The 140,738-nt window shown below is 47.5% G+C and overlaps 3 protein-coding genes across 7 annotated transcripts in view; all 3 read left to right on the top strand.

The window, feature by feature from the left end:
* The first annotated feature begins 19,056 nt into the window (after positions 1-19,056).
* On the top strand, positions 19,057-84,696 carry MYT1 (myelin transcription factor 1). Of its 5 annotated transcripts, XM_071446756.1 has the most exons (24): positions 22,937-23,014; positions 23,658-24,106; positions 41,214-41,314; positions 48,343-48,397; positions 50,262-50,292; positions 53,441-53,503; positions 54,182-54,429; positions 55,229-56,101; positions 56,735-56,869; positions 58,223-58,313; positions 58,773-58,886; positions 60,345-60,559; positions 63,086-63,291; positions 64,298-64,567; positions 65,291-65,445; positions 67,353-67,415; positions 67,647-67,715; positions 72,840-72,902; positions 73,481-73,564; positions 77,944-78,165; positions 78,903-78,994; positions 79,865-79,968; positions 80,066-80,209; positions 81,855-84,696. In XM_071446756.1, exons 4-24 carry the CDS (start codon positions 48,343-48,345, stop codon positions 81,993-81,995), a joined length of 3,438 nt encoding a protein of 1,145 aa, XP_071302857.1. In that variant the 5' UTR covers positions 22,937-23,014; positions 23,658-24,106; positions 41,214-41,314; the 3' UTR covers positions 81,996-84,696. The 5 variants fall into 5 exon arrangements, with proteins under 5 accessions (XP_071302853.1, XP_071302856.1, XP_071302854.1 ...); XM_071446752.1 differs by lacking the exons at positions 22,937-23,014; positions 23,658-24,106 and adding an exon at positions 19,057-19,172; XM_071446755.1 differs by lacking the exons at positions 22,937-23,014; positions 23,658-24,106 and adding an exon at positions 19,057-19,172 and having other exon boundaries at positions 63,167-63,291.
* Positions 84,697-95,660: 10,964 nt separating this feature from the next.
* PCMTD2 (protein-L-isoaspartate (D-aspartate) O-methyltransferase domain containing 2) lies at positions 95,661-108,327 on the top strand. The gene is made up of 6 exons (XM_071446782.1): positions 95,661-95,874; positions 98,751-99,079; positions 100,295-100,397; positions 102,162-102,333; positions 103,148-103,271; positions 104,796-108,327. The coding sequence occupies exons 2-6, from the start codon at positions 98,773-98,775 to the stop codon at positions 105,179-105,181; spliced, it is 1,092 nt and encodes a 363-aa protein (XP_071302883.1). The 5' UTR covers positions 95,661-95,874; positions 98,751-98,772; the 3' UTR covers positions 105,182-108,327.
* Positions 108,328-111,623: 3,296 nt separating this feature from the next.
* Positions 111,624-140,738, top strand: part of LOC139599485 (peroxidasin homolog) — a 43,308-nt gene continuing 14,193 nt past the window's right edge. The window contains exons 1-11 of the mRNA XM_071446789.1: positions 111,624-111,933; positions 120,291-120,362; positions 127,785-127,856; positions 128,098-128,169; positions 130,489-130,560; positions 132,071-132,142; positions 133,717-133,886; positions 135,952-136,069; positions 137,573-137,742; positions 138,204-138,476; positions 138,629-138,745. Coding sequence (XP_071302890.1) covers positions 111,770-111,933; positions 120,291-120,362; positions 127,785-127,856; positions 128,098-128,169; positions 130,489-130,560; positions 132,071-132,142; positions 133,717-133,886; positions 135,952-136,069; positions 137,573-137,742; positions 138,204-138,476; positions 138,629-138,745 — 1,372 coding nt within the window. The 5' untranslated portion in view covers positions 111,624-111,769. The remainder of the gene's footprint in view (positions 111,934-120,290; positions 120,363-127,784; positions 127,857-128,097; positions 128,170-130,488; positions 130,561-132,070; positions 132,143-133,716; positions 133,887-135,951; positions 136,070-137,572; positions 137,743-138,203; positions 138,477-138,628; positions 138,746-140,738) is intronic.

Below are 140,738 nucleotides of genomic sequence, written 5' to 3' on the forward strand. Positions count from 1 at the left end.
TTCACAGGCATCCTTTGCCTTGGCCTCACAGCCCTGAGAAGTCATCCCAGCCCTTCCCAGCAGCCTGGAGCTCTGCCTGGCCTTGGAGGTAGGGGAGGCCCAACCTGTACTTGTGCAGTGCTGGGAGTGCTGTGGGTTGAGCTTCTCATTGCCAAAAATGATGTTGAACCATTTGGTTAAACCCTTGTGCTACAGCCAGTGCTTGCAAGTGCCTTTGTTTCAGGAAGCCCGTTGTCCAGACATGGGATCAAGAGGAGTTTCACAGCTATAGAACTTCTTGATCTAAAACCCATGGTTTGACCCCTAAATCATCTGACATACAGAACCCACTGCTCACAGCTCGTGTCTTCTACCCAGAAGCACTGGGTAAATGTCATGAGTTCAGGCTGATCAAGCACAATCTCACCTTGGTGCAGGGCCCCAGTAGCTGCAAGATTCATGGAAAAACAGTTTTCAGCAGGAAAAGTGAAGGGGTGTACCCTTGTGTTTTAAAACCGTGGGTGACTTGGTTTGCAGAAAGGGTGCATTCTTTAAAACAAAGAAAAGCTCTGGAGTGTGGGATGTTGCTGCCTGGAATCAAAGTCAGCTCGAGGTTAGCTAAAAATACAGTAGGCACGTTCTGTGGGACTGTGGATGCCAAGACTCTGTGAGCTATTAAAAGTTCTGGAGATTTTAAATCCTTTTTTTTTTTTTCCCCATTGATGCATCACATGAATCACAAATACCCTCAAACGAGCCATTTGTGCGTCTCCCTCCAGACGGAGCTGACAGGGGGATAAACCAAACGCATGCAAATATTATCTCAGGGCAGGCTGAGATTGGATGGGGTGAAAGAGAAAAGTTAAACATGGAAGCATATTTATTTCTGCATAATTTTGTCAGCTTTCTGCCGGCAGCGAGAGACTAAACTTCGGAGGAGCCTGACCCCGGGATTATCGGAGGGAAGACATGTGCTCGCTGCTTCGGAGTCACCATCTGCGAGGGAGATGCCGGGCAGCGGAGACGCGTGGCAGGGACACGGCTGCATCTGCCCAGCCGGGAGAGGAACCGCCGGGACCCCAATTCCTGAGCATCCTCCCAGCCCTGCCCCGCGCGTTTATCACCGCGACGAGTTCCTGCTTGACAGGAGGGTTCTTGGGCTTTTCTATTCCTTCCCCACCAAGCCTCCAGCCCAGCTCCGGGGGACTTTTCCCCCTCCCTCAATCAGCCCCGGCGGGTCCATTTGCTTTTGTCTCCCATTAATTGCTTGCTACTTTTCATTGCCTGCTCCTCCCCCTTTTAAAGATAAATTTTAAAGCCCGAGCGGGGTGGAGAATGGCTGAGCCCGCTGTTATTTTTGACATTCGCCCCAGTGACAGCTGGACCTTGCAAGGCTGGGGCCGTTCGCACACAAAGCCTATTAGCTATGCCCACTCACTTAATGAGCCCTGAAGTCTGGAAGGAAAATTTCCTCCCCTAAGTGTGGCAGAGCCCTTTGTCATTGTAAACAGGCGCTGCTTGCCGAGCCCTGCCTTGCCTTTCTCCTTCCTGCCACCGTGGCTTTTCTATTTACTCAGGAAACAAAAGCGGAGCCGTGTCAGCGCGCAGGGAAGAAAATGTACCCAGCGACTGGGGCTCACACGGACCCGCCTCTGCCACCCACCGACCGGGGCCGGGGCTCCCGGTGTCCCCGGCACCGAGGGGACGCCGTGGATGGAGTGCGGGAGATGCTCCCGGCACTGCGGGACCTCCAGCCCAGAACAGCCCGGGGAAATCATTCCTTCACCTGAGCAGGGCGGTTTGGGGCTCCAGAGAATCCTGCACGGGCTCAAAGCTGGTTTGGAGGGGTGTTAGCTTCAGTGAATTTCTGTAGTTATTTTCTGGATTCTGTCCCAGCCCTACAAATAATTCACAAAGGAATCTTTCCTTATGCCTCTTTTGAACTTGCAAGCCTGCCCGGGCTTGCTACTTTTGAAGCCCAAACATGTCCCGTTTTATGCCCATTTCCAATGCAAGTCACTACCCAACAGAATAAAACCTTAAGTGCCAATAAAGCACGGTAGAAATGGGAGCACTTTGGTGTAACTGGCAGCACGTGTTTATTGAGACTACTGGCAATGGCAAGGAAAGTGGGGAAAAACCCCACCCAACTGCTTGCCCTGAGCAAGGCCACGTCACAGACGGTCCTTCCTTGGGCTGAGGGTGGCCAGTCACTTGACACAGACCCTCCCACCAAGGACAAAGTTACTGGGGTGAAAAACATGGAATAGATGTCTTGAATGCAGGTCTCTAGGTCTCATGATTTGCAACATAATCTTCAATATCTGCCGGGTGTAAAAAAGAGCTGGAGTATCTGGTCTTCATCCAGGCAGGGAAAGAGCTGTCCCTGCTTTGTAGTGCCACTAAGGGAGCCTAAAGAACGTTTGAATATCCTGCTCTGAGTGTGTGTGAGGGCAGGCTGGGGCTGCTGCAAGCATCACAGCCTGCACAGACATGATTTGCTTTTCAGGTTCAAGTGTGCTTGAGAGCTGGACCTCGAGGATGTCCTCATGCCATTGCTTTCCTGGGCTGTCCCTGGTGAGAACTTCCAAGAGGCTTCAGAAAAGCAGCTCCCAGCCTGTGACATCTCTATATTCACTGGCACCCCTTCCCCCCTTCTTTTTTGTTCCTTCTTCTCCAGGGATTTGCTTGCTAGTTTTTAAATATTTGCATATTTCAGTGCTTTCATTCTGTTGGTAACCAAGACTGTTTGGTAAAAGCTGAGACATTTCTGAATGTAAGTCAGGCAAAAAATTACCTTTTTTGTGTGCTTTGCAATTATCACAGCAAAATGATTCCTTTCTTCCTCCCGCAGTCAGTAATTTATTTTTTAACAGAAAATCTAAAATGTTACTTCAAGAATGCTGGGTTAATGCTGTTCTTGTTTTGCCTGTGAAGTTAAGCTGGCTTCGTGACTGAAGTGTTTGTCTTCAATTTATAAAATTGCTTGTGGGTATGTCCCAGTTTGGGAAGACACAAGAAGCATTCACAAGCAAGAAAATCTCAGGTTCCAAAGTGGCTGTTTGGTAGTGAAGGGAAAAGACCAATTTTCATCCTGTGTTCTCAACTTGCCTTTGCCAGCGTTTCTAAAGTGGCTTTTCCCTGTTTACTGCAAAAATCCTAAGGTGTAAAACTGACTGTCAGGATATTCACAGGGGTCTTTGATCACCTCTTTCAGCATCTCCTGCTCGTCCCTGCTGTTCCTGTGCTGACACCAGCCCCTGTGGATGAGGATTCCTGTGCCCAGCTTGTGGCAGCCTCTCCTGAGCAGCGTGCCATCGAGATATGATGGAGACAGAACTGGAATAAATAATGTTGGTGAGAAATCACCAAGTCTTTCCCTTCCCAAACCCCACAATTGTCTTTTTGGTCCATTTGAAGCTCTGTTGGAGCAGAAAAAGGGATTTTCTTCTCTTGTTTCTCTTTGTGTTCACTGCTGGGACTGCTGTGGCTTTTGGGGGGCCCCTTAGTGACCACCCTGACTCCTGCCAGCTTGGGTCAAGACCATCCTTTGCAGCAGCTTAGTCTGTTTGGGGTAGTGGAGTCCTGACAAACAATCATTTGGAGGTCCAAGTGTCCCAGTTTAATGAGTGTCCACTTTAGGGAAATGTGGGTAAATGCTGATTGCAGAATAGGAATATGAAGGCCAGGGCTAAAATGTAGCTTTTCTGACTGCTTGAGCAAACTTTCCAGGTGCTCTGCCTGACAGCTCCTGCATGTCCAGCACACGTGAAGTCCTCTCAGTCACAGTTCTCCATAAATGTTTGGAAATTTTCCCCAATGGCAATAGAGAACCACTTTGCTGCACAGTCACCTTGTAATAGAATCACAGAATAGTTTGGATTGCAAGGAACCTTAAAGGTCACCTGGTTCCTGTCACCTTGCCTAAGGAGTGGTGACTGGGGAGCAAGGAGCCTGCTGTTGCTCATCCCTTCTTCTTCTGCATAATTTGGGGGCTGGATTTTGACACGGAGAGTCAATAGAAGCCCCTCTTTCCTCTGGGGTCATTTAATCCCTGTGCAAGGGGATTAAGACATGGCAAAGGAGCTGCAAAAGTCAGGAAGGAGATTGTGCTACAAACCAAAGTGAGGGCCAGGAGCCTTTCCCCACTAGCGTGGCCCCTCCATCTCAATATCCTTCTAATATCTGCTAATCAGCTTTTCATTTGTGGCTCCATTTTCATTCACCGGTGTCCGTACCTCCGACATTAAGTTGGCAAGCTCGTGTCTGTGTAAAAACTGTGAGTCAGGACTGGCCAAACGGCTCAGGAGTGCCGTGAGCCCGGCGTGTGTCGAGGGGATTTGCATTTTGAAGACAGAGCTAATCCCTTTTCTATGGCCTGCACTCGTAGGCAGCTGCCCCGGGAGCGTTTGCCCGTCCTCTCCTCCATCCACCCTCGCTGTTGGAGGGGATTTCAGAACAAAGAGGGCCGTGGGTCAGGGCTGGGAGCACAGACCTGGCATGCAGGGAGCTGGCTGCAGTCTCTGCTCGCACACAGCCACTCAAGGTGACCCTGGGTAAGTCCTGCAGGCTGCACCTACCGGGCACCAGGGCAGGCTTACGCATGCGGACACCCGATCCACCCATGAGCCTGGCCCCCAGCCCAGCCCTGGCTCTGGTGGCCAGCCCAGGCCAGGAGACCTGCTGGGGGACACTGCTGGACAGGAATAAATACATAAACACCTTAGCAGCACTTCCAAGCAGCCTGTTACACTTGAATTGCCTCTGCTCGGTATTGCCGGGGCTGTTTTGAGAGCTCCGTGGAAATCCGGGCAGGTTTTGGCTCCTCTGATCTGCAGAGCTTTCTAAAGAGCTGATATTGAGTGAGGATTGTGTTTCATATCATCTCAGCTGGGTGATGCACATGCTGCAGGAGCTGCTGTCGCCAGCAGCTGACGGGGGAATGTCCAGGGTCCCTGGATGAGACGCGATGTTCAAAGGCAGCCGCAGGATGCAGATCCTCAGCTCTCCCAGAAATGGAGTGTTCAAGCTAAATGTTCAGCTGGCTTTGCCAAGCAAGCACAACTCTTGGGAACATCCCTTTTGCTGCTGTTTCATTAGGAGAATTAACCTCGAGGTCTGTCCTGAAAGTAGGAGAATTGAATGCCAAGAAATTTGGCTGGGTTTGACTTCTGTGCCTCATTTACAGAGGCCACAATGATCTTCCCACACTATGGGTGATTATTTGCCCCAGCCATGTGCAGTGACACTTTTGCACAGTCGGGATGAGGGATTTGGAAGCTGAGGAGGATTTTTTGAACCATTTCCAGCTCCTTCTGTGTGACTCTGGACTTACCTGCCAAGTTGCTCTTAGATTTACAGAGGGCAAACTGCCTGCTTACCTTTAGTGGAAGAAGGAAAAGCTACAACACCAATTTCTATTCCATGAATTCTTCCCTTTCCAGCCTACATCATCCAGTTCTGGGAGGTAAAATGTTTCTGGGAGGTAAAATCTAGAAAATCTTCCAGCAGCTTCATAGCTCCGCACCAAGCCCATCACTAGGTCAGGGAAATATCATTGTCAACCCTCAAAATTACAAAGTTTACAACTGTAACAAACAAATATTACCAAATACACATATTTTAAAAAAATTAAAATATTCATGTGTTTATAAATACTTTTTCAAATACAATACTTTTTCAAATACAATTTCTACTTCTACACTCACATTCATGTTGGTAAGTATGACAGTGTTTGGTCTCTGACCCCTTCTCTTGGGGTGGGAAGATTTGCACCAAAGCAGACAGTCCTCACCTCTGTATTAGTCCTGGGGAAAAAAGCCCAGTGCTGACAATTTTTGATGTGATTATTTCACATCACAAGGTTGGTGGATGCTGCCAGGGCAATGAAACCACCCAGCACAGCTCAGGCAGGTGGCTCTTGTTGGCCATGCAGGATTGCAGGGGAAGAAAACAGAGCTGGGTTGCATTTGAAATAAAGCTCATGTGAAAATTTGCATAATAACATGTAAAAAAATGTGCCATGAAACTAAATATAGTGCAGTGCTATTTTACCAACCCCTGGTTAATCAAAGTTAACAGAATTATAATGTAACAGACGTTGTCTCACTGCATATCAAATTTCCGTTCCTCCAAACCATTGGTGTGGCTCTAAATAAAGACAAAGTCCCAGTGATACTACACTTCAAATCATGACTAAACTTGCTTTTACATGATTAAAAAAAAGTTGCAATTCTTTCAGTCTCACCACATGATCTGAAGCAAACCCGGGGGAAAGGATTGTGTGGAAGGGCTACTGGAAGGATACACCTGTTTCCAGTGCTCTGGAAATAGCCAGGTTTGTCTGTCTTGGCTGGAACAGACATACAAATATTTACTTGAATCAAACCCACAGTTTTCTGTAGAAAGAAAGAATGTTTTCAGGTACAGCCTTTCAGCTTGCTCTATTTAATCTGCAGTGTTTTGAGTCTCTCAGAGGAGCATTATCACTTTGAGCATTAGCCAAGGTTGGTCCTACAGGAAAGTCAGAGAAGAAAGCACCAATCCTTTCTTTGATTTTTTGTTTCTTTATCTTTTTTTCTTTTCTTTTTTTTTTAAGAAACTTGTCCTCTAAACCTCACATCTTTCCATTTTCTCCTTCAGTTTCTATCTCAAAGTGTGATCTCTGTCCTACCAAGTGCTTGCTGTGGCTCCAAGGTGCACTGCACATACTTCTGTGTAATCTTGATTTGCAAAGCAGAGGTTGTGCTGTAAATCAGAGGCTGGGCAGTAACCCTGGGCAAACCTTTCTGGCCTGGACAATCCCAGCCTCTTGTTGCTATTCCTACAGGAGCTAAGAGCATCTCTGATGGGCTCTGTGGTGTTAGATCCACACAAACCATGCTCAGTGAAACTCTCCTGTTCCTGAGCCGATGGTTGGGTGCCCTGAGCCGGGTTTGACGCCACGAGGACGCCGGCGTTGGGCGCGTTCCTGGAAAAGCCCTCTCGGAGCCCCTGTGGGCTGAGCTCCTCCATGGTGCTGTTAATAGGTTAATGAGCCCCTCGTCTGGGAGTTAGAGTGCCTGGCTTTCCAAGATAAAACTATCCAGCCACATTAGGAGGATGGGCCTCTTTATGACTGAACGCCATTCATCCTGAGTACACAAGAGCTCGCAAATTTAATAAGCAGAATCCATTTCAGCCCCGTGGCCTACCATGGCAACAGGAGAGAGGGGCTCCAGCCTCCGCTGCTCAGGCATCATTATCTCCAGGGCCATCTGCTCCAGAGAAGCACAATCCCAAACTCATTTAAATAGAGCCAGCCTGAAATATGTGACGATTTTTCCCAGTCTCCCCCTCCCTCCCTGACGGCTTCCCCCCCTCCCCGCACACGGCTACACCTCCGCACACAGGCGGGAGGAGATGTAATATTCAAAGGGTGAGGAGAGGGTGCAGGAGATAAGATTATAGTGATAATGAACTGAGGGAAGGAGGACGGGGGAGGGAGGAACTTTCTGCCTTTGGCTGCTGTTCCCTGACAAAGCAAGAGGTTGCAATAAATTATAAATGTATTTTTTCAAATTGTCTTCTTGGAAGAAATATTTCCTAAACAATGATTCATCATCTTCCCCAGAACTCTGCCTCTCTGGAACAATTAAACAGTGAAGAAAACTCGCTCAGTTAATTCATCTCTTTCTGTGTTTTCTGACTGACGGTTTACCGTCCTTGTTGTAAGTGGATAAAACAAATTACTTAAATGTGCTCACCCCTCGTAACTGGTGACACTTTAGAAAGCAAATGGGAGGGGTTAGGGGGGAAAAGGATTCAGTACTTTCCCTGTGGTAAGGATTTGAACCCATGCAGGTGCTGTCTCATGCTAAGAGCTCCCAAGCCAAACTTTGGGACAGGGATGTGCAGCAACTCACTGAGATTGGTGGCCTCAATGACAGGGGCTTTGACAGAGGGCATGAACAAGAGCGTGCAAAGTTTCACCATGTCTCTGCTTCCGGGCAAAGTTTTTCTGAATGGATCTTGTTTATTTCAGACACAGGCAGGAACTGTAAGGAACCAAAGCAGGAGCAATGGGGGATGCTGGCAGTGGTTCTACAAATCATTGCCCCAAGCGTGTGTAAAGTTTGAGGAGCACTTCAAGGTGTAGCAGGGAGGATATTACTAAAAACAAGCACTGAAAGGCCCTGAGGAGACATCCTGGTTGGCACCAGGCTGGAAAGGGTCTCTGTGGTGCCTGTCCCCCATGGATGTGCATGGTGGGAGAAATGCAGCAGGCAGAGGGGAAAGAAACTACTGCAGGAATTTCTGAAAGATGCCATTTCTCGTTTGTTTGTTGTCAGGGCCTTCTGACCTCTGCTCGCTGGGTCACAGGAGTAAATCTGTCACAGGCTGAAAGACACATTTCCTCCACTGAGGCAGAGGCAGCGCCTGCCCATGGCACCCCTGACCCTCCCCAGAGTCTGCCCTGTGTCTGCAAAGCCCTGCTCTGCTCTCACATTTCCAGGTCTGCAGGACACATGCACCAGCATGAGCTCAGTGCTCTGAGGTGCTCAGGTGATGGGTGGGTGGGATGGGATGGGATGGAGTGGGATGGGATGGAGTGGGATGGGATGGGATGGGATGGGATGGGGTGGGATGGGATGGGATGGAGTGGGATGGGATGGGATGGGATGGGATGGGGTGGGATGGGATGCGATGGGATGGGATGGGATGGGATGGGATGGGATGGGATGGAGTGGGATGGGATGGGATGGGATGGGATGGAGTGGGATGGAGTGGGATGGGAACTGCATCCCCAGTAACTCTCAGGCCAGGCATGCAGTGGGATATATGACATTTCCAGCTCACATCCATGCCTGTGTGGTGCCCAGGTCTCTCTCACCTGAAGCTCTGACCTCACAGTTCTCCCAGCCTCATTCTGTGGCACGTGGAGCTCGTGTGGAGCATGCAGTGAAGCTTCAGTACATCAACAAGACCAAAGTGCAGAAATGCATCTAGCAGGGGGAGGGGGGAATGAAATCATATATATTCATTCCATTTCTTTAGTGATGTGAAGCCTCCCAGAGCCCACAGCACCCCGTATCTGCCATCATCATTCACCCAGAGCGTGGCAGGTGGCCAGGAAGCCAGCACAGCACGGCCAGGGTGGGATGTGATGGATGCCTGCAAGGACAGGCACCTCCACCCCGGCCCCAGGGAGAGGGCAAGGAGGCAGGATGGAATTATGTGGCCTGGAAATTGGAGGTTTTTCCTTATCCATTGAGTGCCAGAGTATTTCAGTGTCCCCCTCATGTGGAGAGCAGGATTGCTCAGGTGAGGAAGTTGTGGTGCACACCCAGAGGGATCAAGGTGCCCAGTGTCCCCTGCTGGAGGCTGGAATGCTCTGGTCACATCACTTGGCACGGATATAACCTTTAAGTGTCCACTAACTCAAGGTGTCAAGTCATTGATTAGGAATGCAGACTCAGCAGACCCTGGGTGATAGATGGCCTGTGACATATTAACTTACACAGAGAGCCTCTATTGCTTGGAAATCTTTTTAGGTTGATAAATTGGAGGATCTACCACAAAATCCATAATAATGTGTTTTTCTCTGTAGCACAGTTAGAAATGATAGGGTACCAAATGTTATCAGAGATGAAAAAGCTTCAAAGTATTTGCAGAGGTATTTTAATTTATTAAATCTGCAGAATAGTTGAAAAATTAATAAAAATGGTTTTGCTGCAAATTTCTCAGCTTTTTCTTTTCCTGGACTGGCCAATGCCTTATAAAGACTGAACCTAATCAAGCCTTTGAGTTTTCATCCTGGGCGAAGATTTGGAAAACAAACAAAAAACCCTTAAGAGGACACAACTTCAGCTCCTTTTTAGCTCTTATTTAGAATAAACATTATTTCCTTTAAAGGAATTTTGAACCTTTGTATCTCCTCGTGTAAATCCTTGTCAGAAACATTCCAGGAATTGATGTTCACAGCAACCCTCAGTGTCTACTCCAGATAAAAGGGAATGCAGATATCTTCACAGAGAGCCTGGTGCTGCCAACTCCAGCTGATGCTCTGTGAGAGCTTGGCCTGGAGTCACCAGCCAGCCTAGACCTTTGCCTTAAGCACATGCATTCAATTATTTAACAAGGAAAATGGGCTCCTGTAACTAATAAAATATCTGATTTAGCCCCTTAATCCCACACTAACATCTTTAAACCACTGCCAATACAGGTGAGACCTCTGGGAGAGGAAAGCTAAATATTGCTCCCTACCTCGTGGCTTGCTTTCAATCCTGCATTTCATTCCATCTCTGTTGTTCAGAATTAATGCTGCAGGGAGAGTGGCAGAGAGCTTTTCTAGGAAAGCATGGCAAACACCCAGCTCCAGCAGGAACCAGCCTACCACTGTGCAGATCTGCTGGAACACGGGGAATTCATCCTGGATGGCAAAGGCTGGGCTGGTCTCTTTATGCTTTTTTTTTTTTATTTTTGAATGCTCAGCTTTTAGAATTATGAGAAAACCAACTCATGGGTCAAAGCTCTCAGAGCCAATCTCTCTGCCTTATTTTTGGGGTTTTAAGAGATGAAGCCCAGCAGGTGGGAAGGGAGAGATGGAACAGGGCAGTGTTTCATTCTTCCGTGAGTAAATTCTTGGTTGCAATCTCTCCAGCTCCCGGAGCTGGGCCTGACGTAAGGAGCCAGCAGAGCCCAAACCTTCCCTGCAGAGCTCTGTGTTTGCCTGGGCTGACACCAGCCATGGACTTGGCTCTCCTGAGGCTCAGCTGGAGGTGGGGTGGCTTTCAGAGGGCTTAGGCTCTGTCCCAGCATATCACCCCACACTGATTGATCACTTTTATTGCAGACTCTGACAAGAGGTAGGAAATTATCATTAAAGATGCCCCTCAGAAAGGCTCTGAGCCATTTTCTGTCAGATTTACACTGTGTTGGGAGGAGGAAGGCAATGAGCTTCTCCCTTCACATCCTGTCTTGTGCAGCCCATGGAGTTGGCTGGGGTTAAAGGGATGACACAGAAGGAAAACTGTGCTGTGAGCCAGGTCTGGGAGATCAGCAGATACCAGTGTTCTGCTTTTAGTCTGATACAGGTCAGCTCTCAAATTTGATCACATTAGCAAGAGTAAAAAAAAAAAAAAAAAAAAAAAGGCAGAAAGTTTGACACTTTCTGATTAAAAAAATAACATTTGGGTTGCTCACAGTGAAGAAGCATTGGGTTAAAAGTCCAGGAAAATTTGGGGCAGGCTGTAGCTATAAATGTAGCGAGCATCCTTCCCGGTATCTGTTCACACACAGCCTCGCTTTCTTGCGTATTTTCTATTTTTGTTTTCTTTAATGGGTTTCAGCCGTGATATTTTTAAGAGCGCTGTTCTGTGCATAGCAGCTGCCATTGCCACGCTCCCAGCCCCGTTGCCATGGCTGATACACGGGGCTTGTGCCAGCGTTTTGTTGGTCAACAAGTCACTGTCAGCGCTGTTGGGCAGCGTGTTTCCATAGCTATCCGTGGAGAGGGGCATCCTCAGGTGATGGGATGCTCAATCTCCTTTTTAAAGGACTCAGCCTAAATGCACTGCAAGTCTGTAGTGCTTAATGGGACTATTTAGCACCCTAACAGCTGAACTCTTTCCAAATTAGCCGGAAAAGCAAGTGAGACAATTTTTAACACAGCGCTGGTGGAGCAGCTCGTTTGTGCTAATCAAAAGAGAGTGATCAGCTTGAAAATGTCCCCTCTTAATTTAATTCATGGACTTCAAAAATAAGTTTCTTCAGATGCAGGTGCCTTGAGAACATCCGTTTTTAACTCATTTGAAGTGGTGAATTCCTCTCACTGGACTTAATTAGGGACAGGTATTAAAACAAATTGGGCAAGAAGACCTTAGAAGAGAAGTGATTTTATTAGGAAAGAACTGTAGGGCGCTTTAATTAATGCCAGAACAGCTGTCCTTAAACTGTTTCTCTCTTATGAACAGATTATCCCAGCAAAGGCTGAGAGGCCGCGGAAAACAAGGAGCAAGTTCTGTTCAGAGATTCTGTCCCTGCCTGTGCCACAGTCATCAGAAATCACAGAGCATTTGTCTGGTCCTCCCTTGGATTGCAGCATTTCTCTGTTTTCTTACAGTATAGACTCATCCCAGTTTGTTTCTGAGCAAATTGCTTTTTTGTTCATGTTGCATATTCCCCAAACAGTCGTATCAGTGGTGGCAGCATGTCATTTTGATGGTGTTATGACAGTGTGACGCCAAACTCGTATTAACATAACATTTCTTTTTAAATCTAGTCTGGAAACATATTGTTCTCCCTTGCCAGCGCTCCTCTGTTTCTCTCACCCCTTGCCATGGTTCTGGGTTGCCTTTTGCTTTAACTCAGTTGTTGCAAGAGGGCCAAAACTCTGCAGAGGAATTTTACTGATGGTTCAGGTGATGGGACCGAGGGAAAAAAGAACAAACCTCTTTGCCCAAAGCTGTCCAGAAGTCTCTCCTGCAGGAGATCCCCAAGCTCACATTTCTCTGGCTGGCATCCTCATTTCTCTTACGCTTCCCTTTGGTTTATTGAGATTTATTGAGTTGAGATTGATGAAGTTTAGGTTTCAAGATCTCCCATTGCTTCCCCGGAGTTATTTATATTCCTTTGGTATTTCCTTCTACAACCTCAGTTAAAAGGTGGACTCTGACATCCTCAAATGGTGAAATCAGTCTTAAATTCAGAGAACTGCACCAGGAGCTGGCAAGGAGCCCCAAGACTGGAGACTCAGTGTCCCTGTGGGACTGAACCAGCAAAATTTGGTGGAATTTTCCCCCAAGCCTCCTCACTTCCCCAGGGGTGAGGATGCTCTGCTCCAGGATGGCTTGGAGTGCTGCTGGCTGCAGGAGTTTCCTGGCTCTCGGCCCATTAGTGATGAAGGGAGGATGGGATGTGGCATGGAAATCTCCCTGACAGTCACTGGTGGGGTGGAACACCTGCTCTGCTCTGCTCTGCAGGCACCATCCCCATCACCTGCACTCTGCACCCCACAGCTCCTCCTGCCCCTCGTCCCAGCCCCTTCCTCAGGGCAAACCTTTGCTCAGGTTTGATTTTTACCTGTTTGGTTTTCCCACCCCTCCCTCTGCTCCCTGGCCTGACAAGTGCTCCTTTTAGCAGGGTATTAATTATCATTGCAGTGCTGGGACTGGTAATTATCCCTCCCTTGTGCTTTCTGGGCTTCCCAGCACTGCTTGTGCCGAGGACAGGGCGAAACAGCTCGGCTGGCAAAGGGGCTCAGGGTGTGTGTCTCAGAGCTGTGGTAAATTTCTTGTGCCTGAGAGCAGGGAATGAGACCAGGAAGAAGAGGAAAAGGAGAAAACTGTGTCCTGTAGTCAATGGAGAATGGAAGAGCTCAGCCTTTAAGCAGGGTACTTTCCTCCCAGTGGCTCCCAGAGTTTATAATGGAGGAGAAAAATAGGAGTAACTTTAGAATGTCCACCAGGAGAGGGAGAAGCCCAGGAAGGCTGTGAGGATGATGATGTTTGCCAGTGCTGAGCTACTCCCTTCTAACAAGAAGCATGAGGAAAAAATCAGAATAAAGCTCTTGAGAGCGGCCAGAAGGAGAAGATTTCAAGGGTTTGGGTACAGCTCTTCCTCTGTGGGTGTTTATATGGGGCAACTGCAGCAAGTTTTGTTTTTTGGGGGATCACTCATGTTTCCTCACAGGGCTCATGTGGGCAGAGCAGGCATTGATTCTCTCTCTGGTATTAATTACCCTGCTCGTGCCTGGTTTACTCATTTAGGACCTTGCATTTCACTGAACATTTTAAACGAAAAACTCTGTGTTTAACTCTGCCCCCTCACAGCAGTACAGTAATTCTGTAATACTTTGCTGTATTTTGGTGCCAAAATTACCCAGCTAAGGCTGATGCTCTGAAACGTTCATCATTCCAGTGCTGCCCTGGCCAAAGGGACCTGCTCTGGGAGGTGAGGGCCATGCTGAGCCCAGGGAGGAGGCACCATGTGGGATGGCAGAGCCAGAGAGCATCGAGGCAGGAGCCCAGCTGCCTTACAAGGCACAGAGACAGTGCCAGAAATGCAACAGCTCTCTGACACCAACAGAGGGGAAAAAAAAAAAAATCAAAGAAAATACTCCTCCCTGGCCAAAACTGTGAATTTTTCTTCGGCAAAATGACAACACTGTGCTAGTGAAAATTGCCTTTCCTTGCAGCAGGGAGGGGAAAGGGAGATAAAAATGAAATAAGCTGTGCTTTCCTCCCCTTTCTGTCTTTTTTTGCAAACCTATAAGGATTCTTTCTGTTTCCCCACCACCACAGTTTCCTGCAACAGTGAGAAGTTTTATTACAATTTATTGGGCATTTGTCTAGGAATTTAGGGGTCTCAAGCAAATCACAGCCCCAGCCTGGTAAGCACAGCTAATAGGTGTAGTAAGAGGCAGGTTGTGCTCTGAGCACCTTTTATTTGAAATAGAGAAGCCAGGTGTTGGAGGGAAAATGGATGAAGATCCTTTCCCACAGCCAACCCCCCAAAAATCAGTGCCAGGAGTAGAAATGAAATTCACATCTCCCTCTGTGGGAATACCTGTGCAGTGGGGGACTTTCCCCCAAAATATTATGGATTAATTGCAGCAATGGAGCTGGGATACTGAAGTCCTAACAAGAAACCAGCAACTTGTCCTGGCTATTTCTCTGTCCCATGCTCGACTTTGGGAAAAATGCCACATGGGAGGCTTGAGGCCATGCACTGACCCACTTGTGCACTGGCAGCAGACATTCCCACATGCAGCATCTTGGAGGTTGTGGGACCAAACCCTGCAGCTTTTCCCTATAGTGGTCCAGAGCACAGGAGGTTCTTGACTCCCTGGAGGACATTTATCCCACAGAGATGCCCTGAGCAGGTAAATCCCATCCCATCCAGGCTAGACACCTTGTCCCTAGGGAATTAGGTGGAGTTGTTTGCCTGTCATTGATACGAGCAGAAAAAAACACCAAGGTGGTGATCAGCCCTTGGCTGCCAAGACAGAGTTATCCCGGGATATTTAACCCTCCAACACATAAACCTGGGAATTTAACCCTCAAACACATAAACCTTTGCAGCAAGGGAGCTCTGAGCCTCATCTCTGACACCGTGGAGTCAGCCTGACTTTTGGCCTTGGGGCTGAGGAAGATGATTCCTTAGCCTTTCCTTAGATTCCTTAGATTTTCGGCTTTGGGGCTGAGGAAGATGATTCTTGGCACTGAGCTCTGCCTGAGCTCTCTGTGTAACTTGGTCAGATCACCTTGAGGAGGATGGAGGAAGGTTCAGTGCAGCAGGTCCTGGGCGTGGGCAGCCCCAGCTCTCCATGTGCTTGAAGGAATGGAGCAGGTGGGCACCAAACTGGAGCTGCTGAGAGTTCCAGTATGGCTTCATCCTCCTCCTCCTCCTCCTCCTCCTCCTCCTCCACGGCTGCTTTGGGGCACCCATGGATAACAGGCAGTCTGCTTTGGCTGCCTCTTTTTTGGCTGCTCTGTCTCCAGCTCAGCAAAGAGATTCCAAATACGATCCAGGATCACCACGTGCCTCAATTTCCCCATCTGTTAAGCAGGGACAAGCCTTGATTCCAGCCTTGGGCTGTCAGTGTTGCACTCCCATGCAGAGCCTGACAGAAAAGAGAGGGGGATCAGCACCCTGGAACTGAGCAATGCCCCTGGTTGGCCATCCCCCATCCACGGTGGCTCTGCTGATTTTGGGACTGTGCTCATCCTTCCTTCATGCCAGATAAGGAACTGGCTCAGGAAACTGCATCCATCCTGCATCTCGTGTGAAGGCAGATTGTTCACGGGCGGAGGAAATCTCCTGGAGAGTGAACCTTGTCAGCAAAAATGCAAATATTTAGAGACAAAGTGTTCATTACAGCAGAACTTGATTTCAGGGTCAACCCTTTTTGCAGCAAATTGTTAGCCAGCTAAAATGTTTATTGTCACCACACTCTGGCAGTTTTGACAGTACCTATCAAGTTGAGCTTGACAATATCTGCATACGGCTTCTCCAGCTTTCCCTCGCGCAGCCATGAAAGGGATTTAAGGCAGAATAAAACAGTCAACAGATAATTGGAGCTATCCCCTCCTTTGTGGAAAAGCCAGAGTTGCCATTGGCCAGGAGAGATATTTAGGCTGTTGGTGAGATGGTGCTGGGGTACACAGAGAAATATCTTGGTGATTTTATTTATTTCAGATGCAAAACTGCACACATGGAACAATAACCCCCTCCCAGTCTGGCAGTGCATCAACAGAAATCAGACTACAAAGGGACGGTATTTCCTTTGGTCTCTTTCTGTGTGAGCCACATGGCTTCCCAGGCCCCTCAGCAGGGAACCACCCAGATATGAGTGGAGTTTCTGTGATTCTTCTCCATTCCCATTTGTATTCTCTTTTGCTCTCCTTAATGCCTGCACAGGACGAAGACCAGTAGCACCTGGGAAGAGGATCTCACTGCTGGCAAGCTCACAGCTCACAGGGATGAGCTCCCATCTCTGTTCTGTGCTCCAAGACTGGGGGATGGATGGGGCCAACTCTGCCTCACTGCTGAACTGGGGAAAGGAGAGGCAGCAGCAGGAATTTTGGGAAAAAAAGAACCAGGATGAGATGCTGATGAAAACACCTAGGAGAGGACGAGGCAGCTGCAGCCACAAGGCCTCTAATAAAATTTTGGGCCTTACTCTGCTAGACAAAAGACAGAGCTTTGCAGACTCTTTTTATCCTGCTTTTTGCTCCTCCGTGCCTTTACCTTTTCCCCCAGCTAATGCTCAGGGAAGGTGAGCCAGTCTGGAGCCACTGTGAAGGGGTTTTGTTTCCTTGCTTGCTGGAGCTGAGTGAAGGCTGTTTCATCTCAACAGGCTGCTCCCAACACCCCTTAATTTGAGAACTCCTGCATGCAGGAAGCAATGGAGTTGAGTGACCTTGCTGAATCCCGGCCGCTGCAGCTGCTGGAGAACAGGGGAGGAAAAGAAAAGAGGGGAGGAGGAAGAGGCACTTTGCTGTCTCCCATTAAAGCCCCAAGAGGCTGAAGATGAGAGAGCGGAAGTTTCAAATTGCCAGAACGTAATTCTGAAAGTCATTTTCCAAGCGCAGAGCTCTCCGCAATGTCACCTCTCATCTTCCAAGGTGGGGATTGAAGGGACAATAAAGCACAGAATATTCTGCAAAGGCAGAGCTGCTAATTCAAAGAGGGAAGAGGTGCCAGTCCCCAAACGGGCTGTGTCACACCCCTTTCTGCTGGAGATGAGCTGTGCAAGGGGCCCAGCTCCAGCTCCTTTCCCAAACCATATCCAGCCTGATGCAGGACCCAGCTGCCTCACCCAGGCCCCGTTAAGAGTGAGGATATCTCCCTATTCAACAGTTTGATTTTTAATTTGGCTCAAACCCCTGACTTTGAATCCAATGGCACTGATAATGATTATTGTAATCGTTATTTTTCTCAGCCCTCCCTGAGACCAGCAGAAGACCACGATGGATGTGTAGAAGAAAAGGTGCACTTTGATATTCACAGCCCCCATCAAAGTTGTCTCTGCCTGCTCTCTCTTCCAGCCCTCTGCCTGCAAAGAAATCAGAATTAAGGAGTCAGATGTATTCAACAAAGAGTTTGGCCCAGGGTCTTGCCTCAAAGAGTGAATTCTCATCTTTTTCTGCACACTTTATCAACCTTTATTCCAACTGCATCCCCCACTATGTTGATAAAAAAAAAAAATCCGAATATGCAGGCATGTCCTGCTGAGATGAATTGCTTTCAAGTCTCCCTCAGTTAACATCAGCTTTGTCCCATCTTCCTTATTACTGGTGCCAACTGTCCCTCCAAGCTCAGGTTTTTCCCCTTTCCCAAATTACTGTAGCTGAGACTGGGCCATGTTTGTTCTCTTTTTGTAAATGCACTTACTTGTCCATCCAGGTGAAGGTGCTGAGTTTTTACACTGACAATCAATTTTCACCAGGAAATCCCTTCTCTCTCTCATTTCCACAAATGACACTTTTCCTTCTCTTCAGGCCAGGGCTGAGCCATGGAAAGAGCTGGCCTTGTTTTAACCTCAGGTGATGAAAGGGAGCAGGGAGTCCACAACCTAGAGACAGCACTTTGCCCTCTAAGGCAATGGGATATCAAAGTTCAGTGCTATCCCTGTTATTATTATTGTTATTATTATTATTATTATTATTATTATTATTATTATTATTATTATTATTATTATTATTATTATTATTATTATTATTATTATTTCCTGGTAACTATTTCCCTGCTTTTCCATCTGGGAGGCCAATCAGTGTATTGCTTGCTGGCCTGTATCCAGTTTTCTCCAGCTGGGATCAGTTCAGTCCAATGTTGCCATCTGTCCTTTGAGGCAGGGGGACATCCTCTTCCATTCTGGATCTCTCCCAGAACCAATTCCCCCTTTCCCTTCCCCAGTACACCTTGGACTCGACCAAAGCGTCCAACAAGCTCTGTGTGACCATGATTAGACTTGTGAATTTCTAAATCGACTTGGGCATGTGAGAGTCCAGTGACTGTTGCCTGTGCAGAGCCCTGTGGGCTGCCCCAGGGCAGTGGCCTCTGTCCCTGTCCACTGGGTCAGCTGGGGGCTCCGATGTGCACAGGGCGCCCAGAGCAGCTGTGGCTGCCCCTGGATCCCTGGAAGTGCTCAAGGCCAGGTTGGATGGGGCTTGGAGCAACCTGGGATAGTGCAAGGTGTCCCTGCCCATGGCAGGGGTTGGAATGAGATTATCTTTCATGTCCCTTCCAACCCAAACCATTCCACGGCTGGATTCTCTGGGGATGCATCGCCTGGGGTTGTGCGCCTGCCCCACCACCCCGCTGCTCTGGGATGTGCCCGCTGTCACTGCTGTCCCCGAATTACGGGCAGGAGGGATGCGCAGAGCCCCCGCCCGCGGGGAGGACGGGTCCCCTTGCCCTGCTCCCCCCGCCGCCAGCCCGGGGGAGCGGGACCGGGAGAGCCGGGAGGGGCCGGGAGGGGGGCGCGCATCCCCGGCCCGGGGGGAGCGGATTGGCCGCCGAGTGCGCTGCGAGGATTTTGCGGCGCGGCCCCATTGGCCGCCGCCGCCCATAAGTTTTTGCTCCGGACGGGAACTTTTGCCAGGGATGATGGAGTAACCCCGGGCGGCTCCGCGCCCGCTGCCCCCGCCACCCCGGGCCCGGCAGCCACCGCCACCCGGCAAGGATGAAGCTCTGCGGGACTTTCCTCGGTTCGTAGCCGTTCGCCGGGGGGTGCGGGGGGAGTGTAGGGAGGATAGTCCTTAGTGTGTCTCCCTCGTTTCTCCTCTAAAACTCTTTGAGTTTCGCAATTCTGCCGAAGTCACGCCTTGGCAAAGGGGCTCGGTGGCCGAGGGTGGGGGAATACGGACCCGCAAACTATTCTGCTGGATAGTTTGCTTTATAGTATTTTCCTTGTTTTATAGTATTCCCCCCCCCGCCCCCTCGTTAGACGGTAAAAAGAGGTTCCCGAGTACATTTCGGGGCTCAGGGCTCCCGGGCTGGCGTTTCCCGAGCGAGGTGCCGGTGTCACCCCCGCCCCTCCCCGCAGCGCTGCGGGCTCCAGGTGCGGGCGGTGCGCGGCCCCCGGTGCTGCTGCTCCGGGCACCGGCGGGGCTTTGTCCCCGCTGCCGCGGGCTTCACCTCATTGCAAAGGACGAGGAGCGTAGGGGAGGGGGACGAGGAGAAAATCCTGTTTTCTGCAGCTTCTGGTCGCAGTTCTGCTGGGCGAGGGGGTGGTGGTGGTTGGTTTGGTTTGGCTTTACGGGTTTTTTCCACCCCTCTTCCTAGATAATAAAGGGATGAGGGCGATGGTATTAAATTAAAAGTTAGTTCGTGCGCGTTCAGCTGAGTGTGTGTTTCAGAGCCTGCATTACCCGAGGCACAAAGGAGGAAGTTTTGGGATAATGCGAGGTGCCTTTTGCAAAAGATGGTGATTGCTCCAATTATTGTTCTTCAGGGAGAAAAGAGCTCTAGATTTGGCTTAGACAAAGGCATTGCCTCTTCGGGAAGGACCCGCCCAAATCGGAGCGAAGGGGAGCGCTGGAGAGCGAGCAAAGGGTTATTAAAAGTTTTTTTTGTGCCTGTGCATGTTGTTCCATCTGCCAGGGGCCTGTAGTGGGCAGGTTTCTTCGCAACCCTTCAGCTGTTCCATATACAATATTAATGCTGGCCATTTCTATTCGGCATACAACAGCACTAATTGTAGTCTGAGGCATTAAGGCAGCCAGCCCATCTGCATAGAAGCTTTCAGAAAGAAACAAGGAAAAAAAAAAAATCTTTCACCCCCAGCTGGTAACCGGAGAAGTTGGTGCCAATTACAAATGCGTAAAGTTTGAGATCTAATTTTCTTTGAAACAGACTCAAAGAAGCCTGTGGAACACAGTGCGGTGGGTTTATGGCTGTGTTTACACAAGCAAATGGAGTTTTATTTTAAATAATTTCGAACTCGAAGAGCTTGATCTGAAAACACGAGAGGAAAAAAAATGGCATGGAGAGAAGGGGAGGGGCGTGAAGGGAATCTGCTTTTAAAAATCCTCTCTGGGTTCTGCTCTGCAGGCACCCTGCAGGCAGGGACTCTCGGAGCCCCCGTCTTAAACCCCCTGAAGATGAAAATACATAAACATCTATTTTAGACCTCTTAGCTGCACGGCTCCCTTTAGGGAAGCGACGGCTCTTTGAGACCTGGGAACGCACGATGATTATCTCCTCCCCGAAAACAGCTGTGGAGTGACTCTGGAGAGGTTTAGGGAGTGCGTGGGGGAGAAACACTATTTTAAAAAATGGCTGAAAAATACTTTAAAAGGTGGAGGCTGCGCGGGAGGGAGCGGGCGGAGCTGTCCGTGGTGCTGACCCGCCGCCGCCCGGAGCCCACGCGTGGCCTTTGCCTGCACCCGCGGGCTCCCCCAGCGTGGGCTGTGGGGCTTTTGGCCCAAGCCGGAGATTTTCTGGGGGTAGAAAGGGATTTGGGGGGCTGCGAGATGGGAATTTCTGCCGCTGCTAAAGTTGGTAGCAGTGAAAAACTCCGGGAGAGGCGCCGCTCCTCTGCAGCGTTTTGGGAGGAGAGGAGAGGGAAAGTCTGGCGAGTTTGGGAACAAAGAAAAGCCAAACACCCTCTGGCAGCCCAGAGCTCAGCCGGATGCTATCAGAGCTGTCAGCTGCCTTAGGGCTCGTAGGTGCGTCGCGTGTTAATAAATGCAACAGCAGCAGTAATAAAATCCCTCTCTTAACGCTCGGGGAGGCACATGTGTGTGCTCATATCCATGCAGGCTGCGTGTGCTCCAATTTATGGGGGAGCACACGCAAGTAAACACACTTCCCTGCTGCCTCCCAGCCGAATCTATTGTGCTTTTGTTTCTCAAGTTTTAGCATTAGGGCTCTAAATGAAGCAGCGGTGGAGAGGAGCAGGCAGCATTGTGAGCGGAGGGGAGCCGAGTCCACCCAGCCCTCCCTTTGATTCTATCGCGGGTGCAGAACAATGGAGATGCAGTGTAGCACCAGGCCTGCTGCCTGCAGATAAGAGTTTAATAGAATTTCTGAATGCCAAAGGTTTAGGATGTAAAATATCCCTGTCTTCGTGGTGTGTCCAAAGGAGATAGAAAACAGCTTTTCAGGAGTACTCTCTGCTGAATATCTCCTTTATGTTAATGGTTTAGGAGCACACCAGGCTGGCAAGCCAAGGAAATGGGCATCCTAACAACCTCCAAAGCGGCCTCAACAGTTTAAAATTAGTATTTCTGCCACCCTCTCATCAATAAAATTCCTGAGATGGGGAAACCGAATCCTTCCTTCCTGCCGTGTGCCCTGCAATGGCCTGTGAGTGACACGGAGCTGCCGGCAGCACCCACCCAAGCCAAATTTGCCAGGTTTTGGGCAGTCTGAGAGGCTTTTCCCACTCCTGCCTGCCCCTAGCCCGCCCAGGATGGGGGTGAGCAGGAGAGGGGCCCCTGCGGCTCTGGAGCTGGAGTTTCCCACAGGAGAGTGCATCCTCAGCAGGATTCAGCTTTCCCTGCCAGGCTCTGCCTCAGCTCTCCGAGGACTCCTGGGGTTTCTGTCCATTTGTGAGCTCCCGCATCTTTTTGGAAATCTTCATTAAGATGACAGGGAAGTCTTAATTGTCTCGGCGATGCTGGGGATGGCACGAGGGTGCAGAGGAAAGAGCTGGGTGGAAAAGCGCCGCTCCCCCTCTGCTCTCCCAGCCCGGGGGGCTGCAGCCTGGCTGTGTTTTCCCTCGCTATTTCCGAAAAGTTGCGATCCAAGTGCTAATGCTCCCGTCTGGCAGAATGGGATGGGATGTGCTAATGCCCTTCCTGCCGCTCCGTGCCGGGGGTTCTCCCCAGAGCCTCCCTCCCTCCAGTTCGGGACTTTCTCCTCCTGGGGTGGCCGGGCCACCACGAAACAAGAATTTTCAAGGAAAGACGATGCTAACTCCTGGAAAGTCTGGCTCTTTCTGGGAGGAAAAGATGCATAATGCAAGAACGTGCACTTTTATCACTTAAAACAATCCCTAAACGGTTTTAGTCACCGTTTTCTCTTAGGACTTTTCCTTATGTTGTTCTTCCCATCCCAACTTCTATAATGTAAAATGTAAACCACCTTCCCCGGGGTGAGAAGTTGTCTGCTGGGAATACATTGGGAATACATTGTATCTTTTTACTTTTCTTTTTTTTTTCTTTTTTTTTTTTTTCTTTTAAGGGGAGGCAAAAAAATTAAAATATTTATACACCTTTTAACCACCGGCTTTTGAATATGTATACCAGCTAATATGCAATACTTCCAGGTTCATAGAGGCGATAAATTTCCCGGTCTGTTCTTTATGGTGATAGGTCATCTTCCTAACCACCAATAAATATTGTAAAGTACTTTCGCTGGAGCTGTGCTAACCCAGGGCATCTGTCACTCGCTGCTTGCTGCTATTAGGAATTATTGGGCCGTACCACGCGCCGGGATGCGCGGGGGGGACACGGAACGGCGCTCGTCGCGCTCGCCGTCCTTTTGTGTTGCTGCTGTCAGAGGAGCCCCGAGCCTCGTGCATATTAATTATGAATCAGCTCGGGTAAAATCATTCACCTTCTGCTGGGTCTCGGGGAGGGGGGAGCGCCGGGAGAGAGGGGCCGGCGGGGCCGGGAGAGCCCCAACTCTCGGTGCACTCGAGGCAGCCGCTCCATCTCTCTCGCTCGCTCTCTTTGATGCTATACTGTAAATTTATTTCACCTCAGAGAGTAAACAGATATATTGCAACCCCAAGGGTTCATGGGTAGTGTATTTACAAAGGGAAGGCGCAGCAAGCCCCCTCTGTGCCATTTCCATTAATGAGAGCGGTCATTAAGTAAATGAGACATTGCCTTTAGCAGGCTTAAGAGTTCACACACTAAGGAGTATCAGATATTTAATTGAAACCAACAACCCGTCTTACACGCGTGTTACTGGTGTAGGGAAGTGGGCTGCCCTCCAAGAACTCTCCCCCCACAACCTCCCCCATGCAAATTTCATGATTGGTTTCCGTGATGTCATTTTGTAAAGGGGCAGACAATAGCTGTGGGGAAAGGTAAGTCAATATTATGTTCTTTCGCTGACAAAGGCAGATAATGCTGGCTTTTTTTCTTTTTTTTTTTCCCTTTCTTTTTTTTTCCCTCTTCTTTTTTTTTTTTTTTTTTTTTTTTTTTTCCCTCCCCCTCCCCTGCCTTGGATTGAGACAGAGGGGAAAGGCTTTCGGAGCACACAGTTGATGTAAACAGACGCAGGCGTTTCGCCTTTACAGCACGAAGGCTGGGTTGTTGTTTTGAAAATTGCACTGGAGAACCGAGGGGATTTTTATGATGATCATCATGCTCCTAGGTCCATCTTTGCTCGCTCGCTCTCTCGCCGGCTGCGAGACGCTAGTGGACATGTTATGCTTCTGACTGAAAAGAGGTTGGATAAGATGAGAAAGGAGGAGATTTATTAAAAAAAAAAAAAAAAAAAGGCACAACGTCGCATTCAACCGGGAAACTTTCTGAATATTTCTGGAAGAGGATGCTTGCCGGGTTTGTGAACCGCGGGATCGGTGGATGTTTATCCGGAGGGAGGTGTTAGCAGAAGACGCTCCCGGGCGCCGGGAGGAGTTTGCGCCGGCGGCGGCGGCCCCGCGGCCGCGGAGCTCTCGGAGGTGCTGATCCGGGCGGGACCGGGGCTCCACGCGTCCCTCACCGCGCTCCCCTCGCCCCAGGCCCCTTCCTGCCAGAACTCAGCCCGAGTCCGCAGCTCCGCACTCCTGGGCAGCTCCGCGGGCCCCTCGCCCGGGGCCGCGGGTGCGGAGAGCTGGCGGCTGCTCCCTCCTGCCACCGCCAGACTTTTCTTTTTCTCCTTTTTTTTTTTTTTTTTTTTTGTTTCCCTTTCCCCCCCTCTTCTTTCCGATTATTGCCTACTTTAGAGCTCTCTATTTATAGCAGCGAGGCACAAGGGAAGTGTGCCATGTTTGTGGATTTCTCTCTATACGTTGACCAAGACAGAAATCTGCGTGTTCTTATTTTTAGCTTGCTCGGAAGAGGCTTTGCTTGGCTAATCTCTTTATCAATTTTAGCAAAGTTTGTTGTTGTGGTTGTTCCGTGGGTTATTTGCGGAGGGAGCGAGGGGCGAGGGGCTGCTGCCTGAGGATGTGCTTGCGCTGCCATCGACCCCGGCCGCTCGGGCTGAGTTGGAGTTTGGGGTCCGGGTGGGACGGACCCTCCTCGGGGAGGCGGCCCCAAAGGGGGGTCGGCACCCTCGGAGGCTCTGCCACACAAAGGGGCAGTCGTGGGCATCCGCGCTCTCGGAGCGGGAGCCTTGGGGCACGCCAGGCTGCCCGGAGCTGGGCAGGGCAAGGGGGCAGGTTGCCCCCCTCGATCCGGCCCGGCAGCCGCTCTCCTCCCGCTATTGTTGAGCCCCCTCGCTTCGAGCAGCCGCTGAAAACAAGTGCGAAAAGCCCCGGCTAAACCCTCGCCATCGCCCTGCCGCTACTTTTAGTTATTCTTTTTTTTTTTCTTTCTTCCCCTTTCCCTCTCTCTCGTTGGCTCATCTGCTGTTATTATCAGCCTTTTCCATATGGCCACTTTAATTAATGGCAGACAAAAGGGAGTTTGCGGGGGGGGTGGGGGGGGGAGGAGGAATCTAGGAATTAGAGTTTATAGTTGGTTTGTCTCTCTCTGATGCTGTCATAGAAACCAGAAGCAAAGATGCCGCCTTTCCACTTCTTTGTATGATCCTGTTTATTGTTCCCGAGCGGCGCAGATTGGAGCAGGCGCGTGTTGCAAAGCACAAACCAGCGCCGGCTGCTACCGCCGGGAAACCCGGGCTCAACTTGTCCCCTTCGGCTCTTTCAAACCTTCCTGCCCTCCCCCCTTCCCTCCCCTCCTTCACCTGCCTCGGGAAGAACAAGGAGAACTTCGTTTTCCTTTTTCCCCCCCTCTCTCTTTCTTTTTCCCCCTTGTTTTCCTTTTTTATTTTCTTTTTGTGGTTTTTATTTTTCTCCCCTCCAAGTGATGTTGTGGGTCTCTGGGATCCCCGCCGCATAAAGAGTAGGAAAACTCTGGAAAGTTGGGATTTTCCCATCCCAGAAAGCGGACGGGAGCTGTCCCCTGTGTCCCGCTGGAGTTGGGGTCCGGAGCGGCGGGTCCGGCTCTGTCCCGGGTGCTGTCACCGAGCAGTCCCGGGGGTGTCCGGCCGAGGAGGGGTCTGGGCTGGCAGCGCCGCTTGTCCCCTGCTCGGTCCCCATGAGGAGCGGGATCCCTTTGCCCCGCGGGGTCGCCGCTGTCCCGGGCAGCTCTCGGGGAGTCAGGGGGCAGCGGGGGCACCTCGAGCTGTCGGAGAGACAGAAATTCGGCCCCTTCTCCTCCCGCTGCGAGTCCTGGCGCTTGGCCCGGCTGGAGGGGTGTCCCGCTGCGGGATGGTGCTTAAGGTCACTGCCTAGCGTGGCCTTGGTGACTTTGGGACCGGGGTTCTCCCTTCTCTTTTGGCAAATCCTGGGCTGGAAGTGGGCGAGAATCCCCTTTCCTGAAGATCCCAAAACTCCCTCATTGTCCCCCCACCTCCACTCCCTGTCTGCCTGATCTTCTCGCTCCCTTTGCCCCAGGAACATCCTCATCCCCAGGCAGGGGGGACACCAAGCCGGGGACAGCAGCCGGGGGTCGGGGCGGCTGCCACCCCTGCATTTCCCGGTTCTCGTTTTGGAGTGGCTGGGAGAGAAGGGGGGCACAGGCACCTTCTGGCCTGTGATGTCCCCAAGAGCCCGGAGTGACAAACTGGGGGCTGGGGTGCGCAGGGACAGGCGAAGCCCCCCCCGTTCTGCGCCTCCCCCGCCCCGTCCCGCAGAGCCCCGCGGGCCGGAGCAGTTCCCGGCAGTCAGATGATGATGATGAGGATGGTGATGATGATGAGGGCAGGGCTGACTTGGCAAGACGTAGCTCGGCGTCAGAGCAGCTGCCATTTTAGCAGACGGTACCAAACCCCCCCTGCACCCGCCCCCCCGGAAGGCTCGGCTTTGGGGTGCTGCCTCCAAACTTGGCCTCTGGATGGGACACGCTGCTCGTTTGGGGCTTTGGGGGGAGCAGTGCACCCTAAGTCAGCAACACTCTCAGGAGAGGCTGAATGACACAGCTTCAGAGCTCAGGAAATAGAAACTCTTTTCCCTCCCTGAAATCCCACCGCAGTTTTGCATCAGGGCTTGAGGAGGACAGGTGAGGTTACACAACTGACCCCCCAAAATCAGTCTGTAAAGTGATCGCTCCCTCCCTGCCCAGCGAGGGGCAGAGCCCTCCTTTTGCAGCCTCGGGGGGGCTGATTTTGCCAGGGATGCTGCTGTCCCCAGCTCAAGGGTTGGGGGCACCGGGACCCTCTGCCCCCCGAGAGCTGAGCGTGGCAGGGGAAGGGGAGGATTTACAGGAAAGGCTGAAGCCAGGGCTGGGCTGGGCTTCCCAGAAGACACGAAATGAGGCGTGTGAAGGGGAGGGAGAGGCGGGGAAGCATCGCCTCACCACGGGGAAGTCAGATGTGGAACTTTAGTGGCAAAGTGGGGTACAGGACCCACAATTTCCTTTGCTTTGTGAGTTTGTAAATGGAAGGGTTTAGTTTTCCAGCTGTAAACTGAGTTGTTTGAGCCCTTTCCTTAATGACAAAGTGCATCTCCTCTCATCACTTTATAGCTGTTCCTCTTTCTCATACAGGGGAGCTGAGCAAGGAGGATCCACACTTCAGGCTTCCAGAGCTGTGTTACTGTGTGTTACTCTTCTTTCCCTAACAAATCCCTTTTTGGGGTATTTATTGTGCAGATGCTGTTTGCTCCCTGGCTGTGTGGACAAGGAGGGAGGCTGAGGTGTCCCTTATTCCAGGTTTATTTGGCTTTACTGTCCTGCAGCAGCTGTGAAAGGTTTATCAGCCTGGGGTTAACTGCCTCTCAGTTCCCAGGTATTTCTGGAGTTTTGGCAGGGTGGAAATTGCTGTCAAGAAACTTTTTCCACTTTTTTTTTTTTTTTTTTCCTGCCTTTCCCTTCTTTCTCCTGTGTTTTACTGGTTTCTACAAAGAATAATTCCACCCATGTTCCCATGCTGGTCTTCCTGGGTGTGTGGTGCAGAGTCCACTGGTGTCTCTGACACCCTTGAGGTGGGATTGTATGAAACTCCCCATCTTAAAGTATTTTTTATCACTTCTGAGGCTGCTTAGCTATGCAAAGTAGAAGTTTGATCTATAGCCCAGGCCTTAGAGGGGAGAATCATGGTGTGAATAGAGAAATGAAGTGATAATCACAGGCTGTGAAAAGTTTCTGGAGTGGAGAAAGACACCGAATTCTTTGTTCCTAGAATGAAATGAATTGATGTGAGAGTTTCTTGTCTGGGATCTGGGAGCAGAGAGCAGGGCTGGGACATCCCTTCTGCTCCCTTCAGAGCTGCGAGGGAAATCTGTCCCCTCCCACTCCCCACCAATATTTTCACCAAGGAGAAAAGGGCTTTGCGGGTTTATATTTGGAATTTCCCCTCTTGGCAGGTTAATCTGTCAAAGGGGATTTCTGGAAGTGCAGTTTGCCCTTGCAGAGCTCAGGAGCTGCTTCTCTGGGAGCAGCTGGGAGGTGCCTTTGCCCTTTGGGATGGGGCTGACACACAGAGGGTGAAGAGCAGTTTCCAAACCTCTCCTCCCCATGCAGGTGTCCTGGGAGCAGCAGCACAGGAGGGCATCCCTTGGCTTCCCTGAGCTGCTTTCCCACAGTCTCGTGCCTGTTTCTGATTTGGGAGTAGCTGAAGTTGGGCACTGAGGTGAGGACATCTCAGGGGCATAAACATGTATTGAACAATTGTGTTTAAAGTCTGTAAACATTAAAAATCACCAGAGTGGAGCAGATCCTCAAAAACTTTAATGGGTTTTTAATGACTGTTTCATAGAAGGCACAAGTTGGAGTTTTAAGGAAAAATGGCAAATGCACATCCCAAAATGAGTGATTTTCTATTGTTGAGGTTATTCATCCCTGCAATGCTCCTGCGACCCTTGCTGTGGGTTTGTAGGGCTGAGTGGAGAGGCAGAGAAGATTTCTGGGCTGGAGAGGTCCAAACAAACGCACTGAGCACTTTCTATGAAATCTTGAAGCAGGAGTTTGCCCTTTGAGAAGCTGTAATTTGAGCAGCTCTGGCTGTTTTATAAAACCATGCACCCCTCCATGCTACAGCAGCCTCTGGGGAGGCAGTGCCTGTAGGAAACTGGTCCAGCAGTGCCCTGCATGGACCCAGCAGTGGCAGCTGTGGCTGGTTTTGGGCAGACCCAAGAGGGAGAAGGCAGATGTGACTTTTTAGGGACAGGATATGGGTTTGGGCTCCATCCCACTGCTCTGCTCCTCTGCTGCTCCCATCAGAGCATCCTGGGTGCCCATTGCACACACATATTCATGTGTGACTGATGCCAGGTGTGTTTTGTAGCAGCAAGGAAATGAATTAGCTGGGAAAGTTTGCCCAGGGAAGGTCGGTCTGGATGTCAGGAAAGGGAAATGGGGAATTCCCAGGAATAGTTTTGTTGAGGAAAAAGTGGCTGGGATCACCTTGTTCTGCCAGCTGGGCTGTTCCCAGCAAATTCAGTCTTAGAGCAGAATACTGAAGTGCTGTGCTCCGCAATCCTCTGATTTTCAGTTTGGTTTGGTTTAGGAAAAAAAAAAGGAAAAAAATTTCACCTAAATTAAAATACTTTTGATCTTTGTCTTTCATTGAACTTTTTGCTTCAGAGAGAATAGATTAATAAACACTTTCAAATGGAAAAACATAGTTTGGAAAGGTTCCCCTTTCATCTTTAACACAGAGCTTTAATGCTAACCGGAGTTTGAGTAGGCTGTTCCCCCATTCCTTTTCCCTCACTTTTTTTTTAATCTTAACAACAATAACTTTGCTTTTATTGTGATCATGCTGGCCTTTACTGGTCACTTTTTATTCTTTCCTTTTTTATTTTGAAGTCAGCACGTTAAAAAGAAAAAAAAAATGGCAATGTTATTTTAATCAGACCAAATGAAAGAGCAAATCAGAGCGAGAATTTTAATCTGCCCCAAGCAAAACTGCCTTGTACATCTGTCATGTTGGGATTAGTGGAACTCTTTAAAGAAGCTGCAGACTTTTTAAACAAAGTATTAAACATTTGTGACCTGATTTCCATTCTTACAATATTCTCATTAATAAGAGTGCAGGCTGAAAAGACATCTGTTAGGTCCTGTTTGTTTTAAGAATATTAAAGGCTAATAAGAATATTGGAGGATGGGTGTGTGTGTGTGTGGGGGGGGAGTCTAAGTGTAATATTTAGAGCCAAATCTCAGAGCTGCAGTTTTCCAAAGTGATTTTGGGTCTAACTTGGTGCAGGGTAGAGGGAAACACAAATCTTGGGCTTTGGATGCTCTGTGTTGTTGTTTGTTTTCCATTTAGGCTGATGGTGCTTGTGTGAGCCTTCCCTTTGGGCTGGGAGCTTTGCCTGGGGCTCCATCCCTGTTTAGGGAGTGGAGAAGGGGAAACTCTGCCTTTCCAAGATAAAATTTAGGCTGAAATGGTGCAGAAGCAGAGATACAGTCTTAAATTGTACACAAACAAAACTAGCAGGCGTGTGTCACCTGCACTCACCCAGTGCTGCTTTGGACTAGCCAGGAAGCAGAGTGGAGAGGGAGTGAAAATGTCCTTCATGGGCTTGCTGCTTGTTTTTTGCTGAATGGGAAGGCAGTTAAAGTAAATGGCCTGGCTTGGACCCCTAAGGAAAAAATAAAGCCAGGCATGTGTTGGGTAAAGCACTCGCAGAAAGAAGCCTTCAGTATTAACGTGCATGTATGGTTTAAGAGAAGGTTGCTGTCGACTGCAATCTTTGCATCTTGTTTATGCTTGCTGGGTAAAATATTAACTAAAGCATCTGAACATAAAGTTCTGGTGTGAAAGAATATCAGCAGGGGAGAGCCATATGGTGCCAGGCTGCTAACAAAATACCAAACGCTGGAGATTCCTTTTTGCAGAAGCCTGAAAACTCTCGTTCCCATCCATAATACATGAGTTCACGCCTTTGATTACTCCAAACATTAGTCCAAGTGGTGCAGGAGTCTCTTTGGAGCTTACACAACTTAGGGCACGCTGTGCTCTTCCCCCTCTTCCTTTACATAAAAGAAATCGATGTTGAGCTGTTAAGATACAAATATCCAATATGCTGTAAGACAATATGTTTCTGAAACTGCTGCGTAAGCTGCCTTCCCTCTAATTAAATATAAACTGCAGCAGAGACTCGCCTTTCTTCGTTCCTCTGCTTGAAATTGTTTGGCAAGCATGTGGCTCTCCCTAGGACAGCATCTGCAAGCGAGGCTGGTGCCAGTTTTGGGGAAGCCTCTTGCTCCTTGTGGGTGCAGTCAGAACCTCTCTGCTCAGTGCTGGGGGCTGTAATTGTCTCTCTGAGCAGCAGCTGCCAGGCACGTTTATCTGAGCCCTCTCTGCAAGCCCAGAGCTGGGTGTATTCAGCAGCAAAGGGTTCAAACCCAGCATTAGGAGGATTCCCTTGGTGAATATTATTGTAAGGTACAAGAGATGGCTCAGGGGAGCTTTCATGCGCACAGTACTTAAAAAAACTAGTTATTGCTGGCAAAATCTATAGGTGACAATCTGGGGAGTTTTGAAAATCTCTCTTCTTTTAAACAATCCCTTGAAACAAACAATTTGATATTGAACAACTTGTGCTTGTCACTGGGCTCCCTGAGAGTGTCTGGTTAAGGTTTGTGGTGAGCACCTGAACACCTACAGAGTGCAGAGGAAGCTCCTCAGCAGCTGCCTTTGGTTAACCCACATTTCAGAGCTGGAGCCTTTCCCTGCTCCTGGTGTTGCTGCAGGTCTGGGGGTTGGAAGGCAGTGGCTCTCTGGCAGCCGTGGCTCTGGAGCCAAAGCTTGCATTTGAGTCGCCTGTTTCAGCTCTTGGACATCCAAACCCCCTGGAAGCACATCAGGTTTAGCACCCAAATGCAGAATTAGGCTTCCCTTTTAGCACTGGCTCTTCCCATTGTGGCTGTGTGGGCAATGAAGGGTGATGGAATGGAATGAAGTCAGTGCCAAAATGCTGCTGGCTGAATGTTTGGCAAAAGTTTTATGGCAGGGAAGGGTTAAATCTGCAACACTGTGCCCCAAAGAAAGGCTGCTCTGGTGAGCTGCTGGGATAAGTGACGGTGTCAGGTGGGCTTTGAGAGAAGTTGTCTGATTTCAGCCTAAAACTGAATTCTGGTGGGGCTTGAAGCCTAAATTGAGCCTTCCTGAGGGACATGTGTTTAGTCCTTGCTCCCAAATGCCTGTGTGGGAATGAGTGGAAAATAAATGAATTCACTTCTGTGGCAAAGGAAAAAATAATTTTTATTTGTAGGAAATCAAAATCGTTGGGTGCATGAGATTCTGGGTGAAGTTAGGTTGGGTGCAGAGAGCAAAGGATTCACCCCTCTAAAAGCTGATGTGGTCATGAGCACGTCTGGAATCCCAGCTTCTCCTGCTTTTGCATACATTTCTCTTCCATAATTCTGAAGCTTTGCATCTAGCAAGCTTCTGGCAAGTGGAGTTAAAGGTTTGTTTGTTGCCCTCAATATTTTGATGTAATTAGTCAGCGAGCAACTCACTGCTTTTGCCCAGAGAAACGCGCTCTCCAAGAACACAAGTGACAGGAGAGGATTAATAGCCTTCTGGAGAGAGCTGCTCCGTTTTTTATTTAATAAAAAAGGAAAAAAAAAGTGCCTGGAAGCAATGTTGTTGCTTTAAAAAAAATGACATTTGAAATGGTTAACTCTGCCTGTGGTGTCTCAGCAGAGCACAGAGTTGTCAGCTCCTGTCCCACATTCCCTAGAAACTTTCATCTCCCTCTCATCATGGAGCAGCTTTCCTGGCTCCCAGGGAGACAGGTTGGCTGCTCACTCACCCACCCAGCAAGGACACCCTGCCAGAAAGGGGGGACTGGGAGAAAATGATTTGGAGAGGAGAGAAACTTCCAGCTTGTGGGATATGAGCTGGAGCTTGGCTGCGGAGCCTGGGGGTGACTGCCCTGCTGGGGACTGTGGGTTCCCTCTGCTCATGGCTCAGTTTTGGGACAAAACTGGTGCAGCACAGAGGGCTCAGTCTGTGAAAGAGGCTGGAAGTGGGGGTAAAAGCTGCTGCTGCCTCACCCTCCTCCTTGTTGTCCCTGTGTTTCATTCCCAAGCAAGTGGAGGCTGAAGGAAGGACAGAAAGGTATCACTCGCCTCTGTTTAATTTCAATTACACAGAGCCCGCAGGAGAGCTCAGAGCAGTGCCAGCAGGGCTATAAACTCAACATATCTGATGATTCTCCTTTTTTTCAGGCAAATGGTGCACAGCAGCCGCCCCATTCAGCAGCAATAATCCTGGGGGGCTGTGACACTCGTGCTGCAGTGGTGACTGCTGTTTAATGAGCTGACCCTTCAGAAAGCATTAATTGCCTCATTTCATGGTGGGCAGCGTGGCACCCTGTGCCTGCCCCTGGTCTAGGGGTTCTGCTGGGGGAATGGTTTGGTTTGAGTGTGCCAAGGCCAGGAGGGGGATGCTGGTGGGGGCTGAGAGCCAGCAGGCACTGAGCAGAGCTGCCTCGTACCCCTGGGGAGTTGTTGCTGCACGATGATCTCACCTCCTTTTATGCCTTATTGCTTCTGTCTCCCTGACTCCATATGACACACGCTTACGTGTCAACTTTTCACTTCTTATATGGCAGCAGAGAGAAAAGGCTTAATATCGTAAAGACAAGCTGGCAGCTGGGAAGTAGCCCATTGAGTCATCTACCTTTGCGTCAGAGGCACTGCCAGCCCCTTCCCTGGCTCTGCCAGGCAGCTTCTCCCTCCTCTGCCTGACCCAGTGTCACATGTGCTAGAAATCCCTGTCAGGAAAACACCTCCCTGAGCAGACACTGCTGTTGGATCCCAGTCCTGTGCTGGGGGAAAAGCAGTTTGTGTTCCACCAACACATCTGTGTGCCCAACTTGGGCCAAATTTGGGCAGAAACAATATGGGGTTTTGTTTAAGCTTTTGGGGTTTTGCAGTTGTTTTTACGCAGAACCTACAGGGCTGAGGGTGAAGTGTCACAGCAGATTCAAAATAACTTGGGCTGTGGCAATCAGCACTGGGGCATCCCAGGAGATTTGGAGCTCAGAAGGAAGCCAAGAATCATTGACAGATAAATCTGTGGATGGCTAAAATGGCAGAGGAAAGACCAGTTCATATTTTCCATTTCTTCTACTCTTTCCCTACACACTGGGGAAATCTGTATTTGCAATTGCTGCTCAGAAGCAGGTGCTGAACCTGTGCTCCTCATCCCAGGAAGGTTGTCTGTAGTTGGCTTTTTACGTTTGGCTTCCCCTCAGTGCTCAGCCTTGTGCGAGCTCCATGCTTGGGCTCTCTCTTCTCCCCTCCCTTGGTTTCCAAAGTGATGATGGAGTGGTTTGGCTGCACTGTGTCTGCTACTCGAGCTGGATCAATGCCCCCAGCTCAGTCTGTTTGATGTCCATCCATGCTGGGAGTGCTTCCCTGTGCAGCGTTACAGCAGCTGTGGGGAAGGGGACTTTGGTTTCAGCAGTTGCTGATGCCTTCTTTCACCCCTTGGCTTGTTGGGGTGGGCTTGTGTTACCAGTCTGGGGACAACCCTGTCCCCTGCCCACAGGTGAGGAGATGCACAGGGGGCTGGTGCTGTGACTGCTGCCGTGGTGGAGGTGGAAGCTGCTTTCCACCAGAGGTGTCCCAGCAGCTGGGAGAAAGGGAGGTGGATTAGGGGAGTGTCAGAGCTGAAATCCCTGACTCATTTGTTCCTCTGAATCCTCGTGGCTCCTTCCTCACCAGCCCCTTCTCCAACCACCCTTCTCCCTGTTCATCTTCAGGCCCACCGTCCTGCCCTGGAGCCCCTCTGTACAGCACAAAGAGCACACACAGCCCTGAAGGTCATCCCAGACCTCCTCAGGTGGGGAAGGACATCCTTGCCCAACACCTGCCCTGCCAGTGGGCACACTCCTTGCTCCTGTTCTCACCCCACCTTACACAGGTTGTTTCCCCACTCCCGAGGGCCCCTGATCAGCAGCACCACGGCAAGGGTTTCACAAGACCCTTGTCACCTCACCCTGAGCCATCAGGTGGTTTCCTTCAGCAGCAACTCTCTTGGGGCTGCTTCCTTCCCACTGGTCCATGACAGGCTTGTCCAAAAGCATCTCCAAGAATTTATCCACGCTGAATTCTCCTGCTGGTGTTTCGACACGTTGGCTCCACAGAGGCTTTCAATTTGGTATGAAAAGTAATTATTGCCAGGGTGCAGTTTAGCTGTTGTGTTTTACAGTGCTGGTAAGGTTAAAAGAAATAATAATAATAATACAAGAAAGACTCAGCCAGAGTAACTGCCTGCAACATGCTATTTGCATTTTTAAGGAAATACTTCTTTGAGACAGCTTGGGTGAAAGGTCGGCATTTGCATATAAATGGAAAAGAAAGTGTGTGATGCTGGAAGTTACATCTATATTATTTTCTCAGCAGTGAGCTGCTGTTCTGGAGATTAAGGGACGCCGTTTGCATTTGGCTTTTGTTGAATAGAGAAGGTACCAGGAAAGGCAAATTAGAACAAAATAATGAGGGAAATGTGCAAGAAGAAAGAAGCAACATCCTGTTTCTGAGAGATGCTCTCCTGCATGCCTGACACCTCACACGCCTGCTTGCACACGCGCTGGGCACGCCTGGATGAGTGTGGCTGAGAGGGGCTCCCTTTGCATGCACAAAAGGAGGGATGCTGGGGAGGGGTCCCTGCTGTGAATAAGCCTGGCAGAAAGGAGGATGATGGTGCTCATCATTTGGAAGGGATATGCTGGGGTTTGCATGTTATTTTATTTTTTTTTTTAGTATTGTTATTTTATATTTTCATCAGGCTCAGGTATGTTTGGGGAGGAATTATCAGCTGTCTCACTGAGGTTCCTTCAATTGCAGTAGGAACATTCACACTTTGTGGCTGGCAGGGCAAAGGCAGGAGGCAGAGAAATCCACAACTCAGGTCTTGCTCTTGCCTTGAAGGGGTCCACATTGGCTGAGGAATTTTCCAGGCCCTGCTGCTGCCCTGGGTCTTGGAAACACCAAAAGGATTCTGTGGTGGAGAACCCCATTGCTTTGTTTCCCCTCTTGTTGGTGGCCTCCCTCACCACCCTCTGAGCAGCTTTGTGCTCTGACAGCTCCCCCACGGAGCTGGGGGAAAATGGGATGTTGAACAATGTTCACTCTTTAATCTTTTTGATCAATACTTAAGAACACCGTGCAGACAGCAGCGGAGCTGTGGGCACGTGGCTTTTGTTCCTCTCTGAAGAGTACACAAGTGGTTCAAGGATGGAAAGTGAAAACCACCTCCTTTTATACCTTCTGCTGTGTCCTGCTGCTGAGTGCTGTGCTGCTGCCACTTGGTAGGAGAAGAAAAAAGGCTCTAATAAAAAACTCTTATTAACTGGCCGTGAACACTGGAGCATGAATATTGCTCCTAATGAGGAGACACCGCAGCCTCATTTGCTTCCCTTGCATTGTAGGTGCACAGGGCTTCAGCTCCTGCAGCCCTGGGTGACACAGAGGAACAGGAGGGAATGTTGGCCCTTCCCTAGAGCACAATTTGCTGTACAGAGGTGCTGGGCAGAGGTTGAAAAAGGACCCCAGGTGAAGGGTGGCACAGCCATCACCAGGGTCTGGGGATGGCAGCTCCCATGGCAGGGGGATGCCTGTACCCTGCTCCTGGTGGATTTTGAGCTTGTTAATGAACCCCAGCACTGAGGGTTTTGCTCCCTCTCCAAGGAGCAGTTTTCCATGCTTCTTCCCACTGCAACATGTTTTTGTGTTTGGGAAATCTGAATCTTTTTGTGATTCAACTAGTTGCTCACTGTCCTGTCCTGGAGCTGTAGCAAAGGGGTGATTCCCTGTTCCCATCGAGGACCTGACAAAGAGTTCAAGATAATGCAAAGGTGCCAGATATGACAGGACAAAGCATGAGCTGGCAGGGCTGAGGTGAGCACAGGGCTAGCACAGCTGCCAGCATCAGGAGCAGGATGAGCCCAGAGGTGAGGTGGCAGGGTCTGGGAAGGAGGATGTGAGTCACTTGTGCTTCAGGCAGTGCTGGAGGAGAGAGCCGGGCAGGGGATGCTCCCTGGGCTGCAGGAATGGCTGGAAGGAGAGTGGCAGGTTCTTGTGGCTGGAAATGGGGAAGCAGCAGCAGGGTGCTGGTGGTGACCTGTCCTCTTTCCCTTGGCACAGTCTGGTGCTCCCCTCCTGTGTCCTGTGCCCCAGCACCAGCAGAGCTGAGCAGGCTGTACTTGGCTGTCAGCACTGAGCACCTCGGAGCTGTGCTGGTGCTGAGCCAGTGGCTCAGTGTGTCAGCAAGGCACAAGCTGCAGGGGGCTGCTTGGCAGTGAAAGCACTAGAAAGGCTTGTTCCTACTGAAATCAAACCCTTCCTTATAATAAATAAAAGGTCAGAGTGTGCATCACAGATTTCATGACGTCACAGCATGTGGTTTGGCGGCAGGGTAGGCTAAGCCAGCACTGTGTGTTTGCTGGGGCAGTGGAATCACAAATGCAGTTCACTGCTGCAGTGAGTTGTTGGGTCTCTGAACTGCCATGTAGTGCTGCAAGGCACCCTCTGGCTCTGTGCTGGCCTGAGAGCAGCCACAGCTGGGAATGATGCAGGGATGAGGAGCAGAGAGCTCACGAGCAAACTCTGTGAGCACTGCAAACACAGTGACAGGGTTGGGTCACCACAGCTCAGCCCCAGCTTTTAGGGGGAAACTGCACATGAATTTTTCTTTTTATAGAGATTACAAACACATTGGGACTTCTTCCACAGGAGAACACCAATGCTCAGCATCCCCATCCTGGAAGTGTCCAAGGCCAGGTTGGATGGGGCTTGGAGAAATCTGGGTTAGTGGAAGGTGTCCCTGCCCTTGGCAGGGGGGTTGGAATGAGATGAGCTTTGTCCTTTCCAACCCAAAACATTTGATGATCTCCCTGGTGATTGCCCAGCTCCTCCGTAAACGTGATAAGGAAAACTCTCTTTAGTTAGCAAATGAACAAAGTAATCCACAATCCAGCCAGCCATGCTAGATCTCCCATCCATACATCCCATCTTAACTAATTATTAAATCATATTTGCTGATAAGTATGAGATGTAATATCTATTACACAGCTGTTAAACCTCAATTAATATGTTTTAATGATCAGTCGTTTACTGTGCAATATACAATTAACATCCGGTATTAGATCTTAAATTAAATGCGTGTTTGGGAAGCTAAATTTGCAGCCCTGAACACAGCCCTGCTGCAGTAAACAGAGATAATTGCCTGGAATAGGCAGCATTCCTGTGCCCTGAGAGGGGGCTAAACCAACCCTCCTGGCATTGGAGATGAATGGAGGAGAATTGCTGGAGAAGCTGGGTTCTACTTGTTCAGTGTATTCTGATTCCTACAGAGGTTTTAATTCCTTTCCTTTGGAAAAAAGCACCCTGATGCAGAGCTGCTGTTCCTGCAAGTGGGAAGGCTGAGGTGCGTGGGGTGCTGGTTCAGAGGGGTTTTTACTTGGTAAATGCTGGGCAGGAGCGTGGGGCAATGAATTGTGCTGAGTCCTGGGGCTGTGTGAGGGTGTTCAGTGCTGCAGTTTGGAGCTGAGACTGAAGCCTTAAATCAAAGGTGAGGCTCATGTTACCTGCCAGCAGGAAAGCTCTCATTGCACCAGGGGCTTGGGGCTGTGCAGGGCAGTGAATTCTCTTGGTGCTCTCCAGAGCTGTATGTGTGGGCAACAAACTGCAAAATCACAGAAACACAGAATGGGCTGGGTTGGGACCTTAAAGATCATCTTGTTCCAGCTCTCTGCAGTCAGGGACACCTTCCATGATTGCAGATTGCTCCAAGCCCTGTCCAACCAATGTCCAGGGATCCAGGGGCAGCCACAGCTCCTCTGGGCAGCCTGTGCCAGGGCCTCCCCACCCTCTGAATAAAGAACATCGTCCTAACCTAAATCTCTGGTTTAGTTTTAAGCTGTTGCTCCTTATCCCATCACTATTTAGCCATGTAAAAAATTGCTCTTCCTGTTTTCTATAAAATGCAGGGGTGTCAGGCAGAGCCAGCAGTGCAGAGGGGTGCAGCAGCCCAGGAGTACCTTAGGATGAAAAATTTGGTTTTGAGATTTTTTTTAAAAAATCATATAAAAGTTGGGGCCACCAAATGCTTCCTCTGATCCCAGACACTGCTGCAGTGTCTGCTCTGAGAAGAGGGCTCACGTTGTCTGGGGGGATGCTGAAGGATCAGCCTGCTCTCAGCATGCTGCTGCCTCCTTAACTCAGGATTCACCTTTCCCGTGAAAAATGTGCCTGAGCAAAAATGAAGAAAAATTTTCCTCCCTTTCTTTTTCTTTTCTTACTCTTGGAGGAACAAATGAAGATTGATATGTTTTTCCTCTAGTCTTTCAGTTTGAATATGCAGTGATGCATCTTACAAGGAAAGGAAGCCTTCACCCCCCCCATATTTTCTCTACCTTCCTCTCACCCCATCACTTTGTATAGCAGGTGTCACCTCTGCAGAGATTTGGGGATGGGGTGGGGCTGCAGCTGGGGCTCCCCTGGCTCTGTGAGACCATGTGTGAGAGCTGCCTGCCACCAGGCACCCCCCTCCTCATTTTCTATTCATCCTCACCCCAAAGCTTCCTATGACGTTTGTTGTGTTTATTTTTGGGGGGATTTTTCTGTGATTCTTTAGAGGGTGATTTTTTTTTTCCTGCCAAATTAATGGTTTCTTCTCTCTTTGGAAATGTGAAGTAAAACACACAGGAGTCTGAGTAACACTCCAAATTGCTGTGGTCTCCCTCCCAAGGTTCCACATCATCTTGTTTGGGGTTGCATGATGGTGACTCAAGCATTTCAAGAAACTTGTTCTTTTGTACCAGGATTCCACACAACTTGCAATGCTTTGGTTCACAGCTGTAGATATCCCAGAGGGGGACAGATAGAGTCAAGGTTTGGGGAGAGCCTCATTTGGCAGAAGATGGTGGTGGCTTGTCATGAATGTTGATGGGGAAAAGCAGCCTAAGACTCCAGTGTGTGCTCCAGTCCTGCCTGGGTGGATGGCACTGAGGAGGGAGGTGGTGGGGGAAAGCTGCTGGTTTCCTTTGGGATTGATCCACCAGACCAGCTGAGCATCTCAGTAATTTTCCAAGGGGGTGTGGATGCAAGTGCTGCAGGCTCTGAGCTATCACTGTCCAACCTCAGTGCCAGGAGGGGACCCCAGATTATGCTGTTCCCTCTGGGATCTACCTTCCATGGGCTGAAAAACATATTTAAAACATTATCCCACAGCTGCTCGTGGGTGGCCCAGGCAGGGGTTAACAGACATGTCCTTCACACAAGCAGAGAGCTTCGTTTCTGCTGAAGCCAGGATCCAGAGGGAGGTGGAAAGGGCAGAGCCAGCAGTGCAAGCTGATCCTCCCTGGAGACCAGATGCATTTAAGCAGCATGGAATAGAGGAAATCTGATTCCAGTGTTGACAGAGCTGCCTTGGCCATTCCAACTGGGCTGGGCAGAGGGACTGGAGCAGGCTGGAAGGCTCTGAGCTGCTGTGGCCAACGCACCCTCAGCCAGGCCAAGGCTCCTTGCCCCAATACTCAGTCCTTTCTCACCTCTTGCTTAAAGGGATGAAGTCATGGGACATCAGGATGGGGCCTTTGGCAAGGATAAGATGGCACTTTGAGCCAGATTTAGCCACAGCAGCTTCCAGGATTCACCCTTTACTTGGGCTCACATTAGAAAACAGGCCCAGAGAGGATGAATCTGCACGTGCTGCTAATTTTTCCTCCTTGTGGTTGAGTCTCATGACATCTCATCCTTTCAAAAATCTTCTAAGCTATCTTTCAGGTTATCCAGGATCCATTGTTTGTACAGTTTAACCCTCTCTTTGCTCCTGCCCTTACTGCATCCCATAGAGGATGCTGCTGTTTAAAAATGTGCAGATGGATGAAGGATGCTGAGGGAAATGCTTTAGATAAGCAGGCAGGCAGTGCTGACCTATGAATGTACTATTGAAACATCTTTATTTCTTCTTATTTGATATTTCCCCCCTCTGTTCTCCTTTCTTCTGTCCATTTCTAGCTTCTTTCCCTCATTTTCTTTAGTTTTCATCATCTGCTTCGCCATCTGTGCCTCCCCACTCCCTTTCCTCAGAGCTTCTCCAAAGCAGAATAATATTTCAGCAACTCTTGGATTTTTTCTGCAAGCCTTGAGCCTTTCCTGAAGGTCCAGGCCAGGGAAAGTGCTTTAAACATGGTTTGGAGTCTCTAACACAAATGATTCTCCTGTGACACCTAGAAAAGTCCCCCCAGCTGCCCTCTTGGCTTCAGAACAGTTGTTTTAGGACAAATACATAAAGGGGACTTTGACAGCCACCTACCTTAAGAACCATCTTGGATGTACATCACCCTAAGATTGAATTATCCCAGTGTTCCAATGTTAATTTTCAACTGCTAACACTGTGTTTTCCAACTGAGGACCGAGCTGAGCAGAGCTGCAGTGTTTGGGGTAGGCTGAGGGTGGAAATTCTTTATGGTTTGGGCTCTTGGCCTTGGCCCAGCAGCTGGGGTCCTGCTCAGGGCATGGAGACCCTCAGGGATCTGTATGACCATTAAAGAAACCAGGCAGGGAATAAACACTGCATTTCTATCTGGTGGGTGCTGCTGAGGGGGGCTGGGCTGACTCTGGGTCCTGACCCTGTTTTCCTCTTTCCCTGCCCAGAAAATGAGTTTCGGGGTGAGCTGCTGAGCCAGAGGTGGACCTGTGGAGAGAAGATCAGCAGCTGCGAGGGAGCCGCCGGCCTGCACGGCACGCGCATCAAGGTGGGCACGCAAGCAAGGACATTTTTAGGACAATGAACCCTCCACCCCATGAGCTGGCCATGGGACAAGGGCCACATGTGCTCCAGCTCCTTCTGGGCCAGCTGCTCCTGGGGGAACGGAGCCTTTCCGGTGCCCAGAAAGTGATGGGCAGCACTTGGAAATCTCTGCGTCCTCGCTCCAGCCAAACCTCCTGCACAGTGAATCCGGGCAGGGAGGGCTTCCAGCTGTCAAAGTTTGGCTTGGAGTCCCGATATTTAAATCCTTGCCTTCCTCTCCGGTGCCATCCTTCAAGGGTGGCTCAGATCTGGGTATTTAGGTCACTCCCAGCCCTGTTAAAATAGGCTCTTTCTCCAAGGCGCCGGCTGGTCGGAAGGAGCCCCTTGAACACCAGGTGAAGCTGCGGTGCCTTTGGAGGGGACAAGCGAGTCATTCATCCCCACCGGGACCCTGGACAGCTCCCGGGGCTCAACACAGCCACTCATTTACTGCTGCAGCTGTGGCTGATGAAAGAGGTACAGCCAAGGCTGTCAAACCTCCCGGCAGATTCACTGCCAGCAGATTAGGAAGCTTTAATTAAGCAGAGAACTGGGCTGTTCACTGCACAAATGGTGCTTCCTGTCCTATTTTGGCCTTTCAGTAGTCAGGCACCATCTCCTGTGAGTGGATGGACCCACCTGGGTGATGAGGAAGCTTCCTTAGGTGACTGATGTTACCAACTCTTCCTGTATCCCTAGATAAACCAAACCCTGGGAAAATTCCAAACCAGCAAAAATCCACACTTAAAAACATCCTTCTTCCCTAACAAGCTGTCAGCTGCATGCAGGTGTCGCCAGGAAAGCTCACACCTTCTTAGAAAGCAGAGTAAGCAGTTGTTGCTATATTTAAAATGAGCTCAATTAAGGCTTTTCTATTGAACCTGCCAAATAAGCACTTAGGTTAGATTTAATAAGATTGTCGTATGTTAATAAAGTAATGATTACAAAAGGTAACATTCCCAGTACCTGGCGCTCATCTGGTGCTCTGTCTCTAACAAGCACATCACGAATATTTAACCATTTCTTGCAATCCTCTGCTCTGCTTATCTGTGCTTTATCTGAGTGCCTGGCTCAGAGGTGAGAGGAGGAAATGGGGAGGGGGAGTCTGAAGGGAGCCTGGATATTGTGTGAGTGTGCAGCCCTCTTACCTCATGGGGGGAGAGGTCCTGATCACTCTCTAACCTTTGGATCTGCATTGTGTGCACATGCTTGCACTTCTCTGTGTGCTCATAAATATATATTGTATTTAAATGTAGTTTTTCATGCCAGTCACAGCTCGTAATCCACAGGATGCGCAGCGGTGAAGGACAACGGGATGTGGGGCACGTTTACTTATTTATTTTTGCCTCTAAAGAAGTCCAGGCATGGGATAAAATTTCCCATGACAGGTTTGAAATGAGATCTCTGCAGTGCTGGGGAGAGCTGATCTCTGCATGGAGCCAGCTGAGCCCAGACGTTGCTGCCAGGGCTCGTCCTGGACCATGGTGTCTGGTGGCAAAAATGAACCTTTGCCTCCCAAATCCATTTTCCTGTGCCATTGGGATCTAGCTGGGAGGCAGCTGAGTAGCAGGCAGGTTGTTGGTGAGGACTGACTGCTGTCAGGACAGGTAGGGTGGATGGTGGTGGGGCCACCAGAGCCCATCCCTGCTGTCCCCTTCGCAGAGATCTCATCAATCTCCCCACATTGTGCCACCCAAGGATAATCTCATGGAAAAGGCAGCTGGCTTATCACAGAGCTGGAAAACAATGAGATTGAAGAACTACAATTATTTCCCCCTCCCTCTTCCCTACCCCTCCTCTTCTGGCACGGGAGCCATCGGCACGCACGGAGCCACTCGGGTCCTGCCGGCATTGGGATTGCGCGCCGTGGCGCTTCCCAGGAGGGGAGAGGAAGGTGTGTGTCAACTCCAACCACGGCCCCTGCAATCAGCCAGCCTAATGCTGGGCTGTCAGAGCTGTGGAGGCAGCGGTGCAGCTGCGCCTGTGTCAGATGTGATGCTCAGGAGCAGCTTTTCTGCTCTGCTTCCCCCAAGTGTGGAGGATGCTGCTGCCACCGCGGCAGCGCTCGGGAAGCGCTTCACTCGCAGCGCTGGGTGATTCTAGGGGGGGGGGCTGGACCCTTTCTGCAAATGCAAAGCGACAGCACGGCTTCAGGAGGATGTTTGTGACACAGCTGGAGTGTCAGATTCGAGGTGGGTACAAGCTGTGGGTTTGCATCTCGACATGTCAAGGCAAAATCCTCCCCCCTCCCCGACTCGGAGCCGGGAACACCGTGCAGGGTGTCCTTTCCTGGAAGCAGTCAGAGCAAAAGGCAGATGGGAGCTTATTCAGCTGAGAACAGGACTCACAATAGGTGGAACGTCAGGAGGATTTAAATCAAGCAGCTAGGAAGACCCTAAAGGAAGGAGAGGGAAAAAAATCCCTCTAATCTCAGAGTGTGGTTATAAAATAGCAGCTGAGAGCTACTATTGAGCCTTTTTTAAAAAGTAGAGGCACACTGCTGATCAAGAGTATTTCTTCCTCCATCACCCCTTATTTATTTATTTTAAAAATTCCTGGCTAGAGAAGGCCCAGCAGGACAAAATCCTCCTCGTTTTCTGCAATGAACAAAGATGCCATGGCACTTTATGGAGAGGAAAGGGGAGAAATTTGGAGACCCAGATCCAGGTCTCTCCACCTGTGTTCAGCCTGCAACAGCCAAGGAGGGATTCCTCATAAGAAACAAAAGGGAGGAGAAATCAGGATAGGCCATTCAAACCCATCCTCACTGAGAGGCAGTTTTGCTGCCTTTTCCCTTAAGGAGCTAAAGCAGGGACTCTTTGGATCTTCAAGAGGGGAAGGACCAAGCAGAAAACCCCTTTTCAATAATTCCGTAGGAAAAAAAATGTCATTTCTTCTGGCATTTTCCTTCTGCTGCTAGGCAAACATAAGTTGGGGGGGTTTTAAAAACTAAAAATAGAGGCACTGTGTGTCTGTCTGTCCCTCTAAAGCTCAGATGCTGCTTCCTGCAATTGGCATTTTGCTACATCTACAAATGAGCACCAATGGAAGCTCTGCTGCTTTCAGTGTAAAATAAATATTCCTGCTGAATCCTCACCTCCCTTTGTCCAGCTGAAGGGTTTTTCAGCATGTTTATTTTCTCTGAGCTCCGTGGTGCTCTTGAATACATATAAAGTATTACTGCTGACCGGGGGGAATTTCAGCAGGGCCTTTAATGGCAGATTTGCATAGAGCTGTTGAAGCCCAGGCACACCTGGGCATCAGCACGTGCTGGGCTCCCAGTGGGTTTGTGCTCTGTTATGTTCCTTGGGCTTCCAATGCAAAGGAAATGTGTATTAAGACAAGAAGGGAAAAGAAAATGTCAACCCTGTAGGTACTCCAGAAAATGAAACTTCAGATCCGTGCTGTATTGCTGTCTTGGCAGCAGAACAAGACCTGGGCTGTAGAATCTGGCTGTTAAAATTCACACTGTGCTCAGGTTAAACTCTTTTTCAAGTTTATCTGTCTGAACATCGTTGATTTAAGTCTGCAGCATTGACAAATTATCATTAAAACTTGTATTCTGTTCATGTCAGGGAGCTTCTTAGTGAGGGTAAACAGGATAGGGGACATTTCTTACTTTTAGAGAGAAAAGAGGGGGAAAGGGGGAACATAGAGATGCAGTCACATTCCCAAGGTTACCCTGAGTACCACTGATCTCAATCCTGAAGGGAGTACCCTGAGACCCAGCACAGGGTCCTCTCCTGTAGTGTTGGGTTAGGAAACTTGCTAGATGCTGATATTGATTTAATCTTAGAGATAACCCATGCATAAGGTGAGGAGGTGTGGAATAAACCTCTGTCTTTTCCAGCCAGACTAATGTGCTTGTGACTGGCATCTGGCAGCAATAATTTATTTGCAGGTTTCCTTTTGGGCTGCTTTGTTTTCCTTCAGAGTTAAAGCAATAAGACTGAAATCCAGACAGCTCCTCAGCCTGGCTGTTATGTGAACAAGAGAGAGAGCTAATGAAAATAGCCTGTCGGTCTCCAGGACTGCAAACATGCACTGTGTGACCTGAAATTTCACATTAAAACGATCTGTCTAGAGGGCTTCTGGCTGAGAAGGCAACAATAAAGGACAATGGTTTCATGTAACCTTCCTGCATCTGAGCCTGATATCACAGAGGCTCCAGAAGCACAGGCAGGGCTCTGCCAGTTGTTTAGGTTGCCTGGGAGGAGCAGGGGCTGAGCTCTATAATGGATCTTATTCCTGGTGTTTCTGCACTTTGGAGGGAAATGAGGATTTTGGAGGATGATCCTGATGTTGGTTTAAGCTGAAAAAAGGACCTTGATGGTAGAAAAGAGAATCTGGGAGCACAGAGCACACCCCATCCCAACGGTGATATAAATACTATAAAAACACAGCAGTGGGGCTGTGTCAGGGTCTCTAAACAAGCAATGGGGTGTTCCCTATAGGGAAAATGCCCAATAATTTAGAAATTTGGAGTTGGGTTGCTTTGGGTTGTTGGTGGTGTTTTTGGGAGTTTTTTTGTTTTTTTTTTTTTTTTTGTAGAATAGGCCAAACAAGGCAGCCTATTTGGCTTTTCCATTCTTTGGTCCTTAGCAAGGTTGGGTCACCAGATGTCCCTTCCAGCCCTGAGAATTCTGTGACCCTGTGGGTCTGTACCTGCCTTAGGTGGCTCCTGTCCCCTTTGCCCATGTGGTGACTGAATCTGCTCCTGCCTTCCCAGGGTGTTTGATCCTGGCTTGCAAGAGGAATGGGAGGCAATGGGAGGAATTGCTCTGAGGTGCCGTGGTGTAGTGAGGAGCCTGCATGCCAGCTCACATGATATTCAACTTCCAAAGACAAATGTGACCTGAAATGGGATCTCCCCTATTTATAGATAGGCAGCTTGAGCCCGTCCCACCTGTCTGGCTAAGAAAAATGAAATTTTGCTTTGCTTTTCCATGCTGTCTGTGGGTCCTGGCCCCTCACAGGCTCTGCCCATTGCCCTTCCCACAGCCTGACCTCCTCTGCCCCTTTGATCTGCAGGAAACCCATATTGCCCTAACACACACCAATTCCCTGTAAGAATAGTCCAAAAAAGGAATAAAAGAGAGGGAAAAAAGAGAGAAAAAGCCCTCCCTGGCATTGCTGGTGGTGGAGGCTCCCAGCAGTGCAAGGTGCCGCTGTGTGTGGCAGCATTAGGGAGAGAGCTCAGTGTGCCGTTGTTGGAAGGCTCATAAATGTAATGAAGTCCCTGTGACACCTGCTCCTCTCCACTCTTTAAACCAGAGCCATTGGTCCACAGGGAACTGGGGCTTTAAAAATACAAATTATAGTAATTGTCTGCTGTGTTATTGGGAAGATTGTAATAAACGTGCAGCACAACACTGCCGTGCCATGAGCTGAATGCTGACAGGGTGCATAAATTGCTCCAGGTTTTGATTCCCCTCACCCCCCCTTCTTTTTTTTTTCTTCTTTCCTCTCCAACCCCCCCATCTAACAAATCATAGCATGTTCACATTGAATTTCTGGAAGGTGGCAGTGTGAAGGAGAGAGGTGCCTGGGGGAAACTTCATCCCTCCTCTGAGGGGTTTTTAGCTGTGATGCCCCAAGGCCTGGAGACCTTGGTCCCTTCTCCCTGCCTGCCCCAACAGCCTCCTTCCCTCTTTGCTGCTCCCAAACCACAGGGAAAGCACCAAGCAGTGTCTCCTTTGAGGGTGAGGAGCCCCTGGGAGCTGTGAGCAGCATTCACCAAGGTGTTTTTAGGGTGCATGTGGGGATTCAGCAGCACACACCCTACCTGCACCATCCCCACTGCCAGTGGAGCAGCAGATGCTCTGTGTGCATGTCCCTTCCTGCCCCTGGACCAGAGAGAGCAGAGGTGGTGTCCCTGCTCTGTCAGGGGTGCTGGAGCCATAGAAACTCCTCATTTAGGAATAATACAGGAGCTGGCTTGTTCCTTCTCTAACTGGGCCTGTAGAGGATATTCCAAAGAGAGTTGGTTTTTATTATGTCAAATCCCACTTGCAAATGGTTCTTTCACCTCCTTTTCTCTCTCCTTGTAATCTCTGGAGGTAGTGTCCCACATGGTAACGATGCAGTAAAACCCAAATTGTCTTCCCAGCCTAGCAGGCTCTGACCCCCTGCCCTGCTCCCACCCCAACCTTGCCATTCCCCCTTGGCATTCACTGCCAAACACTCCTCTCTGCAGAGAGAGCATCTGGGTCAAGGGTGAGACACAAAACAGCTCTTTGACCGCTTCAGCAGCTCCTCTGACAGCATTAATGAAATCCCATTTAAATCATTCCAGCCATGCCATGGAGGTCCCTGCTTTCCTGCTCCCACCTCCAGGCACTGCCTGGTTTCAAAGGTGCTGCACCCCAGAGGTGGCTGCACTTCAGACTTGTGCTACCTTGTGGCATGTGGTGATGTTTAATTAATATCCAGAACTTTGAAGTCCCCGATGTTACTTATTCATGCCCGTGTTCCCTGCAGACCTCGTGTTTGATGTCCATGTTGTGAGTTATTTAGATGCAGTCATCTTTGTGGCAAATTTAAGCAGAGAGGAGAGGTTGTTCTTTAGGGCACTTGTGAAAAATTGCCCTTTTTCAGGCAGGAGATCAGCTCAGACACATATTCAGAGATTTCTGATTCTGTGTTGGCATTCCATCCAGGTGCTCACAGCAGTTCTGTGCTGTAAATCCAGAGAAATCAGCTCTGCCTTTAACAAGGGCTATCTCATGCACAGCCAGCACATCTGGGTGTTTGTTCCTCTGTGCTACACAACAGACAAAGTCCTTCCTGTGTCCCAGGATGTAGAAATTAATTTAAAATTGCTAAATCTGGGCACTGTGGGTTGAACAACATCATCAAGGTAAGAAGCCTCCATCTCAAAAACACGGGAAAGCTTTCCCAGCCACCCACGCAGCCACAATCACATACGAGCTTGTCCTTTAATGCTGATTTTCTGGTTATCTTTCAGTAATGATATTTTTCTCTCTGTTGCAGATGAGTTTAGAAAATGATGATAAGAGAGCACGCACGCGATCCAAGTCTGTCCGAGGTGAGTGGGAGCCCTGGGCTGTGCAGAGCTCAGCTCCCTGAACTTCCCTTGCTCCAAACAGGCTTTGGTTCTTCAAATCCAGGCTTAACTCTTTAAGTTATGCTCACTACCCCTGCTCTAACCCCACTGAATTTTGCCTAAAAAAACCTGCAAATGTCCCAACCACAAAACTTTATAGGCCCTGATGATATTTAACCCTCATCCCCTGCACTCAGCTGAAGGAAAATAACAAGCAAATAAGGGAAAAAGCCTCCATGCCTGCTTTGCTGTAGGGGATGGCAATCACTGGAGCTTCAGATCAGCTCCCAGGGCTTTCATCAGGCTCATTCTGCCAGCGGCTTTGAAGTCACACATCTGAGAGTGCCTGGCAGAAGTAGCTCATGCTGCAGAAGCAAATGGGCCATGCCCCGGCAGGGATGGGAGGACAAACAACTGGTTAATTGAGATTGATTGGGATTTATTTCTGGATTAAAAAAAAAGAAAAGAACTGAAATTCTGTGCATGTTTTCTCTCTGGGAGAAGAAAAGAGGCTCTGGCAGAGCCCAGGTTGTCACCTCAGGTAGTCCCATAGCCATGGGTGATGGTTGTGATGGTTACAGACCAGCCTCTCTATTTTTTGGTTCATTTTTGTGGCTGTAGATGTGACGAGTGACAAAGGTGGCTGGAAGTGAGGAACCAACAAGGTTGGAAAGGTGTGATGGCTGCAGGGAGTGCAGCTTCATCCTACAGCTGGGCTGGGCCACCTTCCTTTTGTCCTCACCTTCCTTCCTCCTTGCTCTTTACAGCATCTGCACCTTTTAAAAACAAAACCAAACCCAGATGTTGCCAGCTGTGTTGAGCTGAGCTTGAATATCTGGATTTCATTGCTTTGTTGCACATACACAAAGGTGCTTGTTCAGGTTGCAAATGAGACTGCCCTGATTCTATTTATTTTCTCACACCCTGCCTTTTCCACACTTGAATCTGGGTTTCTCGATGTGAAAAGGTAATTTATTGCCTGCACCCTGGGACTCGTCACTGCCTCCAGTTTGTTGAAGCTTGTGAGTCATCCCACTGGGAGCTGGATCCCAGGAAACCCAATTAGCTCAAACAAATTGAGCAAACGTGTTATGGTTTTTAGCCTGGGCAAATTTAGACTTGTGCTGAGGGATTTTTTTTTTTTTTCCTCTTGATTATTTGGATTCCTGGCTGGATGTAAGGTTTCAGCTGCGATGTGAAGTTGCTGTGTGTTCTTGTTATGAGCAGTGAGAAGCTCTCTTATTGACAAGTGGGGAATAATCCCTAAAAATCCTACAAATTCTTGTTTACCCTATACCCCAAGTAACAAATCCCCACCATATGTCTGAGCATTGGCAGGGACTCCTGCCTCAGTCTGATGGGACAGGGAGAGGAGAAAGATACTGGTGAATGTGGCCATTGCAGGAAAACAGTTGTGAAGTGTGAAAGAAGAAATTGATGAGCAGCTTTAAAGGGCAAAAAAGAGAGATGAAGGCATTAGAAAACTCAGTCTTTATTTAGAAGTGTTTGAGTTACATGCATGCATGTTAGAACAGTTCCATTGACTTCAAAGTCATCACGGATTCAAAGAACAGAGGCAATCCCCGATGCTGCCAGTGTGCACTCACCTGCCTGAAAATCAGCAGAGGCGTGAGGATTTACAAGGCAGGGTTATAATTTGCTACAGGCTGGCATGCAACAAAGGACAACAGGACACACTGGCCCTTTCTTTCCCAAGTGGGATGTCCAGGGATGAAACAGGAACCCAGCTGCTGGCAGGAGAGCTTCAGTCTCGGGGGGTCGGGCACCTCTGGTTTGTTTCTGACCTTGTGTTTGTTTCCATTGCTGCATCCTGCCCCTTGCCCAGTGCCCACGGAGCTCATCGGCCAGGAGGTGAGGTAAGGACCCTGCTCCTCCTTGGCCATGGGAGGGATGGAGGGGGGCACATGGTGGGACTGGCTTGAGAGAAGCCCCTCAGCTGGGAAACCTGGGTGAGGGCAGAAAACCCATGGGATTAATGGACTCTTCTATTGGTGGTTGTGTCCAAGTCCTCAGGGAAAACACATCAGGGGAATCACAAGAGTTAAAGAAATAAACTGCACCTCTGGATGAATGTCATTAGACTGGAGACCCTCCAGCCATCCTCTGTCCCACCCCAGATTTAAACCCCAGTCAAACCTAATGCCCACAGTTTGTGTTTCAGGATCACTGGGGACACCATCCTGCTAACCAGAGGGGTTTTTTTCCACATATTTGTCACATCACTTCTGGTGCTGGATGCTCCTCCAGCCCCCCTGTCCTTTGCTCGGTCACTGAGCTCCTGTTGTCACTCATTTAGCAGTGCTGGGATGCCAACAGCAGCAGCCAAAAGAGCAGGAGCAGAGCCTGTGCAGCCTCCCGAGCTTCTCATTAGATCTAACAGCCTCCCCCACCTGCAAGCTCCCCCCAAACCTTGCACAGGGGCTTTGCCAGAGGTAGGAGCCTTTAACCCGGACAGGGGCTGCCTCTCCTTGCAGCCTCTCGAGCGTGTCAAAGAGTAATTGCACCTAAACCGACCCAATTTCAGAGCATTTTGCTCCTCCACTCTCGGATTACTCTGGAGAGCCGGGAGGAGCCAGCACTGGGCATGCCCCTTCTCCAACTTTTATTGCTGAACACTTGAGTGGAGGTGGTAATTGGAGCAGGTGACATATCTAAGGGGCAGGACAGAGTGCTCCACAAAGCCATCTCTGCAGCTGTCACCTAATTGCCTGAATAACTGGACGATTAATCGACTAATTGGAAGCAGGGCATCGTCTGCATAACAATAAGAAGCCCTTTTGTCAAGCAGATGAAGGCAGCGGAGAGGGGGGAGCGGTTCGGTGTGGTGGCTCTTGAGGGATGGAGAGCAGCTTTAATAGACCTCGAATCCCGTTTCCCCTTTCGGGACTCGTGCCAAAATACACGAAAACTCCCTAAAGGAGAGTGGGGAGGGAAAGCCTTGCCCAGAGCATGTAGAGCATCACCTTTGTGCTGGTGCTTTTTAAAGGCATTAAATCAACAAAGTGAAGCCAGAAACATCCCAAATCGACACCTGCTTCAGCAAACCTCGATGCTGAACCACTCGTGTCTTTCCTACGTACTTTTTATTGCAGGCTTCATTAGACCACATTAAAATGGGGTGATGGGTAATCTGCTTTAATTGATACAGGAAAACTTATAAAAGCCTATAACATCTTCATCAGAGCTGCTCCTGTTTGCCATTGAATGAGGCCTTTTTTAGGCAAGTCACTGGTGACATAAGCACTGCTCTGTCTTTTGGTGTGCAGTCACTGCAAGTGTGGCTGGGGCTGCTTGGGACAGAGCAGCCTCAGTCAGGCCTGAGGACAATTGAAATTAAATAGACTTTTAGATCATAAGCAGCAAAGAGGGAAGCTCCCTCTCCCAGTTACACATGTCAGGGGCATGAGATCTGGGCCTCTATGACCTCCAGTGTCCTGCTGGAGAAGGGACACTGTGCTGCCAGGCCAGACCCCAGGTGTGGTGGGGCTGGGACTGTGTGTGGATGCCAGAAGAGCTGGGAGCCATCCCACAGGAGATGGCACTGGAGGATGTGCAGCAGCACGGGTTCAAGCCAGGTCACAAGCAAGGGGGACAGCAGGAAGGGGGGATTTATCTGGGGGAGCCGTGAGGGGCAGCTTCCACCTCCCCAGAGCACTGTGTCCCCTTAGGGGATGTGGTGCCACTGATTGCCCTCTCAGCATTTGCTTTGCTAACCTAAAGCCAGTCAGTCTCCCTGAAGGAAGGATTCCTACTCTCCTGACAGCTCAGCAGCACTGTCCTGCCCCGGTTTTGGGTTGAATTTTGGTTTTTGAACACAAAGATCTGTCTTGTATTCTAGGGAGCTGAACCATTAATAACCTGCCAGTGCTCCCAGAGCTGCTGCACCCATTAGTGCAGCCAGACCCTCTGTGTCCTCAGCTTCCTGCAAGGGCTGAGCTCTGCTGAGAGCAAAACTCTGAGTCCCTAAAGCCTGACTTGGCACTTGGTACTATTTAACGTTGTCCCATGTCTTTTACTCTGAGAATAACAGGCTGGCCAGATCCCCTCTGGGCTGGTGATGCCTTCTCCCTTTGCACTGTCATCAAGAGATTTCATTAGTGCTTCCAGCTTCCCAGGCTGAGGGTGATACAGTGCTAAATGAGGTTATTAATCCTACACGACTCCAGAATTCCTCAGACATCAGGCAAGTCACTTGGGCATCCTATAATCAATGCCATAATCTGGTTTTGCCAGAAAATGTTTGCTTTAATGCTCCTTATCTGGAGCCCTTACAGCTCCTGAAGCTGGGACTAATTACCCCTGCAGGGGAGGCTTGTGGTCCCGTGTGAGGGATGCTCAAGTGAAGGCAGCAGTGGTTGTGAGCGGGCTCAGAGCTCCCTGCAAGCCTTTAACTCATCCTCTTCTGCAGAGCAGCAAGAAAAAATTGCAGGGATTTGGGAGATCTCATCACCTAAATCCCATCCATTCTCCCAAAAGTGAGGTTTTGAGGATTTTAGTCCTGGGGATCTCCGTCCAGCATGTCTGGCTAAAACCTCCTTGATAAAGTCCCAGTCTGCTCTTCCCCAAAGCACACACATTTCTTACTGTAAGTGGCCCCAGTTCCCTGACAAGCCACCAGATAAGGGAAAATCCCATGTTTTCCTCCTGAGAAAAAGAAAACTGGAGAGTAGCAGCAGGGAGGCAGAGTGCAGTAGCTGTCTGCCTTTAAAAGCTTGCTCTCACACATGCAAATATTTAATTAAACACACTCATAAAACTATAGCAAACTGTTCATCTAATTAAACGGGGTGAGTAATTTCATTAATTTTTAGCAAACTGCAAGGCTGCTCTCCTGCCCTCCTCCTTTGGAATTCAAAGGGACAAACGGAACCACTTGAAGGAAATTACCTTCCTGCTTGCAGTAAGCTTGTTCCTTGGCCACAGGACCTGTTTAACTGACTGTAGGTGATACAATCCTCATAAATTCTCTTGCTGTTCCTGATGGTGGTTTGTTTCCCTCCCCAGCTGTCCAACCCCAGGCTGTAATGGGTCAGGACACATCCGTGGGAAGTATGCGAGACACAGAAGGTGAGGTGGGCTTGGAGGTAGAGGGGATAGAAAAATGTGAGCAACAGAGCCAAAGACAGGTGTTCACTGAGAAAGGCTGGTTCATAGCAGCAATCTAATTTGTCTGCCCCAAATCTTCTTGTTTCTGGCTCTCCATCAGTCCCCAGGGGATCCTGGGGGGATCTGCTTCTCCAGACTCATAGCAGCCTTCCTTTAGACCCCAAACTTGGCCAGAAGTGCCTGACTCAGCTGTCTGGGGGTGGTGGGAGCTGCTGATGGGCAGAGATTTTGGTCTGCTTTTATGGCTGGGGAAGGCAAATGAGAGCACATTGGCTGCCTTGGAGGTCATGCAAGCCTTAACTGAGGGTTTTCATCACTCCATGAACCATGCAATTGGAGCAGTTGGGGCTGGTTCTGCACCCTGTGCCTGGTTGCATCACCAACATTAGTCCTGGGATGCCACATCCCAGTATTCGTGTGCTGTTTCTGGAAAAAAAGTTGATGTAGTTTCACAGTCAAGGTCTAAGAGTACATGTGGCCACAGAGGTTAAACCAGCTAAAAATCTGGGGTGCTGGATGATTTTTTGGGTAGTATTTGTGTAATTGTCTCACTCATGTTTGCCTAACCAGTTGGGATGAAGTAGCCAGGCCTCTCTCACTCAGCAATGCCTCCTCTCTGCTCCTTGATCCCATCTGCAGTTTACAAAGCTGCCCTCTAGCCAAGAAGAGGAAACTTCAGGATGCTGAGGCCGAACATCTGGTGTCCAAGAGGAAATCCCACCCGCTCAAACTGGCCTTGGATGAAGGCTACAACGTCGACAGCGACGGCAGCGAGGAGGCCGAGGCCAAGGAGGAGTCTGGCTCCGATGAGTCAGAGGGGATGCTGGAGGAGGATGAGGCAGAGGCCATGGAGCAGGAGGAGACACACAGCCCCGAGGCAGCAGAAGGTGCTTCATCATTATTGAGGGCAGAGCTGTGTTCTGCAGGTGAAGAAAGGGCAGGAAGGGTTGACAGCCAGGAGTTATAGATCCTCTGGATTATCTACAGGATGGGTGCCCCAGTTACTGGGGGGGCCCATTGTTGGGTAGAGGCACAATGGCAGTGCTTGGGTTAAGATGAGAAGGCACAGTGCCTCCAGTGTCTTAAAAATGAGAGCTTTTCCTTCAGGGATGCTCCCTAGGGAAGGACCCATGGAAAACACAGAGGAGCTTGCTGTATGATGGGGAAGCCAGCCAGGATCCCATGCAGCTGCCATGAGGGGTTCAGCAGGATCCTCCTCCCTGTACAGATCTGGCCACTATCCAAGAGCAGAGGAATGGCAGGAAAAGGACATGGATTTTCAGCTGGGGTCCTGACACTGCCTTGCTCACTGGTTTGGAGCCCTGGCCTGGGTAGCATAAGCAGCAGGGATGGCAGTGGGCAGATGGTGCATCTGAGCCCCATGTGGAAATCCTCTTTCCCCCTGCCATCCCCAAATTCAATAAATTAGGATGCTCCTGAGGTGGAGCTTCCAGGCTCTGGTTTCAATTAAGTTTAAGCAAAACAAAGTTGTATTTTATGAGTTTATATAATTACTTTCTTTGCCTCCTTTTTTATTCCCTCTTCTTTTCTCTTCCCTCTCCTTTTCTCTTTTACTCCTTTCTCCTTTTCCTCCTTTTCTCATTTCCTTGCTTTTTTCTTTTTGTTCTTTTCCATCTTTTCTTTCTTTTCCCCTTCTTCTTTCTATTCCTTCTTTCCACCCTCCAGAGAGAAGCCCAGCAAAATCAACCCACTACGGACAAAACACAGCAACAAGTACATCTGGGCCCAGCAAGGCCAACTACAGCAGCTACCAAGAAATAATCGCCAACTCTCTCCTAAACTTAGGCCAAATAGCAGAGGAAACCCTCGCCATCGAAGGGCAGCTGCCCGAAGCGGAGCTGCAGGGCTCCAAGCCAGCATCCAACGTCGTGCATTTGGTCCATGAGGATGCAGGAGAGGAGCTGGTGGAGGAGGAGTGCGACAAGGAGATCATCATCCAGACGGAGGACGCGGAGGAGGTCATCGAGGTCACCAGCGAGCGCAGCAGCGAGTTGTGTCCGGAGCCCCGGGACGACACGAACGGAGAGGAGTCCTGCAAACTGGAAAAGGCTGAAGCAGAAGAAGAGGATGAGGAGGATGATGATGAGGAGGATGACGAGGAGGAGGAAGAGGAGGAAGAGGATGATGAGGAGGAGGAGGAAGAGGAAGAAGAGGAGGAGGAAGAGGAGGAGGAGATGGCTCCTGAAGTAATCTGCGAGGAAGCTCCTCACACTTCTCAGGACCCCCAGAAAAGCCACTGTGAAGGGCAGTTCAGCCCCAAGCCCGAGTACTCGGTCATCGTGGAGGTGCGCTCAGACGACGACAAGGACGACGACGCCCGCTCCCAGAAATCAGCCGTGACGGATGAGTCGGAGATGTACGACATGATGACCAGGGGCAACCTGGGGCTGCTGGAACAAGCCATTGCCCTGAAAGCCGAGCAGGTGAAAATCGTGCGGGAGCCCAGCCGGCTGCCAGGAGAGCACGTGAAGCACTTCCAGGTGGAGGACAAACAGAACAAACCGCTGGACAGCATCCGGAAAAGCTACTACGGCAAAGGTATGGGACAAACCTTTGTCTATCTCCCTCCTTCCCATCCCTGGTGGAAGAGCTGAACTTGTCTGCTCAGCATGGACCATTAGGCTGATGTGGGGAGAGTTCACAGCCCACAGGGGGAGTTCAACCACAAATCCTCAATGCCCAAAGGGATGGGGACATCCTTGAGTTCAACAGTGAGTACATAAAATGATGGTGTCCTCTACACTGTCAAAAGGGTTCCTCCCTCTGAGTAGAGGAATCGCTTGGCTAAATTGTCAGTTAACCTTGAAAATTTCAGCCTGAGCAGAAGGCTGGTTTAAAATCCAAGTGGTTTTTAAAGTAGTGGTAGGAGTCTGACCACAGAAACATGAGGGCAGGGACTTCAGCGTCCCCTAGCTCTGAGCCAGGCTGCCTGCTCAGTCACTGTGAGTGTCTCCATGCTCTGAAGTGTGTCAGTTCCTAAAATCACTTTGCTGATTTCAATTTTTGCAACTTCCAGTGTTACACTTCCAACTCCAGGGAAAAAACCTCCAAACCCAAAGGTTTCCCCCTGCTTGACTGTAAAGGCGGTGAGAAGCATTCTCAGCACTTTCCACTTCTTCCCCTCCAAATCCACTAACCTGCTTCCCTCTGCCCTTTCCCCACAATCCTTAGATCCTTCAAGACCTGAGAAGAGAGAAATCAAATGTCCAACTCCTGGCTGTGATGGGACTGGACACGTCACGGGACTTTACCCGCACCATCGCAGCCTCTCCGGCTGCCCGCACAAAGACAGGATCCCCCCCGAGAGTGAGTACATGGTGGCATACCAAGGGCTGCTTCCATTAGTCTGGAGCCTAATCTTCTTGGGGGAATTTCTCAAATGATATGAATTTTATGACATCAAGTCTGATGTTTTTCCTTGGAGTATAACAAGAGGTTTTGGCATGGGATGATGCTTTTCCAAGTTGATCCTGGATGCTGTTATCCTCCAAAGTGTTATCACTAATCACGGGAAACATGATGGGGATTTACTTGGAAGTCCTGTCCTTCTTAAAGGATTTTTAGCACCATCCTGTGGAGAATGAGATCCCTTCTCTGAAAATCAAAGAGGGGCTTTAAAAACGCCTGCCCACCTCCAAAGGTGTGTTAAGCAGTGCCCTCCTTTACACTGGAAGTCACATATTTTTCCCTACTTGGGACATCATGTTGGGAAAAAAGGGATATTATTCTACCTTGCCGTGCAAATATGTTGCCATGCAGGAAAGAAGAGGAGTGATGAGTGATTCAGGATGTGCAGGATTGCTGAGTCTCCTGTACCCTAATCTCTCCAGAATTCTCTAAGGGCTATACCGAGATTCACCTATTCTACAGAAAATATTTATCATCCTCATAACAGATTTTTGTATATACATATGCACAGAGAGAGAGAGATTGTATTTCCACCTCTCTACCAGCATCCTAAATAGCTTTCCCTGTATAGATACATAAAAATCAATGTTGTATGTTTATGATAATGGCATAATAGACCAAAAGAAAGAGGAACCCTTCCTTATGAGTAATTTCAAAGGTTGCAGACCTGACATAAACACAGAACTGGAAGAAACAAGGAGAAAGGACAGTTATCTTCACAGGCTGGAATGCAAGCAAAAATATTAATAAATAACTAACACAAGCTGTGGGCTTTACAAAAGCTTGCAGATCAAATTATTTTCTTTACTTTTAAGGTCAGCGCTGCAGGAAGCAATAATCCTGAAGATTAAAAATTAAAAAAAAAATCAAACAAAGACTAGTCCTAAGGATAAAAGCAGAGCTACAACTTCAATCACTTAAAACTACCTAAAACTGGAGACCTGGTTCCAAAACTGGGGTGGGGAGGAGGGGCTGGATGGGGGAAACTGGATTGCAATCAGAAAATGGGGAGAAAGCCCAGGCTGTGTGCAGAGATGCTAACCTAGTGCTGACCTGGGCTCTGCTGCCTTGCAAATCTTTTACTTTTCCTCTGCAAATTCTAATTACAGCACTTCGCATTCCCTGATTTCTAGGAAACCAGCATACAAGGCTTGATGATTTTCTCTTTTTTTTTTTTTTTTTTCCTCTCTGATTTTTATTAAGTTGTTTTTCTTTCCCTTCCCTTCTCCCCTTCCCCTTCTTGCCCCCAAGTCCTGGCGATGCACGAGAACGTGTTGAAATGCCCCACGCCCGGGTGCACAGGACAGGGTCACGTCAACAGCAACCGCAACACGCACAGGAGGTACCGGCTTTGGCTTCCTCTGTCACAGCCACGGGGTGACAGGGTGGGGAAATGGCCTCAAAATGACAGAGGACAGGGTTAGATTGGAAGAAATTCTTCCCTGTGACAGTGGTGAGGCCCTGGCACAGGTTGCTCCTTCCCTGGAAATGTTCAAGGCTGGGTGGGATGGGGCTTGGAGCAACCTGGGATAGTGGAAGGTGTCTCTGCCCATGGCAGGGGGGTTGGAATGAATTGAGCTTTAAGGTCCTTTCCATCCCAAACCATTCTATATCATTCCATGATTCTGTGAATTTGTCTTGTTTATTGAACTTGTTCAGTGTGGAGGAAGCAAACACTTTTCTCACAGGCCTAGTGTAGCTCTGGGTCCATGAAATGAAGGTTTTTGTGCTCATTCTTCATGCTTGGTTTCCTTCTCTGTTTTTCTTCTCCTTAAAAAAAAAACCCAACCAACTCCCACAGTTTATCTGGGTGCCCCATTGCTGCTGCTGAGAAATTAGCCAAATCACATGAAAAGCAACAAACCCAGTCTGGTGATCCTGCGAAGACCAGCTCCAATTCTGACCGGATACTCAGGTAAGGGGGACAGGAAGGCTCAGCTCCATGTCCCCACCCTGCCCCAGCCCTCCCTGTCCTGCCACGCTCCCAGGAACAGCAGCCACGGCTCCAGCTGTATTTTGATACTGCTGAGTCCTGTTATTATGATCATAGGTCTCGCCAAGGTGGGGAGATATTTAATTGATGATCCCAGGGAGAGCATTGAGGACAATGAATTGCTTCTGTAGCATCAATTAATGCTGAGGCTACAGGCCAAAGGGTTTTAGCAGTGCAGCAGAAGGCACTTGTGCCGATTGCTCCGCAGCACAAACTGCCAGCCAGGGCTGGTTATTATATCAGCATTATAAGAAGGGTGGGCTTGGGGAGGGGGGAGGTGGAGGACGAGGAGGAGGAGGAGATTTAGGCTACACACAAATCACTCCATGGCAGTTGTGCATTCAAGTCCACCTGCTTTTGTTCCTTAGCCTGCAGGTTTAAGAGGAGAGGAACTTGCCGCTCGTTTCCAAACCAGTCACATTAATTTTGATACTTTGCCCATCTCTCTCTTCCCAAGAGAAAGGGCTGTCTCCCATTAAGGATGTCCCTGATAGATGCTGGCTTCCGTGGCTGATGTGATTCACGAGGCTACAGATGGATTGGAATATGGTTGGTTATTTTGCAACGAGAGCAGGATAAAAACCGCGGTGCGAGCCCTGAGCAGCCCTCCCACAAAGGCAACGAGCTCTGATTCATTTATTTATTTGCTCCCCAGGACTGCTGGGCACCCTGGTGCTCCAGCTCTCACTACTTTGGAAAGGCCATTTAGAGCGATTACTTATTCATTTGCAGCAGGGCCCGTGCAGAGCGCTCTGAGCACATCACGAGGACGGTCCATGCTCCAAGGAGCTCCCGCTCCGAGGACTCTCTGGTGGAAAGAGGTCACGGGAAGGAGAATAACAATAGGCCATTTATATACAATTTATATGCAAGACAAATTGATTCATGATAGGCAGCCCCGTAGCAGCGGGTCTCTAGGAGGGGCTGAGGCAGGGCAGAGGCCCTGGTGCCTCTGCAGTGAACCTGCAGCAGGGAGCCGAGCTGAACTGGGGTCCTCATGCCTTTTTGTGCCACCCTGTGTCATGGGTCCCATGAGGGAGTTATTGCCCAAGTTTGTTCTCTTCTGGAAAGTGCTGCCACATCATGACAGCCTGCAAGAACATCGTGCTGGATGAGGTTGACGACTCGATGTTTTGCTCAAAAAGATGGTAAAAAAAAATGACGGTAGAAAAGGATAGAAAAAAGAAAACTGGAGTCTGAGAGATCCAAATCAGATGCAGCCTTGCTGAGGGAAAGCAAAAGGGCTGTCACTGCCTCCTTGTCCCCAGGAAGCCTTTAGGAAGAAGGTGCAGCTGTGTCCCCATTGTGTCTGGTCCCCTCTCAACAGTCACCTTGTCAAGGAAAAAAAGAAATAATTGCTGTTTGTTTTTTCATCCTCAGGCCTATGTGCTTTGTGAAGCAACTGGAGATCCCTCAGTATGGAAGCTACAGGCCCAACATGGTCCCAGCAACCCCCCGGGCCAACTTGGCCAAGGAGCTGGAGAAGTACTCCAAGGTCACCTTCGATTATGCAAGTTTTGATGCTCAGGTTTTTGGCAAACGCATGCTTGCCCCAAAGATTCAGACTAGCGAAACCTCACCTAAAGCCTTTAAATGTAAGTTGGGAGCAGGATGGACTCGGTTTTTGCATTTTCTGCCTTTCTCAGCATGTTGTGAGGCTCTTGGGATTGTGGATTGGGGTGATGGGAGACTCTTGGAGCTGAACTGCTGGACCCTCCTGGGATGGGGAGGGTGAGGTAGGTCCCAAGGTGGGCACCTTTGATGGTGATGGGAGTCCATGGCTGGCTGGGAAAGCTTTGTTTGGAAGAGAGTCTCTTTGGCTTTGGCTTTGGGAAGAACTGCGGTGGGAACATTAATCTGAGTGATGTCTCGAGGTAGGATAAGTTACACAGTTGTCCTCAGTTGGTCCCCATTGCTTTGCAGCTCATATCTATTGATCTGGCTTTCCTCATCTAGCTAAATGGATTACAGTTTTCTTCTCTTCCATCTTATATATGACCCACTCCCCCCATTTTTCTTCCCTGCCGTGCTCTGCTCTCCAGCTCTACCTATCGATCACCCACCTCTGTCTTCCAGCTCTTTCCTATTGTAGCCACCCACCTCTGCTCTGTTCTGAGGACTTTGCACTGGTTATAACTCTGGGTGAAAATGAAATGGCTGAATAACCCCTGAGGGGTTGGGCTGACAAAGGCAAGAGGGACACTGCATGGGGACACAGCCCTTGCAAATGTGTTGTTTGACACGAACTGTGCACCTCAAGACATTCTTTTGAGGGGCAAAAGAAAACATTTAGGACCCCATTTTGTAGAAGTCAGTGGCCTCAAGAGGGCTTTCTGTTTGGCTAATCCCACTTCCACAATCCTGTTTAATCCTGATGCAGCTGCTCTCTAAAAAGTGCTCGTACTTGAAAGCATCCCGGTTGTTGCACTACAATGGGAGCGCTCTTTATTACAGTACTAAATCTGTACAGGATCAGACAATGAAATTGGATGGAGGCCAGAGAGCACAACTGCCACTGTCATCCTGGGTTAGGGCTGATGGAAAAGTAATTTGTTTCCCAGTACAAGTGATTCTCTCGCTGAATAGATTGTGTTATTTGCAATATTAGCAAAGAATTTTCAGGGTAATTGTACTGACAAAAATAATTCCAGCAGACCCACTAGGATAATCCTTTCTATTTTTTCTCATCACTTATTTCACTAATTTGCTGATTGCAAGTCTATTAGTGCTAGAAATACTTATGAAATGGAAAAGCATCGCTGAGCCTACGGTGTGAAATTGAAATTGGCATCTCCCGATCCTGGATATTGTCAGGTTGGGTTGGCAAATACTCGCACCCCGCCTCGAAGACGTGGATTAACCCGGACAGGAAAACAAGCAGCCAGACACAAGAATAACCATGTGGGCAAGCCTCCAATGAGTTAATCAAAGCGACAGGATGAATATGATTGCCAATCATAACAGGGAAATCTGCTCCTTTCACTGAGAACTTATTTTAAAGAGATCTTCATCCAGAGGGATTTATATTACCCTGCATGTGTGTGCGTAACTCCCATTAATGTCAATGTGCATTATATACGCACACAACGAGGAAGAAAGCAGGGCTGGGGAAGATTAGTATTTTATAGTGTCTTATATTACGAGTTTGTAATGGGAATAATGAAATCACTTTGCTCCATGGCTGCATCAACTGAGGTTGGCTTTGTTTTGCCATGATCAGGCCAAAGCTTGTGAGTCTTCCCTGGGTGAGCCTCTCACTAAAGTGGGGATGGTTTCCTCCAGAAAGAGCATGGTGGAATGAATTAAGAATTTGAAGATTTTGATAATTGATTCAGAATACAATCCTGTGACTTGTCTAAATCAGATGACCTCCTGCTTGCACCCACTGAAACTACTGAGGGCCCCTAAATGGGATCAGCTTCAAGTTTTATTAATAGGGAATTATCAGTTGTTATTATTAGGGAAAGTTTTATTGTGTGCCCACCATGAGAAATATTTTCATTTCACAGATCATGAAGAAAAATTGCATCTCCAGGCTGGTTTGCTGCTGCTGTGACACACAGGAGCAGAGCAGCAGCATGGCTATGTGCAGCTGTGCAATAAATCCTGTTACTCTGGCATATTTAAATGATATGTCAGCTGTCAGAAAATCCATATTTCACCAGTGTCATCCTTGGAAGCTCATATTTTATGACCATGCATTTTCCATTAATGTGATTTTATAAAATTAAAGTTTTCAAACACAGTACTAGAAATCTCCCTGTAAGGCAGCCCTGCAGATAAGTTATGGACAGAGAGAGAACAATAAAAAATGAGTCAGGAAGCTTCTCTAAGCTTTCTCCTTTAACTGCTTCCACCGAGGAGCAGCTCTAATGAAGAAAAGCACTTGTGTTTTGGGTATTTATGGCAGAGTCAGTTAATGAATTAACCTTTCACAGCGAGCACAAGCTGCAGCCAGCAGCGCTCCTGTTGCACGTCCCAGGCAACAAACCAGCCCCTGGATTGGGAATAACCCCAGGAACTGTGCATACATTAACCGTGTCACACTGACTTAACCTTCCCCTGCTGCTCATGCCGCTTCTACATTAGCCTTGTGTTGTTCCTTCTCTTTTTTATTCCAGCCAAACCTTTTCCAAAGGCCTCTTCCCCCAGCCACAGCCCCTCCAGCAGTTACGTGAAGAGCACTTCATCTTCCTCCACAGGCTTCGACTACTCCCACGACGCTGAGGCTGCACACATGGCGGCCACCGCCATCCTCAACCTCTCCACCCGCTGCTGGGAGATGCCCGAGAATCTCAGCACCAAGCAGCAAGAGGCCCCCGGCAAGGTGGGTGAATGTGGCCAGGAGCCACTGACCAGGGGCCAAACTTGGAATTCAGGATAGGAGAGATGCCTTGGTTTACCCTTCCTTTCATTTTGTTTTTTTAAATATAGAGGCAATGCAGGCAATCATCCAAAATCACCCTTTTGGCTCCCCACTTTGGGTTTGGGGAAGGGAATCTTGGCTTTTTGAGTGATGTGCAGATGCCTTGTGGTTCAAATTTCCCATGTGAGATGAGCATCAATTCCAAGTCTTGGGCTGAGACTGGATATTAGGAAATATTTATGACTTATGATGGTCAAGCCCTGGAACTGGCTGTCCAGGGCAGTGGTGGGGTCACCATCCCTGGAGGGATTTAAAGGACATGTGTATGTGGCACTTGGGGACATGGTTTAGTGGTGGGCTTGGCAGTGCTGGGTGAATGTTTGGACTTGATGGTCTCAGAGGGTTTTTCCAACCCAAACAATTCTGTAATTCCATTATTCTCAGAGCTGGTTTCAGTCGTTCTCTGATCTGTATCTGATGCCATTTGAAGTTCCCCAGTTGTGTCCAGTCTGATCTCCAGCTGTTTTACAGAGGAACACAGGTTTTACCAAAGTCCCACAGAGCACTCCCAACCTTGGGCAAATGTTTTGGATGCCATGAGGCATCCTAAGTGGCACTAGATGCCTGCGTTCAATCAACTGAGTCAAAACGCCAAGGCTTGGTTGGATGGGACTTGGAGCAACCTGGGATAGAGGAAGGTGTTCCTGTTCATGGCAGGGAGGTTGGAATGAGTTCAGCTTTCAGGTCCTTTCCACCCAAACCATTCTAGTTGAGGGGTGCCTTTGCATGACATGTTCCTGAAATATTTAGGAAAGAGCAATCCTTTTTATTCAGTTCCTCCTACCTGACCGTGGAGAGGATGGGACATGAATACCTGCCCACTGCACTGCAAGAGACAAACAGGGGCAAGATCCCCATGGGGACCTTCTGGCAGCTGCTAACATTGGTTGTGTTTCCAACCTTCCAGTCCATGGACATTGAGGTGGATGAAAATGGGACTCTGGACTTGAGTATGAACAAGCACCGCAAGCGGGAGAGCACCTTCCCCAGCAGCAGCAGCTGCAGCAGTAGTCCCAGCATGAAGTCCCCAGACGTGTCCCAGCGCCAAAACAGCACCAGTGCCACGAGCAGCACCATGACCTCCCCCCAGTCCAGCCAGACCTCCCGCCAGGACGAATGGGATGGGCCCATTGACTACACTAAACCAAACCGCCAGCGGGAAGAGGAGCCAGAGGAGGTGAGTGGTGCCTCTTGATGCTTGAATAACAGCTCAGGGGACATTGAATGCCTTGTTTGCCTGCACAGTTGTCCTGTTTTGCCCAGAACCCCCAGTTTGTCCATTGAGACAAGGAAAGAAATGTTCCTGGTTTTGTCAGTGCTATCAGATATCAACCAGGCAGGAAGCAGCTGATTTTGGATCTGTTGGGACGCCCTTGCAAAGGAAGAACCCACCATTTTACTTGTCCTAGGTCTGCAGTGTTTTCTTCATTGTAAATCCTGTCAGCTCCCTTGCAGCAGTGCTGCTCCTGGTGATGTTTTTCAGGATGATTTATATCTGCCATTAGCAGTTACAGCCCTGCATGGCACTGACATTAATCCTGCAGGTGGGGAATCCAACCATGACCCCCAGCTGGGGTGGGGGTTCTGGCTCTGAGAGCATCACCTGCTTCTCTGCCCATGGGGAGGTTGCTGAGGAAGAGGTGAGGGGATTGCACTGATCTTCATTCCTTCAAGACCTTGGGAATGCCACGTGTAAATCCCTTTACAGACGTGGTTTACACAATTCTGCTAAAACCCCAGGAAATTACAGGTTGTTGGATCTCTGGGCTGGGTGCTGTGAGATGCTTACAGGGGGCTCAGGAGTGCTTGCACTAACCCTTAGCTTTGATGAACTTGGGATTCTTTCCCACCACAGCTCAGCAGCAATGACCACAGCACAACTCTGCCCCTTTCCTTGCAGTCAGAGCCTGCTGCTCACTCTTTTGCCTCCTCGGAAGCTGATGAGCAAGAAGTGTCAGAGGAGAACTTTGAAGAGAGAAAATACCCAGGTGAAGTTACTTTAACCAACTTCAAGCTGAAATTCCTCTCCAAGGACATAAAGAAAGAGCTGCTCACGTAAGTCCTGCCTTCTTGTCTCTTCCTCCAAAATCTATTAATATGTACTTAGCCAGGATGGTTGGAAACAAAATTAGAAAATACATTATAGAAATAAGAACTGTAGCTCCCTTTCCTACTGTGATTGATCTTACTCATCCTCCTACAACTGCTGATCAATGAGGAAAAACATGTTCCTACATTACTTTGCAGTGATGAAGAGAACCTGAGAGCTCTGTGCTCTGGATTCATGGACAGGGTTGTGGGAAGCTCCTTTCAGGGCCAGTTTTTCCTGGTATTTTCCTGCAAGAGTGTTTCTGGCACGGTGATGGCCCCTACCCAATGTCCTAATCCCTGTTTTGGGACACTGGCTGATGTTGTGGAGCCAAGAGCACCCAAGGGAACTCACCACCTTCTTGAAGAGGGTGTTGAACACAAGATGTCTCATTGAGAAGGCAGAATTTGTTGGCTTAGAGCAATGGGTCCCAGCACTGTGAAACTGCAGGAACACAAAAATGTGACCTGAGGCTGCAGCAAGTTTGCTGTTGTGCTGCATTTTGCACTGGAGAGAGACCTTGACCCAGCTCACATCTGTCTGTCCATCGTGTGGGTGGAAGCACAGACCCAGACCTGCCCTATTGGATGGAGTATGGCTCTGCATCCACACCAATTCCCACAGGAATGGTTAACGTTTGAGGGTTTGAGCCAAACGTGGCAGCTTGGACCTGGCTCTGGTCTAAGAGCACGTCAGGATCAGCCCGGAGGCTGTGATGGGGAGATTTCCCCTCCCAGGCATCCCAGCTGTTCCTGGCTTCTTTCCTGTGCATCTGACCCTCCCACACATCTCACAGGGAGTTGGTGGGCACTGTTTTGCTGATCTCATCCAGCCCACTCGTTATCTGCAGGCAGGCAGGGTGGAGATCTGTGGGGGCAGAGTGGCAGCAGCATTTTCCCTAAATGAACAAAGCTCAGATCAGCTGCCCTACACAAAGCTCTAAAGGATTTTTTAAAAGCCACCAGTGATGTGAACAGCAGTTTCTGAGCTAGAGCCCTCAAGTCCTCCTGTGCTTTAATTTTATTGTGATGGTAGAGAAATTTCCTAAACGGAAACAGCCCTGGAATAAATAAATGGTGTCATGGGCAGCCCTGAGCCTTCCCTCTCAATTTAATATCCTTGTTCCTCTCTGGCCCAGGGGCTGTAATGAATTAGCTGTAGTTAACTCAGGAGCAGACTCGCCTGCTATGTCTGATGCTCTGTGTCTGAGTGCAGTTCTTGTGCCATTTTCAGGCAGGTGCCCCTCACCTGTATCTGCCCATCACCCCCAGGCACAGTCAGAGCTTGCTGTCATTCCCTTTTGGCAGCAAACAGTCCCTTCTTTGCAGCTGTAAGGGCTGGGAGAAAAAAAAAAAATCATTTTAGAAAGCTGAAATCTGAAGCACCTTATCTGAAATCTGAACAAGATGATTCCTGCAGCCAGAGCTTCAGCATGGCAAGAATGATCCAAACTGGCAGCAGCAGCCAGGGGTGGCCACGTCTGTCAGGCTGTGCCACCCATCAGGCTGTGTCAGTCCCCTACTGCCACCAAGCCCTCCCATCAACTAAGGGTTTTAAACACTTTCTTTGTCTTTGCCACAATTTTTTCTCAATTTTTTTTTTTTTAATTTTGTCTTTAGGATCCCTATGATCTTTTAGAAGGAAAAAGGGAGGAAGGGGAGCGAAAAGGGGAACAGCTGGTTTATATCCATGCAAACATAGAAACACACACCAGGATCTGATGGATGGGGCTGGTGTCAGGGTCTGGCAGCTGGGCTGGACTGAGACACCCCAGACAGACCCTGAGGGGGCTCTGCTGGCTCTGCCCACCCGTGGATCCTGGGGAATCCATTCCTTTCCCACACTTATGCTCTTTGTTGTTGTTGTTGCCCAGTTGCCCAACCCCAGGCTGTGATGGCAGTGGACACATAACGGGGAACTATGCCTCTCACCGCAGGTGGGTCGACATTTTCTGCGTGGTTTGAACTTTAAAAACAACTTTTATTTTCTTTTGGTATAGTTTGTGACCATGTGGATAGTTTGGTTCTGTTTCCTCCCCCCTTCTGTTGCCCCCCTCCCTCCCCATGCCCCAGCCCTTTTTCTTTTTCCTTTTTCTTTTTCTTTTTTTTTTTTCTTTTTTTTTTTTTTTTTTTTTGCTTATCCAGATATTCCATCTCTTCTCTTTCAGCCTTTCTGGTTGTCCTCTTGCTGACAAGAGCCTCAGAAACCTCATGGCTGCCCACTCTGCTGACCTCAAGTATGTTTGCGCTCAACTTGGAACTCCTTTTTTTTTTCTTTATTTCCACCCTTTTTTTTCTCTCTTCTCCCTTCCTGCCCCCACACCTCTTGCTCTGTTTTTGCTTTTCCATCCCCTCCCTTCTCCTTTCAAAGAGCTGATCTAAACCTGCCTGCAAGGAGCTCTGGTGGAGTCCAGCTTCCAGCTGCTGTGTTGAAGAGGCAATGGAGTGGAGGAAGGATAATTTTGGGGAGGGGACTGATGGCAATGATTGGAAATAACCTGGATGCCTGGCAGGTTTCCTCTGGGCATCGTACACATGTTATTTTCTTTTTCACTTGGCGTCTTTTCCCAAGCTCTTGTTGCCTAGTTTGGGCCATAACCCTTTTCATTTAACTTTTTTGTCCATCTCAAATGATCCAGAGCCTGGTTTTATTTTTGGGTAGAGACTCAGCTGGGAGCTCACTGCCAGCACACAGCAAAGCCAACCCTTTTGGAGAACCTGGGGTGCTATTTTTAGGCTACTTTTTAGGGGCTGTTTGGGATGTAGTGAGAGAGGTTCCTCTTCATTTCCATGATGTGTGAGGGAATGAAAGAAGGCGTGAGCAAATGCTTGGTGAGGCCAGATCCTGAGCCAGTGGTCAAGGGCTCAGAGAAATCCAAACTTACCCACTCCCATTGCTGTTTCTGAAGGGAAGAACCTGATTTTGACATTTTCATTCAGGTATCTTCCTCTGAATCCCATATTCAGCTTTGCTGTCTTCTCCAAACCCCTCCTTTTCAGTAGGAGCTTATTCTTCACAGGTGGGTTTCCCAAATGCTCTCTTAGGTTGCCTTCCCTAAAGAAAAGTGAAATTGTATTTAGTTGGGAACACTGGGGAGACCCCAACCCTCTCCACCCCATCTGCATCTCTGGTGTAAAGTCCATGGAGAATTTTTTTGCATCATCTCTTTCATGGGCCCAGCTTATCCCTGCAGGCTGAGTCTCCTCTGAGTTCCCAGCCTTGCTGAATCCAGTTTTTGGACCATTTAGACTCTGAGCTAACTGAGGAGCCTCCACTGAGAGTGAAGCCTCATGGAGAGCTTTACATTGCACAGGGTCATCATGAAAAACCCCAAAAGTGCCGTGCCCTGTGTGCCATCAGGGGTTTCTGGAGGTGAGCCAGTGGCAGCCCCTCTGGTCACTGAGGCCATTGGAAAAGTCCCAAATCCCTCTGTGGTGGCTCCTGGACCTCTCCGTGCCCCACCACCAGTGTGGGGCTGGTGCCAGGAAAGGTGTTAGTTAACCACCTGCTCCTTATCACAGAGGTGGACAAGGTGGCAGGATTAGCTGATATTAATAGAATTTGCTGGTGGATGGCAAGGACTGCTGTGATTAGTGCTAAGTACACTTAATCACACACTATAGACCATACACATTCTGAAAGGAGCTCTTCAAAGAGCTCTGCTGAGCTGGTGTTTCTCCAACAGTTTGAAAGAACAGCCAAGTGATCAGACAATTTGTGTTCAAGATATTAAAAGCTCACAGGAGCAGTGGTCATTCCCAGGAAGGGCCAGACAAAAAGCAAACAGGCTCATCCCTGAGACTGAGCATCATGTCCAGCCTTGCTGTGTTCCCCTCTGGCATCCAATGTCAGTGCTTTTAATCAAAATACTGTGTAAAAAAGGAGACTTGTGGCCCCCAAAAAAAGCTTGTTAATATTATTTCCTCAAATTCCACTTTTTTTTTTTTTTCTATGTCCTGGTGAGGATGGGAGCAGAGGAGGGAGGAAGGGATTTTGAGATATCATAGATTGCACAGTCACAGCTTTTCAGAACTCCAGATAAGACCATGTCAGTGTTTCTATTATAAATTCTATTTTAGGGGTTAATATCCCTGATATAAAAAAAAAAAATAGCTCCAGGCTGGAACATGCAATAAAAGGTCTCTGTTGGTATGATTTGTCTCCAGATAATTAAAAATAAAAATCAAATTACTTCTCTCTCCTCTTTAAAAATCCTGAAAGGAAGAAAGAGTTCGGTGTTAGTGTTTTCATAATTTCCTCCCACCCTGAAGCTAAAACAACAGAGAAATAGTTTTGCTTTCTACTGTAAGAGTGTAGAGCTGGGAAATATCCCAGTCATTTCCCAAAACTGCAATTTCTAAATGAGTTGAAGCATTTGCACCCTCATTGAGGTCCTGCTGGATGTGTCCTGCCCTTACTGCACCAGACCCATGTGCACTTATGTTTTCCTGGCTCTGAGCCTCCCTGTTACCCCTCTAGGACCAGGCCCTGCTCTCTTACCCCAGGTGAGGTGCCAATTTTTTTTGCCAACGCAGATTATTCAGTGACCTGCAAATGCCAAAGTCTCCCTCAGAGCTGCTGCAAAGAGGAGAATTTTGGTATTTTTCTGAACAAAAAGAGAAGACTTTAAAAAAAAAAAAAAAGCTGTTTTCCAAGCTGCCAAACTGAAGTCACCTGTGGACACCATTCCTTCAGTGATTCTCAGGGGCAGAGCAGCAATGCAGAATCACAGAATAGTTTGGGTTGGAAGGGACCTCAAAGGCCAAACCCCCTGCAGTGAGCAGGGGCACCTTCAGCTCCATCAGGCTGCTCAGAGCCCTGTCCAGCTTTAGGGAAAGCATTCTGCCTTTCCCAAGGGCCCTGAGCTCAGGGGCTGCCCGTGCATCACCATCATTCCATGGCCACGTCCTGGAGACACCAACCCCTGCCCTGCTGCAGGTACCACCCAGCCACACACACCTGGCATTGCTGGCTTCAAAAACAGGGCTGGAGAAAGAAACCCCTCCCCCAGGAGAAAGGGTGCTCTGCAAGCTCCTGGATGTGCCCTGAGGTTTGCTCAGAAGGAGCAGTGAGCATCTCCCCCTGGTCCTACAGCAGCACTGTGCATTTCCTCTGCACACCCCTGTGGTGTTTGTGAGGGTCCCCAGGACGAGGGGAGAGAGGAGAATTTGCCTCCATGTTCTCAGAAGGCTGATCTATTATTTTATGATATCATATTAAAAAATGGTATACTAAAACTATACTAAAAGAAAGAGAGGAAGGATACATCAGAAGGCTAACAAGGATGATAAAGAAAAATCTGTGACTCCTCAGAGCCTCCACATAGCTGGGCCACGACTGGTCATTAAATTAAAACAATTCACATGCTGGATAAGCAGTCTCTAAATCATATTCCAAAGCAGCAAAACAGGGAGAAGCTGAAGCTTCCCAGGAGCAGAAATCCTGGTGAAGGGATTTTTCAGAAAATATCATGATGACACACCCCCTCCCCTGGCTTTAATCACTTGACTCAAAAAAGCCCTGGCTAATTGGCAGGCTGGCCTGCACATCCTCTGCAAACACTCCTCGCCTCGCTCCCTTGTCCCCATGACAACTTTTATGTCACCTACTGGGAGCAGATCTGTGTGCTCCTTTCCATCTCTCACCGTTAATGATGCGCTGCTGAGTTTGGGCCATTCCCTGCGTGCTCGCAGCCCCGCCAGCCTTTGTGGGGCTTTGGGTGATCACAGCAGTGACCTCCAGCCTTTGGATGATCACAGCAGTGACCTCCAGCCTTTGGGTGATCACAGCAGTGACCTCCAGCCTTTGTGGGGCTTTGGGTGATCATAGCAGTGACCTCCAGCCTTTGGGTGATCACAGCAGTGACCTCCAGCCTTTGGATGATCACAGCAGTGACCTCCAGCCTTTGTGGGGCTTTGGGTGATCACAGCAGTGACCTCCAGCCTTTGTGGGGCTTTGGGTGATCACAGCAGTGACCTCCAGCCTTTGGATGATCACAGCAGTGACCTCCAGCCTTTGGGTGATCATAGCAGTGACCTCCAGCCTTTGGATGATCACAGCAGTGACCTCCAGCCTTTGTGGGGCTTTGGGTGATCACAGCAGTGACCTCCAGCCTTTGTGGGGCTTTGGGTGATCACAGCAGTGACCTCCAGCCTTTGGATGATCACAGCAGTGACCTCCAGCCTTTGGGTGATCATAGCAGTGACCTCCAGCCTTTGTGGGGCTTTGGGTGATCACAGCAGTGACCTCCAGCCTTTGTGGGGCTTTGGGTGATCACAGCAGTGACCTCCAGCCTTTGTGGGGCTTTGGGTGATCATAGCAGTGACCTCCAGCCTTTGGGTGGCTTTTGGTGATCACAGCAGTGACCTCCAGCCTTTGGGTGATCAAAGCAGTGATCTCCATCCTTTGCTGGAGAGCTCTGGATGCTCACCTGGAAGCTCATGGCTGGGAGGCACCTACTCAAGAATCTGTGGGAAAAAAGCCTCTTTTGGCTCAAATACACTGTGTTGCAGGGCTGTGCCATTAACCAGTGACACAGAGGAGGGAAGGGCAGGCGGCAGATTGGTGATGTGCCTGTTTTGTAAGGCAGTGAGTGAGGGGCAGAGTCTGCACCAAAAGGCACTGTCTGTGGTGACCTGGGGGTCCCCAGCCTAAGGACCCTCACAGGCTGTCCCCTGCTGACTCCCTGTACCCTGCCCATGGTGTTGTGGAAGGAGGGGTCCCAGGGCTAACCTAACCTTTTTCCTCCTGTTTCTCCATCATTTGCCATCAGAAGCGTTGGCCAGTTTTGCACTCTGCAGACCCTCAGCCATGGGCTGCCCACTTGCCCTCACTGAGATAATGCTCCCCAAGTCACCCAGAACTGAGCCAAAGCCTCCTGTTGGTGGTGGCCGTGGTGGCCCTGCTGTCCAGAGCTGTCAGCTGTTTTTCTGGTTCTTGGTCTCTGCTTGGGTCCATCCTGCTGGCCCTGGATGGCCCTTGCTGTCTCCTTATGCCTTCCTAAAGATGACAATCCTTGTCCTGGAGGGGGATTTTAACTTATTATCAGCTCCTGAGCTGTCCCCTTCACAAGGGTGGGGACAGAGGCTGGGACCTGTGTCCTCTCATGGGAGAGCAGCTCCTCCCTGTGCTCCCAACACCCCAAGGTGCTCCTCTCCAATGTCACATCATGCAGTGGTGCACTGACTTCAGTACCACGGATATTACAGACCAAATCTTGTCCTTACAGAGGGGGAAGGGGCAGGAAGGAAAAACCTGCTCATGCTGACAGTGCCCAGATTTCTCTTTGAGAAGAGCTGTCAAAAGTGTTGATCCCCTGCTCACATCCCCAGGCTAATCTGAGCCTCCCTTGCCTCTGCAGGTGCCCTACTCCTGGTTGTGATGGCTCTGGTCACATAACAGGAAATTATGCATCACATAGAAGGTAAGATCTCCCTTAAATTATTTTCTCTCTAGTCTCTTTCTGTGTTGCTTTTTCTTTTTCTTTTTTTTTTTTTCCTGCAGTGGGCAGAGTTGTAAAGTTCTGAATAAAACATTAATGTTACTGACAACTGAAGCCTATTTTCATCTCTTTAATCTGACTTCTTTTTTTTTCTGATGTTTTCAGAATCTGATTAGAAGCTCCTTTCAACAGAATAAAAGACAAAGGGTCAGATTTTAGCTGATGCAATGTTCCTGTTAATATTGCTACCTATTTATGACTTCTATTATCACTTTAGAACATTAATAGCACAGATCTGAGCCTTCTGTTTCAACAATTCCATTAAACATTGCAGGCTGTTAGCAGATATCTTCTTATCTAGACACCATTAATTACTGTCCATCTCCCTCAATTTTTTGCTATTTTTTTTCCTTCTGACTTCTCCTCGTGATGTGAAGCTGCAAAACGAGAGAGATCAAAAACACTGTGCCAAATGCAAGGGAAAGATGACTGAAGCGGGGGAATAGCAAATGCAGAGATTCTGCCAGTGAGACAGGCCTTTCTTCTCTTTTTAACCACAGTCTGTCAGGCTGCCCTCGTGCCAAGAAAAGTGGGATCAAGATCACCCCGACAAAGGATGATAAAGAAGACCCAGAGCTGATGAAGTAAGTCTGGGAATAGCTCCTGAGCAGAGCTTGTCACTCCCTCCACTTCACCTCACACAGATTTACTTGGGGGATCACTCAGCACCCACCCCACATCCCCCCTTGCTCGTGCTGCTCTGAGCATCCTTTGCTGTGTTTTGGTGTTGCAGTTTTGGTATTTGATGGAAAAAACTGGCTGGTGGGGAGGTAATGGTGTAGTTTTCTTGCAGATGTGAAAGGTGGGTTGGTACAGCACAAACAGTTTCTCTGCTAGCTGAGCTTTATGTGATTTCTGGAAAACCACAGCAGTGTTGTAAATGAGAGTAAAACCCCACAGTCAAGTCAAACATTGCAGGTTTTTGGGAAGCAATGGATAGGCAAGGGTTGATGGAGTAGAAACTACCCAGCACTGAGTTGGGTCAGGATCTGGTAACCCTGAATAAACAGTGTTTTGTGGAGTCTTTGCCAGGGCAAAATATTCTAAGTGAACTGGAAAAAATCCTCTCTCTGCTGCCTCAGGCTGAAGTTTTCAAACATCCCAGGGGGTTTATTCCTGTGGGGAATAGAGATTTGAAATTGCTTAGTCCACCTCAGGAGTTTTCATGAGCTGTGAAATCCATTTGTCCTGACTTTCAGCAAGTCTGAACATCACAGGCTCAGCATGTGGGGTCTGGGATCTGTATCTCCTCACACAGCTACAGGACATGAAAGGCAGCACTGACTCCAGGATCCTATTTCTTTTTTTTTAATTATTTGTTACCTCACAGCATCTCCAGCCTTTCTGAAGCCTGTACACTCACCCAGCAAGTGCAGGTGGAAGGGGGCAAAAAGAAACATGGAAAAAATTATCAACCACCTCCAAGGGTTTCTGGTTGCCCATGAGTGCTGGCATATCTGTCCAAACCCCTTTGGCCCAGCAGACTGTCTCCAAATGGAGCTTTTTAAAGAATATTTCACTCCCAGGGCAGGTCTTGCCCTCCAGAGGAGCAGAGGTGGATATGTCCATGTGCCCAGGTTTTGGCCTGGAGCAGAGGCTGAGCCAAAGCAGGACCCAGTGGGGGTGGAAGAACCCTGCAGGGGCTGTGGGAAGCTGGGATGTGCCTGCTGGGGGGGAAGGACCTTTCAGAAAAAGATGATATTTGAGCCATCTGCTCTGTTCTTCCTCCTCAGTCTACAGGAAGGAAAGCCTCTCAGTTAAATGAGCCGTGTGATAATTAGCAGGAGTTTGCAGAGTTTATTAAAAATTAAGCAACCTACTCAAGAATCTGCAGGAAAAAAGCCTCTTCTTGGCTCAAATACACTGAACTGTTGGTGGTGTTGCAGGGCTGTGCCATTAACCAGTGACACAGAGCAAGAAAGGGCAGGCAGCAAATTGGTGATGTGCAACTGCTGGCTGTACCTTTGCTCTCACCATGGCTGGAGACCTCAGCTGGGAGGTCACCCTTCCCCATGGTTTCTCCAGGGACACGTGCCTGTGGGGCTGGGAAAGCTGTGGTTTTGCTCATTTGTTCCTTCCTCATTCAGGGCAGCACAGAGCAGTTTCCCCAGTGCGGTTTCTCTTCCCAGTGCAAGGAGAAAGGAGTTTTTATGTGGCTGTTTTGTTGTGGGGAACATGGGGTGGGCTGGCAGGACACCCACAGCAGAGTGAGGGTCCCCACCAGCATCCTCACCCGGGGATGAGTTTCTCCTAGTCCACCCTAAAGATGCAAACTGGGAAGATAAAATTGCAAGAAATCATTCAATTGTTTGGGTTGGAAGGGATCTTAAACCTCACCTCATTACAACCCTCTGCCATGGGGTGGGACACCTTCCACTGGACCAGATTTCTCCAAGACCCATCCAGTCTGGCCTTGGACAATTCCAGGAGTGGGGCATCCATAGATTCTTTAGGTTCCAGGCTCCAAATGGGGCTGGATTTTCTGACTCCTGGAAAGATGGTGCTATCCCCCTCCAGACAGGTCTTGGTGGAACCATGGATATGGGTGCAGGAAATGTGAGCGTGTCTGCAGCAGCAGGAGGAGGAGGAGGAGGAGGCATTCCCCAACACCCCACGGCCCAGACAGCAACCCCCCCTCCTCCAGTACAGCCAGGAGGAGCAGAAGCTCCTCTGAGATGTGCAAAACAACGTGGCACAACAATCCCTGGCTGGTGCCTCCTCCCAGCCCGTGGCAGTGTTTGTCCCACCACCCACGGCAAGGTGTGCCTGCTGTGGGTTTATCTTAAGGAGCTTTGGCTCTAAATCCTTCCTCTGTCTGCACTGAACTCCACTTGGAACCCGGCCGAGTTTTGCACATCATCACCGAGGAGAAAGTCATTTAGTCCCTGTTGTTTGTGCTGTTCATCCTTCAAGTAATTTGCTGCAGATGTGATTGAACAGATCACCTCAACCTTCAGCCCAGCCCATACAGCGGAAGCATCCACAGGTGTCTAATTGATCAAACGCTACTGGTGCTCCCATTAAATAATAATAATGTTAAAAAAAATTTAAAATATGTCCAAGACAGCTGTTTTGCACAATAAGGCTCTGGTTTATTTTTTAACAATGAAAATGTAATGAAAGTTAAATTAACGGTGTAAAATATGTAATGGTTGGGCTGTAACGGCTGCATACGAAATGCTGGGGTTTGTCTCTTTCTCTCTTGCTCTTCCCCCCTCTCCCCCTTCTCCTTTTCCTCCTGAGGATTCAGTAATTTGCTCGTGATCATATAAAAGCAATGATGTTATGAATTTACTGAGGATCCTGCTGGCAGGGATATTATAAGTGAATTGTGCTGCATTTGCAGCTGATTAAAATCGAGATCAGCATTTTTCAAATTATCTTGGGAAAAGGCTGGGTGTAGGGCCCCCCCTTTTGCTGTCATCTCCCTTTTGTGTGGAATGTAAACAATCAGGGCAATAATTTCTGCGGTGAAACGCAGCTTGTGATTTTCAGGAGCAGCTCCGTGAATGCTTTTGCTGGAGAGCCTCAAAGTCCCTAATTGCTTCCAAACTAAGGACATGGGGGCTATTTTTGTCATTTCTTACCTCCTTCCACCTCCTCTATTTTTGAGTAACCTCCCTTGAGTAATAAACTTTTAACCGTATTTATAATTGACAAGCATTTCTAAAACAAATGCAAACCACAGCAGAAACCCTGATAGATACACTGGGCTTGTAGGATGGCAGGATTTAGGGAGAATGCCATTAGGTGAGGAGGGAGGAAAGAGGTGCCTTTTAGAGAGCCACTCGTGTGCTTGGCAGTAGCACAAGTTGTGTTGGTGCTTTCACAAGGCTTCTCACAGCTCCTGTGTGTTTCAACTGGCCATAAAGAGGGAGAAGTCTGGTAAGGGCAGGGCTATATGCTGCCTTGATGATAATTCCCACTTTATCCCCTTGAGAGCATGGGTTGATCTCCCCAGAGAGGCAGGATGTGAACCAGGAGGAGGAGGAGGAGGAGGCGAGCGAGGCCATGCCGTGGCTGCAGGGTGAGGAGTGGTTCAGTGATTTGTCCTGTCTGATGGGCTGCAGGCTCAGAAACCCCTCAGATGCGCTCCTGGCAGGAACAGGGCTGCAGCTCTTTGTGCTGCACAGCCTGAACAGCTCCTGGCTCAGGGACTGGCTCCTGGGGAGGGTTGTGTGCCCAAGGGCACAGACAGGGCTCCTGTGCTGTTGGGGCAGGGTGATAAGAGATGAGCCTGGGTTCATCAGCAGTGACACAGGGCAGAGCCAGCAGTACGTGTGGGATGGCTCAGTGTGATGTCAGCCTTGGGGTACATCAGGAGGGACACAGGGCAGAGCCAGCAGTACGTGTGGGATGGCTCAGTGTGATGTCAGGCTTGGGGTACATCAGGAGGGACACAGGGCAGAGCCAGCAGTCCGTGTGGGATGGCTCAGTGTGATGTCAGCCTTGGGGTACATCAGGAGGGACACAGGGCAGAGCCAGCAGTACCTGTGTGATGGCTCAGTGTGATGTCAGGCTTGGGGTACATCAGGAGGGACACAGGGCAGAGCCAGCAGTACGTGTGGGATGGCTCAGTGTGATGTCAGCCTTGGGGTACATCAGGATCCCATGTCAGGCAAAACCTGCCCTTTTTGTCCCCAGTGAGGCACCAAACACCTGGTTTCTGACACCACTGGGACCTACTTTTGCTGCACGTGACGTGACATCCACAGACTTCCCTCCTGCAGAATTCTCCTTGATTCTCTTTGGCTCCTTTGAAGGAGCACTCGTCGCTCTTAATTTCCCATCTGCTATTTCCATCAACCAAATATCTCCCCTATAAACTCCAGATGAGACCCAAATACAAACGCTCTCTTCCCAGGCTTCCTCATTGCTGCTCATCAATAACTTCCTCCCTTTCTTTATTCCTTCCTTCTGTTCCTTGCCCTTGATGTGACTTTGGGTGATTGCCGGTGCCCAGGTGTCCCGTTCCGGGCTGTGTCGGGCTGGGACACATCAGCGGCAAGTACGCGTCGCACCGGAGCGCCTCCGGCTGCCCGCTGGCCGCCCGCAGGCAGAAGGAGGGATCGCTCAATGGCTCCTCCTTCTCCTGGAAGTCCTTGAAGAACGAAGGCCCAACCTGCCCCACCCCAGGCTGTGACGGTTCTGGCCACGCCAACGGGAGCTTCCTCACTCACAGAAGGTAAATCCTGGGGTTTACGTCAGTGTGAGTGGGATGGTTTTGCTGTGGATAAACCTACCTGCCCCAAGATGCTGCTGGAGCAGCGTGCAGCTCCTCATGCCAGGTTCAAGAGCTGGTGATTTTGATGCTGAGTTGAGTCAGGTTGAAGTTTACTGAATGGAGAAAATGTCTGGTTGTTTTAATATTCACAGAATCAGAGAATGGTTTGGGTTGTAAGGGACCTTAAAGATCATCTCATTCCAACCCCCTGCCACAGGCAGGGACACCTTCCACTAGACCAGGTTGCTCCAAGCCCTGTCCAACATGGCATTGGATACTTCCAGCAATCTTCCACAGCTCCTCTGGGCAGCTCTGGCCTCACCACCCTCACAGGAACGAATTTTTTTCCTAACCTCAAATCTAAATCTCTACTTCCATGCTGGAACAGAATTTGAGCACCACAAATAGGAGATTGGTGTCCAAAACAACCAGACTCATCTCACCCTCTTCACCTGGCACACCTCCTCTTTTAGGAAGCAGTGTGTTTTTAATCTTTGCTTAAAGAAAATCGCTCTCACTTTATAAATGGGGCATTTTGTGGCATTATTCATAAAGCAATTTCCTCTGTACCATAAAAAGCTTTTAGAAGAACTGTCTCGCAGCTTGAATTCCACCAAATGGCACATGTTCTTATGTTGGGAACATAAGCACCTATAAATACTGAGAGTTTATGAAACCCATTTTTACTTGTTTTTCAGTTTGTCAGGGTGTCCAAGAGCTACTTTTGCTGGGAAGAAAGGAAAACTCTCAGGGGATGAAATTCTCAATACAAAGTTCAAGACCAGCGACGGTAAGATTTTTTCACTCCTTTGCCTTGCAGGTGTGTCAGGGTGTTGAGCCCATAGATCTTTTTCTTTTTAGACTTGGGAGGTTTAAGCTGAAATCTGGGCAGAGATTTCAAGGACATCATGTACTTTGAAGACCCATTCCTTGTGTTTTTTGGGTGTTTGTGCTGGCATGGTACCAGTCTCACTCATTGAGTCACACATTTTAAGGGAGCAACAATAAAGAAGGCAAAAGAAGTAGCTGAAATTCAGATTTTTTTTTCCCATATATTCACTGGCATTTTTACAAATCCCTTGCAGTCACTCAGTGATTTCCACCTATTCAGGGCTTTTAATACTGAGATATTTCTGGATCTGGAATTTTGTTAGCGATGGCACTTTGCATTTCCAGTGCTATTACCGAGCTTTCTGTGGTATTTGACAAGGTTCAAGCATTGAACTTGATAGTTTGGAACCTATAAATACCTGCACTCCTCTAGAAATATTGCTTTATTTTATGGACCTCGTAATTTCTCATCAAGATATGCATTAGTTTTTTAAATGGCATCATTCCAAACTCAGGATCAGAGAGAGTGACCTGACTTTTCAGGACAATCAACCTTGCCAGGTGTGGGGATGTGTTGGACTCCAGCTGCTCTGCTGTCCTTTGCTTTTGTATTTACATATTGACCTGTTCAAGTATCATTGACCTGTGATAATAAAAATATTAATGATAAAAAAATTAGAAAGGAAAAGGCAGGTGAGAGGTACGTCCTGTTTCGAGGCTGTAAAAGCCAAGGTAAGGACGGTGCAGCAGGATGGGCTCAGCAGAAAGCCCAACACTTTTGCTTTTCCCAAGAGCATTTGTTGACTGCCCATGACCTTCCCTCCTGCAGTTCTGGAGAACGATGAGGAGATCAAGCAGCTGAACAAAGAGATCAGTGAGCTGAACGAGTCCAACTCAGAGATGGAAGCAGCCATGGTGAAACTCCAGTCCCAGGTTTGTGTGCTTGGCCATGAATTCAAGCCCAGGGGTGATGGGTGTTGGTGGGTGCATGGTGAGGGTTGGTCACACTACCGTGCTCCTTGCTCCACAGATCTCCACCATGGAGAAGAACCTGAAGAACATTGAGGAGGAAAACAAAATCATAGAGGAGCAAAACGAAGCCCTGTTCCTGGAGCTCTCAGGGTTGAGCCAGGCTCTCATCCAAAGTCTTGCCAACATCCGCCTTCCGCACATGGTAAGAAACTTTGACAGTGCTCAGCCCAATCCAGCATCATCAAGAGAGCTGTGCCAAACCCAATTCATGATAAGGCTTTTTCACAATTAAAGAGTGGGAGAATTTCTTTCCATACACCTATGTGTCCTTTATAAGATCAGTACTTTTCCCTTATCTCTGAAGCTTGCATTGTATCTCCCTTTTGTTGTCATTTTCTGCTGATCTCCCTTTTTATCTATTGTTCTGTCTCATTACATCTGGGAGCACTATCACAAAATGGGAAACTTTATCAAGGGCACCCAGTGCCTTTTAGCCTAAGACAGCACAAGCAGAGATCAGGAGGGATTGGATTTCAACGTCAGAAAGATCTTAGAGCTCCTATTACAATGCAGGTAGTTTCAATTCAGTTTTGAATAGCTGGCAGCTAAAGAATAGCATTCTTAAAGAGAGTGTATTTTGTTTAATTTAACAAGGTCTAACAGCCCACAGCATGTTACCATAGAGTTACTGAGAAATGAAAAGACTGCATTAAAATAGTAAAACCACAAAAGGCTATTAATTACCTTCTCTCTATTCCCAGGAATGTAATTACTGTTGTCAAAACCAGGTGTGTGGAGGTGGGGCTCATGTTGTTGAGGAAGCTGTCCTCTTACAACTCATAAAGACCATTGCAATGATCAGAGGAATGAGCTTTTGATTTATTTTTTCTTCCATCCTTTTTTTTCCTTTTCTTTTTTCTTTTCTTTTCTTTTTTCTTTTCTTTTTTTTTTTTTTTTCGGGGGGGAATCCTTTTCATTGGGGTTTGTATTTAAATTCAGGCTGGTTGGAGAGAATCCATCCTCCAGCAGAGCAGTTTTGGATAGTATTCACCCAGCTGCCTAACTGGCAGAAAACCACTCGCTGAGAGCTTTTTTGTAAAGTATTTGACACATAAAGGTCAAATAAACTGTTCAGCAAATATTTTTTCAAGGTTTCAGGCAACTCTAATTAAATGATGCCCATGAGACTTTTATGCTCATTTTATTCCTGTTCTTTTTCTTCCTTCTCCCTCTCTTTTTTCCCCCATTAAGCCCAAGTTAGACGCTTGCAATGCCCCTCAAAAGCAGAAGCTGTACTGCAGCAGAGAGCTGGGCAGGGTAGCTGTGAGCCCAAGGTGACCTGACTTTGCCTTTGGTTCCCTCCGTGATGTTTCAGCAGTCCTGTTGTCCTCCAGCCCTTCATTTCCATGCCTTAATTCAGCCTCCAGCCTGTCAGGCTGCCTGCACACACTTTACCTGATGCTGTTAATAGCTCCACAAGGCCAGTGCATAAAATTAAGGACCTGGTTAAGATCCAGTGGGATTAGGGCAATGATGAGATTCCTGTAGACGCAGCACTGCACACAAAAAGGCTTTGATGTGGAGACCTTTGGCTGTCTGTACATACAGAGAAACATGGAATGGTTTGGGTCAGAAGGGACTTTAAAATTCACACTGTTCATGCCCTCTGCCATGGGTAAGGACACCTTCCACTAGACCAGGTTTCTCCAAGCCTGACCTTGAGCACTTTTAGGAATCCCCAACTTCTCTGGGCACTAAAATACGCAGATAATTTATTGCAAAGACTCTCATCCTCGTCCTGCTCTTTTACTAATAGTTTATTTGACTTTTTTTTTTTTTGGCTGCAGGATCCAATTAGTGAGCAGAACTTTGATGCCTATGTGAACACGCTGACAGACATGTACACCAACCAGGAGTGCTACCAGAACCCAGAGAACAAGGACCTGCTGGAGAGCATCAAGCAAGCTGTCAAGGGCATCCAGGTGTAGCGCGGCGGGATGGAGAGCAGCAAGCAAACAGACTGTAAGATGGAACTTCCCCTCCAAGTATTCAGGTTTACAAGTTAGAAAACTTGTTTAATGAATGAAAAAAAAAGAAAAAAAAAAAAGGACCAAAATGTAACCAAGAGGCCATTTCTGAGACATGGAACTGATCAAACTCAATGTTCTCGTTTACTTAACTTTGGACCTTCTTGAGAAAAGTGGGATTTTTTTCCACCTTGACCACGAGGTAGATCAGGATGGAAGGCTAAATTCTCCAGTTGGCTGTGGGGCTTGGTAGCAGGTGAAGAGCAGGCATCTTCCATGAGTTGCTTGCTCTTGCAGAATAGATCCAAGGGTTAAAACGTTACAAGAACAGGGTCTTGTCTGATCCAAGACTAGTGTATGACTGGCTTAAACCCTCATGTTGTCTATGGTCGTATGTCCAGATCACCTACTCACACATGAGTTATGTTCTATGTTGCTACAAGTGCTGGAGCTGCAAGCTACCTGTAAATCTGAACCTGTGCTGGGCCTCCCAACCCCGAAGTGTTCAGATATCCACTGGGCATGGGAACTCTGAAGTATTATAAAGTAGCTTATTTTTATTTTCTGAAAGAAATCTGAAGAGCAGTTCTGGATCTCCAGTGGAAAGCGCAATGGAAAAAAGGTTCTCAGGGAAGCTTTTGGAGTTTGCAACTACAGTATTCCTTTGTCTGTCTTAAATATAAGAGTAGCTATTATGAATAGGCCAATTCCAGATATTTCAAACAGAAGAATTTCTTTAATGTGTCATGGTCCGGTGTATATGATTTTTTGGAAATCTGTTTGATGACAGTTCTGGTTCTTTTCATTATTGTGATCATCCCTACAGTGGCGCAGTACTGCCAGTCCAGAGATCATACATCAATGCCAGAGAACGGTTGAGATTGTGATGAACAAAACAAAACAAATCAAATCCAAAAGAAGCAAAAACCAACAAAAAGAGAGATGTTAATTGATGGCCAGAAAAGTGCTTATGTACTGTGAACCAGGAGTTGATTCCTTACACGTACCCACAGGGCAATGAGGATGGTTTGGTTTGGTGTTCCAGGGATTTGCGCGAAATCACGGCGCTAGCGCCATTCTGCAACAGAGAAAAAGGGGAAAAAAGGAAAAATAAAAGAGGATTCAGGTATTGGGAATTCTTCCAAAGAAGCAGTTGTGAGCAGCTGGGTACATGCAGCCCTCTGTGCACTTAGAGAACAACTCTGTGAATGTCTTTGGGGCGCTGCTCTGCAGCACTGCTCCATGGCCAGGGCCAGCTGTCACCCCACGGGGCTGCTCCCCACCTTGGCTCCCACCTGGAGCTCACTTCCTTCTCCAAACACTTCAGTGGGGCAGAACCCCCCGAGGGGCCCCAGCGTGGGGCATCCCACATCCCATATCCCATATCCTGCATCACTCCCAGCCATGGGGCAGGCAGAGCTGGGGAGGATCTTGCTGACCCCAACAAAAGGCAAGAGTGTGGTGTCGTTTCGAGCCAAATCCTGCAGATATTTAGGGTATAATTCCCGATTTGGGGAAGTCAGTGGAAAGTCCCAGTGGCTACCATGGCCACTGGATCTGGGCTGGAAGGCCATGAGTGGCTTGGTTGGAGTTGTTCCCTGTGTTAATTTCCATAGGGCAGTTGGCCTGGGTGGGCTTGCTCCCATAGTTGAGTGTTTGCAGGATCAGACTCCACGAGTTCACTTATTTTAGAACCCATTCCAAGTGCAAAAATACAAAAAAAAAAAAAAAAAGGGAAAAAAGTATAAAATTTGAGGTGTTAAAAACACAACGTTCTTAACATGTAAATAGAGTCCAAATTGATTGTGACTGCAATTCAGTTAGTATTTAAAGGTAGAGAAATTGCACTTACTGGAAGAAAGAGAAGGAAAAAAAAGTAGTTAGTTTAATTATGCTGTAAATTATTTAATTTTGGCAAGATGTATGTAATTTATATTTACAACACCTTATGTTAACTTTTTGCTATTTATTTAACTTTTTTATTTATTAATTTTATACTTATTTTAAACTGGACACTGCACCATAGAAATGAAGATAAAAGAAGCAAAAAAAAGTTAAAAATTAAAACTTTTGACCATAAAAAAATGATATTCCAAAAAAAAGAAAAAAAAGAAAAAAACCCTATCTACAACTCCTACTTGTAATTTTGATGCAACCAAGTTATTTTTTATATATTTTGTTATTTATTCTTTTAATGATGGGAATTTTTTTAAAGATATTTTATAACTGAGACATTTTGATAATTTTTTGGTTTGTTTTTTTGTGGGGGGCAGGGGCACTGGGGGGAAGAGAGATTTTTTCAGTTTTTCTTTTTTTTTTTCATTCATATTGTTTCAGGCACTGATAACAGGAAATGAAAATTCTGTATTTATTATTTATTTAATATTTAAGTCGGGAAAAAAATGAACTGTGCTCTTGTTGTATATTTATTTTGTTGTTTGTGTGTTGGTTATGTGATGACTGAGTACTTGTTTATGTGAAGGAATACTGTTAATATTTAAATAATAAAGAGTCACATTGAAAGTTATAGCAGGCTACATGTTATTCTGTGAAAACGAATACTGTGATCTACTTTCCTCAGGAAATGTATTTTGCAGACAGAACTTCCTTATGTACTGGCAGGGTTATTTCATAATAAAACCCAGTTCTGTTTGTGACTTTAGTTCCTATGGTCTTTCTTCAAGCTGTTGCCAGTGTGTCCCTACTGGGCTTTGTCCTTGTCCTGCACTGTGGTTTGGGGTTGGGCAGTGTGTCCCTGCTCCCCTGCAGCTCTAGCCAGGACTATGCACCTCCTGCCTGGCTCTTCCCACCTCCTAAGCTGGGAGATTTCAGGGGAATTTAGGTTTGGTATCTCTGAAGGCTTTGGAGAAGGAGCTGCAACCATCCAGCCAAGTAGCTGCTTAAAATCCTGCTAGTGCTGTGCTGATTTGGAAGTCCCAGCCAGGAAGGTGGAGGCAGGATTCCTCTGGGCAGGGCTTGCCCCCTGCACCCCAGGAGTTCAGGAGCACCTCTGCTGTGGAGACAGGCTGGGGGTGTGCAGCCTGGAGAAAAGAAGAGCCTCTTCCAGTGTCTGAAGGATGCCCAAGAGAGATAGAGAGGGACTTGGAGCAAGGGTGTGGAGGGACAAGACAAGGGGGATTGGATTCATGCTGCCAGAGGGCAGGCTTAGATGGGCGATTGGGAAGGAATTCTTCCCTGTGAGGGTGCTGAGGCCCTGGCACAGGGTGCCCAGAGAAGCTGTGGCTGTCCCATCTCTGGAAGTGTCCAAGGCCAGGTCGTACGTGGCTTGGAGCAACCTGGTCTATGGAAGGTGTCCCTGCCCATAGCAGGGGGTTGGAATGAGATGATCCTTAGGGTCCCTTCCTACCAAACCATTCTAGGATTTCATGATCTTGTGGTTTTGTGCTCCCACAGGTGGTGTGTGAGCAGAGGAGATGCCATTGGAAGCAGTACAGGAGATGCCAGCCCTGGGATGCAACACAGAGATGGACACTTTTCCTTCCCGGATTTCCAAAAAAACTTCAAAACCTGATTTTTGCCAACAAAATTTGCTCAGTTGCATCAACCCAACTGTGATGTTCACTCTTGGAAGAACGGAGCCTTTTCTCTGGTAAGAGTTTATGTTTTGAAGCTGTGGCAATGAAGAGAATTTTTCACTGATCTCTGTGTTGGATAATTTCTAAAGTTGCCAAAATTCAGTTTTGCTCTGCTGTAGCAGAGGTGAAATAATGTAAATCATGTTAAGGCCATTTGGAGCTGCGTGAATTGGATCAAATGGGAATTTCAGGCAGGCTCATCACCGAGAAATTCAATTGTCTGATTAACTGAACTGAACTCCTCTGTCTGTCCCTGCACGGAAGCACAAGCATTGCTGGGTTACAGTAGAAGAAGGTGGCCCTACCACATGCATAAAAGTGAAGGGGTAGAGTAAAATGCAGCTGAAAAGGCAAGAACTGTAGTAGAAAAGTGTGGAGAAAAGTTTGGGTAGAAGGAAGATTTCCTAAGGCCTTTCCTTGAGTATGTGCATGGCCATGGGTGTTCACTGGAAGTTTTTTCTGCCTTCATTTACTGTCTGCAAGGTGTCCTGATGCAGAACAACCAGCAGAAGCTTAGGACAGGCTTAGGATCCCTTAGCCAGTGGTCCCTGAGAATAAACACCCCCAACAACAAGGACTGCTGGAGATGGAGCCCAGCTTGCCCAGGAGCCCCAAGAACAGAGTCTCTTTGAGGCTTTGCTGAACTTAACTTGAAGTTGATGGGATTTTGTCCTCTTCTCACAGGAGGAAAAGCAGTTGGACTCATGTTCACCTCACCGGCTGGCATGCTGTTTTCCTGAAGGGCACATAATTGTTTTATGGGGGTTTCACTCGACTTTGCAGCGCTGAGCAGTTCCTTGTGCCAATATTTGATTATGATGATCGAGCTAATAGACGTGCTTGCCTGTCCTTCCTTAACGAATTGGCTGAGCTGGATAATAGAGCGCTCAGATTTGTGCTAAATTGCAGCTCGGGGAGCCATCACTGGGAGATGTTATCTTCTCAGAACTGGCGTCCTTTATCACAGGGAAGGGAATTGAATTGGTTTAAGATGGTACACTGTCAGTTTATAGGTGTGCTTAGGAGAGCTCTTAAGCCTCTTCCAACAGGGCGTAGGGTGAGAGAGGAATGTCAGAGCAGAGTGGGCTTTTGGCTTCAAGGATGCCAGGGAAAAGATACTCGTCAGCATATGGTTGTCTCTAAACACATCGATAAACCATTGACCAATGAGAGTCATTTGGCCTCACTCATGCTGCTGTTAATTGTTAAAAGCTGCTAATGACCCATTCCTCCAGTGGTACCTTTCACTTGTCAGCATTGACCTGATCTCTCCCAGAGAGGCGTTCCAGCCATGGCTTTCAGCTGTAAGCAGAAAGGGGGGGGTTCTTTCCCAGCCTCGTTCATTTTTCTGATTTTTGTTCCCCTTGCCCTACAGCTTCTCTGAGTGAACGCTTGAATCCTGCTCCCACAACCAAAGGGTCCTGAAAAACACACAGCTGGGTGGTCAGGAAGGGGTTGCCTCATTCCCATCAGGCTACTGGGGAGAGAAAGCAACTTTGCTCTTCAGAGATGCCATTTAGCATCAAGTTCATCCCTCCTGGGCCTCAGGAAGATGATGTGAGACTGGGGAGCAGTGAATGGGCTGGAGATGACACTGCAGGCAATAGAGCAGCCCCGAACAAGAAATTGCTCCAGCACAGCTTGGTTGGATTCAAAGGTTCTGGCCTGCACTTGTTAGCACACTCACTTCTCCTACACTTTATGAGAAGATATATCCTGAAACGACCTCCTGCTTTGTACAGAAGGGCTTGTGGGATTGAGGCTTTGAAAAAGCATGAGGATGATGCATTCTTCAGACAAATAGCTCTTGTTATTCCAGCTGCCTTCATCCCCATCCCTCAGCGCGATGAATAAACCAGCAACTATTATAGAAATGGTAGTATCTGTTTTGAAGACATTTTTGACCCTGTCAACAAGGAAGTATAAGAACCTCTAAAGCCTGCCTTCATATCTATGACTGCAGTGCTCTTTTGTTTAAATGACAGGGAGTATCTGTGATGACCCAAAGAGCCACAAAGGGGTAGAGCAAGGACATGCTCTGCCTGAGCTTCCCCAGAAGGACCTGTCCATGCTAAGATACCCTCACAGCATCCTGCCCACTGCAGGTTAACACCAGCACATCCTTATTGAAACCAAGACGTGCCAGAACTTTTCCTTGCCTCTTCCTTACTCACAACAAGTCCCAAAGTCCACCTACACTGAGCATGAGGCAATGGTTGAATGGTTTCTACTCAAACAGGGCTAAGCTGGCCTTAGCACTACGGGGAAGTTGGTTTTGATAAGCCAAGTCCCAGATCAAGCTCCTCAGGTTTTGCCATTTGTTAGAGGACTCCCACTCAGGCTCCAACATTTAATAGTCCACCCTAACCATGCTGAGGCTGTTTAGCAATTAAATAACATAAATCCAGAAGCTAGATTAATAAACAGTCTGGACTAGAGCAGTCTACAGGGTGGAGAGATAAAACTATAAAATATTTATCACCAGCTTGGGGATGAAGTCATTAATTTAATAACTACCCATTGCTTTGCTTCTTACAGTTGTTAGGAGTCTGAAGGTTGCAGAAGATTAGGTGGGAAACTTACTGCTTCCCTGCTGAGTGGAGCCTTTCCCATGAAAGCCAGGGCCCAGCTCCCATCTGTCACCCCATTACGTTCGGAGGTGGTGAATATATTACTGTGCTGCTTCCCAAAATAAAACAAAACAAAATTTCTGCTGGCCACATGGCAACCCTCCACGGGACTTAATGAGAACACTGCCCTTTGTGCAGGGGCCACTTCCAACAGCTGTAGAGATGGAGGCAGAGGGATCTCTGACCATTCTCATGATGTGGCTCCCATGGTGAGCACAGCCCTGGCAGCACTGCCAGTGCAGGTGCCTTTGGGGACCAAAGCTTTGGCTGCCTCTTGTCCAGAGACGTCAAGAGCGCTGTCTGAGCCTCCCTCATCAAGGATTTCTCAGTGGGTCTTCACGTTTTCAGGAGAGGGAACAAGGGTATTAGCTGGGTCCCTGCTGTGATTTGATATTGGGGAGCATCCAGGACTTAGATCCACGCATCCGCTTTGCAGTGATTATGGCTGGAGTCCCCTGATGAGTGTGCTCCCCTGCTGACAGCTACAATTTGCAGTGATGCTGTAGCAAAAGTCATGGGGGAAGAGGGAGGGAGGGAGGGTGGCTGTGTGCCCTCAGCATGTTTTGTCATCAGTTTCATCCAGGGACAGCAAAGGGGTGCCAGCTGAGGGAGTGGGGTTTGAGCAGGAGCAGTGTGTGAGGTGGGACATCGCTGCTGATGAGGGGCTGAAACACTGCTAATCCTCCCCATGACTGCACTGACAGCAAAGGCAATCAAATTCCCTAAATAATTGAGTCGAATTGTTAGCCTGTTTTTTAAAATAAATAAACTAAAAACAGGCTCAGTCTGTGAACATCAACCACAGCATGGGTGAACACAGGGGTGCAGCCACCATTGGTGACTTGCCAGCAGCACTTAGTGTCCACCCCTGCTCCTGAGAAGGGCAGGGAAACAGCACAGAGAGTCCTGAAGGGTGCTGGGGGGCTCCTGCTGGGACAGAGCTCAGCCCCCAGCCTCAGAAGAGCCCTGCTGTCCATGGGCATCTCAATCCTCCTCCAGGCCTGCAGAGCCACAGGACTGACCCAAGAAAAAGCAGGAATGAGTGAGAATCCTAAGTGGGTGCCTTGAGGAAGTAAGAAAGGTCGACAGCAGAGATGGTGGCCAGGGATGCAGAAATGCATCTGTGCTGTTCAGGAAAACAGCAGCTGTAAAATAATGCTCTGACTTCTGAGGCTCCCACAAAGGAGGTTCTTGCATGAGGTTTGTGAACAGCTCAAAACAGAGAAGTCCAAACCTGGGTGTCCAGGTACTGGAGATGAGGAGCTCTGGGTGAATGGAGCAACTGCAATATCTTGGCCAAGACTATGTACGACAGAGTGAGATTTTAGGGGTACTTTTAGCAGGGTAGGGAGAGAGAAAGAGAGAGAGAGAGAAAATTCTTGTGAATCACAACAGACCTGCAAGATATTTCTACTGTCACCCAAAAAGTAACAGAAAGGCTTCTGCAGAGCATTCACCTCAATTTTTCTGCCACAACAGACTAATTTGAAACTGTCAGCACAAGCATCTTTGTCCTGACCATTCTGCACTGCAGTACTCATCCAGCACAGGCAGGGCTAACTGCAGAGGCCCCACTCCAGTATCATGTCATCGCATTACCCTTTCATTTCTCTTATCAATGCTGCCATTCAGTTCCGCTCCTTATTCCCAGTCCTTATCACAACGAGCCAAAAAAGTGCAGAACATCAGTCAGGAGGGGAAAAAAAAAAAAAAGAACAGGTGAAATTCTGATTTTGTCAGCTAAAATAGTTTCCAGATGAGTGCTGCCCACAAAGAAGCTGAATCTTGGTGATTTAGTTCCCAAATTTTACATTTGCTCCCTCTCCCCCATCTCTCCTCTCAGCTCTTAGCTCAAAGTGGAGTCCTGACATTGCAAAGTGTTAATAGAATTAGTCTCCTGCTATAAACTGTTCACTGGGGCTTGTTAGCTCAATTGTTGATGCTAAATTCTTATCAGCAGAGCCACCTAAAAGAGTGTTAATCAAGAAAGGCTGAACTCGCTGCCTGGGTCACAGAAATTTAATTAAACCCCGAGTAAAACTGGAAAATCATTTTGAAAAGAGAAGAAACGAATGCAAAATGTTTTTCATCATTTGACTTTGCATCTCCACAGTCAGACGTGATTTCAAAGGGTGTTTTGCCACAGCAAAGGCTGAGGGAAACGCAGAACAGACTTTCCTCAGTGCCTCCTTTAATACAAGGTCCTGGTGCTCATCCAGGGTAAATGAAATATGGAAACTCACTGATTGAGGTCTGTTAAGGACCTGCACCCACAAATGCAAAGGAGCAGAATGCAAGTCCAAGTTACACAGTGATCTCCTTGAGCAAGGTTCTGTTATGTTTAAGGTTGTGTTATGGTTATTAATTTATGGATTTGCATCTATTTTCCATTTGTGCTGCAGGAAGTCTCATGAAACAAACCATTTGTTTGGCAGACACAGAGAAATACCAGTACTGGTAGGACCTCATGTGGGAATATTGTGTGTCGTTCTGGGATCTGTCTTTGGAAAAAGAAAAGATTAATTTATCCTTGAACAGGTGCAGAGAAGGACTGGCAGAGTGATTAGCAGAACTGAGATCCTGTCTTAGGAGAGGAGATTAAAAGAGCTTGGCTTGTTTAGCCTAGAAAAACAAAGGTTAAGAGAGGATATGATTACTTTTCATAAATACATTCAGGGTGGGAGGAAGGGGAATGATTTATGTTAGAACATAATACAGGTGGGAGATCAAATAAGGGACATCTTGGCTAGGAATAAATTTCCACTGGAAATCTGAAGATGTTTTCCTATTGCTGGAGGAGGAAGGTTTTGGAAGGGCTTTCTGAGCAGGATGGATGAGCCCCTGTGGTCTTTGAGGGGACAAATGTGGCTGGCCCAGCCCCACCAGTGAGTCTGCAGGTGGGACACGAAGGACTGCCAAAGGCAAAGGAGGGAAGTGTGATATGGCTGCCATCTGATGGCATTTCTATTATTCATAAATCCATAAAACCCATTGATTTTATTTAATCCATGAATCACTTGAAAGATCCAGGAATGGTTTTCTTCCTCCATCAATATGAAAAGCTTGATATCTGAGATTTTTATTTGGGAGCTGCCTCCTAAATCATGGCAGATGGGCCATGACAAGGCAGCAGAAGGACAGGACAGAGAGCTGGGTTTGCTGGTGCTCCTGGCAGTACCAAGAAGAGATGAAACACCTCTCTGCTCCATGTCCCCACTGTCAGGGATGCCTGGTGACACCTCCTCCCACTCTCAGCCAGGCTGCAGCATCTCCTGGCTGCCTTCCTCCGATGACACACGTAAGTGAGATGAATCCAGGGCTTTAGGAGTCCTTTTTCCATGTGGCACTGGTTATGTGCGGTGCAATCCAGTGGAAATCAAGACATATGTTCTTCCTCTTGCTTCAGCAATTACTCACAGAGCCCTGAGATGAAGTGGAGCAAGAGGACACACACACACACACACACACACACACACACACACACACACACACATATATATATATATATATATCTATACATATAAATATAGAAATCCTTTGCATGGGTAAGAGGATCTCAAGTGATTTGCTGTCAGTGTGTTAATATTAATTCTAGTGTAAGTGCATATGTCTGCATGTATTTGCATATATGCATGTGTGTGCATATGCATATATAGAATATTTGCATATGAAAGTGGTATAGAGCCAAACTGACCACAGAAAAGGCAACACAGCATATTTTACAAAATGAAAAAAAATATGGTGAAAATATACCCCTATGATTTAATGCTCCCCCAGCTCTTAATTTATGTGAGTCCTCTTGTCACTCACTAATTACCCTGCTAACTTAACCAGCCATCTGTATCGCCAGGCTGCAGGTCAGCTCAGTCTGCTGGGCCCTGGTTTGGGGGCTAAAATGCATTTCTGCTGTTTGATATTCCAAATAAATAAAAAAAATCTCATTTTAACTCAACATCACTAAGAGATCAGAAGTTAATTCATCCTGACTGTTGTTTAGAAAATATCTATTAAAGAAATTTGTTTAAAAAAAATGAAGTTGGAAACTGTAAAACAGAGGGAAATAAAGACAAGGAAAATCTTGGCTTCAGCTTGGCCTTGTGAAAATTGCTGCTCTCAGCAATTATTTCAGCTAATGAAGGATGGAGACTGATTCTCCCGGTGAGACTGTGGTTGCTGAGAGCAGGGACTTGTGCCTGTGAGGGCCCCTGCCCCAGCCCGAGGGATGCTGAGGTGCCACCTCAGAGCCCCGAGGCAATGCCTGTACTGCTGGGGACACCTTGTGGTGCATGGCTGGGACAGAAATGCTGCCACTGAAGTGCCACCAGGCCCTGCTTTCTTAATCCTGCTCTGCTTTCTCCACTCCCAGGGGTGCTGGGGCTCTCCAAGCCAGGGGCAGCTGCCCACAGGGGTTTGTAGGCAGGGCAGAGTCACTGATTATTGCTGACTGTCACTCCTGGCTCGCAAAGCCCCAGCGAGCTGCAAGGAGGAGAGGGAGGACTTTGTAAAGAGCAGGGAAAGAAGAAACACAGAGAATCAGCTGCTGGAGACTCAAGAAATGATGAAACACCCAACCATGTTTTTTTTTTCCTAAATGTGGGGATTTTTGCAATATTATCAGGCAATTTTTGGTGTCCCCCAAAGCTGGAGCTCCATGCTCTGACACCCATGGAGGTGTTTTCAGCCACAGCTACATTCTCGAAGAAAAGAGATGGGAAAAAGCTGCCAGGGGAGGAGAACCAGTGTGCAGCTGGGGGTGAGCCTGTGGAGCAGTGACAGTGGGGCTGTCTGGGCACCAGAGAGATTTGGGCCATGTGCAGCAGAGAGTTAGAGGTGCAGAAAACAAGCTGTCCCTCGGGGATGATGAGTCCTTTCAGCTGCTCCCTCCCTCCCCATGGCTGTGCTCCTGACAAGTTTGGGGTGCAGGCAATGAGGTGGGGACCTGCACTGGGTAAATGTCCTCCTTGTGTGTGTTTCTCTTGGCCAATCCCTGTAATTCTCTGGCTGGAAACAGAAGCTGCAAGCCTCACTGATCTTGGCAGTTTAAGGCTGCTAGGAGATATGAATACACCTGGGAGGGGACAGGGGATTTGGGAATCCCTAAAACACCCCTCAGGTTCTTACTGGGCTTCCCGAGGACTCGCTGCTGCCAGAAAGAAGCACAAGCACTGCTCTCCTCTGCCCCTGTGAGCTCTCTGCTGGCAGCACAGCTGCTTTAGCAACAACTGCAATTCATTTTTTTTTAACCCAGCTTTTATTTTAACAATCTTTGCACTTAAAAACCCCCCAAAAAACCCAAAACCCAACTGCTATTTTTCAGCAGCAAAGGGAGCAGATGCTGAATGGCACCACACGTGCAGGGAGTTTGTGTGTCCTGCGTTTGCAGTTTCCAGTGGGTTGCCATTATCCCCGAGCATTCTCCGTGTGAAAGATGAGGAGAGTGCAATCACCACGGCCTGTTTCGGTTGAATCAGCAAGGAGGAGTTTCAGAGCTGGCTCTCCACTAATAATCCCATTCTCCCAGGCAGCTGTCTTCTGCAAAATGAAAGTGCAGACATCTACAGTATTACCCTGCTCCTGTTTGCAGAGTCTGCTGTTATCACGTTAATGAAGGGAGCTGAGATAACCACCTTAAAGCATAAATAAATCTCGGATGCTGATTCACTTTCTCCTATTTGAGTCTCATTTACCAGGGTAATTCTTATTTTTTTTCCGCTGCAGGCTTGTTGTGTCTGCCAAGACAGCTTTTTTTTTTCACAATTCATCTCCAGAGAACTTGAATTAAGAGGCTTCTTGCCTTGTTGCAGTTATTCCTTCTCATTTTGCAGCCATATGAAGTCCTAGATCTAAAGCCAGGCCAGACAATTTTATCAAATCTGCAGCATCAGCCAATGCAGAGAGGGTCACTTACACCTGAAAACAAACAGGCACTTTTAGAGGATAATTTCTCTCAGTCTTAGACAGGTAGCAGGAGACACCTTTTCTCCAGGTCATTGAAGGAGCTCACACAGGTGTGTAAAATCTAAATTTGTGGCCTAACACTCAGTTATGGGACAGGGATCCCCCACAAAATGAATGGCATGTCAGATGTTGTGAAGTTTCACAATATTCCGTGTTTCCTTCAAGCCCCTACCCCTGGAATCAGGTAAATCTGCATCTCACTTATTTATCCATCAGTTAATTCACATGTAGCATTCATGATTGCAGGGAAAAAAAATCCAGTTATGTGACTAAATTTGGATGCTCATCAGCTCAAAATGAAGAATATCAACCAGTTCCCACCACATTTTTTTTTTCCCTAAGTTCCCATGATTTTTTCCCAAGCCTGACTAATGACACCAGAACATCTGGTGCTGGCCAGGCTTCACTCAGGAGGTTTGGCTCCCGTGTCTGTGCCAGCAGCTCACTGGCATCCCCCAGCCCCTCGCTCCTGCGTCCCTCCTGCATCCTGGGATATCTTGTGCAGGCTGCCCTAGAACAGAGGCTGGATGGAGTTAAAGAATAAAGCAGGGATTTCTTAAAAGGCCTCCATGGATCCACCTTGGGCAGCACAAGAGCCCAGCCAGGGCTGCACCCAAGGGTAACAAAATGCACGACTGCTCACAGGGTCTCTCACTTTTATAAGTTTTGCTCCTTTTGCATATTGGAGTTAATTTTCCAATTATAGCTTTAGCTTATGAAGTCCCATCCTGCTTGTTATTTCATTCCATGTTGTTTGTGCTCTTGGGCCTAAGATTTGGATCAGTTGTCCTTGGTCCACAGCTAGAGAAGGAATTGTTTTGTCTCCCTAATCTGTGAAGAAAGCTTACTATCCCCTAATATGAAGCTCAGAAGTACACACTAAAGCAGTATAGAGTCTGAAAAATATAAAAGCTAAAACCTGAGGCATCACTGGGATGTCCCAATCCCACAAGTGTCACAGCACTATCGCAGGATTGGGACAGCTGGGACAACTGGCCCATGAGCTAGAGAAGCAGGTGTGGAGATGGAGCCTTGGCCATGAGGTGGAGGAATACGTGTGGAGATGGAGCCTCGTGCTGGCAACAAGAACTTTGGTAAGGGCAGAGAGTCCGGGAATGGGGAAAGGCATCCAGGCTGCCATGGGGAGATGTGCTCAGGAGCTTTGCGATGGGAAAAATGAGAGTCGCAGCCTGTGTATATCACACTGAGTGTGCATGGCAAGGTTTGGGTAGTGGGGAGGCTTTTGGGAGAAGCTGCTGGAAGTTTTCCCAGATCTGATGAAGCCAATTCCAGCCGACTCCATCGCCAGGACTCCCCTCACGGAACAGCCGTGGTACAGTCCCGCCCCCCCGGCGCAGGCTCTGCGTGGTACGGCCCCGACTGCGCCCCCCACCGGGCAGCAGTGGTATGCTCCCTTACCCCCCCCCCCGCCCGCGGCTGTGGTGCGCTCCGCGCATGCGCAGTGCCGCGAGCGGAGCTCAGCTGAGCAGTGTTTACAGCCCGAGCGCGTTGGCCTGGGCTGAGCCGAGCGGAGCCGAGAGGAGCCGGACCGAACCGAGGCCAACCGAACCGAACCGAACCGAACCGAACCGAACCGAACGCAGCCGAGGCAAAGCGAAACGGGACGAACCGAACGGAGCCGAGCCATCCGTTGAGGTACCGCTTTTGTCTGAAATCCCGGAATAACCTCCCCTGTGCCACTCCCGGTGGAGTCGGTGCTGGGGCAGGGACTGCCTTGGAGACCTGCCGGGGGCGAGCAGCCGCGGTTCTGTGCCTCGGGCATTGCTGGGAGCCCTCCCCGAGCGGTGCTGCTGTGCCGGGGCTGCAGCCGCAGGGTCCCGGTTCGCCTTCGGGTTTGTTTTCCTGAGGGGAGGATGGCAGCGAGGGGATGGTCCAACACCAGAGCAACCTTTGAAATCTCTGCTCTTCCACCTTTGATATCTCTGTTTTGCTACCTTTGATGGCTCTGCTTTGCCCATTTGGTGGTTCTATTTTGCTTCCCTTGGTGTCTCGCCTCCCTTGGTGTCTCTGTTTTGCCACCTTTGGTGCCTCTGTTTTGCCACCTTTGGTGCCTCTGTTTTGCCACCTTTGGTGTCTCTGTTTTGCCACCTTTGGTGTCTCTGTTTTGCCACCTTTGGTGCCTCTGTTTTGCCACCTTTGGTGCCTCTGTTTTGCCACCTTTGGTGCCTCTGTTTTGCCACCTTTGGTGCCTCTGTTTTGCCACCTTTGGTGCCTCTGTTTTGCCACCTTTGGTGCCTCTGTTTTGCCACCTTTGGTGCCTCTGTTTTGCCACCTTTGGTGCCTCTGTTTTGCCACCTTTGGTGCCTCTGTTTTGCCACCTTTGGTGCCTCTGTTTTGCCACCTTTGGTGCCTCTGTTTTGCCACCTTTGGTGCCTCTGTTTTGCCACCTTTGGTGCCTCTGTTTTGCCACCTTTGGTGCCTCTGCTTTGCCACCCTCGATGGCTCTGCTTTGCCCCCTTTGGTGTCTCTGTTTTGCCCCCTTTGGTGCCTCTGTTTTGGGCAGCGGTCCGGGTTTCTGCCTGTGGACTTTGTCCCTGCTCAGATTTGGGGAAATCTCTGCTTTGCCTTAGAAGCGAGGAAAATGCGCCCGGGGTTTGCTGCGGAGGGAGAGGGGTTTGTTTTGAAAAGTTTAATAAAAATAAGACCTACTGGGTTCCCATTTCCCACCAAATTAAACAAAGGTGTGGAATCACATGAGGAGGGGCCGTTTGAATCTCAGAGTTTGAAGTTGTGCCTATAAAACATGCGTTTTACTGGAAGTAGGTTAATGTGCAGGGAAAGTGATGATTTCAGAAGTGACTGACACCCGTCACAGGGCCGATATTCCCTGCTCCCATTATGAAAATGTCTCAGCCAGCTGTGTTTGTTGTTGTTTTCCATGGTGTAGAACATGGAAGAGCACTTGTTGTCCATGGAGCTGAGCTGAAACCAGGTCAGACCAGTTGTCCCAGTGGGGCTTGCGTACATCAGCAGGAATTTGTTTGGGATCCAAAGTGGAGCGCTGTTAAAGGCACAACTTCTTGCTTTAAATCTAAAAATGTAGATTTTTATTTATTTTTTTAAATAGCAAAAAGAGTGGAAGAATAACAGAAGCTTAAGAACAAAAATATATAAAAGAAAGTCAAGAGAATCAAAATCCTTGGCGAAGAGAGTATTTTAATGTGGAACATTAAATTAAAGGTACAGGCAGCCCTGTGTTGCAAATGCAGTGAGGTTTTGTGTATGTAAGAGGAGGGGGAAAATGTAATTGGTACATTAACCCACCTGAACCTTCAAACTGATGTGTTCCTACTGTGAAGTAATAAAACAGAGTCATTTTTTGTAGAGAAAATGAAGGAGTAACTGTGGAAAGGAGAGGGGTGATGTTTTATTTCAAGTGTTATTAACGGTCTTGAACTGGATTGATGTATTTGAGACGTGAATGGATTAAGAACTGGCTCGAGTTCCCTGCCTAAGTATATCCTGTTTTGTGTGCCTCTACAGGTAATCAGAACGATGTGTTATTTGAACAACTGTGAAATCTCCTTGGAGTCCTGTAGCTTTGCTTTGTTTCCTCAGAAAATGAAAGTTTATAATTTGCTCTGGCTGAATGTAGCAAATAAACCCCAACAATTTCACTGTAGGCAGATCTTCTGATCCCAGGAATGAACTCCAAAGCTGCTGCTTCGTGGTTATTACTGTGAGCAGGGAAAGGCATTGTAAACAAACACGTCTTAAATCATGCTGTGCTTTCTGGAAAGGATTTTTCCCCCTTAATATATGAGAAGGGGAGAAGAAGCCAGGTTAATTCTGAGTGGTTTTGTTCCCCTGTACATTTTCCTTTAAAACCTGTAGGCTGCAGTGGGAATTCTCTGTGGAGCTGCTGTCTGTGTCATTAAGTGCTTTACTAATGGTGGTGGCTCAGTCTCTGGAGATGAGCTGTGTGAAAGTGCATTTGCTAAAGTGCATTTACCAAAGTAAGCAAGGTTGACAGGTCAGAGTTTTGTTGGGTTTTTTGAACCTCTGTGCAGTCAACATCCTGCTGCATGTTCAAAGGAAATGCAATTTGAGATTTTTCTGGATTTTCTGCCTATTTCTTAGTCTTGTCAGGTGCTGTTAGAGGTGGAAAGTTTGTGTGTGACAGGAGCTCTGACAGACAGCCCAAACTTGCCCTGTTGTTTGGGCTTACAGTGAAAAATGACCCCTAAGCACAGGAGCTGGAATAATCCTTTCTATAAAAGGGTTCAGTGGAAAAGCTGATGTGCTGGTGAAACGGTGGGAGGGTTTGAAGACAGGCCTTGCACATTGAAATTGCCTATTGTGATTTTTTGTTTTCCCCACTGGTGTCAGGTACTGGATGCCAGATCTGCTGCATTTTGCTTTCCATTGGGGGTGGGAGCAGTGGGTGAGGTTTTTCTGGAGCTTGGAGTAGGTAAAGATCTCTCTCAAAGTACTCCATGTACAGCAGCATAGTTTAGTGTTGGAGGGCATGTTCTGTACCTCACCTTGCTTTGTTGTTATTTCCCTTTCAGTGTTTATAGGAGGCTGCTGAAGATGGGAGGCGCGGTGAGTGCAGGAGAAGACAACGATGAATTAATTGATAACCTGAAGGAGGCCCAGTACATCAGGACAGAGCTGGTGGAGCAGGCATTCCGAGCCATTGACAGGGCAGATTACTACCTGGAGGAGTTCAAGGACAATGCCTACAAGGACTTGGCATGGAAGCATGGAAATATTCATCTCTCAGCACCGTGCATTTACTCAGAGGTGATGGAAGCTTTGGACCTGCAACCAGGGCTGTCGTTTCTGAACCTTGGCAGTGGCACTGGTTATCTGAGTTCCATGGTTGGACTCATCCTGGGTAAATACCTCTTCAGTCCTATTAACTGGTTGTATTAGAGCTTTAAAAACAAGTTTTGAAATCGGGGATGAAGTATTCCTCTGCTAATGGAGCTAAAAGGGTAGCTGGGAAAGTAAAGAATGCATTAATCCAGCTTGGCAATTTATCAGGATTCTCACAGCCTTCTCTGGAACTGGAGGGCATCCAGATTTCTGTGGCAGATCAGAACAGGCAGCAATGTAGTTCCAAAGGTGGCTGTAATGGATTCTTGCAGGTCTGGACACAAACCTGGGTTTGTTTCCCCTTAAGCAAGACCCCAGGTCAGGATCAGGAGTGCAGAGTTGAAACTGGGACTGAGCAAGTCCACAAACAGCTGTGAATGCTCTGTGCCTGGTTTGTGTTCACAGCCTTGTCTGAGACAGGTTTGAGATCCACTTTTGACTCTTAACTCCCCAACACACAGATGGGAATATTCTCTGGAAAACACTTTAGTGCAGCAGAACTGATTTTGTCACCACATCTACAGTGGCATAAAGCAAATTATCCAAGTGGAATTGGACAATTTAAATTCCCCCTGCAGTGTTTCAGTCAGAGCTGTGCTGCCAGGATAGATAGCAAGTGGCTATAGGGTGAAATCTGGGGGAGTGTCCAGAATTTTAACTGCTGGGATATTTATTCTGAGGGTAAAGTCTCATTTCCCATTTGTGATTTTCTCCTAGGTTTGTTGACATTACTTAAGTACCAATTTGTAACTCCAGGGCTTTTATATTCTTTTTGCAGAAGTTATCCTGTCAGTTCTGAATAAAAAGCATGAGTGCTGAACAACTTTTGTATTTCCCAGTTTGTTTTTGCTGTTAATTGAGGTACAGTATGTGATGACTGTTCCTGATTAATTGCAGAGATTTTTAGGAAGGGGGTGCAAAAATAACATGGATGTGCTAAAACATGCAGGCCATTGGTCACTTTCACAGCAATGGCATGAGTGTGTCCCTCCTATAGAGAAGTTTCCTGCATAGTTAAGAGCAAATGATTCAGAATGAGCTGCACATGAGGCTCATTTGCTGCCAGAAATTGCAGGTATAGGGTTGCAAATCCCATTGTCGCAGTGAGAGAGCTGACCCCACACAAACATCTGACACATGGAGCAATCTGCTGGAGGAGGGAACCCAAAGTGTGTCAATCCTGCTGGATTTGGTGTTGTTGCTGTTGCCATCCCCTGGTGTTCTGCACTTGCAGGTCCTTTTGGGGTTAACCACGGCGTGGAGCTTCACTCTGACGTGATCGAGTACGCCAAGCAGAAATTGGACTTTTTCATTAAAACAAGCGACAGCTTTGACAAGTAAGAATTCAAAATGCCTGTTGGGATTAATTTTGTGCTTTTGGCTTTACTCAGGGCAGTTCTTGCTTCCATGTGGCCCCTCTGGATTCAGGGTAATCTGAGGATTCAGGCTCCTTAGGCTTGCTGAGCTGCAGAGTGTGACCTTCGAAGCCTGTATGTGTCATGAGGGAGTTTCAGAAATGTTTGCAGAGTTTTTAATAGCAGTGCTGATGTTGCAGGGCTTAGAGGGAGCTGAGGAAGTTTGTTTATTTTTAAATGCACTTGCAGTAACACCTTAAAACTTGCAAGTAGCAGTACTTGGTTGTGCCTGTGATCTGAGAGCCTGCATAGTGATGAGATTATGAACTGGTTTTTGTAGTGGCCTAATATGTTTTATCTGAGAAGAAGGAAAAATGGCATTTTAAAATATGAAGGTAGTTTTATGATGATTAAGTTGGTACTAAAACTGCTTGGGATTTGATTTATGTTCTTCCTTAGACCCTCCATTCTGCTGCTGTCACAAGTAATAACTTCCCAGCTAGATAACCACTGCCAATAGTAACCTCAGCAATAAAAGTTGTGGCTGTCACATTTTTGGATCTGTTTCACAGTTTGTTCAGAGAGGGATGCAATACATCTGTGAATACCTGATATCCTCCTCTCCTGGGAGGAAGAAAATGAAAATCATGGCATGCAGGATTTTAGGCTACTCAGCCTTTTGCTGTTCCTGCTGCCCTGAGAAGCTGCTGAGGAGGGGGTTGTATTTTCTGCATCTTGGCAGAAGACTGAAAGTTTCTGGTTCTCAACAGGGGTTTTTTTCAGTCATGTTGCTGTTGTTTGAGATGTTTTAAGGAAGACTTTCTTCTCTCTCCAGACAAATATAGCAATGGAGCAAAAGCAAGCTGAATTCAGAAATTACCATGCCTGGAAAATTGGCTTTGCTGAGTGATGTCTGCTGGGTTGTGCTCCTGGAACAGTGTGTGCAGGAACTGTTCTCTGGCTGCTCTGAATGTCCAGCCTCTTTGCAAACCCAGAAAGCTCCAGGAAGCATTAGGAATAAATAGGTGCTATGTTGAGCTGCCACTCAAGATACCAGCAAAAGAATGGATGTGTTGAGGAACTTCTACCAAAATCAGCTCTTAAACATAGGGCTTAAAACTGAGAGAGTTTTGGAGCCTGTACGAAAACCATATGCATCAGAGAATCTCTCATTTTTCTTTTAAACCAAGTCAGAAATACCGTAGGCAAAAAGTCTTTTTATGAAGGGTGAAATCACAGTTCTTTTGAAGCTGATGGCAAAACTTTCATTGGCTTCAGCTCAGCTTACTTCTGTATCATCAGGTGGTAATTCCCCACATCTGAAAACCAGTTAAAAGCTTTTGAAAATGCAAAAATAAACCCAGGTGCAATCCTTAAAAGACTTTGACATTTGGAAGCACAGGTCTAGTACTTGTATTTGCATTTTATAACTGAGTCAGCATCAGGTGACTAAAAATAGCTTGTTCTGAAGAGCTAGCTGCAGCTCAAATATGAAATTATGCCTCCTTATCCTTGGGAGATTTTAGTCCATGAATTCTGACCTCATTTTTCTGTGGTTTTGAGACTTCTAACTGTGGTCTGTTAAAATAATGTTCTAGAATAGATGGGCTTTGGTAGAGAAATCCTGTAGAACTGTGGGGGTTTTTCCCAGTGTTTTCCATAGTTCAATTTCTCCAGAATTGTGGAAATAATTTATTTTGATAAATCATTTTATTCTTGTCTAATACAAGTCTTTTTCACTTTCAGGTTTGAATTTTGTGAGCCATCCTTTGTCACTGGCAATTGTTTAGAGATTTCTCCAGACTGCACTCAGTATGACCGTGTTTACTGTGGTGCTGGAGTCCAGAAGGAGCATGAGGACTACATGAAGAACCTGTTGAAAGTTGGGGGAATTCTTGTCATGCCTCTAGAAGAGAAGGTTGAGTGCCTTTTTACTCCTATTTCAGTTATTCTTAATTCTGATCATGGTTTGGTCAGTAGCTGTTCTTTTATCTTGCCCTTGTAGCAGGCTGAAGAAAGAATTATGTGCACTGGTTTTCACAATGACTGAAAACTGAACTTGGCACATTCATAATATTTAAGAAATTTGTAGTTTTGCAGTCTTCCATATATTACAATCTTTTGTTAATTGCAATTTTACTTCCACACTGCAAAAAATATGAGCAAAGCTTTGTTTAATTATATAATTTAGTGTTGTGCTTAAAGGCAAAACACAACTTTTTGCTCCCTGACTGTCTCTTGAAAGAGTGTGCAGGATGTCTCTATTTACAAGTGTCAGTGGATTCTTTTAGTAAAAAGTGGGTCAAGTGCCTGACCTTTTACCACTGTCAGGGAATGTGAGAGGAGCAGGGTGCAGGGTTTCTTCCCAGTGAGAGGCTGTGCATGGGTTGGGGTAGGAGATTTGATCTGTGACCTTTCCAGGAGCCAGTGCTCGTGGTGACTCAGGAGTTTTGCCAGAGGTCAGACACAGCTGCTCTGGTGAGAGATCTGGGCAAGCAGAGTGACCCAAATTACCAGTGCCCATGCTCTGTTGGAATAGATGAAGTTACTTGGGGCTAGTTCTGCAAGGAGTTCCCAATTTTTTTTCAAAAAACCAATGTTGTTTCTCACTTACTGTTGCAGCTTCCATTATTTCAACTTGTCCAGGCAGAAAAGTCATTTGTTCATTTTTTTTGTTCAAAAATCTCACTGTAGTTCCCACAATGGACAATAATCTCCTTGTTTTGCTTCAGTTGACTAAGATAACTCGGACTGGTCCTTCAGCCTGGGAGACCAAGAAGATTCTTGCTGTTTCCTTTGCTCCTTTGATTCAGCCAAACCACACAGATTCAGGAAAATCAAGGCTCGTTCACTTGCGTGAGTACAGACATTCCTGAGCTTGGGGGACTTCCTTCTGCTGCTTGGCTGTGAGCTGTAACATCCCTGGGAATCCTTTCCAGGAAAATTACTCCCAAGTCCTTCCAGCTGTTTTTTGAACAGCTGTCTGTCTTGTGCAAGCATTGGAGTTGAATGAAATAGATTCTAAATCACAGACTCACAGAATGGCCTAGGTTGGAAGGGACCTTAAAGATCATCTAATTCTAATATCCCTGCTGTGGGCAGGGACACCTTCCACTGGCTCATCATTCTAAACACAAATTATTTCTTGTGAAGTTGTACCTGAACTTTGCAGGGTGTTTTATCCTTGTTTTTGCACATTCTGTTCCAGTCCTGAGTGATTGAATCCTGTCATGGTTTTCAGGCACTGTGCCACAAGGAGAGGGAAATAAACAAACACTACCTGTGAACAAATGTTGTATCTACTCAAAGACACTCACCCCCAGCAATCCAGAATTATCCTGAACCTGGAATGCTTGAGGGATACAAGTTGTGAAGTTCTTGGTTAGCTGTTTGAAATGCAGGTCGTATCAGTGGCCCCAATCTTTAGATTAAGACTTCAGTGTCAAGAGGCCTCTTAAGAACACATGAAGACAGAGGTACTTTCATAAAGAGATTAGGCAGGCTTTGGTCTTAACCTGGAAAGGTGTCTGCATGACAGGAGCTCAGGAAACAGTCTACAGCATGCTAGGAAGTCCAACAAGTGCCTGTTTCATCATGTTCTCACTTTGTAGTGAGACCTGCCATGAATTGTATGTAGTTATTTTCTCCTTTTTTCATTCAGGTCCCAGGAAAGCTCACTTGTTGGCAGAGGACAGGGACTTTTTGTGTCATTTTTAATTCATTTTAGTTCATGGATCTATGTGCATCTGTACTTTTTTTTTTTTTGCTGTATTTCTAAGCTGGCAGCAAATAAGTGCAGAAGGCAGAATGGTCTTCCAAGCCATTAATGTGGGAGGCATTTTAATACAGTAACTTACTGTGATGTTGCTATAATTACTTCTACAAAATGGTTTCCAGCCTGTCTTCACTCACTAAGTCTGAAGCAGTTTTTGAAGAGCGTAAATAGTACTTGTATTTTATAAGTGCAAACTTGGCAAAGCTGAAGGAGCTGTACAAGAGAAAAATCATTTTATGGAAGAATCAAACAGACTTCAGGTTTAGTTATCTACCAGAGGAAAATACCTGATTCTAAGCCATGAAACAATCACAGCTCCCATCACTAAGTCTGCATACAAACAATCTTTAAAATGTGCATCTTAGAATAACTGAGAACTCGAAATCAAGGCAGGAACTTTTTTAATGAGAGAAGCGCACAATTAAATTTCATTCGGAAAGTTGCAACACGGTTTATCCGAGTTGACAGGAGCTGAATAGAGCTGTTTGTGTAATCCCAGCAGGGAATTCAAATGGCCTGATTTAATCTGAGCAAACAGAACTTTTCCTGGGACTGCCCATGGGGGAAGTTTCTCTGTCTGCACTCACAGGTTTCTTTGCTCGCAGCACCCGTGGCCGTCCGCAGCCTGCAGGACCTGGCTCGCATCGCCATCCGCGGCACCATCAAGAAGATCATCCACCAGGAGGCCCTGGGCAGGGCTGGGGACGGGCTCAAGAGCCCGCCCAGGTTCAAGAGGAGGCGGCTGCGGCGCCGGCGCATGGAGACCATCGTGTTCCTGGACAAGGAGGTGTTCGCCAGCCGCATCTCCAGCCCCTCCGACGACAACAACAACTGCGAGGACATGGAGGAGGAGAGGCTGGAGGAGGAGGAGGAGTCCAAACCCTCTGAACTAAAGCCAGACCCTCCCGTAAACTTTTTGAGAGAAAAGGTCTTGAGCCTGCCGTTGCCCGATCCCTTGAAGTATTACTTGCTTTATTACAGGGAAAAGTAGTTTTTCTTCTTTTAGGAAGTGGGAAGTAGGCAGAGAATAAAGAAAATAAAGTATTCCTTAGGGCTTGACAAACATGTCCCACTTGCTTGCCTGCCAGTGTGACACCCAAGGCAGTAGGCTGGCTGGGGAATGTGGCTGCTGTAAACTTTGACATTATAGCTTTTTTGAGTTCTTTCTTTCTTCTCAGTTGTGTGCTATAGTTTTATTCTACAGCAGGGATTCCTTAAGAAGCAAGTTGGTGAAATGCTCAGCTGCTTATGGAAAGGAGGATTTAATTCCCTTGAAACTAACCGCAGGAGATATTGCTAAAAATCTCATGGCTGCTCTACCGAATATCAGTTGGGAAAAACTCCTGAGCAGTTCCCCAAAGACCTTTGCTGTCTGTGCTCTCTCCCACTAAACCTGCCATGTATTTGCCATGGTGTGTGTTTAATGCAGGATGAAGATAATTAGTTAAACCCTGACCTGGCAAATCATGTTTCTTCCAGTAATCTGAAAAGCACAACTTTTACAGAAAGGAAAGAATTTTTGGCATTACACTTGTGGCATCCAGGTTTTGAATGAGAAGGAAAGCATCAGCTCCCCTTTGGCTGGTCTGCTTTGCTTGTAAATTATATATAATTTTTTAGTAAAAAGTTTTACAAAATACTGTTTTTTTTAATGGAAAACCCGTGTTCTAGAGAATGAGTTGTTAGATTTCTCTGGTTCTTTCAAAGCTATGGAGGCAAGTGAGGGATTGCAAAGCTGTTTAACTTTGACAGGATGCAAGGTAGTCAGGGTTGGGACTGCTGTCTCTGAAAATGTTTACAGAGTAATTCTGAGTGGGGAGAATGGTAGAGAAGAGCTGCAGAGCAGTGAGTTTGTGCAAGCTGAAAGCAGTATCTGTGGTTTTTGCTGTCATGTGAGAACTCAGATCTGGGCTGAGCAGAGTGAGGTGCAGAGCACCAGCCTGAGCAGTAAATCAGCCAGACAGAGTTTTGTGAGAGGGTCAGCAGAACCTGAGAGCAGCCTAGAGAGCCAAAGAGATGCAGTTCTCAGGTGTTCCTGTGTGTGTGCCCCTGCTGTGGTGGCCAGAATACAACTTGTTCACAAGTCTTCCACAGTGGAGTGGAGCTGCTCAGCTGGGTAGGTGATTTTATTCCTGCAGCAATGAAGTAGAAATTTCAACAGGTTCATATGGAAAGACTTGTCACTCTGCAGTTCTGTGGATGTGAGCTGTAATTTTTATTTCCAAAACACTCTGTCATGGTGATGGAAGGGGATGCCATGGAATCATAGGATCACAGAATGGTTTGGGTTGGAAGGGACCTTAAAGATCATCTTGTTCCAACCCCCTGCCATGGGCAGGGGCACCTTCCACTAGGCCAGGTTGCTCCCAGCCCCATCCAGCCTGGCCTTGGGCAGTTCCAGGAATGGACAGTCCACAATGTCTGTGGATGATAAAATACTATGTTTAGAAGGGGTTTACTTGGTTCAGCCTGTTTGGGAAATGTACCTGAACTGTTAAAGGCTGGAAAGAAAGCCTGGAGTCTGTGTTGATGTGAAATAGTCCTAAAGCTGGGGGGAATGAAAAGCTCTCTTTCAGCAGGTTATGAAACTGTGTTAAGGCATTGCCCCATCAGAAACACTTGGGTTGGTATCACTTTGATATCTTTTGGTTTTTTAATGTGTGCTGTCTCCTCATTTTCTGAGGAGGAATGAGTGAAGACTGTATTGCCAAATGGTCCTGAGTTGCACAACTTGCTTCATGAAAAAGTTTCAAAGTTCTGTGTGGCTTTGAAAATAAATGAATAACATATATGTCTAAGCCTGAAGTGGAGAACTTTTCCTTGCTTAACAGGGTTTTTGTGTCTCTTTGGGAATATTGTCTGATAATCCTGTATCATGTGGTTAATGGCATGTAACACAGTCACAGGCTGGGTTTTGCCTCTGGTTTCCTGTCTCCACTTCTGGTCTCAATGGTACCCCAAGTTATCTTTGTTCCCTTGGATTTTGATTTCTTTATTTGCAGTGGGCAGTTCTGTGGCCACTGAGCTGATGTTTCCTGTAAAGGTGCACATCCCCATCATTGGATTCTAGCAACTCCCATGAATTTCTTCCTACAAATGCAAATCCTGAATTTGGTGGTAAATAGAGGGTTAATAGAATCTGTATGTAATTATTCTCAGTGCTTCCCTACAGGCTGTGGCCTCTTACTTGTTGGAAAAGTCTGTTTAATGGGTGTCATGCCAGGTATGTGCCTTTCTGGATTGTGGCACAATTTCCACACCCTTCCATAGTCCAGGGTGCCTCCTGCTTTTGGCTACCAGGTCATCCTTCAGTTTAATCACAACATTTTAAAGGAGTCCCTTTAAAAATGTCATTAAACTTCAGGTTCCTGTTAGTAAGCCTTGCAGAGATTCTGTTAAAGCTGACCAGTTGAGGGAGGATTATCTTTCATTTATCCCTTGTTTGGTTTTTATCCCCATCCCAGCCCCAGTTGAAAAAGGTATTTTATCAGATTTTTTCACCAGATTTGCCTTTTTTATTACATTTGCTAGATTTTTGTAGCTTTCTATAAGATGCATAAATACTGCTATTTTTTCCTGGATAAGGTTGAATAAATAAATAAATAAATATATATATATATATATAGGAAATTCATGTTCTAGGTTGTCAAATTGTCCTCTTGTCCAAAAAAACCCCACAGATCTAAACAGATAGTAGAAATTCTATGTATTATATAACTGTGAAATAGGATTGCTTATAGCCTGTAAATAAAGGGGAATTGTAAATACATTTTCCCTGTGCACAAGCACTTGCACTGTAGTTTTGTAGGCATTTCTAGCAGAGGGGTGGAGGCAGAATTGGGTTTCTATGGATCTATGAGCTGTCCAGGAATTGTACCTGCTTTGTTTCTTTTTGTGTTCTCAGTAGCTGTCACTTTTTTTTGTATGTGACTCCTTTTAGGTTTTGATCCTGCAGCAAATTTGCAAAGAGAACTGAACTTCAAACTGCTTTAGTCATGAGTGTATAAGCTGAAAAATCTTTGTATAGAAAATAGAGTTCAGTTGGCCTGAGGCATGCAGAAGTGTTATGCAATTTAAACTTTATTAATAAGTGTTTCTGTATCAATAAATTCAGTAAAAACTTTTTAGCCTTCTTAATATGGCTTTGCATTATGTTGTGGTTAGAGTACTTTGTAGGTGAGTGCTTTTTTCCATAATTGGAGGTCAAGACACAAAACCAGCAGAAAAAATGCTTAACAATATGGTGCAGGTGCATGGTTTTAGATGAACTCCTCAGAATGTGATGTCTCAAACCTGCCCAGATGATGAGTTCCAAACCTTGAAGTAATGCAGCTGTGCAGGATGAATTTTGGGATCAGCACACACAGCACTGATGCAGATTTCATGTGTCAGGGTGGTTAAGGAGTGGGCTTCGTTCCCTGCCTGTCTGACCCATAAACAGCAGATACCAAAAGGTGATTTCATCCATTTCTGCACTTCAAGGAGTTGCCTAAGCCAAAGGTGTCAGGAGTTTGTTCTGTGCATTCTGAACTGCAGCTCCCCTCTTGTCCCCTGGGCTCTCTCTGAGTGTTTAATTAATGTGGATTTTTAAGAGTGAGTGTTCAAGGCTTTCATTTCTCCAGTATTGAGAACAATATTTTGGTTTCAGCTGTGCTAGGAATCTGATCATAATAGCAAATACAGCTGCTGCTAATTAAATGAATCTGTTAACCTTTATTCCATAGGATAATTGCCTGTCTGTGTGTTTCTTCCTGTCATCTGTGTGTATGATAAATGTCCTTTTCCCAGCTATAACAGGAGATTAGTTCAACGTTAATGTTTTCCTTCACGTGATGCGTGCTGACAGAAAAATCCTTTTCTGCTTTGCAAAGCCATGGATGTGTCATACAAATGGTATTGAGGAAATTAAATTTGTCAGATGATGTTTATGTTCACTTCGTTCTAAAACATAGAGCATCACAGTCCCCTGGGGGGTATAGAGGGGGCAGGTCCCCTGAAGGAAATCTTTCTGCTGAAGAAAAAGGGACAGAAGGGAGAGTTAAACAAAAAATACAAGGGATGAAGGGGAAAAAAGCCCACCTGGGGGCCCCACCCCAACTTTCTTGCTTTGTACAGGTGTGAAAAGCCTGTGTAGCAGAGGCTGGAAATGCTGGAACATGGGACAATGTTTGACATCGTTCCTGCTGTTCAGGAGACCAGTTTTGGTTCTTGCCCAGAGATGCACACTCCTTTTTAAAGAATTTGTCACGTTCATGGAAAATAAGACACATTAATGTGAGAGTAAGGGGCCTGGGATTGCTGGTGTTCCTTAACCCTCACCAACATCCCATTTACCACGAGAGGAGATGAGCAGAGAGAAGGGGTGAAGATCTGCTGCTCAGAAAATGTGTGGGTTGCAGAACTTGCCTTGCACTGAAAGGATTCCCCATGCTCTGTTAAATCTGCTGCCTTGGCTCAAGATCCCATTCCTACAAAGCAGTGGGCAAATGCCCCTCAATCCCAAAGCTGCTCCCCCCCAGCACAGCCAGACTTGAAATGCAATTCCACAGACAGGACTCATCCTGCAGAAATGGGACTGAGCCCTGGCCCAGCTCTCCTCTTTGCAATACAAGTAAAAAGGGATTTTTGTTGTTGTTGTTGTTGTTGTTGTTGCAGAGGGTTGGTTTAGAACTCAGAGTTTATGCACCACAGAGGCGGAAAGCAAAAGCCTCATATTTACAAAATGGCCAGATGTGCCAGGGGAAAGGATGGCTCCAAAATAACTGACACAGGGTTTGGAGAGAGCATTTTTATCTTCCCAGCTGTGCAGAACAGCTCCTACCAGCTGTGCTCCCCTGTCCTAGCAGAGTCCAGTGGGCTTTGGAAGGAGCTCATGTGGGAGCAGTGGGGCTGGAAGGACAGAGAGCTTCAGTCAGGAGGATTTTCACGTAACACGTGTTGCCTGATGCACGTAGAGGATGTGCTTCTAAAAGCACTCAATGCCTCCGGAATCAAAAGCTGTGCTATCCACCAGAGCAGTCTGCTTTCAGCTGTCAGTTGTTGTATGGAGGCTGAAGATGATAATTTGGCTTTTTATAACCGGTTTTTGTGAGCAGGGTTGGCCTGGGTTGGGTTGGGTGGCCGCTAGAGGACACTCTGCCCAAAACCATGAGTTCAGTGAACTTGCTTAGATTTCCAAGTGATGGCAGGACAAACAAACAGCCCGAGGGCTGAGTGCAGAAAGCCTGCAGGATAATTCTCTTTTATAGCTGGACAAACCAATACATGTTTTACCTTCCATGGTATGAAATTCCTTCCCTTTGTGCTACTCTTATCTGATCCCTTGTCTTGGATGACCCTTTTTTTGTAAGTAGTTGGAAAGACTTGTCAAAAACATTCTCCCCAAATGCTCAAGTGACAGAGAATCTGAACCAGGAAGGTTTAAATGTCACTCTTGTCTTCTTTGCCACATTAATTATTTTGCAATGTACAGTGCAAAGCAGATGTGCAGGTTGATGGGAAGCTTTCATTTGACCTGCCAGGTTATGTGGGAGGGTGCTGTGTTGGAAATTCCTCAATATAAATCCTAAGGTGTGTTAATGCCTCCCTTGTGCTCAACCCATACATTTAGGATATTGTGTAGTAATAGCTCGAAACTAAAGATCAGCTGGTTTCACTGTAGCTTCTTTGTAAAGGTGATTAATTCAACTGGAAACAAATCCTGCCTTTTGCATCTCAATTTTATCTTCCAGTGGGGAGAAACAAATGGAGGACTGCATTCCCTACAGTTCAAACTCAGCTGATTTCATGTTTTTTACCCCTCTTCACCCCTCAGTTGCCTTGAATTTCTCAAAAGCCCTGACATTTTCCCAAATGACATTCTTGTTGAAAGAAATTATACTTGGTCAAAAACCTTTGAAATTAATCAGCTTTTACTCTGCCTGAGAAACTTTACAGATTCCAGGGTGGGGTTTTGTCTTTATTTGCAGGTTATTTATCTCTGTTAGTGATCTCTCTTTTAAAATCCCTTATCTGTTACAGCCCATGCCCACTCAATGGTTAGAGGTGTATTTTTGCTTGATGTAGCTACATGTAATAGGAGACAGCCTCTATCCTGGAAGTCTTACAGCACCATACATTTGACAGGCTGTTAGATAAGATTCTCTTTAGTTTGCAGACTGTGCTAGGGCAAAAAAATAATTGACATAAAACCTTGGCCCTGGATCTTTTGCATCCCAGCTCAGCCCTGGACCACGAGGTCATTTTTTGGTTGCTGTCCATGGAGGTGCACTGTGCTTTCAGAGATGCCTGAGGAGAAGGTGAGGAGTTAATTTGCTGTTTAAAAGAAGCAACAAGGCAAAAATAGATGCGAAGGAAGAGTTTGTATTTCAGCGCCACAATCAGAGAGGGGTGGGGACAGTGTGATCTCCAGTGATGTGCAGAATGGCAGAGAGGGTGGGCGGTTGGACTGTCAAACTGCCTTAATTTAATTGCAAACACATGCTGATGAGTCCCCTCCTCCTGGACCTCAGGGCTGGGAAACTTTTTTTGTCAGCTCCCTGCAGCTCAGAATTGAGGCAAATACGCTCCAGCAAACACCATGCTGATCAAACCTTCAGTTCTTGGAGGATTTTTGTATTTTCTCCTCCTGCCTGGTTTCTCCTGCTCCTGCCCCAGCCGCTGCCTGTGCTTCAGGACTACAGTGAGATGCATGCATCTGATGTTGGAAACCATCCCCGAGATCCCGCCCCAGACAAACATTCTGTGAGTAACCACTTCATTTTCCTGCCTTTCTTACCTGCGTGGTCTTTAAAAAAAGGAAAAAAAAAGGCAAAAAGGTCAAAGGTATACTTTTTGTCCTCTTTCCCTCCTGCAGAATTATCAGCCTCAAGAACGGTTTTGTGCTTTTAAAACACAAAACAGAAACTGCATCAGTTAACTGGCATCAGTTAATTGCTGATGGGACAATCAAGGGAATTGAAAAATTGAATGAGAGTAATTCCAAGCAAGCACTAGAAGACAGTTTTGGGGAATCAAAGGTCAAAAATGTTAAACTGAGCTTATGGAAAGGAACACAGTTTGCATTTTAGAAGGCTTTGTGTATGGGTGTAGGGGAGAGAGGAAATAGAGCAGCTCAGGCTTTTGTCTCCAGTGACACGAACACTTCCCTTATATATACAACACCATTTCAGTACTGAATTTCTAAGTACTGGTTTTCCACTTTCTACTTGAACTGTTCAAATCAAAACTGAGGCTTATTTGGAAAGTAACAGCTGTGGTAACTCACAGATTATTTGAGAAATAAGAAGCTGAGGGAGTTGGTGGCTGAATCCATTCAAACAGGAAAGGTGGAGGAAAAGGACACTGAATTCTTGGAGAACCCTCAAGAGCTCTTATTGAGAGGTGCAGAAGAACACTTCTCTGTGATTCTAAACTAATCCTAAATTTAAAGGTGGCTTTAAGATGCAGTGAACACGTGACAAAATCCTTCCCTCTGTGCTACTCTTATCTGATCCCTTGTCTTGCATGACCCTTTGTTTTTTTTGTAAGTAGTTGGAAAGACTTGTCAAAACTGAATCTTCATGTTCATCCTCCTTAAACTGCTGCCAGCTGCAAAACCTTTCCAACATGAGTTTGAGCAGCTTTTCCCTTAGCTTATAACAAACTCACTTTTATCTCAGCTGGCACATCCATACCAGCATTTCTCCCCTGAACATCTCACTAATATTGTAATGCACTTTCTCTGCTGGCAGCCAGAGGAACATGCTGTGGGCAGGATGCTGGCATTGGACTGCTGCCATCCAGGTCTGCTGTGGTGGGTGGAGACCACAGAGGTTCTTGCATTGGTGGCCCACAGGATGAACTCTACCCTTGCTATAGCTGCCAAAGCTGTCTCACTGCCTGGGCTGGTGCTGGAATGGTTATTTACAATGTGACCCTGATCAGGACTTGCTCACTGGGCAGTGCTTATGTGCTCTTACAGTGACTTGCAGCATCTGACTCTTCACACTCTTACCAATCTTTTTCTCCCCGTTGTTCCCCTGAATCTTGAAATATTTAAAGTACCCTGACACTGATTTTAGCAAAGTAACTTGTTCCTCCCAGTTTAAACCTATTCCCCTGTTGAGGGAAAGGTTTGTTCCATTGGCTGAACTGAGGTATTTCTGAAATCATTGAAGCTTAATTCCTGTTCTCTGTTTGCAATGAGGCAACGTTTGCTGTCACAGTGGAGCCTGAGTGAGTTTCTGCTAGAGATCCTTTGAGTGCAGAGGGAGGGAACTTTACTGTGTCACCAACTCTTTCTCAGTTCTGGAATGGTGTGCTCCCTCTGGCAGCAGCATGCTTCATTCTCTGCACCACCTTGAATGGGAAACTGGCTTTAAAAACATTAAAGAAATAGTATGGGTGTGAGATATAAAAATTGCAATATTGCAAAGGAAGATAACTCTTCATGAGCCACTATTTTTTAAGATGATTTATCCATTTTATCCTCTTTTATTGCTCTCTGCATAATTATAAGCAAACCACATATTGGTGATCATAGACATAAAGAGAGATGAGCCTGGTGGGTGCTCTGTGTTGGCAGATCATGGGCCTTTGTGTGGCAAGGAAAAATCCCGACTGTCTGGCTATCTTGAAGATCTAATGTATGCAAATGCATTTTCCAGCCAGCATCCATTTATATTTGTTATAAATAGCATTTGAGTAATTAAACTTTTTTTGAGTTGTGGAAGATCAAGGAATGCTTCTTAACCAAACCCTGAGTCCTCCAGCTTTTGGTATGTTAGTGTTTCTCCTGGGAGAACCCTTGTGTGAGACTGAACATTTGGAATTATAGCAAGAATAGGCTTGATCACGGAGTTATTCTGAGCAGAAAATGTGGGATTGGGATATTTTCCACAGTTAATCTTTGGTGTGAACAGGGCTGAGTCTGTCACTGCAGCTCCAAACACTGGTCCCAGGCTCCAGCTCAGTTCCCTCGAAGAACAGCTGCAGTTTCCAGGTGGGATTTGCTTTGAAGTTGGGACTTTGGGACTTTCTGACCTCCGTGACTCCGTGCCACCCTCTCTAAGAATCCTGGAAGAGTGGGGAAGTCTCCTGGCTGGCACAGGCTGTGCTTCACCACTGGCAGATGGCCCCTGGGGCTGCAGCCAGCTGGCGGCACTCGGAGCCGCCCATCGCCTTCCCCGAGCGATGCTGGGATTGGCACGGAACCAGCTCCAGGATTGATGAGCTGTTACTGGCTCCTCTTGGGTCGCCATTTCCCTCCTCCCTTCCCAACCCCAGCTGGGTACAGCTGAGGATCTGGCCCAAAGTCTGGTTTTAGCAGTAGACTATTTATCTTTGGTAATGGAGACTGCTCGCTTCATCCTGAGCAGAGAATGGGATGGCAGGAGCGACTACACATGTACAGATAAGCCATAAAAATTCATGGTGTAGAACTGCAAACGTACTTTGGCTGGTGTCTGTTCAACTGGAACATGATTATCCAGATGTGATCTGCTGGTTACTGCTGGGATTCAGGCAGTTCTTCCAGCCAGCAACCCAAGGAAGGGAACAGCTGTGGAACATACACTCAGAAAATTTCAATAGGTCTTTAACCTTCACAGCCATTTGTTCTGCAGTGTGACATTTAAAACAATAAACTTTGAAACGTGTGGACGTGAGTAGAAGAAATCTATGGAAAGAAGTTCCCCTCTGGCTGGCAGCTAATGGATTGCAATCCAATTATCCATGGGTTATTCTTCTTTCTGCATTATGCAGGGCACATAATGAATGAGTACTGCTGGAGAAACATAGCTGAGGGCACAGGGCAGGATCAGGGATCTGAGCACATGGCTGGCATGAACTGAAGGTGACCCAGTTGTTCACAGACCTGGTTGCTAATTGGGCAGTGTAAGCATGGCCAGCTGGACAAGTTTTCTTTCCCTTCCTTGCGTGCTGCTTTTGGTGTCTGCTCAGCTCCTCTCTTCTTCCTGCAGGAGGAAGGCTGGAGTAGGACAGGGTGTAGCTCTCTTAGTATATTAATAAGCACATTTTGAGAAGGAATTTTATACATTTGTTGGGGAAAGGTTTACTGAGCAAATGAGTTCTTGGAAATGCTGCTCTGTTTGTGGTCTCTGTCGTGTGTTTTGGGTTGAAGAAGGGATTACTCATTTCCTCTGTGTGTGATAATCTTATATACAGCCATTAAATGCACACCCACACATTCTGCATGTGCCAGGTAGAACCTCTTTCTGACTTCTTTCACTGTAGTATTTAATCCTTATTAAATCTTCTAGAGGTGACCAAGAACTTTATGTTCTATTTTTAGAAGTCTCTTCATTGGCAAGAAAATGGGGAGGGAAGGTATTTCAAACATATTTTCTTTCTAGAAACATTCCAGCATCTTTTGATGGAAGGATTCTAAGTCTTGTGATTGTAGCTACCTTAAGTGTTTAAAATTCTGCTTTTGCTGAACTACCACTGCTTCAGCATCTGGTTCCCACTTGAGTATTTGTATTTTTGTTGCCCTCACCACATCCCTCTCCCTGTAGGGATACCAGGACTCTTTCCTGTTCTCTTTAAGGAGAAATCAGTATTTTTTTGGTGAAAGAATGTGTGTGTATTCTGGGTAAAAACTTTAATGATCATGCTCGTAAAATGTGGAAGACTGACACTTAAGCTACATGAGACTCAATACTAAAGTGTTTATTTTACTTCCTCTGAATCAGGGTCAGAACACACTTCAAGAAGAGGGAAAGTTTTCCAGCTTTGATATATCTTGGATAAATGGTGCAAAGGGATTATGCATTGGGTTAAGGGAGTCATGCTGCCATTAATGCCCAAGAACAGACTCAGATGCTTTGGGTAGGATCAGACCCTACTCTTCATCCCTGCTAATAAATAATAGCTCAAATTATCTAACACTGAGGAATTCAGCATCTTTTTTTGTAATCTTCCTACTTGAGCATGTGTACAGGACCAAAACCATGTTTTGGAGGTATTCCTTGGCCCTACCCTTCCTGGAAAGAGCTAAAGGGATGCCAGGTGGTATTTGAAATGATCCCACCAGGAATGAGGCACCAGCAGATCCCTCCTGCCCTGGCACTGCCCTTCAGGCATAGCATTCCCAGCAGCTTACATGGACAGAAAAAGGGAGATCAAACCAGCTTGGTTCACTGGCTGCTGGATTATGGTCAAGTTCCTGCCCCAGCTGATGCAGAGGGAGCCCTTTTGAAAACCTGACTCCTGTTTGTGGGAGCTGGAATCTTAAAAAGCTGGCTTCAGGAATGCCTGTGGTAATTTTCTTAATTAAAATCTCGTGTTCCTGATTTTTCAGAATGAGTGGTGTGGCAGTGCAGCAGGGAAACACAGCCTGTTCTGCAGAGTGAGGCTCCCTGCAGCTGCTCGCTCTCCACTGTTTCAACCATGATCCCATCCTTTCATTTCCTTGTATCTCCATGCTCGACATATTTTCCTTCCTCTTCACTCTTTGAACAGCCAAATCTTGATGTCTTAAGCTGGTAAGGCCCAAAATAGCCAGGACTTGGAGAATCCCCAGCCCTGAGCCTCCCCATGGTCTCCTCATCTGCCTCTCAGGGCTGGCAGGGCTCAGTTGTCCATGTAAGGGGTTCTGGGATGAAGGCTGTCATTTATTAAAGCCATTTGGGGACTCGTGTGGGACAGGGACATTCCTGAGTTGGGGAGCTGATGACAGTGAATCTGGAACTCTTCATTTCCATCTCAGCAAGGCAGTTTTCCCTTCCTGCCAGGACTGGAGTGGCTTGGCAGGACTGGGGAACCTGCAGAGCTGACTCTGATGTTGTGCAGATAAATGTGAGGAATGAGCATCTCTCTGATGAGTGTCCTGGCTCTTCTTGCACGGTGGAAACTTGTCTTATAGGATATTTTTATAGGATGCCTTTCACGCCCTCCCTTCCTCTGGAAACACTGGGAGGAACTTCACCATCTAATCTCTGTAAAAGCACCTTTACTCTCTGTGTCATTGTTGGTGGTGATTGTGTGGCTGCCACTTTCCAACCAGTTCTGGGCAGAACTGTCAGCATCACTGCTGTGCACAGCGTTGGGAGCACAAAGGATTCTTCAATGACACAAACCCAGTAATTTGCACAGAACTGCAGTAAAACGCCTCTTGTAGCTAATTATCTGCTTAGTTAACATAGTAATACATGAGTCTGTGAAAGCCTAAATAGATTAAACAGAAGTGGAAGTTTCTTGTAAAAGCCATTGATTGCTTTATGTGCTAATCACTGATAATTATTTAACAGAAGGCTTGCAGGGATGATTGTTCTGATAGCAGCTGAGAGGCTCAGCCTGTGTAATTCTGTAAAGACCCATTTCCCCATCCATGTGCAAATTCTGGCATTCTTTGTAATCTCTGTCAATAATTCCCAAATTCAGAAAAGGTGACTGATTTTTACAGCAGATCCAGGATTATCCACACATTCCAGGTCACTTTCCTGTCAGAGCATGGGGGCTTGGTGCGATTTTAGCTGAGCCAGTCAAACTGGTGGGATCTGTGCTGGGTGATGCTGCTGTCCCAGGCCTCCTCTCTGTGTGAAGGCAGAAGAGCTTCCAGAATCCTTTAGCAGCAGCTGCTCCTTGTGGGAAGGTCATTTGTAATCCCAGACTGCCCTCCTTGAAATCACGGGGGAGAGTTAAATTAGGGATTATTTTTTGAATTCCCAGGTGGGAAGAAGTGGGCAGGAGGGAGGGAGCCCAGCTGCTGTGGCGTGGGGCAGCTGGGAGCAGCTGCCCTGGGAGGGGCTCTGTGGTCAGTCCCTGTAAAAAAACACATTTGTTCCTGAACAGAAACGTGAATTTCCAGAGTGAGTGCCCTGGGAATAGAGAGGAACAAGTGTTTCTGTGGGAGAGGAGACAAACTCAGTGGGGAATGCTCTCCATCAGACACATTCAAGCCAGGGATTCCCAGTGCAGCCCTTCACTGCTGGCGATGATTTAGGCTGAGGCAAGGTCTGGAGTGCAAACGCTAAGGATGAGCCAAAGTATTGGGGTACTTTGAGGTTTTAAAATGGTAAAGAAGAATATGCAGGTTCCTCTGCATGCCCAGGGACATTCTTGGCTGTGCAGGGACATCAACACTGGTATCTTTTAATGCTGTCTTGGGTACAGGGGCAGAATAGCCTGGTCCATCCTCCAGGGCAGAATCCACCTTCCTAAACCATGTGTGGCTAATGCCTGTCTCACCTGAAGTGCACTGGGTGTTTTGTGAGCCTTGCTAACTGAGATATTTAAAAAAACCCTGAATCTGCAGTTTCAGTCAGTGGCTATTTGCCCTTTCTATTTGTAGCAATTTCCTGCCATAGTTATTTTTTCTATGGTTAAATAAGCAATTTCAGTTCTTTTCATTGTCATGTTTTCTAGACTCCATATCATTCCCATTGCTTTATTTTGGATTCTCTCCAGTTATTTCACATCATTTCTTGAAATGAAGTGCTCAGAGAAGGGATGCAGTGTTTCAGTTCCATTTTTGTCTGTGGGGAAAGCTGTTGCCCTTGTGATGGAGAGCAAACCAAAAAGAACTTTCCAAAGGACTGAAAGATAGCTGGGGTCCAGAGAATCATCTAAAGGCCTTACCTGGAACAGAAAACAGAAGAAAAATTAAAATATTTCATCAAAACAATGAGCTAAGCTTTATTACATGCTCCTTGGGGGTGGTGTAGTTTAAAAAGAACTCTTCTTCTGTGTGGTTTAAAGGACTGCAGTTGTCTTCATTCATTAAAACACTCAGAGCTTTTTGCCCCCACCTGCAGCCTGTGACCCAAAGTTGGATTTTACACTGCACTGCTGCCCTCCCTGAGCATGGCCAGCTCCAGCCCTGACCTCTGTGTGCTCCTCCCATGTATTTGTAATGTTCCCTATTACCTGCAGCTGCCTGCACTAATTACAGGGTCCTTTGCAACCCCCCAGGGCAGCGGGGTTGGTGTTGGTGCATTGCAGGCTGTAAATCGAGTTTGCATTTCTTCACCTTTTCTCCTAGTCTGGTCTTTCCTTTTAACGAGGCCGTGGAGAAGAGGCAGCACAGTGTGCTCTCACTGCTGCCAGGACTTAATTGTGTTTGGCTTCGTGGTGGCAGCCATTGCCTGGAAAAATCCACAAGGGTACCCCTCAAATTCACATTGCCAGGGAAGAAAGATACAAAACTCCCTCTGAGAAGAAGGGCAAGAAATGCACATTTGAAGCTATGCAAGTTAAGCCAAACGTTTTCTGCCTAAAAAGTAAGAAAATTTATTATGAATTTTTTAGCATAGAATGACTACATTTTGCAAACTGCTTTTTTCCTCTTGAACAAAATGCCCTTAAAAGGCTGCCTTAACATGAAAAAATAGCTGTGTATTCCCTAAATGTGATAGATCAAGCAGTGCAGGAGGAAAAAAATCCACTTCAGTGTGTGCTTTGGACAGAAACTTGCAGCAATCCCCATTTGTCAGCTTTTGTGATTTGTTATAATACACTGGGCCATGCAAGGTGCCAAATCAATGCACCACGTTCCCTATAGATGTGTTTATCCTTGGTTAACCAGGTTAAACCACTTAGCTCTTATTTCATTATCCCATTAGCAAGCCAAACCCCATGGTTTTTGGTTCCAAGCTGATGTAGTTCCATGGGCAGCCCTTGAAATTTGCCAGAATCCCCTGGACTCCAGTAATTCTAATTGCAGTTGGCACAGATCTGAAATGCAGGCAGAGATAAGCTGTTGTGAGTCTTGGAGCATTGCAGAGCAAAATGGGAAATTCTTATTATATGAGGTTATTTGAGCAGATTTAACCATTGTAGGGCAGAGAGAGTTTTAGTAGGGAGCTAAATCATGGGTCCGCATGGTGATGTGTGTTTCTCTATAAATCAGGATGAGATGAAAGAGTAATTGCATGTGAACTTGGGGTGTTTTGCTGCAGACTCTCTTCTGGTGCTCATGGGAATGATCCCTTGAGTCCTTTTAGTGTCTGGTTTTCTGTGGAATTAAAGAATTTTATCACTATAGGCTTGTCCCAGCTCTTGCCTGACTTTGCAGACAAGAGCAGACCCCAACAATTGTCCCCACTCCTTCTCCACTCCCTTCCCTGGTCTAATGACTTGTTTATATCCTCTGCTTTTAGAGACTTACGCTTCAACCACATCAAGGAGATACAACCTGGAGTCTTCAGAAGACTGAAGAACCTCAACACACTGTAAGTTGCACTCCAAGGATATCCATTTATTACTTGTGTTAGCACTGTCCCCTAAAATGGCTTAAAGATGGCCTTGGGGTTTTATTTATTTCAGTCAAGTTGTGCATATCCAGCCAAAGCTTTAAAATTCCCTCTGTTCCACCCTGTGTCATGTTACCTTTTTAAAAAATGTGGGGTTTAATAACTTCCATTTTTCACAATTAACCTCTCTGCTTGAAAACAAAACATGATGAGCTCTAGCACTGACTGAAGATGTTTGAGCAGGTATGGCCTTAGAGAAGCCCATAAAAGAAGTTCTCATATGGGGTCAAGACAGTGGAGGGGTGAATTAAAATCATCTTCCTTTCTATGGTCTCCTTTAACACATGAACCACATCAGTTGCTCTGTGTGAGTTCCACTGAGCACCCTTCAAATGCCATCTTTCCCTTTGCCCTAAAAGAAGTACCTACATCTGCCCTATCCAGGTAGGAATGGGGGTGGAAAGCTGCCAGTCCAGCCTTGTTTCACACTCACATCACTGCTGCACCAACCAGCTTCTCACTCTTCCCAAGGGAAATCCTGGGATTCTCTGCTCCTTCTGGCTGCCGCAGGGCTGAGGGCTTGGAGACAGATCTGAGAGCATCTGCACCCCATAGCCAAGGAGCTGCAAACACCCCAGCTCCCAAATCAGAACCAGAAGCTGTGTCAGCACTGCACTGTGCTGGATGCAGTCAGGATGTTGGGACTCAGATCTAATTACTCGAGCTGTGACATGGTGCTAACAGCCATGGGATTTCCAGGCCCAAGCTGAAATCCCTCAGTGAGGCAGAGCAGCTCCTTTGGGAACCTGACAGTTGTTCATACATCCATGATCCCAAATGGTAACAGAAATTCAGGTTGTTTTTTTCTCTCTGGCCTTGAGTGATCTGAAGTCCCTGATCCGAAGTCCCTGATCCTGTGAAGGTGGCAGACCTGGGCAATAAGGCATTCAGTCAACACTAAGCAGTTGTAGGAAAAGTGGGATTACAGCAGGACTTTATTATTGAGACCTGCTGAAGTCTTTATCTTTGAAAAATCAGCGTTTGCCAAAGATCCTTGCACTCTGTGTGTGGGGCTGAGTGGCCAAGCCATGAGTGCAGATGCTCTGAGTACCCCGGCTGTGGCCAGGACGGGTGCTCATCAAATGGACTGGTCAGAAACTTTACTGCCACTGATGCTGTACATCCAGAACAGCCCAGGTTAGTCTCTCACACAGCACTGTGTGATACTCAGTTGCCAAAAATAATAGGGAAGAAAGGATGCTTTGGATGGATTTCTGTCATTTGAGATAGAGTCAGATACAGCGAGAAATGAGAGAGCACTATCTAGAGAGATAATAGAGTCCAAATCTGTAGGGTTTTGCCTTATCACCAAGCTCTGCTGAGGCCTCTTGATCTCCAGCCCTGCTCTTCCACCCCTGGAGCTCTCCTGAGTGAGGAAACAGAGGGTTCCAGATGATGTCATCTCAGTGTGCTGCAGGCAGATGTTTGGCAGCAGCTCCCAGGACCACCGGGCGAGTTTCAGCAGAGCCCTGGGGAAAAGGAGGATGCTGGCAGGGCTTCACTGGGACAGAGGCTCCACCCAACCTGCTGAGCTTTGTGAGGGTCTCAATTCCTGCCCTGCCAGCTCCTAGGACTGGGCAGGTCTCTGAGCCCTGCAGGATTTTGCTTCTGTCTTCTGACTCCTCCACTCTGTGCAGAGTAGATACAGACAGGGCCTGAGTGAGGGGAAGGACCTGACTCTCTCTAACACCTGTTTCTGCTCCACGAATTTCTCCAGCTCTTTTTCCTTTCTGTCTCCACACTCTCCTGGACAGAGACCTCAAGGACAGCAAGTCCATGAACAGATATTAGAGGGAATAGTCAGGAATGCACCCCTGGCATCCCTGAGCTCATGATTTGGGATGCTGTTTTCACAGTCTGTTTCCACAGATGGTGGGCAGCCACTCCTGCTTTCCCTAAACAGTGTCCTATGGCCATTGTCAGAGCTGGAGTACTGGACCAGGTGAAACACTGCTCTAAAAAAATACTGCATTTTTATATTTGGATTCTGAAAATCAACCTGATTTGCCAAGGCAACCTTTCCATTTAGACAGTACTTCTTATGCTTAGTTGTATTTCCTGGTCTGGCCAGCAGACTGGAGCACTCAGTTATTCTCACACTTGTGATAAACTCCCACGGCTGGAGAGTTTGATAACTGACTGAGAGAACATTGGACCTCACACTCCTGAAGGAAATTTCTCTCCAGGAACTTTGGTTTGTGCAATTCCCACATCAAAACTGACAAGAGCTGAAGAATTTGCTGGTGTTTCTTAGATGGTAAAATTTACCTGAGGACTTAGCGTTTCAAGTGATAAAGAGAATAAATCCTTTAAAATCCCTGAGAGACTTCCTTGGAAAATTTGTCCAGAAAATTTGAAGGGAGAAGTTTGGAGGATAGAATAGCTCAGGTTCCACGTGCAGAGCTCTGAGCTTGCAGCTTTCTGCCATTGAATTTAAATAAATCTTCCATAAGCAAATGAATGTTTTTAAAAGAGCTTTTCCCACTAATGGCAGAGGAAGTGCAACAGATTCTGGTGAAGCTTCTGTTCTCCATCTCCTTTAGGGCAGGGTGGCTGTTCTGTGTCCAAGTTTGACAGTTTATAAACCACCCTGAAAAGGAAACCTTTGTAGCCTGTGTTGGATGCAGGGAAATGGGTTGAGGTCCTGACAGGAGAGGAGCCTGTGTGGATGTCCAGTGGGGCTGTTCAACAGCTCAGACCCTCCCTTCTGCTTTCCTCTGGTGTGGGAGATTTGATGAATCACAGAGCACTTCTTTAGCACTAAAACCAGGAGCTTTGTGTGTGGAAGAGTCACAGTCACTGTTTGCTTCCAGCTGGCCACTCCTGGTGCAGCAGCACAGGTGATGAGAAGTCATCCTGAATCCTGCACCACTGGGAGCTTCCTGTGTGCAGGTGGACAGGTTCTCTTGGGCTGAACATCTCAGAGAATTGTAAGATTTCCTTGTCCTCTCCTACTGGCTCTGCCCTGCTCCCATCTGTGCTGATGGTGCCGGGTATTTTTAAACTCTTAATATTTCCCCTTGGTACAAAAAAAAAAAAAAAATAAAAATAGCAGGGAGAGTGAGGCAAAACCCCTCTTGTATGGCATGCCCAGCTGCCCCAGGTCCAGGAGAGCTGTTTTGCTGCAGTTTGCCATCACTTGCTGCATGGCTGAAGCCAACATTAGCTCAGAGCAGGTGCTGTGGGAGAGAGAGGAAATGCTGTGAGCCCATGGTGAGGCACAGCCTCTCCCTGCTTCCCAGTTTTTGCTCCTTTAGGTCATTTCTGGGTGGGGATGGATGATGAGAGCCCAGTGATTCCCAGGGAGTCACTGCTGCCCCCTTTGGTTCCCTGCTGTTCAAAGGGTTGCTGCTCCCTGGGTCTCTCCAGCATCCCCCATAGAAATGTCCAAGCCAGGGACCAAAGTTTCTTTACATCCCCAGTGTGTATTTTGGTATTCCTGAGGCAAGAGCACCCTGGAGAACAGGGACCCTGTGGAGACCACATTGCTTGTGCCTCTGCCTGGCCCTTTGCCCTGTCACTGCTCACTTCATGTTTCTCTTTCTGCTCAGGTGAGAGCAAAACACTTTGGGTGAGCCCTGCAGCTCTGCTTTAGGTGCTGCTGCTGCTGCTAAAGAGCCTCACAGTGAACAGAGCAGCAATGTGGAGTTTCTGTCTTTTACTCTCTAGTAACTCCTGAGAGAATGTGTTCCTGCCAGCAAGGAGGGGATGTCAGAGCCTGCTTGGATCTCAGAATAAAAGTTCCTCCCTTAAATATGGGAAATAACTATTCCAGATCATTCTGTCAACAAGGGGGAATGTGTGGTTGAACATAAAACTCAATTTTTCTCCCCCTCTAAATACACTACGTGATGATTTCTATTAATGGTGTGAGGAAAAAAATAGCTGTTTTGTCACAATGGCTGCAGCATGTGGATTGTCAAATGAAAGGAGGAAAGAGAACAGGGTTTGAGCCTGAATTCTGTCCTGTCACATCATTTAATACATTCTTCAAAACAGAAAGCCACTCATTTAATGGAACTTAAGCCTGTGCCTGGAAACCTAGAGAGAGGGTGGGGAAGGAGAAAGGAGAGGCAGTCACACATAAAATCTAGAGGAAACTGAATGTAAAATGTTCTCTTGGTGAATCTGGGCCAGATCTCATGGTGCTTGTATATCTCAAACATCCCAGAAGAGTTTGGCAGGAATACAGCCTGTGTGATTGAGTTCTCCTACTCATGTGGAGTCCAGTTCATGGGGCACGAAGGGGAATGCCCCATCCTATTGCCAGGAAATGTGCTTCTGGTACTTTTAATTAAGCCTGCTTTGCTACAGGGTGTGGTTAAGATAATGAGAGAGATAATGATCTTCTCAGATCAATATTTATTTATTATTTATTTTTTATTTATTTATTATTTATTTATTCCCAGCAGATCTGGGTCCCAGCTTTCAGCCCTCTAAGGGCAGCAGGAATTGGGGCATTTTTGCTGTGAATGGCAGCTGGGACCAACAGCCAGGCCATGCCAGGGTTTGGCACGCTGCTCTGCCTGGGTGAATTGCAGAGGAGTCAGGGAGCAGACAGCTGTGCAGGAGCCATCCAAACTCTCTCCAGGAGCCAGCTGTGCTGCCTTGTCCGTGGATTTCTCTGAAAGCAGCATTTTGGAATAAGTGGGCTATTATGGGCTTCATCACTATCTCACTTTCCACTGTTTTCCAGGACTTATCCTTCCATTCCAATGGGGAATCCTGAGACAGGAAGCAGAGATGGCTTCTTCCATGCACTTTTTATTCTTAAATCAGGCAATGAGCAAGTTTTTAAGTGTCAGACGATGAGATAAGAGCCCTGTGTGCTGCTTGCCATCTGAACTTCCAGGATTCATCTTATTTGGCTGGCTCGGTGATTACACTCCCTTGAACTGTACAAAATAGCCAAGACAACAAAACAGACTGGGATAATGCTTTTAAATAGCCCCAAAACACAGCCAGACAGCATAATGGAATTTGAAATCCCAGTGGAGATCAGTCCTGGTCTGAACTCTGAGCATTAAAGACAACAATCAGCAAAGGGCTCCAGACTGTGCTGCTGCATGGGGCTGCTCAGGCTGTTGCTGTGGCCCTGCTCACCTGGTCACTGCCACCTGTCCCCTGGGAGGCGAATGGCCAATGCCAGGTGTGTGCCAGGTGCTGGCATCCATGGCAATGAGGTCGGTGCTGGCAGCCCACTGTGTGCTCAGCATTGGGCCAGGGCTCAGATAACAGAGCAGGAGCTGCCTCGTGTGCTCTGGCCAGAGATGGAAGCTGATGGGGCAGGGAGGGAAGCAGGGCTGGTGCCTGGGTTGTCTTTGTCCTGCGGGCAAATAGACAAAAGCCCTCTCCCACACTGCCCTCAGGCATTCATTGCCAGCCCTTGGGTGTTCAGTCATCAAATAAACTTTTGGGTTGATGCTCAGGGACTGTGTTTCCACTCAGCATAGCCGGCAGTCAGAGCAGGATCGTGTGTTCCAAGGCCCTGACATCATTTCTGCATCCTTAGGAGTGAGCCCGGGCTGTTTGACCTCAGCTGTGTGTGAGCCATTGCTTCCAGCTGTGCAGGAGCTTTCCAGCCTTCTCTGCCTTCACCTCTGCAGGCCAGCCCTGGGCTGTGCAGCCTGGCAGTGCCACCCACACCCCTGGTGTCAGGGCAGCTGATCCAGTGGGCAAAGCCAGGGCAATGAGGTTTTTCTCAACCCCTCATTGCCTGCCTTACAAAGTTGTTTGCTCTTGGGTTTCTCACATGCTTTTTCTGACCCTCAGTGTAATTCTCCACCTGAGAAAAAGCTGGTGGAAAGCTGCATCAGCTGCCTGGAGAGAACTTGTGAAGCTGCCATCAAATGTGTGTGTGTGCTTCTGACATCTTCTATCTCTTCTGTCATCCTTGAGGTGTTTGATTTCACCTTAATCTACTTTTCCCACAAGTTTTTTGCCATTTCTCCCCATCTCTTTGTCTTTTCTCTCCATCCTTTACCTGCACAAACTGGTTTTGGCCAGGAAAAGGACTTGGCTTGTAATGACAGAGGCTTGGCTGCTCTTTTTTGTCCAGAAAAGCAGGGCAAAGATTGGGTTTTGCTGCAGGGAAAGTACTGAACTGTCTTCTCACCTGCTGCCTGCTGGCAGATTGTTCCTGAGGAGCAGAGCTATGGCAAAAATCAGCTTGTAAAATGCACATCCAGTACATGTATTTAATGTGACCCAACATAGTAAGGTCTGGCTGCTTGCAGAGGGAATTGCTGTTTTTCCTACAACACCTGAAAAAGAAATCTTTGCAGCACAGACTCACAGATTCCCTCTCTGCCCACAACTCCATTTAGGAATTTTAAAAATGAGTGGTGCCTGGTGAAATCCTTGCTCTGGGGCTGTTCAGCACTAAAACCCCCCCCAGCTCTGAGCTTTGCCAGACCTGAACCTCAGTGGGAGCCACGGCGAGAGACCCACGGGAGGGCAGCCACGAGGAGCAGCTCAGCTTTGTGTGCTGGGGAGCTATTTATAAGTGATTTATTGTGTTTTCTCCGTGCTGGGCTTGGCAGGGGCTGCAGCAGAGCTCTGCAGGGCTCAGCTCTGTGGTTACAGTGCTGCACAGCGTGGCTCTTGCAGAGCTGGGCTGTTTCTGGTCGCTGGCAGCCATGGTCACTGCACACACAGCCATGGCAGCTGCACACACCAGTGTCACACAGCTCTCCAGTGCCACGTGGCCCAGAGGTTTTGGATTAAAATCTGGCACAAAGCTCCTGAGATCGAGAGAGGTTGTCTGTGAGCAGCCTCAGGAGTCAAAGTTGAATTTATTTCTTTCTCATTTGTGTGTATCAGTTACAAGGTGATTAGAGCGAAGCTATTAGCATTTTGTGGCTCCTGTAACTCCACTGGGAACTGGTGTTTCAAACTGCATTTGGACTTCTAAAAACTGGCTCTGCACTCCCCTGCTCACTTGTTGAACACAACCAGGCACCTCCAACACCCACTGTGGTTGCACAAGAGTGACAGCAATGATTTAAAATCTTACTCCTCACTGCTTCTTTCTGCCTGTCTCCCATCCCCTCATCCCTTTTCTGGATGAAATTGTCACTTTGGGATGAAAACTGTGGCAAAAGGTAAGGAAAATACTTTGAACACTGCAGTACTGGAAGTACTTGGCCCCTCTGGGTGAGAAACCTTCTCACTGCCTTGGCTGGTGTGAGGACACAAACTTTGACTTGCTAACCCCATTAAATCTTTAATTCTGTGACACCTGGTCTCAGAATTTTTCAGTGGGCATCCAAGAACAGAAATGCCACAAATCTCACACGTGCTGACTTCACCAGCTGTGTTTTACTTTCTTGATTTAAACAGGCTGCTGAACAATAACCAGATAAAACAAATCATGAGAAGATCCTTTGAAGATCTGGAGAACCTGAAATACCTGTGAGTTGGTGGCTCGGTAATTTTTGACCTCTTCAAAATCTAACAACCCACTTTTAATATTTGCCAGTCAAGGATGTACTGTGTGTGTTTGGAGTTGAGTGTCAGGGTACAAAACATTGCCCTTGAACCCAGGCAGCAAGTTCTGGTTTGGATTGAGGGTCATTGCTGTTTCCTGTGACTTTTTAGAGCACAGCTGCTGATCAGTTCCCCTAATGCTGTTTCTGTTCTCTCCTTTTGAAAGCTACCTTTATAAAAATGAGATCCAGAGCATCCAGCAACATGCCTTCCACGGGCTGCATTCCCTGGAGCAGCTGTAAGTACAGATGAGCCTTGTTTGCATGCTGTGCTGCCAGGTTTGGGGAGCAGCAGGCACTTAGGGAGGGGTAAGATGAAGCTGCTGCTCTTTTCTCATCCACATTTGCCAGACCACACTGGGTTCATTTCAAAACAGCTGTTCTGGGTATTGGTTTTGATCAGTTAGTGCTGAGGTCTCTTCCTACTGGTGTTCCATGTGTTTTCTCCTGCACCCAAACCTCTGGAGCATAGGAAGAACCCAGCTGTGCCCCTGATGGCCTTTATTTCCAAGGACCTTATGAGGGTCTGCAGGAGGGCTGGGAGCAGAAGGCTCTGCTGTGTTTGTGTCTGGGCATTCCTCGAGCAGAAAGTCAGATCTGGTCCTTTACTTAAACTGAGGGTGCTGGTTTAGTTTCTCTCTCATCCAAAGCTCTGCTGGGAATGAATGGATGCAGCACAAGCTGGGAGCTGGGGCTGCCAAGTATTCCTGGGAGCTACCAGGGTGTTGGTGCTCCCATGCTGCAAAGCATCTGGAAATTGCAGGGGGGGAAGATGAAGGATCCAAACAAACACAGTCATGACCTTCCCTCGAGCTGCGTGGCGCTCTGTGCTCAGTCTGGGCTGGAGGGAGCCTCGTGTGCTTTCCTGGCAGCTGGAGTCCATCACTCCAGCAGTCCCCATTTGCTCCCCTTCTGTTAGGGCAAAGCTCTGCTGTTTTCATTTTTGACTCTCAGTGCACCGCTCTCGTGGTGAGATGGGCAGACTGAGATCTGGCTCTTCTGAAGTGCCTTCCTAAACTGGGACTGGATTTTTCTTACTTGGGACTGGTGGAGGGAGTGTGAGCCTGGATATTTGAATTACAGATATGTGAAATGGTTTGGCTTGGAAAGGATCTTAGAGCTCATTTCATCCCACCCCCTGCCATGGGCAGGGACACCTCCACTGTCCCACGTTGCTCCCAGCCCCATCCAACCCCTTGGACACATCCAGGGATGGGGCAGCCACAGCTTCTCTGGGCACCCTCCACCCTCACAGGGAACAATTCCTTCCTAATGATTTATTCTTCCTAGATAATTCAAATACAGGAATTGCTTGTATCATTGGAGAGCAGGGACCAAAGGTGAAACTGGTCTAATTCCTGAATTGTTCCCAGCTGCAGCATTTATAGGGCTGGAATGTGACCAAGGACTTTGCTGTAAAAGGAATAGGATCCAGCTTGTTCTCCAGGTTGACAGCACAAGAGGACAGAGCATAATTGGAAGTTTCAGGCAATCCTAACAATAGGTGTGCCACCGAGCTTGTGTACACTGTGGTTCGTCAGCCAACTCAGCAAGGATGCCTGGGAGAAAATTTAGGAAGCTGGAACTGGCTCTAAGCTGAGCTTAGAGAGCTGATGCTGCCCACAGGGATATTTCAGCAGTGAGTGTTCCAGACTTGATGTCACGAATAAAAGAAAAAAAACCAAAACCAACAAACCCACAAAACCAACAAACAACCCGCTGAAAGTCCCATCTGTTTTCAATCCCAGGCAGGCTTAACTCCAGAAGAAATAGCTTTGCTCAAATCCTACCCCGTTTTCCTGTCCCCACAAGCCAGCTTTTCAGGAAAAAGTATAACCCAAGTGATGGACAGGATCAGATGCTTTCCTCAAGGTCCAGAGCAATCTCAGCAGGCATCTGAGAGTGATTAGAGCACGTTCCTGTCCTCCCCACTGCAACCCTCCAGTGCAGAATCTGAGTCACCCTCTCTGATACTGGACCATTTATCATGAATCCTTCCATTACAAATCAGGCAGCCATGTGGAGGCTTAGGCAATTATTTCTCAATGCAGTCAGCTACAATAGCAGAATGAGTATTTGTAGATCTGTGGTTAATCTGTGTCTGCTGTGAAATTTATGCCTGTGTAAAATAAAGGAGAATAGTTTAGGCAATTTGGGGGCTGTAAAAAAATCCGTCTAAAGATCAGGAATGTGTCAATTGTGCTGGTGAATGTCACAGCTCATGGCAACAGGGAGGCTCAGGTACTGTGGTGAGTTGCTCTGCAGGCAGCACGTTTTTTCCTTGATGGCAAGGGGTGATCTGGGACAGGCAGGAGGTCCCCTTGGCCTCTGGACTGGCAGGTCACACTTTGGATTTTAGTGGAACTAAAAATATTAGTCTGTATTAGCAGAAGAGCCATGTTGGCTGCTGTGTTTGCGTGTGGAAACTGGAGACACTAACATGGATTCTGGCTTTTCCACACCTGCCCTGAGTGGTGACCAGCTGGGGGGCACTGGTGGGCTGATCTGGGAAGATCTTCTGTCTCTTAAATTCAATCTGTGTGTGATTTCTGTCACAGGTACCTGCATTTCAACAACTTGGAAAGTCTGGAGCTGGAGACTTTTAGTGACCTGCCTAAACTTGAAAGGCTGTGAGTAAAGATGGGGAATTTATTGGGACTAAGAGGGTGACGACAAGGGGAAAAACCCCTTTATTTAGTGTAGCAGTTTTGCTAGCATGGAGTGTGATCTCCAAAATGCAAAAAGAAACTTCTTTAAAGAAAGAGATTTTACATAATTGCTGAGGGGGAGGGTGACTGAGGATGTGAAGGGAATTTCCCATTTTATGTTGTGTTCAGGTTTCCATCTAAATAGGAGTAAATCTGCAGAAAGTCCTACAGCTGGTCAAGCCAAGTGAAATTTTACTCTGAGCATAAGGTCAGCAACGTTAGTCACTGTTGGGCAGAGTGAGCTAAAAAAAGGGGGTGGAAAAGGGATAAAGTCAGAAGAAAGTCTAACAAGAAAAACACACATCCTTCTTGAAAGCAGTAAGGAAATGGAGTCTCCTGCTCCCCAGGACTGCTTCTAGCAGTAATGGAGCCACCAGTACAACAGTCCATCTGTGGTTCCCACTCCATGGAGAAACCCGCAGACTCTTCTGGGCTCTGTGGAAATGTGCTTTATATCCATCCATGCCAAAGAAATAAAACTGTGGGATCCCACACCCTTAGGAAAATTCAGACCTGGATCAGTGCATGGCTGATCTCAGTCACTGTATTGGATCCAACAAAAATTCTGGATTTAAATTTTAAAGGAAGGTTTTTCAGCCTCCAAGCTGGGCAACCAGGCTGGACTCTGGTGCACACATGTGTGTGCAGACATTTGCACTCGACCTGTGCTGCTTTTGTGTTCTCTCCTGTTCCACCACCTACTAAAATTACTTAATCTCTTTTATCAATGGTCTCTCATGAGTTTTAGATGTAACCAACACAAGTAAATTCCCCCACCACTATGGGAATGGGGAGTTCATGGTCCCCTCTTGGTCCCCACTAAGTTTGTGCATTTTAGCGCAATCAGGGTTTCTCCCTAACAACTGGAGAGTTTTATGTGTGTGCTAAGATTTTGGAAGTGAGAATTTACCTCAGTTTTGTTCAGAGATAAGCCCAGTTTAGGTGGCTGTTGTCTGAATTAGATTTGCTCATGGATTTGGGCTAATAACTACATGGAGTCCAATGCAGGAGTTGTCTAACACCAATGGCTGCCCTTGTGGAATTGTCACATCATCTGCACAGGGCAAGGAAAAGATCCCTTCTAAACTGGAGCTGACCCAGGCCCAGAAAACAGAGGGTGGGTCCAGTCTGAGGGGATTTTGTGGCCTTTCTCCTCCCTGTGCAGAGAAACTGGAAGGATCCAGTTCCAACCTGTTCCATCCCATCCTGAGTCACGGTTTCCAGCCCACACCCGCTCTTGCCTTTGGCATGTTACGTCACACCCACCAAGGGATGAAATCCCTCCAGCTCATGGAAACAAACATGGAATTCAAACACTGAGCTCCGTTTGGATGAGTGGCCTTTGCATTGAATCCGAGTTGTGACCTGGGGTGTTATCATCCTCACAGTGCAAATACTGAATAATGTTCTGGCATGGCTTCTCCCACTGCAGATTCTTGCACAACAACAAGATTTCCAGGATTCATCCAGGGACATTCTCTCAACTGGAATCCCTCAAACGGCTGTAAGTAAAAAATATTGCCTGCAAAGAGATTGTTTGTCTTCAATCAGATGGGAAGGACCTGAGGAAGAATGTGCCTGGTTGGCAAAGCTTTTAGTTGTTGCACTTCTAAGGCCACTGCTTAGTTTATAAAACAGTTTTGATTGGACCTGAAAGCTTATTTAAGCAGTTAGAAGTTTCTTTATGCTAGTGTCTAATTATAATCAGCTTACAGCTTAATAATGCCGCAGGAATGAACGTTCCTGGAAAGTCTTCACAAGAGTTTGAACCCATAAAACATCCTTGAAAAATGTAGAAAGTCCAGGTCATGGATATGACCTTGAACATGTCTGTAGATCAGTATCTAACATGGTTAGAAAAATCATAGTCATAAAAGAAAAGGCTTGTTTTCTAGATTGAAATTAGTCAGAGGAGTGCCAAGGGGCATGATTCCCATTCCATGCAGGAATTCCCCAGAGTGCCATTCCCACATAACCTGTCTGTCTCTTCAGCTTACTTCTTTCTTGCTTTGGTTTTATGATCTCTGGAAATAAGTTCTATGATGTGTTTGGGAGGAAAAAAAATTTCAAAAGGTAAAGAATTTTGGTGTTCTGCCATGATTTTCAAGTACAATAAAGTAATGTATTTCTCACTGCTGCCCTCAGTGATTTCTGCAAGCAGGTAAAATGCTTCACTTCTCTTTAACAGGGAATATCTTGTGAAATGCTGTCTGTATGTGCCAGAGAAAAAGATGGGATGTCTATAAAATAGTTGGTCATGGCCCTATGTGAAATCTCACATTTTCAAATATGTGACCCTGAAAGTGTTAGATTTTTCTTCCTTTTTTTGTTTGTTTGTTTGTTTGTTTAGGGTTTTTTTGTATTTTGTTTTTGGATGGCTGTCCTGGTTTTGAAAACCATGACAATGGCTCAGACCCATCGACTGTAAAACTGTCAGTGGGGAAGGAGGAACAAACTAATCCCCCTGTAGTCCTCATTTATCCTCACGGATAGCACTGCTTGTAGGAATGAGGTCAGTGCAGGGAAGAGGCTGGGGGCACTGGGAGGTCACTGGAGCTCCATTTGCTCTGGTTCAGGCTTGTGTTGCAGTAATAAAAGTTCTTCCAGTTGTGCAGAAATGCTGCAACCCCTCACAGCTGGTTTCAGGAAGGGTCTGATCCCATCCACACATAAATAAATGGTGGTGGTGGGGGGGATGGTGTTAGAGATAAAAGAGAAAAGCTGTAACAGAGGCAGTTAGGCAGTTCTTACAGAATTCAGTAAAGGTTGAAATCTCCATCCCAGGGTAAAACCCCAACATTTCAGTGTCTCAAGTAGTCCAAAACTGCATAATCTGGTTTAACTAAATAATTTCTATTTGAAACTGGAATAGTTTCTAGTAGTTTTCTAATTAAATCTTTCTAATTGGTCAAGCATCCTAGCTTACCATTGTGGCAATGAAATATCTCGGATTTTCACTTGGGATATAACCAAATACAGGGCAAACCACCCAGGTGACCCTGGAGAGCTGCGTCCCCTGGAGAGGGAGGCAGCCCAGCAGCTGCAGCCTGGCCACTCAGATGCCTTTTGCTGTTGCAGGAGGCTGGACTCCAACTCTCTGGTGTGTGACTGTGAGCTGCTGTGGCTGGCAGAGCTGCTGAAGCAGCACGCAGAGCAGGGCAGCATCCAGAGCGCCGCCACCTGCGAGGCTCCGCGGGGCCTGCACGGCCGCTCCATCGCCACCCTGACCGCGCAGGAGCTCAACTGTGGTGAGCCAGCTCACACCCTCCACTGTGATCCCTGCAGCTGCCCTGTGGGCTGGCAATTGCTCCCTCCTGCCCTTTTCCTCCCTCTTCCCTCTGCCGGCATCCTGGTTTCTTCCTCCTTTGCTGCTGGAATGGGAAAATCCCAGTGGGGCTGCAGGAGGAAGCTGATATTGCCAGGGGTGTTGGAGGCAGCTCTGTTTTGGCTGGTGGGTGTTGTCTTGGCTTTTTGCACAGAGTAGGGCTGGTAAAGGATCTGCTGCCCAGTGGCTAAACCAGGAAATACCCCACATTAGGCTGAACAGAAGGGGAACACTGGGAGAGCTGCAGTGGCAGGGAGCACAACTGGAAACCTGAGGGAGAGCATTGTAGATATGGAGCTGAATGCTGTGTTTGACTGTGGTGTAACTGATGGATTTTGTTAGGCTGTTATTCTTTAAACTTAGAGTTTTAAATTATGGGGTTTTTTTCTGAAAAAATCTTAAAATTAGTTATTTCATATAGAAAAAGACAAAACTCTGATTTTTAAGTGGAGGTAAGACAAATATCTGATTTTTAAGTGGAGGTTGGCACAAACATTGGCTGTAGTTCCATGGTGCTTTGCTGCTGGTAGAGTCAGTTTGAGAAATTCCCACCCACGTGGGCTGGCTGTTAGCATCCCCCCTGGATATGCCAGTCCAGCTGTGCACGGCCCTGCTGTGAGCCAAATGTGTGAGCTCAGCTGGATTTTGACGAGCTCTCCATTCAATTCAGCTTTTCTCTTATGATTTCATTATTTTAAAAAAATAAAAGTTTACCATTTCGCAGATTAATTTAGGGCACAGCCATGCGAAGAGTTGAGTTGGCACAAACAGGCCCATGACCTCAAGGGAGGGGGGATAGGAAGGGCCTAGGCAAAGCAGCTGGGGACACATGGAGTGGCTGTGCCACACAGCACGCTGGCCCCAGCACACTCCCCGTGCCACAGTACAGCTGTTAGTGCAAATTTGTTCTGGTTTAGGCATGGAAACACAGTGGGGCGTCTGTCAAATTACCAGAGCACCTGGTGGGAAGATTTTGCTGGCATTTGGCTTTCACCCTGGTGGTGTGCCAGCTGGGAAGACAAATGATACAGAGCTCAGCACAGAGCTCTACCCATGCAGGTGGCTGATATTTGAGTCAGTCTGAAAGCTGCTGGTACCATTAACCCATGGCTTTGAGCAGCTGTGAGCTACAGGGGCAAATCTGCCCTGGGTCAGTGTTTTGTACTGTGGGGCTGAGCTGGGTTTGGCCTGAGCTGGGTTTGGGCTGTGCTGGGTTTGCCTTTAGGGATTTTTTCTGAGCCATTAATTTGTGGTCTGAGGAGTGAGGACACTGACCTTCCATTGGAATAGGTGACAGGTTCTCAATTTTAGGAATAATCCAGCTGGTTTTACTGGATCACTGATGAGCATGCAGATTGTGAAATGGGTAAGCTTTTTGAATCAAGCTCAAGCACTCCGGGGCTTGTCCATAAATTCCTCCCTGTTTTAGCACATCCTTTCAATGTTTAACTTGCTTGGTGCTTGAGTACATTCAGAGTGAAGAACACAGTGAAAGGCTTGGCTGGATAGGGACAGGATGATGAATTAGGGCCATAATGAATGAAATCCTGTTGGGAAGGAAGTGGTGTGGCTTGCAGGGAGCTGGCTCTGTGCTCAGGTGGAGCAGAAAGCTCCAGGCTGCCAAGGGCAGAGAAACAACCCAAGTGAGGATGCTACTGACTTCTTTGCTTCTTTGGGGGAGACAGGGACCAGCTCTGTAATGATCCCCTGTACAGTCAGGACTGTGGGAACTCATCCACTGCCCAGCTACTGGGAATAGGAACAGCCATAATTCCCCAGGGCCTTTACAGGTGAATGATGCTATTCCTTCATGATATTTGCAGGTGTTAGTGAGTTTTGGGGTGGCTCTGAGTGGATGCTGCTGTGCCTGGGGCTGTACCTGTTTCTTGGGGCATTGCAGGATGGCTGTTGTGTGCCCCACCACACCCCAGCTGGGCTGAATTTTTGTGCTGCTTTGCACTGGGTTTTGTTCAAATGGTGTTTTGCAGAGAGGCCTCGAATAACCTCAGAGCCCCAGGACGTGGATGTGCTCCTGGGAAACACAGTTTATTTCACCTGCAGGGCAGAAGGAAACCCAAAGCCTGCCATCATCTGGCTGCACAATAAGTAAGTCACATGCAAGGAGCCCTGGGGTGGCAAAGGTTTTCAAGCACTGAGCTCTTCAGTGCCTGCCTGTAATTACAAAAGTTGTTTCACACAACGTTAAAAAAAAAGAAGTATAAAGAAATGGTTATTTCATGGGTTATATTTACCTTCCTTTTAACAGCATTCTCTGGTGACCATGTAATCCAAGTGGTGTTTTCATCTGCATTTGAAATATTTAATCTGCGTTTGTAATGGATTCCAAGAGCTTATAACTTTCCTATAAACACACTCTGCAGGCTAAAAGCAGTTGTCTTTTGATCAGGAAAAAAATAAAATTAGAGTTTCATGTTGCTCTCAGCCACCATGCTTGCCATTTGTTAACTGCTGAAATGCTTCTCACTAAAGGCTGATTGTGCTAGGTATGAGGTTTCTTTCCAAAAGGAAAAATTGCTGTGCTCCACTGAAGGACAGAATTTGCAAATTTGTGTATAGGTTATGTGCTAGATGCCAGAGTGTTCTGGGAAATGCTGCACAATAAAATATTTTGTGCCCACTGTGGAAGTGAAGCTGCCTTGCTGCTTTATGAGCTTCTTGGCTGGTGAAGCCTGAGCAGGGCTTGGTTATTAATAAAAAATGATCAATGTGTGCTTCTTCAGCAAACCCCCCACCAGGCAGAGTTTCAGCCCAGAGCAAAAGTTTATGGCTGAGTTAAGTCCCTTTGGAAGGAAGGTTTTGTTAGGGAAATGCTGGCAGGCTCCCAAAGACAGCATTGTAAGAAGGATAATGATAATAAATGCTCAACAAACGAGATATGGCTGGAGAGAGGAGACACCAGGGGAATTAAATAAATGCCCAGCAAGCAGATTAGATTGCATGGTGGGTTCAGCCTTTGTCCTAGGGGGAGAGAGATCCCTTCTTCCCTTTCCATCATCTGCAGCCATCCAAGATTCCTTCGTGCTGGGACAAATGGGATGCAGCCCTGGGACCTTCTGCCACGGGCTGGGATCCAGGAGCCACAGGTCACTGCAGAGAAAAGGAAGATGTTTCACAGCTCTCGGGCTGGGTTGGAGTCCAAGCTGTGTTGGGGTCCCATGGTGACTTCTCAGAGCTTTTTGCTCCTCTCAGGCCTTTGAGTCTGGAGTTTGAATAGCAATGGCTGCACACAAGAACAATATTAATTAATTGTTAAATTTGCACTTAGTGAGTAAGAGGAACAGGCATTCCGGGCCAGGACGCCCTGACAATGGCAGTGACACGGGAACAGAATGCTCTCCTGATGGGCTGTAAATGTCCTGTGTAGTCAGTGGGGAGAGAAAAAACAACTCGCCCAGGGAGCAAATCAGAGCTGGAGCTGCACTTCAGTGCTGTGAGTCAGAACTCTTGCTGGAAATTTCATGAAGTCTCAGAATAGCTCCAGAAACACCAACTTACTGCAATGCAAAGCCCCCAAATCCCCCCGGGGTGGGGGGGGACCACCAGTCCTTATTCCTTTCAGATTTTGCCCGTTTGTGGCTGTTTTTTCAGTAATAAGATTGACATGAAAGATGACAACCGCCTGAACCTGTTGCAAGATGGTACCTTGATGATCCAGAACACCAAGGAGTCGGACAAAGGCGTCTACCAGTGCATGGCCAAGAACATTGCTGGGGAGGTCAAGACACAGGAGGTCGTGCTGCGCTATTTTGGCACCCCGTGTAATTGAGCTTTCTGCACCCCTTTACAGCCTGGGGGGCTGGAGATGGGAATGGAGCTAAATCAGAGTCAGTCCCAGCTTTGTCTATGCCAAGGTGTTGTTGGTGTGCTGGGGGAGAGAGGAGGCAGGCAAGTGAGGCCTGAGCTTCAGGGGTTCCCACTGGAGCGGGAAAAGGGGAACTGAGGGATTGAAGGTAATTGGGACTGGGGAGGGAGTTTGAAGTCTGGGATGAATTCTGAATTCTTCCCCAGGGTGAAGGGAACATGGGTGTGGGGATGCTCCAGGACTGGGTGAGTGGGTGTGAGGAGGTGTAGGAAGATGGTGGGGCATTGCTCACAGTGAAGGTTTGGATGTCAGGGTAGAACCAGGGTGGGTTGCTGGGTTGCAGAGGAGTCCAAGCAACTTCTGCCCATCAGTGAGCAGGCAGCAGAGCTGGCTCCTAAAGCTCTCCTTTCCTTCCAGCCAAGCCCACTTTTGTGATCCAGCCACAGAACACTGAAGTGCTGGTTGGGGAAAGTGTCACCCTGGAGTGTGGGGTCTCTGGGCACCCCCAGCCCCGCATCAGCTGGACCCTTGGCACGGGCTCTCCTCTGCCACAGGATTCCCGTTTCACCATCACCAGCTCCGGAGGACTCTTCATCCAGAACGTCACCTTCTCGGAGCAGGGGCAGTACAACTGCAATGCCAGCAACTCTGAGGGATCCATCCAGGCCACAGCAAGGATCATAGTGCAAGGTCAGGGCTCCCAGGCTGATCCTGGGAGGGTTCCGGGACATTTCTGGGACACAGTGTTTGGTCAGTGGGGAGTGTTTGAGTCTTGTGGCTGGTTCTGCTCCCATGAACTCCCTGAGTGTTTCCTGCTGCTCAGTCATTGCTTTCCCTTCCAGATTCTCCCAGGTTTCTCGTCATTCCCACGGATCAGACAGTAACTGAGGGACAAAGCGTGGATTTCCCCTGCTCTGCTGAGGGTCACCCTCCCCCAGTGATTACCTGGACAAGGGCAGGTACTGCCTCACTTGACTTGTGGCTTCTCTCTCCCATGCCATCATCCACAGGGTGTGGGTGGGAACAGCTGAGCTGCTGGTCCAGGGTGGTGGCACAGGACAAATTGTGACCAGCACAGACCCAGTCCCACAAGGAGGTGTGTTGTAGATCACCAAGGATGGTGTTAAGCACTGGGGAAGGAGCATCTTGGGTCTCTGTCACAAGGAAGGAGTGTGATGGTTTTCATCAGCATGAAACCCATGGAAAGCATTACACTTCTTCCTGCAGTGGCTTCCCACCTCCTCTGAAAAGGCGAGATCTGGACACTCCAAATCAGTGGATATCAATCACAGAATTGTTTGAGTGGGAAAAGACCTCTAAGATCATGAATTCCAGCCTTTAACCCAACACTGCCACGTTCACCACTAAACCACGTCCCTAAATGCCAAATCTACACTTTTTTTTTAACACTTCTGGGTTGATGATTCCACCCCTTCCTTTTGCAGTACCACCATGTGCCAGCTCTGTGTCATTGTCCCTGATTTGCTGCCCCTGTGGTGCACGTTGCAGAAGGGCACCATTCACTGGCACACCTCAGAGTTTTCTCATAGCTTAGGAAAAAAGATTTTGGGACAACAGGTGGTGGTGAACTTTTAAAGTCTCAAATAATTGTTAATGCTGGCTCCACTGAACTGATCTCATCCAACACTTTCTGGGACAGAAGCCAATAATGCTTGGCCCAGAGGTCCTCCAACTTTTCCTTATGCTTCACAAGCCATAATTAATGGTTTAGGGCTGTGGAGATTTTGTGGGTATTGTGTTCCAGCTTCCACAGCAATGGCCCTGATGCGTAGTTAAGAAGGACCAGCTGAAATTCTGCTCTGCCAGCATGTTCTCTATCTCCTTTAACCTGTTTTCCTCCACTTCCCAGAAAATATATCTTAGGCACATGGAAAGGAGCACAGTGACAAGAAGTGAGGTTCATAACTGCTTTGTAACCAGGTCTGTACTCAGCACTCCATAAATAAAAAACCCAATGAAGCTTTACAGTGCTTTCACATGCTGAAAGCAAGGCAAGAGGAAGGGAGCATTGAGATGAGCATTGTTCGTCTCAAAGCCACTTTTGAGAGCATATTGGGATAAATAAGTAGAGGATGAATAAATGGAGGAAAATGGAGTATATATAAAAAAAGTTGCTAGCCTGACAAATTTTGATAATTTTATTTGGGTTTGTTAAAGCTGTTTAGTTTTTAGCTTTTCTCCTGAAATACAGAAAATATTGAAACAACTGTTTCCAGACCAAAAAATCAGACCAAAAAATTTAGAAAGACAATGCCAAATGTTCCCATTTATTTGATGAAACAGAGAGTTTGGATAATTGAAGAGTGATTTGCTATCCATCAAGCGTCAAAAAAATCTGCAGGTTGCTCTAAGAAAATACTTAGGAGGAAAGAAAAAGGGTTCCAGCTCTTCCCAGCTGATCAGACAAGACAATTCAGTGTGTAAAGGTGATATTTCAGGGCAATTGATGCTGGGAAGGAAATAAAATATGTGACTATCACACAGACCCCTACAGTGATGGTTATGCCTTCAAAATCTAGAAACAACACAAAACACTTTTGTGACAATATTAATATAGGAAGTAATATAAAAGCAGGTCTTTAATTGCATGCTGAGAATGTGCTGAAAATGCACACGTGTCAAAGCACAGGTGACATAGGGCAAGTACAGTTTTATAACTTGCAGCAAATTCTCATAATTGACAAGAATCCCCAGTTGGAAACACAGGTAATGAAGTCATTCCCCCTCTTGGTTCAACCCCTTCTGAAACTCTTTGCTCGTTGTTCATGTCTAATACACAAGGAAGTGTCTTGGGAAGGTGTCTTGCCCTTGATTCCCCTAAGAAGCAAGATCAGAACCGGCCCTCAGGAATTTGTTTGTCTGACAGGAAAAGCACTAGCGTTAGGAAACTTTATAACAATCCAACAAGAGCCTCCAGAGCCACGGATAGAT

This window comes from Agelaius tricolor, unplaced genomic scaffold, assembly GCF_023055355.1.
Source record: "Agelaius tricolor isolate 1412-34295 unplaced genomic scaffold, bAgeTri1.0.p SCAF_23, whole genome shotgun sequence".
Lineage (NCBI taxonomy): Eukaryota > Metazoa > Chordata > Aves > Passeriformes > Icteridae > Agelaius > Agelaius tricolor.

Bases quoted from the DNA above. Each gene is read 5' to 3' on its own strand.
- PCMTD2 (XM_071446782.1), top strand. From the start codon at position 98,773: ATGGGAGGCGCGGTGAGTGCAGGAGAAGACAACGATGAATTAATTGAT. The intron at 99,080-100,294 runs GTAAATACCTCT...CTGCACTTGCAG, and splicing joins CATGGTTGGACTCATCCTGG to GTCCTTTTGGGGTTAACCAC. The intron at 102,334-103,147 runs GTTGAGTGCCTT...GTTTTGCTTCAG, and splicing joins TCATGCCTCTAGAAGAGAAG to TTGACTAAGATAACTCGGAC.
- MYT1 (XM_071446752.1), top strand. From the start codon at position 19,148: ATGAAGCTCTGCGGGACTTTCCTCG. The intron at 58,314-58,772 runs GTACCGGCTTTG...CAACTCCCACAG, and splicing joins AACCGCAACACGCACAGGAG to TTTATCTGGGTGCCCCATTG. The intron at 78,166-78,902 runs GTAAATCCTGGG...CTTGTTTTTCAG, and splicing joins AGCTTCCTCACTCACAGAAG to TTTGTCAGGGTGTCCAAGAG.